The sequence below is a fragment of the Plecotus auritus genome (genome assembly GCF_963455305.1).
Source record: "Plecotus auritus genome assembly, chromosome: 4".
Classification (NCBI taxonomy): domain Eukaryota; kingdom Metazoa; phylum Chordata; class Mammalia; order Chiroptera; family Vespertilionidae; genus Plecotus; species Plecotus auritus.
The window spans coordinates 114,147,791-114,291,969 of NC_137775.1; the positions used below are offsets into that span (position 1 = coordinate 114,147,791).

General features: G+C 38.5%; 1 pseudogene across 1 annotated transcript; it reads left to right on the forward strand.

Annotated features, from left to right (window-relative positions):
- The first annotated feature begins 44,181 nt into the window (after nucleotides 1–44,181).
- On the forward strand, nucleotides 44,182–100,889 carry LOC308246797 (thioredoxin-dependent peroxide reductase, mitochondrial-like; annotated as a pseudogene). The gene is made up of 2 exons: nucleotides 44,182–44,252; nucleotides 100,137–100,889. The product of its transcript is annotated as a thioredoxin-dependent peroxide reductase, mitochondrial-like (transcript).
- Nucleotides 100,890–144,179: the final 43,290 nt, after the last annotated feature.

The following is a 144,179-nucleotide window of genomic DNA, read 5'->3' on the forward strand; positions in this document are numbered from 1 at the left end:
ATTTTTTTTAATCTTTATTGTTGAGAGTATTACAGATGTCCCCTTTGTTTCCTTCCATTATCCCCCTCCACCCAGTTCATGCCCCACCCCAGGCCTTCACCACCCTATTGTTTGTGTCCATAAATAATGTATATATGCATATGTTCTTTTATTAATCTCTTCCTGCCTCCCTCCTGCCCCCCACCCCCCGCCCCACTTCCCTCTAAGATTCATCAGTCTGTTCCATGTTTCCATGCCTCTGGTTCTATTTTATTTCATTGTATTTTTTTAAAATATATTTTTATTGATTTCAGAGAGGAAGGGAGAGGGGGAGAGAGAGAGAAACATCAATGATGAGAGAAAATATTTGACTGACTGCCTCCTGCATGTCCCCTACTAGGGATCAAACCCGCAACCCAGGCATGTGCCCTGACCAGGAATCGAACCATGACCTCCTGGCTCATAGGTTGATGCTCAGACACTGAGCCATGCCAGCTGGGCTCAATTTTATTCATAAGTCTATTTTGTTCATTAGATTCCTTGTTAGTTTATTTTGATTTTTAGAGTCAATTGTTGAAAGATATGTATTTTTGCCTCCTCCTCCTCCTCCTCCTCCTCTCCTCCTCCTCCTCCTCTTCTTCCTCCTCCTCCTCCTCCTCCTTCTCCTCTTCCTCCTCCTTCTCCTTCTCCTTCTCCTTCTCCTTCTCCTTCTCCTTCTCCTTCTCCTTCTCCTTCTCCTTCTCCTTCTCCTTCTCCTCCTTCTCCTTCTCCTTCTCCTTCTCCTTCTTCTCCTTCTCCTTCTCCTTCTCCTTCTCCTTCTCCTTCTCCTTCTCCTTCTCCTTCTCCTTCTCCTTCTCCTTCTCCTTTTTCAAGAATACCCTTCAACATTTCATGTAATACTGGTTTAGTGGTGATGAATTCCTTTATCTTTTTCTTATCTGTGAAGCTCTTTATCTGACCTTCAATTCTTCAATTCTGTATAGAGTAATCTTGGTTATAGGTCCTTGCTATTCATCACTTCGAATTTTTTTTTTTTTTTTTTTTTTTTTTTTTGCCACTCCTTTCTGGTCTGCAAAGTTTCTGTTGTGAAATCAGCTGACAGTCATAACGGTGCACCCTTGTAGGTAACTAACTGATTTTCTCATGCTGCTTTTAAGATTTTCTGTTTGACTTTAACCTTTGGCATTTTAATTATGATGTGTCTTGGTGTGGACCTCTTTGGGTTCTTCTGATTTGAGTTTCTCTGCACTTCCTGGAGTAAGTCTATTTCTTTCACCAGGTAGGGAAAGTTTTCTATCATTATTTCTTCAAATATGTTTTCTATATCTTGCTCTGTCTCTTCTCCTTCTGTTACTCCCATGATGTGAATGTTGACACACTTGAAGTTGTCCCAGAGGCTCCTTACACTTTCTTCATATTTTTGGATTTTCTTTTCTTTTTCCTCTTCTGATTGGATGCTTTTTGCTTACTCACATTCCAAACTGCTGACTTGATTCTCGGCATCCTCTACTGTTGATTACCTGTAAATTATTCTTCATTTCAGTTAGTGTTATCCTTCATTTCTAACCAGTCTTTTTTTTTCATGTTTTTTTTTTTTTTTTATGTTCTCACTAATTTCCTTGAAATTCTCACTAAGTCCCTTGAAGCTCTCATTAATATCCTTAAGCATCATTATAACCATTGTTTTGAACTCTGTATCTAGTAGTTTGCTTGCTTACATTTCATTTAGTTCTTTTTTTCTGGAGATTTCTTCTCTTTTTTCATTTGTGACATGTTTCTTTGTCTCTGCATTTCAGCTGCTTCTCTGTGCTTGTTTCTAAGAATTAGGTAGAGCTGCTATGTCTCCTGGAATTGGTAAAGTTGGCCTTGTGTAGTATGTTTCATGTAGGGCCCAATGGCTCAGTCTCCCCAGTCACCTGAGAGCTGGGCACGCTAGGTGCACCCCTGTGTGGGCTGTGTGCACTGTCTTGTAGTTGAGCCTTTATTGTTGTTGGCATCACAGGGAGGAATTGATGCCTAGGCCAATTGGATGTGAGGACCAGCTGTGACTACAGTGGAAAAGCTGCTGTGCAGGAAACACACTTATAGAGCAAGACTTGCTTCAGTGAGGCTTTGGTGCTCACTAAGTCTGCCCCTTGAGTATGTCACTCATGAATGTGGTAGAGTTGTACTGTGGTGTGGTTTGAAGTTGCCCACCAGGTGCACTAGCTCTGGGATGCCCCTGGAGGTGCAATGTCAGCCATTGCCTGTTTCCTGACTGGGGCCACCTGTCAGGAGCTACAGAGTGTTCTGCAGATGGCTGCTACTTGTGTTGGGCTTAGAAATGCCCAGGAGAGGCCAAGCTCTAAAACAAGGCAAATTGCTGCTATTGAGAGGAATGGGGCATGCTGACACTAGCTACTGATTGTTTGAGAGATTTTAGGAAATTCTGAAGCTTGAGCCAGACCAGGCCATTCATATGGATGGGGCTCCAAATTTGGTGGGGTGGGGTCTCAGGGAATCACCAGGGCAGAGCAAATAGTGTGATCCAGGTTGATGGAGACTCATATATGGTGCCTGCCAGTTAGGTCTGTGACAAGGGAAGTCTCAGCATAGAAACAATGACCTCTGTGAGCACTTTTGTCTGGGAGAAAGCCACCCCTGAATTCTTGCCCAAATGCCAGACAATCCAGTTTCTCCTACTATATCCCTGGATCCCTCCAAGCCTTTGTCCCAGCACTGGAACTCAGAGGAATGGTTCTAAGTAAGTCTGTGTGCTGGCCTTTTAAGAGGAACTGCTTGGGACTTCAGCAGCCTCTATGTCAGTCAGTCACAATCCCTGCTGATTTTTATAGCCCAAAATGATGGGGACTTCTCTTCCCAGCACTAGAACCCTGTGCTGAGGGGTCTAGTGTGGGGCTGGGACCCCCTTGCTCCTCATTAGTGCCTCTACTTTCAGTTAAAAGAATCACCAAACGTGGGTGTCATGTCAGCCTATTCCACAGCTCCTACTCTCTTACCAGTCTCAATGTGCTTTCTTCTTTAATTCTCTAGTTGTAGGTCTTCCATTCAGCAGTACAACATTATATAGGCTTCAACAGATTTCATGTGGTTATGAATGATTGTTGTTCTGTATTTTAGTTGTAATTTTGATGTGGTTGTGGGAGATGGTGAGTACTGGTGCTTACCTACACCACCATATTGATTCTCAAGACATAAAGTTTAATACCTTCAGGGATTTTACATAGTTTTATGTTTTTAAGTGAGATTTGTATTTCTATATATGTCAAACAAAATCACTTGAGAAAAATATAATTACATTTTTTTCATCCAAATTAATAAAATTACATCCTATCTAATAAAAGAGTAATATGCAAATTAACTATCACTCAGTTACACCCACAAGCCACGCCCGCCAGCCAATCAGGAGCGAGTATGAAAATTAACCCAACCAAGATGGCTGCGGCCACAGAGAGAGAAGGAGGGAGGCTTGGGTTCCCCCGGTGATGAAGGAAGCCAAGTTTTCCGCACACCCTGGCTGGCCCAGGCCTCCACTCCAGGCTACAAAGTTTCAATTATAGAAGATAAATAAATCCCAACAAAAATGGTGGCAGCCACGGAGTGAGCAGAAGGCTTGGCTCTGCTCCAGGCTACAAAGTTTCAATTGTAGAAGATAAATAAATCCCAGATACCAGGGCCTCCGCTTGGGTCGCTGGGGGGTGTGGCCGGCCTGCAAACCACCACAGGTCCCTTGCCCAGGATGCCCCACACCCCAAGGGAACCCCACCCTGATCTGAGACACCCTTCAGAGAAAACCAGCTGGCCCCCACCATGCACCAGGCCTCTATCATATCTAATAAAAGAGTAATATGCAAGTTGACCATCACTCCAACACACAAAATGGCTGTCCCCATGTGATCAAATATGGCCACCCCCATGTGGACACAAGATGGCCACCATAAGATGGCCAGCAGTGGAGGGCAGTTGGGAGGGACCAGGCCTGTAAGGGAGGGCAGTTGGGGGGACCAGGAGTGCAGGGGAGGGCAATTAGGGGTGACCAGGCCTGCAGGGGAGGACAGTTAAGGGCAAATGGGCTGGCAGGGGAGCAGTTAGGCATCAATCAGGCTGGCCAGGGAGTGGTTAGGGGGTGATCAGGATGGCAGGCAGAAGTGGTTAGGGGCAATCAGAAAGGCAGGCAGGCAAGCAGTTGGGAACCAGCAGTCCTGGATTGTGAGAGAGATGTCCGACTGCCTTTTTAGGCCCAATCCTACCAGGATCGGGTCTAAACAGGCAGTCAGATATCCCTCGAGGGGTCCCAGATTGGAGAGGGTGCAGGCTGGGCTGAAGGACACCCCTCACCCCCGTGCACGCATTTTGTGCACCAGACCTCTAGTTATACTTATAAAGAGCATTTTATAAATTGTGATCTAATCCATGTACCAACTCTAAGTATAAATAAGAGTAAATTTGTCCACCAGGGTCTATCTCCTTAATTCCTAGTTCCCAGAAATAAAATAAATATAAAAACAAAAACAATAACAATGCTGATCAGTCAAAAGATAAATGTCACTACTTAAAAATAACTCAGTATAATCTTCTTAAGCTACTTCCTATTAGTATTTATGAATTTAGTTATATTCAAACTAGAGGTCCAGTGTATGAAATTCGTGCACGGGGGGGCGGGGAGGGGTGTCCCTTAGCCCAGCCTGCACCCTCTCCAATCTGAGACCTCTTGAGGGATGTCTGACTGTCCATCTAGACCTGATCCCAGTAGATTTGGGCCTAAAAAGGCAGTCGGACATCTCTCTCACAATCCAGGACTGCTGGCTCCCAACTGCTCGCCTGCCTGCCTTTCTGATTGCCCCTAACCATTCTGCTTGCCAGCCTGATCACCCCCTAACCACTACCCTGCCAGCCTGATTGATGCCTAACTGCTCCCCTGCCAGCCTGATTGCCCTTAACTGCCCTCCCCTGCAGGCCTGGTTCCCCCCAACTGCCCTCCCCTGCAGGCTTGATCGCCCCCAACTGCCCTTCCCTGCAGGCCCGGTCACCCCCAACTTCCCTCTTCTGCCAGCCTGGTCACCCCTAACTGCCCTCCCCTGCAGGCTTGATAGCGCCGAAGTGACTTGCCTTGCAGGCCTGGTCCCTCCCAACTGCCCTCCCCTGCTGGCCATCTTATGGTGGCCATCTTGTGTCCACATGGGGACAGCCATCTTTGACCACATGGGGCCAGCCATCTTGTGTGTTGGAGTGATGATCAATTTGCATATTACTCTTTTATTAGATATGATAGAGGCCTGGTGCACGGGTGGGGGCCAGCTGGTTTGCCCTGAAGGGTGTCCTGGATCAGGGTAGGGGTTCCCTTGGGGCATGGGGCAGCCTGGGTGAGGGGCCTGTGGTGGTTTGCAGGCTGGCCACACCCCCTGGCAACCCAATTTGAGGTCCTGGTATCTGGGATTTATTTATCTTCTATAATTGAAACTTTATAGCCTTCAACGGAGGCCAGGGCAGGCCAGGAACTTGGCTTCCTCCATCTCTAGGGAAACCCAAGCCTCCTGCTCTCTCTGTGGCTCCAGCCATCTTGGTTGGGTTAATTTGCATACACCTCCTGATTGGCTGGTGGGCGTGGCTTGTGGGTTAGCAGAGTTACGGTCAATTTGCATATTACTCTTTTATTAGATAGGATTTCTGAAAGTAATACATGCATATACTTTTAAAAGTCTTATAACACAATCTAACAATCCTTACAACACCTAATTATGCTTCTCTGTAAAGACCATTTTCAATGCCTTTAAAGTTATCATCTGGTATTTTATACCTATATAGATGTATATCAATATAGATATTAATAAATATTCTAGTATTGATACATGTATCCCTATATAACCTCATACATCATATATATTCATTTTTAATGTAACAATTATAGAAATTGACTTTTTGTTTGAGAATTATAGAATTTAAGTTTTTAAGAAATATATATTTTTATTGATTTCAGAGAGGAAGGGAGAGGGAGAGAGAGATAGAAACATCAATGTTGAGAGGGAATCATTGATCGACTGCCTCCTGCATTCCCCACACGGGGATTGAGCCCACAACCCAGGCATATGCCCTTGACTGGAATCGAACCTGGGACCCTTCAGTCCTCAGACCAATGCTTTGTCTGCTGAGCCAAACAGCTAGGGCTAGAATTTAACTTTCTTATGCTCCCTATCTATTTGCTCTCTCCTGGATGTCTCAATATAATTAAATTATAATTTTCTGGCTAAGTTAATCATGCATTTACATAGATACTGTTATATAAAGAATTATCACTTCTGGCTCAAAATAAAATATAATTTTTTATTAAACTTACTTGTTTTTTGAGAAATTAATATTGCCTCATTATTTTTTGCTTATTTTTCTATAACTATTTTTCATATATAATTTACATGGAGTATATTTTTAAATAAATTTATCAAAATAAATACTCCAGAAATATGTCCAAGATCTATGTGTTTTTTCTAAATGTTGAAACAGATGTCTAAGCAGTGTCCACCTCCCCTCATCCCCCAGAAACACACACACCACTGTCTCCCACACCAGCCCTCCATCTGTTGCTCCAATCTATATTCTCTCTAGGGATTTCACAGCTGACATATTAACCCTTACTACTGCTGGTCTCCTGTACTTGAACCCTTGATTTATGGATCCTTTTCCTTGCTTTTTGTTTGTTTGTTTTTCTCTTGTATTTCTAAAGTATATCTTCTAGTACTTTCCCAAGAAAAAGTGCACAAGGAACCCACTCATTTACCTTAGATAGTCAGTATCTGAAGATGTCTTTACTCTCATATGTGATTGATGCCTTTGAAATAACTTTATAATTAAATTTTGTAGGCATCAAGTCCCTATCTCTGGAACTCAGGATCATTCTTGAAAATCCAATACCATTTCTTATTCCTAAGCATGTATCCATGACTTGCTTCTATTCTCTATGACATTCTTAGAATCTTTTTAATCCTATTTGTTTATTTGTTTGTTTGTTTTTGAAAATCTATAACAATCAACTTTGGTGAGGATCTTTCTCCATTGTGCTTGACCCTCAATGGGCCCTTCCATTTGGAGATGTTTGAACTTCACTTCTGCAAAATGTTTCTGAATTTATATTTGATAATTTGTCACCTCTATTTTTTGTTCTTTATTTATTTCTCCCTCTCTTTTTTTTTTCCTTTCATGCTTTGCTTTTGCTCTTCTCCTGCACCCAAGGACATTTTTTGGATACTATATTCCACTACCTTCTGGGAATTAATAATATTTTAAATTCCAGTAGTTAGTATTTTCTCTGTGATTATTCCATGTTATATTTCACTGTTTCTTTTAGGTGCAATATCTTCTCACATCAACCAGGATAAAAATTATAGTTCACATAATATATTTTAAGGATTGTTTTCTGTGCTTTATATTGTCTCCATTTTCTCCCAGTTTTAGTCTCTTTATTTGTGTCACTCTGTTTTTTATAATGGAGACATTTCTCAAATATTTGGTGTGCCTGGGCTGTTCATCCAAACTAAAGAGTGGGTCACACTTACAAATTGAAAAAGAAAAACTGACATCAAGGTGCATGGGAAATATTTTCAACATGGATATTTACGTGGAGGATCTTCACATGCCAGAATCTATGGGCGTTTTCACTAGAGTTCTTTATTTTCTCTAGAATAGAGTCGTCTATATTTCTTGGTACAAGATTGAATGCAGGCATGGAGCTCTGATGGGGTCAGTAAGGCAGTTAGGGTGTGTAAGCCATTATCATGTGCACCCCCCATCCCCGCATTATCTCTGCCTTCGAATTGCTTTCTACCTTCAAACTGCCTGATGTCCTAGAGTCTGTAATATTTCTGGTGCCTTTCTGCCCTGCCCCCACGTCTAGTGTTTGAAGGGAAAGTCAGTAGGGGAGAAGTAGCCTGGAGGTATGTAACAGGTGTTCCCTTGCTCTTTTAACACTGAAGCAAGCCCACTTTTTATATTCCCTTGCCTGATACTAAGGCGTCAAAAGCTTTGGTAGGAACTTTATTAGGTAAAATGTTTCAGTTGTCTCAAGAGTTACATTTTCTTTTTCATGATATAATTTGCATTGCATTTGGAGGTAAAACTTTACTGAAAGCTTTTAAAACTAACCAGGTGCATTAAGCTAAATACTTTTTCTTCATTTACTAATCTTATAATTTTGTTAAAGAAAGGAGGACTTTAGTTTTCTGAATGACTTTTTTCTCCCTATAAAATGCCATGCTGCGTATTGCTCTTGTTTCTATTATTCCATATAGCCTGTAGGTCTTTTCCCTCCCCATGGGGACCTCACAGTGGATTTGCCAAATTGTAATTATCGAGGCAAATCTTTTTGTTCTGACAAATAAAACCTATATGTTTTATTTTATCCCATTTTCTGGAGCTACTTAGTTTAGCCTAAGTTTTCAAAAGTAATCATCAGTTCTTTTGAATTCTTAGAGTGCATTTCTTTAGACTCTGTAATGTGCATACTGTAAAACCATTTAAATTTGTTACTTTTTCTTAGCCATACTATTTCAAATAATCCTACAGAGAAAAAAAAGTAAAAATGACTATTTTTATCAACTGAGAACCTCCCTGAGAGTTGTTAAAGCTTTGAGAAATAGGAGCTATAAGGCAAAGTTTAAACAAAGGAACTTGGGTTATTTAGCCACAAGAAAGGTCTAACAGTATCCATAGTTCAAGAACAGCATAGAAAAATAACGGTCTGCTGTTCCCTACATCTAGATAAGACATAATATGAGGAACTGAGTTTAAAGTGAATTGTAGAAATTAGGAAACTTTGTAAGATACTCTGACACTGACTTTTACCAATAGTCTATGTGACTTTAATAGAGAATACATATATAGGTTAAGGCAAACAGGACACTTCGGACACTTCAGTTAAAAAGACAGGAGTCTTGACAATGTCTATGACATTTATTGTTTAGGACTCTAAGAATCCTTACCAAGGATACAAAAAAAATCATTTTATTCAGAGATATCAAATTCAGCATAAAGTGTGAAAGTGACTAATTCATTCAATTGGTTTGGTAAAAGTATTTAATTAATATCCATCTTTATTTTTAAATAAAACCTAGGAAAACAAATAAGGTGTGTGTGTGTGTGTGTGTGTGTGTGTGAGTGTGTGTGTGTGTGTGTGTGTGTTGTGCCAACTGCATGAAGGACGCTTTGGAAGGCAGAGTATCTATCATGTAGGCTCAGAGACCCCTTTCTCCATGTGTCTCTTGTCTTCCTGAAACTGTTTAACCCAGTGGCTTCTGAAAACACTGGACTCAACTCCAATTTGCACTCTAGCTCCCATGAATGCTAGAGGGCTCATCCAGTAGTCCTTCTTCCAAATACAGAGCTGATGACTCCACCATTATAATTATACACCAGAGCAAAGGATGACTTGGCTTTTGTAGTGTCCCTCAAATATGTTTATCCCTTAAATAAAATTCTGAGGCTGTATTTATTTAGCTTTTTCAAATTCAACTTTTTTCTTTTTCCAATCCAGTTATTTGTTTTGGGTTTGGGGTACTTTATGGAACCTAGAAAAGCCTGTGTGTATATAAGGGTTTATTAATATACTAGAGGCCCAGTGCACAAAATTCATGCATGGGGGGGTCCCCTCAGCCCAGCCTGCACCCTCTCCAATCTGGGACCCCTCAGGGGATGTCCAACTGCTGGTTTAGGCATGATCACTCTCACAATTCAGAACGGCTGGCTCCTAACTGCTCACCTGCCTGCCAGCCTGATCGCCCCTAACTGACCCCCCTGCCAGCCTGATCACCCCTAGCCACCTCTGCCTGCCAACCTGATCACCCCTAACTGCCCCCCTGCCAGCCTGGTCACCCCAACTGCCCCCCCATCATTGGCCTGGTCACCCCCAACTGCCCCCCTGCTGGCCTGGTTGCCCCTCACTGCCCCTCGCTGGTCTGGTCTCCCCCAGCTGCCCACCCTGCTGGCCTGGTTGCCCCATGCAGCCTGCTGTTCAGTCATTTGGTCATCCCTCACTAACCCCCCTCCAGGCCTGGTCACCCCCCATCTGCCCCCTTCCTGGCCTGGCCACCCCCCAACTTCCCCCCTGCCAGCCTGATCGCCCCTTAACTGTCCAGAAGGAAATCGGACATCCGGAAGATGTCCGGTCACCCATCTAATTAGCATATCACCCTTTTATTAGTATAGATTGCCCCGTGTATGTGTGTGTTCTGAACTGTCCACTAGTTTTTTTTTGGTTATTCTCTTTTTTTTTTTCTTTTTTGCTCAATTGCTTCACTCTCCCTGCCTTCCCCACCTACCCTCTCCCCAAGAGCTATCAGCTTCTTTCTATCTATACGTCTGTCTCTATTATGCTTGTTAATTCAGTTTGTTCATTAGATTCCACATTTGAGTAAAATCATATGGTACTTGTGTGCCTCTGACTGGTTTATTTCACTTAGCATAATATTCTCCTGGTACATATATGCTGTCGCAAAGGGTAAACTTTTCTTTGTTTTTATAGCTGAGTAGTAATCCATTGTGCCCCTTTTTAGTTAAGCCAGGAGAGAAAGCATTCAGAGTATCCTATTATTTACATCTGAGTACACACAACTCTGCCACAATAGATGAAGTAATAAAGTGATTCAGAGTTAAATAATTTTAAGACCTCAGATAAGCAAAGTTACACAGGTTTTATTTGTGTTTCTCTAAGGAAGATATCTTACAGCACTAAAGATTATCCAAGGGTATTGACAGTAAAGATTTCTCAATGTGTTTGGCCATATACCTCCCATTCCCCCCACTTCCTCTTTTGCAGCTTTATTGATGTACAATTCATATGTGCATGCTTCACCCAGTTAATGTGTATAGTCCAGTGGTTTTTAGTATGTTCACAGAGGTGCACAACCTTCTCCATAATCTACTTTTAGAATATTCTATTAGCCCCAAAGGAAACCCAGTAACTCCCCTGTTCTCTATGTATTCGAAAGACAGAGTTTTCATAAAGTACTTTAGGTCCATGCAAAATCATTATATTTTATGGAGGTATCTACTTTAAAAAATAAATACTGTTTTCAAAGTTGGCAACATAACTGTGGAAAGAAATATAATTAAGCCAATATCTGAATTTATACCTTTGGTATCCTCACATCTATCACAAATGGGGAGTAAAACTAAATTAACTGTCACAGATTAGACAGAGTTTTGTGATAAAAAAATGTGACTGCATTTTCTAAGCATTTGCCTTTTAGATATAATTATATTAGTATTAAATGGAATCAAAGCACATTAAAAGAAATTTTCAGATAAAAGGATGAATGACCTGCTCCATTTTTTCTAAGTATTTCCCCAATAAAAATTGTGAAGTAAAAGAAAGTTCATTTTGGCTTTTCACTTTCATATCCTGTTAGGATACAGCTGCTATAACAAATACATCCAGAAACCTAGTGGCTCAGATAGAACAGTCCAGAAATGGTGGGTAGTCCAAGGACCAGATAAGGTCATCCAGGCCTTCAAGTATCTTCCATCATTGTGCGCCACCATTACCTAGGGCCATGGTCGGCAAACTGCGGCTCGTGAGCCACATGTGGTTCTTTGGCCCCTTGAGTGTGGCTCTTCCACAAAATACCACGGCCTGGGCTAGTCTGTTTTGAAGAAGTGGAGTTAGAAGAAGTTTAAGTTTAAAAAATTTGGCTCTAAAAAGAAATTTCAATCGTTGTACTATTGATATTTGGCTCTGTTGACTAATGAGTTTGCCAACCACTGGCCTAGGGGATTTCATCAAAGCTGGCTTTTACAGACCAAATTATTTCTCTCCAAAATTTGTATATTGAATCCCTGACCCCCAAAGTGACTCTATTTGAAGGTAGAGCTTATAAGGAGGTAACAAAGGTTAAATGAGATCATAAGAATGGGACCTAATCCCACAGGACTTGTGTCTTTATAAGAACAGAGAGAGACACCAGAGAGCTTTTTTTCTCCATGTGTGCAGAGGAAGGGCCAGATAAGGACACACTAAGAAGGCTGCCATCTTCAAGCCAGAAAAAGATATCTTTCCAGAAATCAAATATGATGGCCCCTTGATCTTAGGCTTTTAGCCACTAGTACCATCTCTATATATAAAAGCCCAGCGACTGGAATGGCAGGATGGCCAAAACGACTGAAGATTGGTGGCTATGATGCGCACTGCAGCAGCCAACCAGCCTGATCGGGCCTCAATTGGCCCCCCACCTCTGGCTGGCCACAGCCCCTCCCCCCAGATGGCCCTGCCCCTGATCAGCCCCCAACACCCAGATCGGGGGCAGGGCTATCTGGCCAACCACCCATGGCCCCTCCTTCCCATCAGCCCAGCATGTTAGGCCCCTATCAGAGTAGGCTGGCCAACCCTACCCATGCACAAATTCGTGCACCAGGCCTCTAGTGAGAAGATAAATGACAGTAGTTTAAGCCCTCCAGTCCGTGGTATTTTGTCATGGCAGCCTAAGAACAATAATACCCTGGATCCCCAGCACCCTGTCATCATTCTTGTACACAGGAAGGAGGACAGAGACATAGGGAAGAATAACCAACTTCCTTTTAAGGTTGTGATATACAAATTGCAAAGATTATCTCTGTTTGCTTCTCATTGTTCAGAATTTAGACATATGGGGATGTCTAACAATAAGGAAGGCAGGACTATTTCTAGTGGGTTGGCATGTTGTAAAAGACAGTGAGAGAGAGAGAGAGAGAGAGAGAGAGAGAGAGAGAGAGAGAGAGAAGGGACAGGAAAACTAAAAGGCAGAAGGGACTTTGTAGTCTCTAAAACAGGTGATCTTGCTCTCAATTTTGCATGTCCTTCTAGGTGCCTCTCTGGAGATTTGGCCTGTTCATGGTACCCCATAGTCTAAACTTGAATATTTGATATAGCTCTTTACTTGTTTTTTCCAATTCTGTTTCTTTCCTCAGCTCTATGTTCTTTGTCTTACTAATTTATGTGAAAATTTAAGGGTGATAAATTAGTGGCTACTAAGTGATAATGCTCCCAAATAACTTTTGTTTTCCTGTTAGTAGAAACTTTTATAAATTACTACACCTTAACCTAAATAGGTAAAATTCTAAATATAAGATGTTCAGATTCTCATGCAGATAAATAAGCAGTTTGGGGCCAGTTTTCTTTTTATTGTCACTGGGATATCCCACAAACAGTTGCCTGTGCTTGATCTCTTTAGTTAAAGAAAAGCAATGAGTACCATTATCTTGAAGTCTTATTATTTTTAAGCTATTGTCCCTTCTCCATTTTTATTCATTTGAGAAAAGTTTTTTTTGTGTGTTTTTTTTTGCACACTTGTATCTATTTCACATTCAGAAAGACTCTGGAATATCAACAGATGTTCTAGATATAGTAAAGAATTACATGCTTTATGGAGAGGTCTAAGGGAACCCATCTATATTATTGCCTGCCTGGTACATCTTACTTTAGTCATGAAAAATATACTGGCAATGTACTTACCATGGAGAGATGCTGGGAATACATAGAGCCATGAATAAGACACACCTGGACCCTACCTTCATGGTGCTTAGAGATGTGAGAACCTATAATAATTGGATAGTTTGTGTCTCTATCTGCATATAGAAGAATTAGATCCTGTCTCTAGCAAGTTGTGCTGTTGAGAGGAGAAAAAGGGAAGAGAACGTGAAAACATTACAATGAATATATGTGCTTTCTCTCTCCCTGCCCACATCCCTACCTTTTAAAGGCTGCTTTGTACATACTCTCAGTGACTATACCAGAGTCCAGGGGCCCACATTTGGACAGCTGCTTCACCTGCAACATTGCCCTCTGACTGTGGTGGCCTCAGATGCCCTGTAACTGTGGTGGCTCCCTGACTGTCTGTTCATGATTTGTGATTCTTTTGTAGTTAGTATAATCCTAGAAGACAAGTAAAACCATCTTACATGCAGCAGATGTGAATGAGGAGGGGCTTTTCAGAACCAATAACCTTTAATTAAAAGCATAACATGCTGTAGGTTTATGTCTCAGAACCACATAACACATAAAGTATTTGGATAATGAAATTCAGCTGGTGCTTTCTATCTATAATGGGTCTTCTTAGATAAAAAAACAAATGGATTAAAGTTGTACCAAATTTAATCATGTACCAGGAGGTATTTTTCATTTGGCTTTAGCATATATATTTCAGCTTACACATTTCTACTAGGAGAGCAAACATTAACTTAATTTTATTGGGTTCAAGAGACAATTGCAGCATGTGTGTGTGTGAGGAGGCTCAAAATGGGGTTGGACTCCTCTGTCATCAAGTATGTCATCAGTGATGATGCTCAAGCTACCTAATCCAGGGAAATGAGGGGCAGGAGAGTATTCCACAGAAAGGAGTCAGTGAGGTCACAGAGCAAGTTGGCTATAACTAAACTCCTCACAGCTTAGCTCTATGACAACAGTGCCTGGTCAAGGGACCAACAAACTTTTTTCTGTAAATGGTCAGATAGTAAATATTTTAGGCTTGTGGGTCTTGAGGGTCTTGAGATACCTGCTGAAACTACTCACCTTTGCCTCTGCAGTGAGAAACAGAGACAAAACAAAAAGGAATGAATGAATAAAGAATGTGGATTTGTATCAATAAAACCTTATATATATATAGATATGGGAATTTGAATTTATGCAATTTTAGTATGTTATGAAACATTTTTCTGCCTTTGATATTTTTTCAATCATTTACAAATGTTACAGCTATCTTTTCTCACAGGGTAAAACCAACACTTGGTCTAGTTTCTTTTTAATTCATCAAGTAATTATTGAGTGACTTCAATGTGCAAAGTACTCTTCTCTCTGCTGGGAACCCCACAGTGAACACAAGAAAACACTCCCTGCCCTTACAGAGATTTCAGTCTGCTGTCAATGCTCATCATCCAGAAAAGTCACGATAGTGGTGATGGGTGCAAGTGCATCACCCTGCTACAGAATTTCACATTCACACAAACTCATTGAGCCACGAGTAAACGAAGTAAGCATTCAGTAGGCCCAATCACAAGCATGCTGTCTATACATACTCGTACTATAATCCTCCTTGAGTTATATTACACTAGAGGCCTGGTGCACGAAATACGTGCACGGGTACTGGCCTGTTATCAGGGCCAATCTGTGGGGTGACCAGTGCTGTGATCGTGGCTTCCTGCTTGCACCTGCCTTGGCCGGCCTGGCACCACCTGCTCACCAGCCCACCCTTCTGCCGCTGCTGGTCGCCTCCCTCTGTGGGGTGACAAGTGGGGCGATCATGGGGGATCCCGCTGGCACCCTCCTTGGCTGGCCTGAGGCCTGCGTGCTGGGGGCAGCTCCTGTGTTGAGCATCTGCCCCTGGTGATCAGTGTGCATCATAGCAACCGGTCATTCCTGTTCTGCTGGTCATTCTGCAGTTCGGTCGATTTGTATATTAGGCTTTTATAATATAGGATATCATTCACTCCTTATCCCTAGCACAGTGCCTGGCACAAAAGAAGCATTTAATACCGCATTTAACTAAATATAAGATGCTATTAGCACTACTTTATGTACCAGAGAAAGCAAAATGTTGCTAATTAACTCTCACATGGTCATCATTGTGGGAGGAGCCCCATTTCAGAGATGTTAAAACTTGAAAGAAGGAATGTAAGACTTAGACCCCATTCAGTCTGAAAATATATAATACTAATTTATCCTGAGGCATAGAAATAATCCAAACTATAGCAAAGGCCTATGTGGATAACGTTACCTGACAGTACCCTGATGCACCCCCAGCCCTTTGCTGCATTTGTGTGCTGGAGGTACTCCCTCCCATGTCAAAGGCTTGCTTGCTTTGCTGAGGTTTCAGGGCTGCCTGGCATGCAGCCTTGCCTCCCTCTTGCCAGTCTGGTGGTGAGTGGTGCAGAAACATTTTAATTAATGGTGAACTTCTCAAAGTTGAAGTGCAAACAATTACAGCTCAATTTTACTTTGGGCTTAATTTTCATCATTTCCATTCTCTCCTCCCTTCTCATTAGATGACACCGTTTCACAGTCTGTAAAGCTGGCTAATGGCTGTGCCGGAGAAAGAGACAGCCTTGTGTCTCTCTCCTGCAATTAAAAGCTGCAGAGAGATAAAAACAAAATCTCTCCTGCTAAGCCTCTCTAGAAGAGTCCTTCCAAAAGGTAGACACCTCATTCTTCTCTAGCTTGGGAATGGTTTTTCTGTTTCCAGCAAGGATCGTGTCTTTCCCATAACAACTGTTTGCACACAAGACTAAAAGAAAGTTCATAGCACACATCACGAGTACATCTGAAATGTAAGTGAGGTGATCTGTAGCACTGCTAATTAGACCTAAATTCTTGATTTACTATTTATAAAACAAAACTGATTATTACTTCATCAACAACATTTAAAGCATCATTAAGAGAAGTTTGCTCCAGCAGCCTCAGGTTAAATTTTTTAACAAGCACTTTAGTTGCTAATCGGTGTTATTGCCAACATATGTAAACTTCCTAATGCTAATTGCATTCAGCTGTGAATCAAACAATGTCTAATTCTCTTCAGGATTAATTATGCACATGTGCTGCCTGCATTCCTAAACATGGTTCTCATAAATAATAAGAGATATATCTAAGCAGATGGGATTTTTCCAACTAAATGATCTGTTTATCATGAATAAAACAAATGACATGTCCTAGACTTCAAATGCAGAGTCACTGCAACTTCACATATTTTTAGCCTTATTACCCCAACAATTGTTTGTGTGAATACATTTTTGAACAATGGAGCAGCAAACCATGTTTGCTCACATGCTGTATTTATCCTTACAGCATTAAAAAATATTTTTGAACTGAGAATCTGGAGCAATATAGTTTATTTTATGAACCAACTGGGTGAAGATACATGAAATCTTTGTAGAGATTCAAATTCTACAATCCCCAGGGAGTTACATTAAATGGATTTGGTCATTTAGCTGATAAAGTGTATTGTCTTCTCACTTTATAGAACAGAATATGTTGTTGGGTATCTTTCCTAGCATTGCCAGTCTAGAATTATTTCAATAACTAGAGGCCTGATGCATGAAATTCATGCAAAGGGCTCGGCCCTCGCAGCCCCTCACAGCCCTGGCTTCGCCCAGAAGGTCATCCAGACGGTTGTCCAGAAGATCATTCTGCTGTTCGGTTTAATTAGCATATTAGCTCTTTATTATATAGGATTGCATTCCATTATTTGCAAAAAAGATAAGAATTTTTTGAAGAAAGTGTACTTGTGCAAAGCAAAATAAAAAGAACATGGAAAAATGTATAAAATTGTTAGTTAATATTTTCAATTTCTACAGGATTTTGTTCATTATTCAATGTACCCGTAATACATGCATATGGTGTTATGAACCACAGCTGAATTTGGATACCAAGGCCTCCCACATAAAATTAAAATATTTGTCTTTATGAAGGGAGATCCATAATAGCTTCTCCTAAGAATGCTTGACAGGACAGAGAAATGGGATGAGGTGCATAACCCCAAGTATACCAGAGTTCCCCAAAATAATGCCAGACCACAGAGAGATCTAGAATTGTACTGTGCAGAATGAAAACCAATGGACATTTGATCACTTCATATGTGGCTATTCTGGATTGAGATGGATTTAAAAGAATAAATACAAAAACCATAAAATGTCTCATTAATAACTTTTATATTGAAACATATTTTGCATATATTAGGTTAAATAAAATGTTATTAAAATTAATTTCATCTGTGTAATCATTGTGGTGCCTAGCAAATTTCAAAGTACATATGCAGTTCACATATTTATATTGGACAAAACTGATCTAGAAGGTTCTGAATCATCCCGTAGATCTAGAGTGGGGCACAGACAAATACTACTGCTCTAGAAGATGAAGAGGGCTGATGTGCAGAAAATCATGGCTTTTCAGTTGAAGAGTGTGGCTGTACAGATCAAATCAGAAGACAATTCTGAGATTCAGAGAGGACAAGTAACTTGCCTAAGGCTACGGAGCTAATAAGAACTAGAGACAGAGTTGGTATTCTGTGCTAGGAAGCTCATGTTCTTTCCTCTATGTCACACTGCCACCTGGAAGCACAGATGGAGAAAGGGTGACTGACATAGAAGCAGGACCAGGGACACAAGTATCATTGCATTCAGATAAAGTGTTTTTGGAGGAAGAAAGTGATATCTGAGCACTATCTATTTAACAGGTTTGGTGCTAGATGCTTTCACATCCATTATATTTATTCAATTTTAGCATAGCTCACACCAATGCACTTTGTTACGGCAATTCATGAAAAAAAATTCTTGAGATATCTATTTCTCACACATTTTTACTCATTTGCTAGTATTCCTTTTTCCTCCCTAAATTTAATACTAATGTCACTGCCTTCTACTCTCCTCTCTATTCATTTTATCCCATAATGACCAACATTTATCTGTCTTGTTCATGACCATTTTTACTGGATTTTGCTAAGTGGTTAAGCTAGTTGATAAATTATTTAAATTACATACCTAAAGATAATGTAAATGTACATAAAATTTGATTACAAAATAATCTGAGTTGAAATCCTGACTCTACTACTTAACAGCAAGTGTGAACTTAAAAGTTATTTAAGCCCAGCCAGCGTGGCTCAGTGGTTGAGTGTTGAACCTATGAACCAGGAGGTCACAGTTCCATTCCTGGTCAGGGCACATGCCCCAGTTGCAGGTTTGATCCCTAATGGGGGAGGTGCAGGAGGTAGCCGGTCAATGATTCTCTCTCATCATTGTTGTTTCTATTTCTCCCTCTCTCTTCCTCTCTGAAGTCAATAATATATATAATTTAACCTCACTGTGAAATTTATTTTCTTCACCTCTAAAATAGACAAAATAAAATACCTCCTTTACAAGATATTGTGAGGATGTATATGGGTCTTCACAGTTTCTAAGCCTAGTTGGTAAAAAGTGCTAAGCTAATGTTAATTATTTTCACTTTTTCTTTTCCCTCCCCCACATATAATTTATCTTTCAGCATTCACAAGCACAGCCTTTACAAAAAGGGGTATGTGGAACTTTCAGTGGAAGACAAAATGTGCGGGGGTGACTTTTCTGGTCCTCTCAACCTCACCAAAGTTGATTATTTCCTACTTTGCCTGTACAAAACCTTCCTTGTCCTGAACTACACAATTAGCTTAATCACAGTACATGCTCTGTTAAAAAGTACAAAATCTGTAATTACACCAGTAAAATAATATAACCCTGCCATGGTTTTCACAGGAACAGCTAACATTACCTATGTGATGTGGTAATAAATTAAAAAATTGGATCGAATGTTAATTTCAGCTGGCAAAGCTGCTAACTTAGGTTATTTGACCTTGTGTCAATAATTATTTCAAACTCTTACAATTATACATTTTTGGCTAAGCAGTCAGCCACGACCCTTGAATGTTTTGTGACGATATCCTAGGATTCTAAAGATCAGTGTCCCATATTGCTGGTTAGGAGGCAATAATGTGAATGTGGTTAATGGCAGAAATAGAATGTAGAGGAATGTTCTTTGGCACAAATCCTTTGTCTTAGGCCTTTCATTGGGAAATATTTTTACCTCTTCAATTTATCTCCATCCTCCAGGCAATGTACAACCTTCCCACCCTAACTGACTCATCTAGATGAGTCAACTGACTACAGATTCTTCAAGTATCTAAATAGTTGTTGTTTTTTTTCTCTTTTAATAACATCTTAAAACTGTGAGTTTAATCAGATACACATTAAAAAAATCAAAACTAAATACAAAACAAAAATGAGACAAAACAAACAAAAATCTGAATTTTGTCCTGCCAATGCCTTCCTTTGACTGCTAATACTTTAAGTGCAATGATCATTTATATCTAAAAAAACTGAAGTATTTATGACATTGAGGCATTAAAAAATTGCAATTATATTCAATTTTCCAAGCTTCATTTTCCAAGTCAGGGAAGTAGATGTTTCAGTTTTCCATCAGGTTAGAATTAACTTGCTGCAGTTTATTCATTTGTAAAGTGAAGACAAACCTAGAAATATCTCATTAGATAATTTGGAGATTTAAATAAAATAATACTGTAAAATGCTTAGAACAGTGCTTGGTGACACATGCTTAATAACTGTTTTCTTCCATTATTATAATTAGTAATTTATAAATTCAACCACCCCAAACTGTTGACCTCAATATGATTTTCTTATAAATCACAGATTTGTGTTAATTATCTGAGCAGTAAATAATGTATGTGGATTTTTAAAAATCTAGCTGTCCCTAATGTTTAAAAGTACCCAAAATATGAAAGGAAGGAAAGGAAGAAAACACCAGACTAATGAAAGAAATGGTGCTATTGGAGACTCTGGTGGCTGCACAATGTATCTGCCCCAGGCTTAGAGCCCAAGGGCATTTTTATGTTTTTATTCCTTCACTTTTCTCTGGGCTCATGCCCACATGTAAATGCAAGCCTCAGTCCATTCCCCTCCCCATTAGTGTCTTTCCAGACATGATAAGGATATGCATGCTATTCCCTAGACTTTAATAATAGCCAAAAGATGCATTAAATGATAACATTGATTGTGAATTACTTTAAGTTACTGTAACAATTAATTGCATATCCTTCCAAAAACAATTTTAACTACTTGGCACAGAATGTATGATACTTAATATTTTACTGACATTTAAAGAAGTCTATATTTGCCAGTTTCATTAAATAGCTTTACTAAATATCATTTAATTTCTAAAACATTAGTTTGGCAAGGAACGTGCTATCTTATGTAATGTGAAGGGTACATGGGTAGTAGGCTGAAGTCCAAACATATTAGCTTGCTAATGGATGCTAGAGAAATTTCTCCTCTTTAAGTATCAGAATTATAAGTCTGGGGAGTTGAAACTAAAAATGAACTTAGAAGAATAAACAAACTAATTTCTATATGGTCTAGTTGAAATTTAAAAGAGAAAAACAAATAAAATAGTCTCTACCCCTTTAGTTTTAACGATTAAAAATATTTTCCAGTTGCTCATATATATTACTGAATTCTGATGTGTGAGGTCCCAGCTTAAAAATAACAAGACTAAAATGAAACATGCACTCACATAAACAATCTAACTTTAAAAATAATGATCAATTTCAAGACATCAGATAAATATGTTTTGTTTTATTTTCATTAATGAATCATATCCTATGATTTCTAATGTTTCTTCTAGTTTAGAAATCTAGTTCTTATTTATTCTTAAATATTGGATTTGGATATACATTTAATTTGGTCAGTATCTACTATAATATAATTAATATAATATAAAGTTAGCATTAAAATTGGTAGAAAATAGAAATAGACTAATTGATTAAATTTTGTGAAAATGTACATTAGATACCAAATACATTTTATAATGCTTAAAAGTTAATGTAAAATCATAATAAAAGAATTAGATGAAAATTTAGAAGATATTTAGATAATATTGAACAGGGAAGTTTTGGCAAGCCCAATTCCAAAGACAAAAATAACTTTAGAAAGGTTGATTATATACCACTACATAAAAATGAAAAGTTTCTATGTATCAAGCACCATAAACAACTAGAGAAAAATATTTGTTGGCAAAAAGTTAGCTTCTTTGTCATAAAAACAGTGTTTATAAATCATTGGAAGAGATAAATAAGACAAAGACCCTGATAAAATAAGCAAAAAGTAGGAACAAGTAATTAATGAGAAAAGAGAATAAAAATGGTTGCACATATATGAAAAATATTCAGATTAATTTGTAATCTAAGAAATAAATATTTAAAGAAAAACAAAATTTTAACTGTGATTTTTAGGTTAGAATGATGAAAAATAAGTTAGTATTCAATGTTATTAAGATATGAAAAAATAGACATTCTTTTATGTTGTTTTTCTTAAAAGAAGCAATATTATTTGGAGGACTATGTGGTTGTAAATATCAGTAACCTTAAAAATGTCCAGAATAATATAAAGAGGAGGAGATGTTCCAGATTAAAGGAGACTAACTAACATGAATACAATGTGAATCCAGTTGATAACATTTAAAAATGGATTGTGTAATTGGGACTATAACAGGGTTATTTTTCTGATATTAATAATTGATTTGTAGTCATGTAGCAGAATGTTCTTGCCCTTAAGAAAAGCATGCTGAAATATATATTTAATGCTAAAGAAGCAGGGTTTTTTATATATATACTTCAGAGTGGACAGGGGAGGGAGAAAGAGATAGAAGCATCAATGATGACAGAGAATCATTGATCCACTGCATCCTGTACACCCCACACTGGGAACTGAGCCAGCAAGCCGGGCATGTGCCCTGACCAGGAATCTAAAGAGTGACCTCTTGATTCATAGGTCGATGATCAACCACTGAGCCACTGAGCCCCGCTGGCTGGGAAAGGGGAAGGATTTTATCAATTTACTCCCATATGGCTGTGTGTGTGTGCGTGTGTGTGTGTGTGTGTGTATGTGTGTGTGTGTGTGTGTGTGAGAGAGAGAGAGAGAAAGAGAGAGAGAGAGAGGGAGAGAGAGAGAATTCAGAGCACAAAGCAATGGGGCATAGGGCAAAATGGAAATATAGGTAAAGAACATAGAAGAGGTTTTTGTATAATCCCTACAACTTTTCTGTAAGTTGGAAACTATCAAAATTGAATGTTAACAGCAACAAAACAAGTTTGAAAAGTATATACTCAATGAACCAATAATTTCACTTTAGGAATTTCTCCTAAGGGTATAATCATGGACCTACAGCAAGGATATTTATTAATCCCAGTGTTGTTTATAATAGCAATAATTTAAAAAATAAATGAATCCTGAGCTAATTCATTAGAAGTTTTTTTTTTAAATTATTTTATAGGATTTAATTTTACACAGTGATTAAAATCCTGTTTAGAGAAATGCTTATTCACATGGGAAATAATGTTAATAATGTAAATAATGTTAATTTTAAAGCAGAATATATTAAAAAGTAAGCACAATGGGCTTTCTTTAAAAACGAACACATTAAGTTCTTTGGTTATTCTCTGCCTGTCCCCCCCCCCACCCCCCACCCCCCCGAGGTCCTTCAGTTTGTGCCATGCTTCCATGTCTCTGGAGCTATTTGGTCGCTGGGAGGGGTGAGGCAGGAACTGGGTAGAGTGGCGTAATAGGGGGACACTGGGGAACATCTGTAATACTCTCAGCAATAAAGATTTAAAAAATAAAATAAACACATTAGAATTTGTAGGAATGCTAATGGTATACAAATGGTTAATTTCTATTTAGATCATTTTGGAGGAGGTGTTATGTTCTTTCTGAAAAATAGGTCAATCAATTAATGGCAGAGATAAAAGAGACAGTGCTTTTTTAGTCATCACAGGCATTTTGACTTTTGTGGGTCTTAGAAACTTTTGTTTTTTTGGGGCCCCTTTTTCCATAAAAAAATATGAAAGAACATATTTTTCAGCTGTGCTTGTACAAAGCTGAATATATTAAGATTATATATTTAAAATATCTTCTACATAAATGTTTTTTTAATTTTTTATTTATTAAAAAGGTTCAAATGATTTCATTGGTTACTTAAAGTATTGTGGGCACTAGGCACTGTTTCTGTTGCATCTGCTAGTTCTCAAGACATGGGGGGTGCTTCTTAAATTTCAATGCTCATTTCAATCAAAGGAATATCGTTAAAATGCAGATTCTGATTCAATAAGTATAAAGTGAGACATGGAATTCTGCATTTCTTTTTAAAATTAATTTTATTGAATTTATTGGGGTGAGATTGGTTAATAAAATTTTATAGAATTTAGGTATACAATTCTACAATACATCACTTGTATATTGTGTTGTGAGTTTATCACACCAAGTCAAGTCTCTTTCCATTCCCATTTATTCCCCCTTTACCTTCTTCTAACTCCTCCCATCCCCTTTCCCTCTGGTAATCACCATGCTGTTGTTTGTGTCTTCTTACTTTATGCTTAAGTCCTTTATCCTTCTTACCCATCGCCCAACCCCCTCCCCTCTGACAGCTGTCAATCTGTTCTCTGTATCCATGAATCCATCTCCATGTTGTTAGTGTTGTTAGTTTGGTGCAGCCACTGTGGAAAGCGGTATGAAATTACATCAAAAATTTAAAAATAGAACCACCTTATACCCCAGCAATACTACTTCTGGAAATATATCCAAAGAGACGTGAAACACTAATTCAAAAGAATATTCACACCCTTATGTTCATTGCAGCGTTATTTTCTATAGCCAAGATTTGGAAGTAGCCCAAGTGTCCATCAGTAGATGAGTGGATAAAAAAATCTATGGTACATTTACACAATGGAATACTACTCAGTGTAAAAGGGAAGGAAATCTTAACTTTTGTGACAGCATGGATGGTCTTGGAGTGTATTATGCTAAGTATAAGCCAGTCAGAGATTCTGCATTTCTGACAAGCTCCCTGGTGATGCTAATGCTACTGGTCCACGAATCACACTTAGAGTGGCAAGGTGCTGGGAAACAGCTATACGCACCATACCTGGGATCTTCATCTGTCCATATAATGTCAGCATCTGTTCTTTCTTAGGGGATGGCCTGTAGCCACTGGTCATATTTCCTCATGCAAGCATAAATACCTTTCACTTACTGCTTCAAATACATCCATTTACTTACTAACTGATACCTAGATATAAGTCTGTGTCTGGAACAAGGTATGCCAATATATTCACAGAGATCACTTATTCATGGTAGAAATCTGGCTGATATTTAATGTTATGTGTATACCTCACTTTTTACCAACTTCCCTTCATTGAGTATGTGTAAAATTTATAAATAAAACATTGTATATTATAAATAGTTAGCAATCTATATTATACTAGTAAATATATCCATGAAAAGAAAACAATATAAATTGGTCATGGTATAATAAACAAAGTGCTATTTTAGTTATTTTGGTTGGAAAAGATGGAGGAAATAAAACCTGGCTGTTAAAGAAGTGAAACAATATTTTAATATAAAAGTATTTATAGTAGAAATCACAATTTTATGTTTATTAACACAATGAAAGCCAATTAAGTTTTAAAAACATTTTTTTCAATAGGCTGTGTGATTCTCAAGGTTATATGAATTATATTTTCATATTCTGTGACCAATACATTCTAACCACTTGCTGCTTGCTAGAGCTTCCTTTTTAGAGAGTGGTGAACAAATACATAAAAAGTCTATTTCTTTCAATATTCTTGACAATGACCAACATAATCAATATGGGTAAAGCCATTAAACGGGCCAAAAATTCAAGGTTTATTACACAGATTATTATCATAACTTGACAGACATTAACTATCATGCTACTCATTCCGACTCTTAAATATCATTGGCACTTAAACTTTAAAACAAAATTGTCTGGGGATCTACAACATTGCCTCAATGTTTAGTTTTATACTTTTTTGAAAGTTAAAACATTGCTCATGATATATGTTCAGTTTATCTGGATAACATAAAGTAGTATTACTTCACTGTCTCCATGAAATCTTACTGTATATTCTTTTTATCACCTACACTTATTATAGAATGGTGGTTTTTTTAACCCATAAATTCATACTTTAACTTATAGTATGTGGATATTTTTATACATCTTTGTCTGATCATCTATCAGGCTTTGGTAGTTATAAATGTTAGCTTAAATGCAAATAATTTGAACAGAAAAAAATTAAAAATCTATGGTTTCAGATTAGACACATACATTTTACTTGACAGTTGAGATCTTGTATGACAATAATATAGCATGCCATTGCAACATAACAAATGCTATAATATATATATATATGTATATGTATATATATATATATATATATACATATATATATATATATATATTTAATCTTTGAAGTTTTAATGTACTCTTTGTGGTATACCTTTTTAAATTTTATTCATAACCAGTATGTGACATAAAAGCAATTGAAAGCTTTCAAAGTTGAATTCCTTATTGGTATTAAATGCACCCATAATTACGCCTTTCTCCATTCACCAGAGGTGACCTGTTATTTGGCACTTTGGGGATGGAAGTATTCTTTTTCAATTCATAGAATGTTTTCAACTATATTAGTGCAAGTCTGTAGTAACTGCCATATCCACACATATAATTCTTACAGAAATACTGGAATGGAACTCCCTGACATTAATATTCTGTGTTTCTCCTACAGACCCTTAGAGGAATTTTATGTGATTTTTACAGAAACCTGATATATGCCTGTATAACTTAAGCTTCACGTTCACATTATTTCCCATAATTACTTAGCAGCAGGCCAACACCCTGTATACAATGTCATATTTATTTTAGGTGAAGTATAGTTTTGAGGTTTTATAATTTCTTTGCGTAATGTGTATATTTAGAAAATATATACATATGGTTGACAGACATTATAACTACTCCTGTTATACAATATAGCCATTGAGACTTTGTCTTTGAATCTTGTAAACATAATCTTATGAACTGTTTTAAACTGCAGGAAATAGATTACTTTTTCCTGAAATTCAATTTTTAAAAAATATTATGGCAATATCTGTATGTATAATGTTTATACATGTGAAAGAGATTTATAATTGCCTATGTAAGACTGAATTAATGTATTAATTTATTTCCCATGAAGGCTTCTTTTTGTGTGTGTGTGTCTGTATTGAGTTTTTCTTTTCTAAATACCTTCACCTTTTTTCCTCCAGCCCCCGAAAACGCTTTCTCTTTGATAGTCTGTTCTCTGTATCTATGAGTCTGTTTCTATTTTGTTTATTTTGTTCTTTAGATTCCAAATATATGTGGAATCATATGGTACTTATCTTTCTCTGATCAGCTTATTTCACTTAGCAAAATACAACCCAGTTCTATTTATGCTGTCACAAAAGATAAGAACTCCTTCTTTTTTATAGCTGAGTAGTATTCTATTGTGTAAATGCACCAGTGCTTTTTTATCCACTCATCTATGATGGGCACTCGGATTATTTCTAAGTCTTTTTTAAAATATATTTTTATTGGTTTCAGAGAGATGCAGGGAGAGGGAGAGAGAGATAGAAGAATCAATGATGAAAGAGAATCATTGATCAGCTGCCTCCTGCATGCCCCCTACTGGGGATCAAGCCTGCAACCCAGGCATGTGCCCTGACTTGGAATCAAACCGTGGCCTCCTGGGTCATATGTTGATGTTCAATCACTGAGCCACACAGGCCGGGCTGTTTCCACATCTTGACTATTGTAAATAACACTGTAATGAATATACAGGTGCATATATTCTTTGGAATTAGTGTTTCAGGTTTCTTTGGATATATTCCCAGAAGTAGAATCTCTAGGTCAAAAGGTGGTTCCATTTTTAATTTTTTGAGAAAACTTCATACTGTTTTCCACAGTGGTTATATCAGTCTATATTCCCACCAACAGTACCCAAGGGTCTGTTTTCTCCACATCCTCACCAACACTTGTTGTTTGTTGATTTATTGATGTTAGCCCTTCTGAGAGGTGTGAGGTGCTATCTCATTGTGGTTTTAATTTGCATTTCTCAGATGATAAGTGACATTGAGCATCTTTTAATGTGTATTGGCCACCTGAATGTCCTCTTTGAGAAGTGTCTGTTCAGGTCCTTTGTCCATTTTTTAATTGGATTGTTACTTTTTTTGGTGTTGAGTTTTATAAGTTTTTTATAAATTTTGGATATTAACCCACTAACAGATATATCACTGGTGAATATATTCTCCAATTCAGTGGGTTGTCTTTTCATTTCAAAATCTTTTTAGTTTGATGTAGTACCATTTGTTTATATTTTCTTTTGTTTCCCTTGCCCAAGGAGATATATCAGAAAAGAATATTGCTATGAGAAACAGCTGAGATTTTACTGTCTATGTTTTCTTCTAGGATTTTTATGGTTCTGAATCTTACTTTTTTAAAAAAATATATTTTATTGATTTTTTTTTTACAGAGAGGAAGGGAAAGGGAGAGAGAGTTAGAAACATCGATGAGAGAGAAATATCTATCAGCTGCCTCCTGCACACCCCCTACTGGGGATGTACCTGTAACCAAGGTACATGCCCTTGACCAGAATCGAACCTGGGACCCTTGAGTCCACAGGCTGATGCTCTATCCACTGAGCCAAACTGGTTAGGGCTGAATCTTACTTTTAAGTTTTTAATCCATTGTTAGGTTATTCTTGTGTATGGTATAAGAAGGTGGTCTAATTTCATTTTTTAAACATATCTGTCCAATTTTCCAAACACCATTTATTGACTAGATTGCTTTACTCCAATGTATTTATTTCACTCCTTTGTCAAATATTAATTGACTATAAAGTTGTGGATTTATTTATGGGCTCTCTATTCTGCTCCATTGATGTATCAATTGCTTATCTTTTCAAAGAACCATCTTTTGGTTTCATTAATCTTTTGTTTTATTTTAGACTCTAGTTTGTTTATTTATGCTCAAGTCTTAATTATTTTCTTTATTGTATTCAATTTGAACTTTGTTGTTCTTTTTCTATTTTTTTTAATTTTAAAGTTACATTGTTTATTTGATTTTTTTTCTTATTTCATTAGGTACGCCTGTAATGAATTTTCCTTTTAGGACTGCTTTTGCTGTGTCCCATATATTTTGAGTTGTTGTGATCTCAATTTCACTTGTTTCAAGGTAACTTTTAATTTCTTCCTTGATCTTATTGTTAATCTATTTATTATTTAGTAACATGTTACTTAAATTCCACCTCTTTGTGCATTTTTCATTTTTTTTCTTGCAATTGATATCTAGTTTCTATTATTATGGTCAGAAAAGATGCCTGATATAATTTCAATCTTCTTAAATGTATTGTGACTTGTTTTGTGACCTAACAGGTGCTCTAATCTGGAAAATGTCCCAGGGAAGGCAGCTGTTTTTTTGCTCTAATTGGGTATGTTCTGCTACCTTGTCTTCCAAGTCACTGATTTGATCTTCTGCTTCACACAACTTATTGTTGATTCCTTATAGTGTATCCTTCATTTTAGATATTGTATTCTTCATTTATGACTGGCTTTTTTATCATTTTATGCTGTTGTAGTTTTCACTACATTCTTTAAGCATCCTTATACCATTTTTAATAACTCTTCATCTGATAAATTGCTTACCTCTGTATCATTTACTCTTTTTCTAGTGATTTATTTATTTTTCTTTCATTTAGGGCATATTTCATTGTCTCCCTTTTTGGCTGGTTTTGTGTGTGTTTTTGTTTCTATGTATTAGGTAGATCTGTTATGACTCCAAGGCTTTGTAGGATGGCCCTTTGTAGTAGGTGTCCTGTTGGCTCCAATTGTACAATTTCCTTGATCACCTGAGCTGAGTGTTCCAGGGATGTCCCTTGTGTGGGTTACATGGGCCCTACTGTTTTAATTGAGTCTTGATTGGTATTGGTCCATTTGTGCATGGGGTTGAACCTCAGGCTGGCTTACTCTGAGCATTGACCTTGACCATGGCATATATGCAAATTTCGATTCAAATACAGACCACAAGACACAGAATTCACCTCAGCGAGTCTGTTGTCTCCACTGATCTCCCTTTGAATATGCTGCTTTTGAAGCTTATTGCATTTTGCTCTGATTTTGTCTGAAGCTGCCCCTGCATGCATTTGTTCTGGGGCCTCTTGGGAGGGACTCATGTGCAGGCCAATGTGAGATACTGCCTGTGACTGGCACTGGGAAACCTGTTTGGAGCTAAAAAGTGACCCACAGTTTGTGGCTGTCTTTCTTGGCCTGGTCCTCACATAGTGGTGAGAGGGCTTCCACATATGAATTGGGGTGTGCTGAATGCAATTCTGTCCATAGCACTTATTTTTGAATTTCTAATTTTAAATTAATTATATTATATACTAAGGGCCCAGTGCATGACTTCATGTACCTTGAAAGGAACTGTGGGCCGCACCCCTGCCCGGCCCCTCCCACTGTGGCCCCTGGTTCCCTGTCTGCCAGCAGCCCAGCTCCAATTGCCACCACTCCCATGTGCTGACAGTACTGGTCCTGCTCACTCCCGTTGATGGTGCAGAGTGATTTGGGCTGGCGCCGTCAGTGGGTGAGAGCGTGGCTGCTGCCCCGATAACCCCTCGATTGCCCCTCAGGAGCAGGGGGAGGTGGAGAAGCTCTCAGGGGCGATCAGGGCCAGCAGCCGCCACTCTCACCCACTGATGGCGCAGAGTGATCAGGACAGGCGCCAGGCACCGGCAGTGGGTGTGAGCGGCGGCTCCAGTGCCAGCAGTGGGTGTGAGCAGGGCCAGCACTGGTGGTGGGTGTGAATGGTGGCTCCGGGGCCAGCACTGGCAGCAGGTATGAGTGCTGGGCACGACCGTGGTGCATGGGAGCAAAGAATTTTAGTAAGCACCAGAGGCTTGCCCTGATGACAGCAACCAGCACCCTTCCTTGGTCTGGCACCTCCCCTCACCTGTTCCACCATCCCACCACAGCCAATGCCTGCCATGTTTCGCACGCACCCCCTGGTGGTCAGCGCACGTCATGGCGACCAGTTCTTTGGTTGTTCTGGTTGTTCCGCCGTTCAGTCTATATGCATATTAGCCTCTTATTATATAGAATGTTTACATATATAAATTTACATAAGTATGTATATACATATCATATGTATACATAGACATATACATACATATATATATGTGTGTGTGTGTGTGTGTATATATATATATATATATATATATATATATATATATTTGACAAAGCAATGCAATGTATCTAACTTTTTTCTGTAGCTGTTCTTATCCCTTAGGGCATTTGAAACTTCAAATCAACATACTCTATCTCATGAAGCATGGTCTACAATATTTCAGTCATGACTGATTTGACTATGGTTGTACAGATGCAATCTTTAAAATTTATTTTATGTTGAATATTTTTGTTTCATGGTAAGTGGAATTAATTATCCCAAGGATTACATATTTTTGTCAGGCATAATCTAGCCTATTTCTCCTCACCCTTTTAATCATTTTATTTCTCTTTTCTCTAATAAGTACTTACACTTTCCAAAAATAAAAACTTTTCACTGACATGCATTCTAAATAAATTTATGAATTATTTCCTATGCTCATTCAGTTTCTTTTGATGAAGGCATTTATTTCACAATACATACTCCAGAAATACTGAAAGGTACATGTTGTGTAAACATTTCTATTTGCAATTTTTCAGCTATAAATGTACCTTGTTATCTTTATCCATTGTGAAAATTAATGGATTAATTGTTGAGCCTCACTCCCACAGTTTCTGATTCAGAATATCTGAGATGGGACCCAAGAATTGTATTTCTTGTAAATTCCTAGATGTGGTCTGGAGACCACACTTTAAGAACCACTAATTAAAGTATTTTTAGCTCTTCCATAATCCAAGTGATGTCCTTGGCATAATTCAGATCTTAGAAAGAGAAGCCATATTACTTTGATTTGCATGTAGGCTCATGCCAACAGGCCATATTGAAGCATCTTCAAAAAGCTGAGGAGTAGTTACCTTTAAATGTATTATAAGGATGTTGGTAGCATGTGTTATGCATTTATTGGTTACTTTCATGTCTTGACTCATTGTTCTTTCTGTACATAAAAAACTAGGACAGAAATGTCATCAGGCTTCAAGGTTGTATTATGCCAGTTTTCATTTTTTTCAATTGTTTATTAAGTAACTTGATTGTGTTTCCATTTTTTAATTGATTCTTAGGAAGCTTAGAGGCAAACTTGTAGCCAATCTCTAATAGAGTTATGTGAAATTATATTGGGGATTTATGCATTAATTTTTCATGTGGCTTTAACCTTCTTTTTCCTACCATACTATCAACTTTCTTTTCTATTCATATTTTTGTTTTTCATATCTTCCTAAAAGTGACTTTTTTGGAGGAGAGTAATTGTAGAGATTATTAAATAAGTGTCTAAGTAACCAAAGAGATAACTGCATGACTGAACTGATGATGTCCACATTAGTAAAATGAGGTTCAAATAAATTCACTTATTAGAACATAATTCATTTTTGAATCTGCTATGTTTTTCCCTGGGGTATTGAACTTATTTATTGGTTATATTTCCAGTATTTCTTTAACAGGTTTGTAGTTCTGAGTTGTTAGTTGAGGCTGACTCCGAGTTTCCCAGAGCGTAAGCTATGATTGTTTTAATAAGAGGGCATAGCCCACTAAGTCCAGGGTTTGCTCTTTGCAAGGAAACTTGGGAGAATACATCATAAATCTAAGTGACTCTGTTTCCTGTTACACATCTGGAATGTCGTATTTATTGTTGTATAGAAAACTCAAAAAAGAAAAAGTTGGTAGCACTATTCATGGTCGATTATTTATACTTGTTCAAGTATACTACATTCCATTAGCAGAGGGAAAAACTGTCAAAAAATAAGAAGGGGAGTGGTTTTCTGTTGTTGTTAAATGTCATCTGGTTCACCATGGTGTCAGTAAAATATTTCTCATATATTTCTGCAATCTTGTTGATTCTTTTAAACAAATATTGAGTCAGCAGGGGAAATCATTTCCATATTTCATGCAGAAAATACATATGTTCTCTATCAAGAATTAGGGGAGATTTTCTAATGTGTTTTAATTGAGGAGATAAATTTACTAGCATGTTTAATGTTTCTCTACACTGTAACTTATTTTTAATTACACATGAATACCATATGTGGTTCATTGGCACTCTTTATTAATTCTTGAAAGTAAATTTACTCACCACTCATGTCATTTGTATCATGGGGTGTGTGTTCCTTGTTAAGTGAGTCCCTTCTAACTTCTAAATCCTTCTAATTTCTAAATAACTAGCTAATTAATGGCATGACCTTAGGGTTCTTATGCCAGGATAACACTTACTGCCTTGAAGACAGCAGGATTTGCTTTTATTGTGAATCACAACGTTGAGTGCCTTCATCATATTTTTCCTGATTAAAGTTGTATTATATTTGCAAATGTTCACCTGTGAAAATAAACTTGCCAAATAAGCTTGTGGATTTCTGTATAGGCATACCTCATTTTATTTCACTTCACTTTATTGTGCTTCACAGATGTATTTTGTTGTTTTGTTTTGTTTTTAAAAATTGATGGCAAAATCCTCCACCAGCAAAAAAGATTACCACTTTACTGAAATACTTGCTTTTTTGTGGTGATCCAGAACTAAACTCATATATCTCCAAGATATGGCTGTATTGTGAAGGTGGCTAACTCCCGATAGTAGATGCTGGAGTATCTTAGTGGATTCCAGTTAACTCCGTGATAAGTAGTCATCACTCTGTCCACAACTCTGACCAGCTACCTTGCAAACATCTGTAGTTACTGATTGGAGCAACATTAAATCAGATCAACTATCCCATCCCAGGGAACACTACCCATTACTACTGCAAATAATGATAATGGTAATAATAGTTTCTACTTTTCTAGCACTTACTATATGCCAGACATTATATATATATATATATATATATATATATATATATATATATATATATAATAAATAACACATGATTATCATAAAAACTGTTGAAGTTGGTACATAGTAATAATAGAGGACTAACAAGGTCATTATTTTACTTAAGGGACATCACATTTGATGCAAAAAACAAACAAACCAGAAATATTTAAATGCACAATGTTGAAGACTGACATACCAGAGTATTTGGTTCTGGCCTGTTCTTTGACATTGAATTTGGAAAGGAATTGTGTGATTTCATCATCTATCATAATTCATTGTATTAGTTGGTGAGGTTTTAGTAGGCTGGACACCTATTGCTGCATGTGCAGAGGAAACCATCTATCAGTTAAATATACAGAAGAAACGTTCCCCTTGCTCAACTGGGCCAGTATAGAAGGTGAGATTCTCTGTGTTTATTCCCTGTACGCTTAAAGTGAGAAAAGTCTGCTGTGCTACTTAACTTTCCACTCCATATTTTGTGTTCACACATTCAGTTCTTAAATTTAGGCTATTGCTTCTTATCATCTAAATTAATATGTTAATGTGTGAGCTAGTTCCCTTTTCAAGCCTACACTTTTTTCCTGGTGCTCTATACGAAGAATCTTCCAACTGCACTTCTCTGAGCAAGCATCCCCTCTATACAAAAACCACAGGGAAGTCTAGAGTGTCTTATTAGAGGTCCAATGCTTTGCCAAGGCATTACAACACTTTTACAGCTTGGCTTTTCGTCAGTGATATGATTTTTATCTTCCAGTCCCCCAATTTTTCCCATTCCCTGACTCCCACCTTATTGCCTGTCAAGTCATCTATACCAAATTGGATAGAGTTCACTAAATATACCTCAGGCTATCCATCTCTTTCATTTTGTTTCTGCTCTTACTTTTGTCATGAGTTCCTTCTCTTTCTCCCTCTATTATAAAGTGAAAAGCTACTACCTCCATGCCTAAACATCATCACCTCTTCCAGCAATCCCTTCCAGGAATAGCAGCATTAGTAAACTCTTTGTGCTCTTTCCATTGTTCTCTACTCTACGCTTCAATTCCCTTATCCCAGTGCTTATTCTGATCTGTGCTAAATTTATTTATTTACATAAATGATTCACGATCAGATTAGGAACTCTTTGAGAAAAGAAATTGTCATATAAACACACACACATATACCTGCCTTTGGCCTAACATCACTCTACTTCTAATGGAGGCCTCAATGCCATGCTTGGCTTGGTAAAGTTGTTGTGTTCCATATGGACAGTACCTTTTACATCTTTTTACACCTTTTAGTTTCACTTTACAAGCAACTCTTAAATAGTTCATTAGTTAATGTATTACTCTATATTTTTAGATAGCAGCCATTCCTCAATAAAATGCAAACTTTTAAAACATAGAGTCTTTGTTTTTTATCATTTATTTATTTTGTGTACTCTGCGTACCAAAGTGGCTAAAGAGTGCCTCTGGAACCAGACTGTCTGGCTTCAAATAGCAACTCTGCTTGTATCTAACTGTGTGGCCTTGGGCAAGTTATTTGACCTCACTGGCCTCATATGATATCTGCATGACGAGGAAAATAACCATGTATACCTCATAGATTTGCAGTTAGACTTACATAATAAGAAGTGTAATGCTTAGAATGACACCTGACAACAAATTCTAGATAAATGCCAGTTCTTGCTGTTGTGTTCATAGTGATTTTCTTCTCCTTTCTGCACCCCACAAGCTTCCACACATCATTCCTGGCATTGGGATTCTTGTGGTCCAGAGGGAATAGAGACTCCCTGATGGCTAGAAACTCCCAGAAGACAATTCCTGATCAGTTCTAGATAAAATACATCTTATATTAAATAGACCTCTGTGAGTGTTCAAAAGATACTTTTATTTTTACTATGCCAAAATGTTTGTAGATTTCCTTCTAGTCTTACTTTCATGCATATACATTCAAATACATTCATAAATTTAGTTGAGATCATATAGTCTATTCAGTCTTTTTTTCTTTTAAAATGTTTATTGTTGAAAGTATTACACATGTCCTTTTTTTCGCCTGATAGATCCCCTATAACCCACCACCAGCCCCAGGTCCTCACCACCTGACTGTCTGTGTCCATGGGGTTATGTATATATGCATATAAGGCCTTTGGTTCATTACCTCCCAACCACCCACCCTCTCCACCTTCCTTCCCCCTGAGATTCCACACTCTGTTCCACAAGTATCACATGTCTCTGGATCTACTCTGTTCCTCAGTTTATTTTGTTTAGTAGGCTCCACATATGGGTGAGATTATGTGATACGTGTCTATTACTGACTGACTTATTTCACTTAGCATGATACTCTTCAGGCCCCTTGATGCTGTCTCAAAGGGTAAGAGATTCTTTTTTACTGCTGCATAGCATTCCATGGTAAAAATGTATCACAACATTTTTATCCACTCATCTACTGAGGCGCACTTTGGCTGTTTCCAGATCTTAGCCATTATAAATTGTGCTGCTATGAACATAGGGGCACATACATTCTTTATAATTGGTGTTTGGGATTTCTTAAGATATATTTCTAGAAGTGGGATCACTGGGTCAAATGGGAGTTCCATATTTAAGTTTTTGAGGAAACTCAATACTGTTTATCATAATGGTTGCACCAGTCTGCATTCCCACCAGCAGTATATTAGGGTTCCCTTTTCTTCACATCCTCACCAGCACTTGTCATTTGTTGATTTGTTGATGGTAGACATTCTGATAGGTGTGATATGATAGCTCATTGTTGTTTTAATTTGCATCTCTCTGATGATCAGTGACTTTGAGCATTTTTTCATATGTCTCTTGGCCATCTGTATATGCACTTTGGAGCAGTGTCTATTTAGGTCCTTTGCTCATTTTTCCATTGGATTGTTTGTCTTCTTTTTGGTAACTTGTATGAGTTTTTTATATATTTTGAATATTAAACCTTTATCAGATGAATCATTCCTAAATATGTTCTCCCATGCAGTGGGCTTTCTTGTTGTTTTGCTGATGGTTTCTTTTGCTGTGCAGAAGCTTTTTCCTTTGATGTAGTCCCATTTGTTTATCTTCTCCTTAGCTTCCATTGTCCTAGGAGCTGTATCAGTAAAGATATGGATATGACATATGTCTGATATTTTGCTGCCTATGGATTCTTCTAAGATTTTTATGGTTTCCTGTCTTATGTTTAAGCCCTTTATTCATTTTGAGTTTCTTTTTCTTTTTTTTTTTATTTTGTATGATGTAAGTTGGTGGTCTAGTTTCATTTTTTGCAAGTATCTGTCCAATTTTCCCAAAACCATTTATTGAAGAGATGTCTTAACTCCATTGTATGCTCTTGCCTCCTTTGTCAAATATTAATTGAGCATAGTGGCTAAAATTGACTTCTGAGGTCTCTGTTCTGTTCCTTTGATCTACATGCCTGTTCTTGTGCCAGTACCAGGCTGTTTTGAGTACAGTGGCTTTCTAGTTTAACTTGATATCTGGTATTATGAATTCCTCCTACTTTGTTCTTCTTTCTCAAGATTTGAAGCTATTTGGGGTCTTTTTTTGGTTCCATATAAAATTTTTGGAGAATTTGTTCTAGATCTGTGAAGTATGCTGTTGATATTTTAATAGGGGTTGCATTGAATCTGTAGATTGCCTTGGGTAGTATGGGCATTTTAATGATGTTGATTCTACCAACTCATGAACATGGAATATTCTTCCACTTGTTTTTATAATCCTTTAGTTCTTTTTTCAATGTCCTGTAGTTTTCCAAGTATAAGTCTTTTACTCCTTGGCTAAGTGTACTCCTAAATATCTTAATTTTTTGTTGCAATGGTAAATGGGATTGTTTGTTTAATTTCTCTTTCTGAGAATTCATTATTGTTGTGTAGAAAAACCATCAATTTTTGGGTGTTGATTTTGTATCCTGCTACATTGTCAAATTCATTTATTAAATCTAGTAGTTTTTTGGCAGAGTCTTTAGGGTTTTCTATGTATAATATCATGTCATTTGCAAATAATGAAAGTTTTCATTACTCATTTCCAATTTGGATGCCTTTTAATTATTCTTCTTCTCTGATCACTGTGGCTATGATTTGCAGTACTATGTTGAATAAGAATGGTGAAAGTGGACATCCCTGTCTTGTTCCTATTCTTAGGAAAAATGGTTTTAGTTTTTCCCATTGAGTACGATGTTGGCTGTAGGTTTGTCATATATGGCCTTTATCATATTGAGATATGTTCCCTCTATTCCCACTTTGCTGAGGGTTTTTATCAAAAATGGGTGTTGGTTTTTTTGTCAAATGCTTTTTCTGCATCTATTGATAAGATCATGTGATTTTTTTGTCTTTCAATTTGATTATGTGATGTATCACGTTTATTGATTTGAAAATATTGTACCAGCCTTGCATCTCTGGATTGTATCCCACTTGATCATGGTGTTTGATTTTTTAATATATTCCTGGATCTGATATTTTGTTGAGGATTTTAGTATCTATGTTCATCAGGATATTGGCCTATAATTTTTGTAGTATCTTTATCTGGTTTTAAAATTAGGATAATACTGACCTCATAAAAGGTGCTGGGAAGTGTTCCATCCTCTTGGATTTTTTGGAATAGTTTGAGGAGGATAGGTGTTTGTTCATCTTTCAGTGTTTGCTAAAACTCCCCTGTGGAGCCATCGGACGTGGGCTTTTGTTTGCTGGGAGTTTTTTGATTACTGCCTCAATCTCATCAGTCGTTATTGGCCTATTCAGGTTTATTTTTTTATTCTTCCTGATTTAGTTTTGGGATATTTTAAAATTCTAGGAATTTTTCCATTTCATCTACATTGTCCCACTTGTTGGCATATAGTTGTTCATAGTATTTTCTTATAATCCTTGGTATTTCTGTGGTGTCAGTGGTTATTTCTCCACTTTTGTTTTTGATTTTATTTATTTGGGTCTTCTCACTTTGTTCCTTGATGAGTGTGGTTAACAGTTCATTGATCTTGTTTATCCTTTCAAAGAAACAGCTCTTGGTTTCATTTATTTTTTGTATTGTTATTTTAGTCTCTATGTCATTTATGTGTGCTCTAGTCTCTATTATTTTCTTCTTTTTGCTTACTCTGGGCTTTTCTTGTTGTTCTCTTTCTTAAGTTGTAGGGTTAAATGGCTTATTATTAACTTTTCTTGTTTTTTGAGGTAGGCCTGTAGTGCTATGAATTTCCCTTTCAGGACTCATTTTGCTGTGTCTCATAGATTTGTGGTTGTTGTGTGTTCATTTTCATTTGTTTCCAGGGAGTATTTTTATTTCTTTTTTTATCTCATTGGTAACCCATTCATTATTTAATAACATGCTACTTAACCTCCATGTGTTTGAATGTTTTTGGCTGTTTTTACTGTAGTTGATTTCTAATTTCATTCCACTGTGATCTGAGAAGATGCTTGATATGATTTCAATCTTATTGAACTTGTAGAGACTTAGTTTGTGTCCTAACATGTGGTCTATCTTTGTGAATGATCTATGTGCACTTCAGAAGAATGTACATTCTGCAGCTTTGGGGTGAAATGTTCTATAAATGTCAATTAAATCCATCTGATCCAGTGTGTCCTTTAGAGTCACTGTTTCCATGTTAATTGTTTTATCTGGAAGATCTATCCAGTGAAGTCAGTGGGGTGTTAAAGTCCCCTACTATGATTGTATTGTTGTTACTTTAAAGTCCTCTAAAAGTATTTTTTATATATTTAGGTGCTCCTATATTGGGTGCATATATGTTTACCAGGGTTATATACTCCTGTTGGATCGATTCCTTTAGTACAGTTCCACATGTTGTGGTGACCCCCAACCATAAAATTATTTTCGTTGCTACTTCATAACTGTAATTTTGCTACTGTTATGAATCATAATGTAAATATCTGTGCTTTTCGATGGTCTTAGGTGACCCTGCTAGTGGTTCTCAACCTGTGGGTCACAAAATTACAGTTATGAAGTATCAACGAAAATAATTTTATGGTTGGGGGTCACCACAACATGAGTAACTGTATTAAAGAATCACGGCATTAGAAAGGTTGAGAACCACTACTGCTTTAGTAGCATGTAGTGACCTTTGTTATTGCTCGTGATGGCCTTCATTTTGAAGTCTATTTTGTCAGATATGAGTATTGCTATCCCAGCTTTTTTTTTTCTTTTCCATTTTGTTTGAAAAAAATTTTCCATCCCTTCACTTTAATCCTGTGTGAGTCTTTTCTTCTGAGGTGGGTGTCTTGTAGACAGCATGTAGTTGGGTCATGTTGTTGTATCCATTGAGCTTCCCTATGTCTTTTGATTGGAGCATTTAATCAATTTATATTTAAGGTTATTATTGATAGGTACTTACGTATTGCCATTTTAATTCTGTGTGCTTATGTTTCTCTTCCCATTTCTTCTTATTACAGCAGTCCTTTTTGTATTTCTTGCAATGCTGGCTTGGTGGTGATGAACTCCATTAGCCTTTTATTGTCTGGGAAGCTCTTTATTTCACTGTCTATTTTTAATTATATTCTTACTGTATATATTAATCTTGGTTTCAGAATCTTGCTTTCCATTACCTTGAATACTTCATGCCATTCCCTCTGGCCTGTAGAGTTTGTTATGATAAATCAGATAACAGCCTTATGGGAACCCCTTTGTAGGTAACAGTTTGCCTTGCTTTTGCTGCCTTTAAGATTCTCTCTTTGTGTTTAATTTTTGGCATATTAATAATGATGTGTCTGGGTGTTGGCCAGTTTGGGTTTTCTTGCTTGGGACTCTCTGTGCCTCCTAAACTTTTGTGACTTTTTTTTTCACCAGGGTAAGGAAGTTTTCTGCCATTATTTCTTTAAACATGTTCTTTATCCCTTTCTGCCTCTTATGGCATACCTATGGTTTGAATATTGTTGCATTTCATATTGTCCCACAGCTCCCTTAAGTGCACTCCTGTTTTTTAATTGTGTTTTTTTTTTTCTTTCCGGTTCTCTGATTGAGTGATTTTTTCAACTCAGACTTCTAATTTACTGATTTGATCCTCAGTTCCCCTAATCTGCTGTGTATTCCTTCCTATGTGTTCTTCATTTGTGCTGTCATTGTTTATTTCTGTTTTCATAGTTACTATATATTTTCTCATACTTTTGAGCATCTTTACCATCATTATTCTGAACTCTATATCAGATAAGTTTCTTATCTCCATTTCATTTATCTCTTCTTCTGGAGAATTCTCTTTTTCTTTGATTTGGAGGTTGTTTCTTTGTCTCCTCATTTTGGATGCCTATTTTAGTTTGTGACTATGTATTAGGTAGATCTGCTACATCTCTCAATCTCTAGAGCAGGACAGTGTCAAATGCTGTTTCTGATTAATTTGATCAGGCAAAGACTCAAAAGCTCCAGAGACCACCTCTGCCTACAGACTGATGAGATTCCATCTTAAAAAGCCCTAAGGCAATTGTACACAGGTGTGGTGAGAGTTTTTCCCACAGGGTGGGGCAATTGCTTCTGCCTGGAAGCTAATTGTTATTCTCAGTCTCTTAATGGGCCACAGAAACTCCCCACCTTGAGGCAAGGTGTGTCCCAATAGGTTGGGTCAACTGTCTTCCCCCCAGGCAAAGCCGCCTGTATAGCAAATGTCTGTGTGAGAAAGATGAAGTCCACATGGTAAGGGAATGACTCAGTACAGAAAACCAAGGTGTCTACCTTCAGAGCTCTAACCCCAGAGCTTCCGATTCTGGTTTCTGCTCACATAGCTCCAGTCCACTCTGCTTTCCCTCTGCTGACTCCACATGGAATTTTGTGCACAGGCCCTTTAAGAGGGTGTCTGCATTTCCAGCCATCTCTCCCTGGCAGAAAACAACCCCACTGATTTTCACAGCCAGATGTTCTGTGGGTACCCTTCTTAGTTCTGATGCTCTCTGCTGGGGGGCCCAGCTCAGGAATTAGACCCTAGAATTTTCAGTGACAAGACCCCACAGCTGAGATATCTCTCCAGAACTCTAGTTACTGTCTGTGGGAACTCAGCCAGCCCTTTCGCACCTCTGCCCCTCCTACTAGTCTCTATGGGTCTTCACTTTCCATTTTAGGTTATCAGGGTTCTCTCCAGTGAGTCTTCCATTGATTATTCAGGAAGTTTTTCTATATTTCAGTTGTAATTCCAGTTTGGTTTTGGGAGCGTGTGCATGCAGCATCCACTTACTCTGCAGCTGTTATTAATCTTCAAAAGTGTTTTTTCTTATAATTATTTATTAAATTAACTTTATCCTATCTCATTATAATATTTCCATGTTGCTGGGCAATCTCAAGAAAAGTGAGAGTAAACAGGTAGGCATTTCAACTTGTACCTTGATTGCACAAATGAACAACTAAATCCAAACCTAATGAACTTCATTCAGATTAAAAGCATTTCCCATGCTTATAACAGCTTTTTATATAATGCAGTTTGGGGTAGGAAATTTTTGGTATTTTATGCCTACTTATAAGCTTTTCATGTAAAAAGATACAGTATAATAAAATTCGTTGATTACTCATATTATTTATTATATTTTGCTGATGTAATCGCATCAAGGGCTTAAGAAATATACTTCAACAGCAATACAACTGAAGAAAGGATAGTTTAAGACATGGTGTATAATTGCTCTCCTTCCTGCAGCTTCTATGACACTTCATTTAGATATAGACACTCTTTCATAGGGATAACACGCTATAGTTAAGACTTCTTTAGGAAGAACACTATAAAATGCATTGAACTGGTTAATAAAAATGTTTTAACAAAATTATCCTCATATAAAAATAAAGGTAGATGCCCCATAATTCTCATGAGCATTAACTTTTAGAAGACATCTATTATACATACCAATTTAGTTTAACACATTTTATATAACATATAAATAAGAATAGCTTTATTTAATTTTAATTGGATGGACTGAGTACCCTTGAAATTATAAATGGAGCAATTTATATTTAAATTAAAAAAAATCTATCTTGTCTTTTCATTAAAAATGAATCTTAGAAATATCATCTTTGATATAAATCAACAAACAAATAGCACCTTTGCACACAAAACACTGTTAGGTTGGGGATAGGGTTGAAACAGAACCAATACAGAGGGAATTGGCAGCCAAATTAGACATTTCATAAAATCATATATGCATTTCAACTTAAATAACTATATAAATCAGTCTGTAATGCAGACTAAATTCATAGCAAAGATAATAAATACTACAAGAATTCGGAGAAGAAAATACTGCACTGGTCTTGAATCAATTGTCAGTCTTCAAAGATAAGGTACTGTTTTAGCAGAGAGTAGGTTATATTTAGTAAGCAGTGAAAAGGGAAAAAAATACTAGCTGATTAAATGGTGAAATGAGTGGGGGCAGATTTACACAAAAGCAAATAAAATATAAGGGAATAGGACCCTTCTAAAACTTATACTCTATTTTGTATTTATAATTTATTTCCTTTCATTCTTCTTCTTCTCTTCTTCCTAAAGAAGAACTCCCAAGTTGCATAAGCTATAGACCCTACAAAATATCTATATTTATCTCTTAACTGAAGTTGATGGGGAAAATGATCTCTTGTTAGGGAAATAAATGAACTAGTTTTCATTTACCAGAAGGTGAATGTCAAAGTGACCCGGGAAATGACTGGAAGTGTAGTGTTATAGAAGAATGTATCTTTTCCCACCAAAATTTGTATGTTGAAATATAATTCCCAATAAGATAGCATTTGAAGGTGAAGCTTTTGGGAAAAAATTAGGTCATGGTGCCCTCATGAATGGAATTAGTGCCCTTATAAAAGATACCCCAGAGAGCTCCTTTTCCCCTTTCATCATGAGGACAAAGTAAGAAAATTATGAACCAGGAAGTGGGCTTCCACCAAACAGCAAATAAGCCTGTGCCTTGATCTTGTTCTTCCAGCCTTCAGAATGGTGAGAAGTAAATTTCTGTTTATAATCACCCAGTCTGTAGTATCCTCTTATGACAGACTGAGTGAACTAAGACGTAGTTCATGCATCATTTCTTTTCACACTAAAGTACTAATTTCATGCATCATTTCTTTTCACACTACAGTACTAAATCACATGAGAATTAATCCATTGTGTAAGGAGAAACCACCAAAGATTTGAACAAAATGAATATTTATTAATTCAGTTCTTACACTATATAGTCCTGTGCCATTTAATAATAAGGATATGTTCTGATAAATGTGTCATTGGGAGATTTTGCTGTGTGAACATCATAGAGTGTACTTATACAAACTTAGATTATATAGTCTAGTACATACCTAGGCTATATGGTGTAGTTTACTGTTCCTAGGCTACAAACCAATACAGCATATTACTGTACAAAACCACACAAGATTAAATCAAGCAAGAAAGAAAATGATGAAATCAAGAGACCTGATAAACACAAAATATTTGAGGCTACTGGCATAACATGGCATCTTGTTTTATGGCAATTTTTTATCATTTGAAAGAATATACTCTAGTCATAGAAAGTATAGTATAGTAAATGCAGAAACCAATAATATAAGTATTTATTATTATCAAGAATTATGTACTATAATTGTATATGTTATGCTTTTATATGACTGGCGGCACAGTAGGCTTGTTTACACCAGCAGCACTACAACACATGAATATTGAGCTATGATGTTATGACAGCTACAATGTCACAAGGTGGTATGAATTTTTCAGTTTCATTATAATCTTCTGGGATCACCACCATATATGTGGTCCATTTTGGCCAACATGTCATTATGTAGAACATGACACTCTCTCCAAGACTGATCATCATGTACCTCTTCTAAGGTGTGTTCAAAATCATAAAGTAAGTAAATGGTGGCACCGGGACTCTAAAACACATTTTTCTGTTATATTCATGTATCATCGTCTTCCTACTCATGCAATAGAAGAGTCGGAAGATGAATCTGGCCTTGAAACCAAAATAAGGTGAGTATGAGAAGAAGAAAGAAGAAACTATCAGGAAGCAGAAGAACAGCTATCCATAGACTGGGATCTAAAGAATTAGGTAATATGAAGCATCAAAGCCTTTCCTGTTGTTTGGGAAACAATAAAACAGGCAAGAGAAATATGAACTTTCAATAAAGCAATACTTTGTTGTACAAAGCACTCTGTATTAGAACAACCCAAATCATGGCAGTATTGAACAAAAAAAAGACAAGAAAGGAGAAAAAAAAAGTCTTAGCTATGCCTAAAATGTCTACTTGTTGATATTTAACTATAGAATATGTGGTGGTCTCTTTCTAATACTGTAATACAATATTACAGTGTCTCCAACTCTTATTTGACATTTCTGGTACTTTTTGTATTATAATTAATATTGAATGTGTTTTTCTAGCATTTAACTTCCTGGAGGTCAGGGTCTGTGACTGACATTTTTCACAATTTATATCCTAAGAAGGCAGTATAGTAATTACCAGTAAAAAGTGAGGACCTTGGAGTTACTCAGAATTGGGTTAAATTCACAGTTCCATCTCTACCTGACTAGGCTGAGGCCAGGTTTCTGTGGGGTTGTTTGTTTGTTTTTAGTAAGTCTGTTTCTATTTGTCCTTACCTTACTTATACATTACAATAAGGAGTAAATCAAATGAGCCATGAAATGTATAGAGTACAGCTAAAACTCACTGTGTATTAGAATTTGTATAAGTAATATTTTCCAGATAAACAGACCAATAACCGTAAAGGAGATGCAAGCTGAATTGCAGAGCACAAATACAGTCAGAATTGCAATGGTATAGTCTTAATGCAGAATTATCAGCATTCCATCTTCTCCAGGAAACTTCAATTCTTGCTCTTAAGGCCTTCAACTGATTAGAGGAGACCACTCACATTATGGAGGATCACATCTTCACACCTTCACAGTAACATCTACACTAGACTTTGACTAAACAACTGGGCATGAGAGCCTCGCCAAGTTGACACATAAAATAAACCATGAGGGTGTTATTAATCATGAAAAGAGCTGACTTCCTCACAATTGCTTGAAAACAGTTCTTTCTCATGCCTGTGTCTACTTCATAGACCATCTCTCTCTTCATCCTGGAACAATTTTCCCTACTTCTCTGCATGGCAAGCTTGTACCAATCCTTTAGGTCTCAGGTAATTCCTTGGATAATTTTTTTATTATTATAAAGTCAGGTTTTTTAAAAATTATTTTTATTGTTGAAAGTATTACAGATGCCCCCTTTTTATTCACCATTGACCCCCTCCACCCTGCATGCCCCACCCCAGGCCTTTCTTAGATTCTACTAAACTTTTATTGCTACTCCAGTGCATCCCTCATATTCAAATAGTGCTTTGAGTCATCCTCTGCAAAGCAAAACTATGTAAATTGAAATTGTCCTTTTCTGTGTTGATAGTCTCGGCACATGTAGCATAGAATAAAAACTTGAATGTTTGAATGAATTTTTCAGTGAATATTTGAATACAAATGATGGAAAGAAGAAAAGAGGGAAGAAAGGAAGAAGGAAAAAAGAAAGCAAATGTATATTAATTTATTTCTACAATCTGCTCTTGAATATCCTTAGTTGCCCAGGATATTATTCACCCTTCTCATTTGACTCAAGCTGATGAAACATGATAAACTATTTACCTATAATTCTCTTAAACGTGAGAGCTAAGCAATATATGCAATATATATGTTTATATGCAACATAAGTATTGCATATAAAACTATCACAGAGCTGAAAATTTTTATGGTAGAATTTGAGATTAAGCTTAAAATGGATTGAGCCTAAAATTTTTTAAACATTCTCTTGTTATTACTTTTTAACAAAAAATTAGGTAACTCTAAAATATTTTAGTGTATAACAGCATGTGTTAAATGTCTTTATCAAGTCCAGGACACCGTATCTATCTTATTAATGCCTCCATGTAGATAAGTCCTGGATACCCTACAAGTAAGAAGTCATGAAAACCATTTTCTAGAATGATGTTATTATGTTACATGAAAAGATATCACTTAAGGGTAGATAATTCATGTTGCTGCCTTCTAAATGACTAAACGTCCTCAGCCACTTTATATCTTAGTCACCTCCTCTGCAATCAGTCTAAGACATGATTTGCTGTTGGACCATGTGGAGTAGATGATGATACATGAGAAATCAAAAAACTCTGTCATTTATAGTTCCAAAGGAGTTGGCACAATATGCATAATGTGAGTGCTGCAGTAAGAAAGCTTAGAGTGCCCTTGTTTAAAATTTTTAGTCCACACTTGAAGATAAAGCAGTTGAGATATGTTTGGGTGAGCATCCACAGTAAGCAAACATGGCTACACATGGACAAAGCACTTTAGCACTCTATACATCATGACAGAATTAAAGACGCAAGTTTTATCTTAGAGAAATAAATGAGGCTAAGTTGACAAGCAAGTAGAATTTTTTGTTGCTTTTCTTTTAAACTTAGAATTAAGTTTTAACATTAATTTCATTGCAATTATATTTATGTGTGTGTGTTTTTAAACAATACTTTCCTTTTAAATCTTTGTTATTTTCTCTGAATTCTGTTGAGGTGATTTAATAGAACTATTATACAGGGCTGTGATACTGATAGAGGAATCCTGACAATTATTTGAGGGCCTTGGTTAACACAATAGGATGGGGAGAGAAGCAGGGACGGGAGACTGGCAGAGAGAGAGAGATTGTTAATGAACCAAACTAACATCTGGCCACTTGGCAGGAGTCAGCCTAAAGAACACTGCAAGGTGATTTTGTTAGTAAGAACTTTATTACAAGCCAGCAAGCAAGGAGCACACTGGGGGTCATTCTCAAAGTAGTGGCACCCTGAGAACAAAAGACTGGGTATTACAGGGCTAGCTGCTTACATTATAGCACGCTGTGGTAAGTTTGGGGTGAGCATGCACAAGAAGCGAGCATGGCTACACATACATTTCATGTACAGAAAATGGCAAATCAGCCTGGCATTGAACAGAAATTTTAATATTATAATGAGGGCATAATAAGAAAATGTAACGCTGAGGCCACTGAAGGGGTCTTCAGTCAGTTTCAAACTGTCATAGTGGTTTCTAGGAGCTTCAGGTAGCTTCCTTATCTTTACTTTCTGGTCCTAAAGAAAACATATCAGGCAAACATTGTTAGAGTTAAGCAAGCATAGTAAATATTTAAGTACTTACATAGGCTTCCTCCAAGTTCTTAACATTTTGGTACAAGCTAGGTGGGCTCTAAGAACGTTTTCTTCTCTGAATCCACAGAATGAGTATCATAAATATATGACATTAACTTTATATTTCAGTCATATTGGCACTTCCATTATTTTTATCTGAAGTTAACTCATGTTCTAATTCTGTTAATTATTGATTGCAATGGCAGTCTTCCTTTGCATAAAATGTCTTTATTTATTTCAGAATTTGGGTTGTCAGGGTCATTTTGCGTATGGAATTTTATGCTTGGTTTAGTTTTGATTTAGTTTTTGTTTTTGCTTTTGGTTTGATATTCTTTTTCTTTCTCTTAGCTTATGTCTTGGGCACCATATGCATAAAACCATAATTCCATTAGCTTCCTTCGTGAGCTTAAAGCCATGGCATAACCCACAGTAAGGCTGGAACTAGGTAACTAAGCCTCTACTACCTACTAGCTTCTGGCTCCAGAACCCAAAAGGCATTTACGTTTAACCTCTTTCCGATTTGAATTTATATCCCTTTTCTGGTTCAAGGAGATGTTTGGTTTGCTTTGGAGCCAGGCTTTGAGTTGCTGTTTCATTTTCTTTTTATATGTTATCTTTCACTCTTAAATGTTAAGGTCAGGGGTATTTCAAAACAGCTACTGACAGAGCCATTGTGACCAGATGTCCCCAGGGTCCTTACGTTTTCAAGAGTTCTTTGATATTGAGTCAAAGCCTGGAAATAAGTTAAATCCCTGCCAATGTTCCAATGGTTCTCAAATTTTCATCTGGCAAAAGGTTACTGTAGGAATTTGTTATGAAGCAAGTTCCCAGACTCCATCTCAAAAGATTCAAATTCAATATGATTGGGGGGTGGAGCCTACATATTTACAGTTTTAATAACCTGTCTAAGTGATTTGGTCTGTTCCAACAACGGTTAAGTGATAGATTCTCAGAAACCAAAAGCTAGAGTACATTGCAATTCAAGCATGAGAGGATTGGTCACGCTGGCAGAGAATTCCGTTTCTTTGTATTGGACAGCTATCTGTGTGACCCTCCAAAGTTCAGGACCTCCTATGAAGAAAAGGAAGAAAGACAAACACTCTAATGAATATCAATTCAATGTGAGCTGTAACGCAGAATATAGTTCAGTTGACTTGTGTGTAGCAGGGCTGCCAGAAGGAAATCTCAGATCAGAGATACAACATAAAGGAAAATAATAAGTAGATTTAATGTAGCATTTCCTATTAATTAAAAATTATAACTCTTGTAAGAGTGTTTATTTTATATTCTAGAAATCCCCATGGGTACTGGGAAAAGCAGAAAAGGAATATACCACTCAACGACATTCTGTGAGATAATCACCTGTGTGAATTAAAAATGGATGGATTTAGCTGTTAAATTTATGCGGAAAATAATTTGGCTAATAAGTGACTTAATGACAGTGATATGAAACACTGAAGACACAGTAGACAACAGGTAGCAGGTGACTTCTTAACTATATTGATATGAAAGCTCTTTATCACTATGAAAATGGCAAAGCCTTCTTTATCCATTTGCATGTCACTCCACATTGTCAATTATCAAATGAGTGACCAACTAGTGTTTCAGGATCTTCTGGCTTGCACTGGCTAAATGGTTCCAATCCCACACTACAAGATGTTAGTGGAAAGGAACAGTACTTAACCTTGGCATGTTGTTGTGTGTGTCCCTTTGCCAAAGATGTGTCAAGGGCTATAAATTTGAGCAAGTTATGATTATCCTTAATTGTTATAAAAATTCCTCTATGCCATCTGCTCTTTAAATCATTTAAGTATATAAATGGGGGAGGGAGAGTCCCAAAATGTGCTTGCCTTTTCTACTGCAAAATGTAAATGGGCCAAGCTTGGGTATGGCTTGCCATTTGATTGTGGAACACTTAGAGCAGTTTTTTTCATAGCTTTAGCTACAGACTCCACTGATGCATAGACATATTTCAGATGAACATATCAATGATTCTGTTCTAGAAATTTAGACTGGAAAAAGACAGGGTAACAGGTGTTTTTTAACTTGGATTTATATTTTTTTGTTTGCAAAACACCCAGCTGAAAGAGAAGCTGAAGATGGCTAAAAGGTGGGGCACAAGAAAGATCTGTAGAAAGAAAGAGTTTCAGGGGTCCTCAAACTCTTTAAACAGGGGGCCAGTTCACTGTCCCTCAGACTGCTGGAGGGCCAGACTATAGTTTATAAAAAAAAAAAAAAACTATGAACAAATTCCTATGCGCACTGCGGGCCTGGGACGAGTCGGCTGCTAAGCAGGACAGGCAGCGGCACCCGGCGGGCTGGATAAATGTCCTCAGTGGGCCGTATGTGGCCCGCGGGCCATAGTTTGAGGATCCCTGGTTTATATAGTAAACCTACATGGGAGAATTTTAATTCATAGAAATGATGTATTTTGAAGACTGCTCTCCAGGAATATGCAGTCAAGAATTTATACTAATGATTGCAGACTTTTTAAAATCATCAATCTGAGGTTTAAGTTTGGCAAATTTACCCAAAGTATTAAAAATGTACATTATATTTTACCAGCAAATACTTCAAACACTGTAAGATTTGTTATCTTTTTACCAACAATATAATTCTAGTAACTGCCATTCATTTTTTTTCATAATTATGATTATGTACTATGGAAATCTATGTTGAAAAAATAAGGAAGCAAAAAGTAAAATTAGAAAATAGAGCATATGTTTAGAGACTGATTTGAAAATTATGATGTCAATATGCCAGATTAAAATACTGATCTTTACGGATGGGGTGTCTGAGTGACTTCATGTGGAAGAAATATATTTCAGTGTCTAATATGTGGAAATTACAGACAAACCATGGATCAACTGTGTTCAGGCTCTATCCTTGTACTAACAATATAACCTCGAACTTTAGACCATGCTTTCTAATTTGGATAATGGAATTATGCAAAACTAGAGGCCTGGTGCACGGAATCCATGCACTCGGGGGTGGGGGGTCCCTCAGCCCGGCCTGCGCCCTTTCACAGTCAGGAGCCCACTGGAGATGTCCGACTGATTGCTTAGGCTGGCTCCCCGCCGGAGTGGGCCTAAGCCATCAATCAGACATCCTTAGAGCGGCTGTGGAGGCAGGAGCGCACTGACCACTAGGGGGCAGCTCCTGCATTGAGCGTCTGCCCCCTGGTGGTCAGTGCATGTCATAGTGACTGGTCATTCCGCCATTCGGTCAATTTGCATATTAGCCTTTTATTATATAGGATGACTAGCACAGAACCTGCCTTTTAGCTCCCCTGAAAGTGGATGTTGGGGGAAGAGGAGTATTACTAGAATAAGGAGGGGGGTAGTTGAGAAGGGAGAAGCAACTGAATACACCATGTTATGTGCAATGTTTTGTACAATGTTTTGATCAAAATATCATTGATCATTTATCTACAAGCCATTAGATGTTTAATACACCCCACATTTTAAGACCCACTGATAAAACAGAGGTATAGGCTGGGGCTTAGAAGGCTGGGCAGTCTAAAGAGTTGTCAGTGACTGTCTTTGGGGTGGAACCATTCCTCCCACTTTCCCGGGAACTTCATGAGATATGTAATAGAGACACACCCACCACCAGCTTCCTGCAGACCCAACCTATGGGTTCTGCAGGCTCCATCTGCCTGACTATTAGGGGCTCCATCCTGCTGATGTCAGGAAAAAACCTATGTCAGACGCACACTGTGGCTCAAAGGTGGATAAACACACCCTCCATCTTCCCTGATGTTTGAAAGGCACCTCCACCTCATGGCAAATCCAGTAAGCCCAACCTCCTTATTCTACCATAGACTCTTTCACAGAATAAGCCTTTTCAGTATCTAAGTCTGGCAGCCAGCCAGCAGCAGAAGGCCAGGAGAGATGGATCGCACTGAGCCTTGGGATGCTTACTGACTCACACATGGGCCCAGTGGTGATAAAAACCTGCCTTGGAGAGCAGCTTGTTTATTCCTGGGCCAAGCCCAGCCCAGCAGAGGAAGCCACATCCTAGTATAGTGGATAGTAGCTGGAGACAGTTTGTCAGGATGGCAGTAACCTACAGACCCAGTAGCTGTCTTTGGACAACATCGAAGCAGGATGCAAGATGTTTCACTTTTTTCTTTCTTTCTTTTCTTTTCTTTATTTTTTGTAAGTCTTTTTCTTTTTTCTTTTCTTTTTCCTTAATATTATATATTTCTATCTTTCCTTTCCTAATTTTATTTTCTTTGCAAATACTTTTTTCTGGTTTTCTTTTTCTAATCTTTTTTATTTTTCTTTCTTTATTCTTTTTCTAATTTTCTTCTTTCCTTTCATATATTTCCTCCTCTTTTTCTGTTTTACTTTTGACTTATTATTTTATATATTTTTTTCTTTTCATGCTCTATTGACATTGTTTTGTGATGTCTTATTTTTTTGTTTTGTTTTCTTTTGCCTTGTTTAGTTCTGTTGGCTCTGTACAAGGACATGTACAACATTGTCGAAGTGGAACCTCACAGTCAGCCAGCCTGAGGGTTCACCCCACACATAAATGGGCCAATAGCAATTAAGACCTAATTACAATAGGAGAACCAACATAATCCACACAAGGGATTTATAAAGCATTCAACTCAGGTGACTGTGCCACTAGGTCCCACAGGACACTTACAACATAAGGCCACCCCACAAAGACTGGGAGGTAAAATAGTTCTAACAAATACATAAAAACAAACACAAAGAGACATCTAAGCTGGTGAGATAAAAAAAAAAAAGGAAAGAAAAAGAAGAATCTCCAGAAAAAGCTAAATGAAATGGAGGAAAGCAATTATCTTATCAGATATAGAGTTCAAAGTAATGGTTATAGGGATGCACAAGAAACTTGGTGATAATCACAAGGAACTTAATGGGAACTACAAATGTATGAAAAAGGAAATAGAAACCAAGAACAAGAACTATTCTGAAATGAAGAACACCATATCGGACAACAATACACTGATAGGAATTAGAAGTAGATTGAAAAAAAGCAGAGGATCAAATCAGTGATTTGGAAGACAAGGTAGAAAAAAACAACAATACCAAATTAGAGAAGCAATAAGAAAAAATAATTAAAAATCAGAAGGATAATTTAAGGGAACGATGGATGGGACAACATGAAAGGTAACAACACCTGCATCATAGGTGAAAAGAAGGAAAGAAAGTGAGCAAGGACTAGAGAATTTTTTTAAAGAAATAATGACAGAAAACTTCCCTGAGCTGGTGAAGGGAAAAAGTCACACAAGTTAAGGAAGCACAGAGTTCTAATAAAGATGAACACAAATAAATCCACACAAAGACATATTATAATTAAAATTAAAAATGTTAAAGACAAAGAATCTTAAAAGCAGCAAGAGAGAGAAAGAAGGTTACCTACAAGGGAGTTCATATTAGACTGTCAACTGATTTATCATCAGAAACACTTCAGGCCAGAAGGGATTGGCATGAAGTATTCAAAGTAATGAAAAGTAAGGATGTAAATCCAAGACTACTCTATCAAACAAGACTATAATCCTATCTAATAAAAGAGTAATATGCAAATTGACCATCACTCCAACACACAAGATGGCTGCCCCTATGTGGACACAAGATGGCCGCCACGAGATGGCCAGCAGGGAAGGGCAGTTGGGAGGGACCAGGTCTGCAAGGGAGGGCAGTTGGGGGCAATCAAGCCTGCAGGGGCAGGCAGTTAGGGGTGACCGGGCCTGCAGGGAAGAGCATTTGGGGGATCCAGGCCTGCAGGGGAGGGCAGTTAGGGGCAAATAGGCTGGCAAGGGAGCAGTTAGGCATCAATCAGGCTGGCAGGGGAGTGGTTAGGGGGTGATCAGACTGGCAGGCTGAAGCAGTTAGGGGCAATCAGGAAGGCAGGCAGACGAGCAGTTGGGAGCCAGCAGTCCTGGATTATGAGAGGGATATCTGACCGCCGATCCTACCGGTAGGATCGGGCCTAAATGGGCAGTCGGACATCCCTTGAGGGGTCCCAGATTGGAGAGGGTGTAGGCTGGGCTGAGAGACACACACCCCCCATGCGCAAATTTCATGCACTGGGCTTCTAGTTTAAAATGAAAGGCACAATAGAAGCTTCCTAGACAAAAATGCTAAAGAAGTACATTACCACCAAACCTGCATTGCAACAAATGTTAAAGAGACTGTTTTAGAAAGAAGAAACAATTGAGAAAGAGAGAGGAAAATAGGTATAGAGAAAAAACGTGGCAATAAATAAGTACCTATTAATAATAAACTTTAACTGTTCAAATCAAAACACATAGGGTAGGAAAGCAGATAAGAAAACATAACCCATGTACTAGTATATGCTCTCTACTAGAGATCCACCACAGAGCAAAAGATTCAAACAGACAAAAAGAAAAAGGATGAAAAGAAAAAAAAGTCCATGAAATGGAAACAAAAGAAAAAGCTAAGGTAGCAATATTTGTATCTGACAAAACAGATTTTAAAACAAAGGCCATTAAAGAGACAAAGAAGGTCACAACATAATACTGAAGGAATCAATCCAGCAAGAAAATATAACTCCTGTAAACATATATGCACCCAAAATAAGAGCACCTAAATATATATGAAAACACACACACACACACGCACACACACACACACACACACACACACAACCTTGGTGACTTTAAGGGAGAGATTGACAGCTATGCAGGCATAGAAGGAGACTTTAACATGCCACTAATATCCCTGGGTAGATCTCTCAGACAAAAAAATCAACAAGGAAACAGAAGCCATAAATGACACATTGAATCAGATGGATTTCATGGATATCTATAGAACATGTCATCCCAAAGCTGCATAATATATATTTTCCTTAAGTGTTCATAGAACATTCTCAAAGACAGACCATATGTTAAGATATAAAATAAGCTTTAGCAAATTCAAGAAGCTTGAAATCATATCAAGCACCTTCTCTGATCTCAATAGCAATAACTACAAGGAAAAAAATCAAAAACATTGAAATACATGGGGCTAAATAGCATGTTATGAAATAGTGGATGAGTTACCAAAGAGTACAGGGAAGAAATCAAAAACTTCCTGGGGAAAAAAAATGAATATGAATACGCAATTAAACAATATATATTGGGCACAGGGAAAGCAGTCCTGAGAGGAAAATTGATAGCATTACAGGCCTACCATAATATAAAGAAAAAGCTCAAATAAACAAACTGACCCTACAACTTAAATGATTAGAAAGAGAACAGCAAGAAAAGCACAGAGTAACTAGAAGAAAGAAATTAAAGATCACAGCAGAAATAAATGACTTAGGAACTAAAAATATAAAAAATGATCTGTGAAACAAAGAGTTATATCTTTGAAAAGGTAAACAAGATTGATGAATGCTTAGCCACATTCATCAAGAAACAAAGAAAAAGGGCCATAAATAAAAAATCAGAAATTAAAGAGCCAAAGTAACAATTGATTTGAGAGAAATACAAAGGCTTGTAAGAAAATACTATGAACAACTATATGCCAATAAATTGGAAAATATGGATGAAATGGACAAATTCCTAGAAACAAACAATCTTGCAAAACAATATGGAAGAATCAGAAATAGACTAATTACAACTAAAGGTATTAAAGCAGTTGTGAAAAAATTCTTAGCAAACAAAAATACTGGACTGGATGGCTTCACAGTTAGTTTTACCAAATATTCATAGAAAAACTAACACCTATCTTCCTCAAATCCAAAAAAATTCAAGAAGAGGGACAACTTCCAAGCTATTTTTACAAGGCCAATCTTATTCTCTTTCCAAAATCAGATAAAAACAATGCAAAGAAAGAAAATAGCAGGCCAATATCCCTGATAAAAATAGATGCTAAAATCCTCAACAAAATATGAGCAAATCCAACCCAGCAACATACTGAAAAGATCATACACATGATCAACTGTAACTTATTCCAGGAATACAAGGCTAGTACAATATTCACAATAAACATCAATAAACATCAGATAAACAAAATGAAAGGTAAAAATCACATAATCATATCAATAGATACAGGAAAAAGCAATCCTCAAAATCCAACACCCATCCTATATAATAAAAGGCTAATATGCAAATTGTCCCCTTGGGAGTTTGACCGACTGGGAGTTCGACTGCTCGCTATGACATGTGCTTACCCTCAAGGGGTGGCATGGAATGAAGGAAGGCCCTGGCAGGCAGCTGGAAGCTGAGGGAAGGAAGCCCCCGATCAGCCCTGATCGGCCCTGATCACTGGCCAGCCCTAGGGACCCTACCCATGCAAAAATTTCATGCACCTGGCCTCTAGTTTATAATAAAGACACACAGCAAGTAGAAATAGAGTGATCATACCTCAACATAATAAAGGCCATATACACCAATAATGAACATGCAGAAAGAGATAATTTAAAAATAATCCCATTTATCAGTGTAACAGCAACAAAAAATGATACCTAGAATAAACTTAACCAAGTAGAGAAAAGACCTGTACCCAGAAAACTATAGTTTGTTGAAAAAGAAATAGAGGAAGATACAAACAAGTGGAAGACCGTGTTCATGGATTAGAAGAATTAATATAATTAAAATGTCCAGTCCAGCCAGTGTGGCTCAATGGGTGAGCATAAACCAATGAATCAGGAAGCCATGGTTTGATTCCTGGTCAGGGCATACACCCAGGTTATGGGCTCAATCCCCAGTAGAGGGTGTGCAGGAGGTGGTCAATAAATGATTCTAATCCTCATCATTTGTGTTTTATCTTTCTCTCCCTGTCCCTTCCTCTCCAAAGTCAATAAAAATATATTTTTTTAAAATGTCCATACTACTCAAAGCCATCTAGAGATTCAATGAATAACAATTAAAATATGAATGGCATATTTTACAGAGCTATAACAAATATTCCAAAAATATATATGGAACCAAAAAAGACCCAAAATAGCTTCATCAATCTTAAGACAGAAGGACAAAGTTGGAGGTATCAAAATACAGGGTATCAAACTATACTACGGAGCTATTGTAAACAAGCACCTGGAACTGAAACAAGAACAGAACAGGGACTCCAGGAATTGATCCACACCATTATAGTCATTTAATATTTGACAAAGGAGGCAAGAGCATACAATGGTGTAAAGATAGTCTCTTCAATAAATGGTGTTGGGAAAATTGGGCAGGTACATGCAAAGATGATACTATCAGCCTTGGGCAAACTACGGCCCACGGGCCGGATCCAGCTGTTCTATCCGGTTCTCTTGCTCTCCCCTCTGCTCCTTTACTTTGAATTTATATTAGTTCACACAAACACTCCATCCATGCTTTTGTTCCAGCCCTCCGGTCCAGTTAAGAACCCATTGTGGCCCTCGAGTCAAAAAGTTTGCCCACCCCTGTACTAGATCATCAACTTACACCAGGCAGAGGAAAAAACTCATCTATACTAATAAAAGGGTAATATACTAATTAGACCAGACATCTTCCGGATGTTCTTCCGGACAAAGCCACAGTGGCAGGGGCCAAGGCAGAGGTGGTTAGGGGTGATCAGGCCAGTAGGAGAGGGCAGTTGGGGCAATCAGGCTGGCAGGGGAGGGGCAGTTGGGGGTGATCAGGCTGGCAGGCGAGTGGTTAGGAGCCAGCAGTCCCAGATTGCAAGAGGGATGTCTGACTTCCAGTTTAATCCAGCAGTTGGACATCCCCTGAGGGGTCCCAGATTGTAGAGGATGCAGTCCGGGCTAAGGAACACCCCTCCCCCCGTGCACAAATTTTGTGCACCAGGCCTCTAGTAATGGATAAAAGACATAAGTAACAAAGCCATAAAAATCTTAGAAGAAAACATAGGTTGTAAAAACTCAGACATCTCATGTAGCTATATTTTCACAGATACATCTCCTAGGGCAAGAAAAACAAAGAAAAACATGTACAAATGGGACTACATTAAACTAAAAAGTGTCTGCAAAGCAAAAGAAACCATCAACAAAATTAAAAGGGAGCCCATAGTATCGGAAAACATATTTGGCAATGATATATCTATTAAGGAGTTAATTTCCAAAATATATAAAGAATTCATACAACTCAACACCAGGAAGAGAAACAATCCAATTAAAAAATGGATAAAGGACCTAAACAGACCCTACTCCAAAGATGATGTAGAGATGAACTATAGGCATATGAAAAAAGACTTAACATCACTTATCATCAGAGAGATTTCAATTAAAACTATAATGAGGTATCACCTCACAATTGCCAGAAAGGCTATCATCAGTAAATCAACAAACAACAAACTGCTTGTGAAGATGTGGAGAAAAGGGAACCCTAGTACACTGCTGGTGCAGCCTCTGTCAAAACCAGTATGGAGTTTCCTCAAAAAATTAAAAATGGAACTACCATTTCACCCAGTGATTCTACTTCTAGGAATATATCCTAAGAATCTCAAAACATCAATCAGAAAGAATATACGTGAAAGGAGTTTTTAGGGATAAAAAAGGCAGGTTTAGGGAGTTTTAGGAATTAGGGGGTCCATGAGGGTGAACCACAGGGCTACAAAGCTGGGAGCTGCAAAAGGTATACATTCATAGAATAAGGGGGCTGGGAGCTGCTGAAAGGTATACATTCACAGAATAAAGGAGCTGCCAACAGGTTTACAGAATAAAGGAGAGGAAGCCATCTATTCACAGAATAAAGAGGAAGGCCACAGGGAATAGAAAAAAACAAAAGAGAGAAAAAGAGGAGAACCCCACGTGGGGTTTGAGCTGTGAAGATGCTATAGTGACTAATCAGAGGGGATATCAGGACACAAAGAACTGCAGCCTTTATAAACCTCAGAAAGAGGGGCTCAGTGCATCTCTCTCCTCCTCCTCACGTGGGAGTCTGTGCTTGTTTCTCAATAAATTTCCACCTTTTCCTATACCACCTTTTGTCTGTGGCTTCATTCTTATAATCCAGCTGCATAAGAAGCCGGGAAATCACATTTGCATCCTGCCCAGAGGAAAAAACACGCATCCCAGTTTAATTTCCGCGTTTTACATGCACCCCTGTATTCATAGTAGCACTATTGACAATAGAAAAGAAACAGAGGGGAGGAAAGATGGTGGTGGATTAAGTGGAAGCTACACTGACATTCTCCCAGGACCAAACTATAATTACCACTAATATATAGAAAAAACATCCTGAATAACCCACTGAAGAACAGCTGGAGAGAACCCTTGTAACCAAGGACACAAAGAGGAGACCACTTCTAGACTTGTAGGAACTGTAGAGGAGTGAGAGGGCTGGCTGGGCTCCCACAGGCAACAGCTGGAGTTCCAGAGGGATATCTCGGCTGCAAGGCATTTCCCTCGAGAAGTTTGGGGTCTAAACCCCAAAATGGGGTCCCCAGTCCAAAGCATCAGAACTAGGAAAGGTCCCCACATAACATCTGACTGTGAAAAGCACCAGAGGTTCAGTCCAGCACGGACAGATAGCTAGATACACAAGCACCCCCTTGAAGAGTCAACACACTAAATTTCATTCGTAGCCTTGGCTCCAACAGTGGCAGGGCAGAGTGGACAAGAGATACAAGAGTTCAGTGGGAGAGAGTAGAGGGGACTGCCTTTGGGATCCCTGTGCTGAGTCATTCCCCCATATGGCAGAAACCATCTTTCTCAGGCAGAGCATTCCCATCAATGCAGCTTCTACCTGGGGCAGTGGTCAGCAAACCGCGGCTCATGAGCCACATGTGGCTCTTTGGCCCCTTGAGTGTGGCTCTTCCACAAAATACCATGGCCTGGGCGAGTCTATTTTGAAGAAGTGGCGTTAGAAGAAGTTTAAGTTTAAAAAATTTGGCTCTCAGAAGAAATTTCAATTGTTGTACTGTTGATATTTGACTCTGTTGACTAATGAGTTTGCCAACCACTGGCCTGGGGGATAGATTTTGTCCCATCTTTTGGAAACCCTACTCCAAGCATGTCAAACTCGTGGCCCAATGACTGCATGCAGTCCACAACAAATATTTTTGTAGCCCAGCCAATATAACAGTATGTAAGAAACATTTTAATAAAATATTCGTAACTTAATTTTTACAATATCCTGTTATACATAATCTATATATATAAAAGGCTAAGCGACCATCCAACCATCTGACTGGTAGCTATGATGTGCAATGACCACCAGGGGGCAAACGCTCAACACAGGAGCTGTGGAGCTACAGTGACTTAACAGCGGTGGTTCTTGGGTGACACACCCCAGAACCAGAGAGAAGGGAGCCTGATTCCAGGGGATGTTACCCAAGAACCACCCTCACACAATGCGGGACCCCTCAGGGGATGTTAGAAAGCTGGTTTTGGCCTAATCCCCATAGGCCAGGCTGAGGGACCCCACCTGACAGAGGGACCCCACAGATGCCCTTTGAGCCGTGGTGTTGCCCCAGGTGCGGCCGGCCAGGGAGGGGCCATGGGAGTTTGGCTCCAGGTCGTGTCCAGGCTGTCTCGCCCAGTCCCGCCCCGCTGACCAACTTTTAATTAATTTCCTTTCAATGTGCACAAATCCATGCATGGGGGCACTAGTTATTAATAAAGGACTACAACGTTCGCTAATGACTGATTACTATAATCATGTTGCATTCATTTCCCTTACGCTCCTTATACTCAGGTGCACCATTTCTCTCCACTAATACTAGCAGCGAATATTTTAGCAGCTGATTTCCATGTCATTAGTTTTTGACTGACTTGTTTGGTGTGTGCAACAGGAAATATTTTACTTTCGGAAACAATAAAGATAAGTTTATTTGCATTACACTTATTATTTGTGCAGTTATTCAGTGTCTGGTAAGTTAATGCTCAAGAAAAATATTAATTTTTATTAAAATGTTCAATTATTTTATGTTAACAATGACTCATTTATTTCAGCGCTCTGTATTCAGCATGTCTCTATTGAAATAAATCTACGTTTCTATGAAAATTGAAGCTTTTGTTTTTTTACAGCCCACATAAACTTAAACCTTGTTTATTTGACCCATGTCAGCCTTTGAGTTTGACATGCTTGCTCTTGTCCCACCCTGTGAAGTTTATGGCAAGAACAGCTCTATAGCCTGAGGCCCATTAAGTGACAGACTAACAATCAGTTTACAAGCAGAGGTGGATTGCTGGGTGCTTTGAGTCTTTGCCTGGCCTGCCTCTGGGCCCTGGGCTAGGAAAAGCAGACCTTGGTGCACAGCTCAGTCCTTCCTACATGCATTCAACCCCAGCAGAAAGAGCCACAAGCTGTGGATCACTGATAACTCTAAACAGGTAGTCAGGGACATCTCAAATAGTGTCTGATATTGGCCCAAAACCTATAAACCCAGTGTCCAGCTTCAGACTACAACAGAGCAGGATCCAATAAGATCTACAAGCAGCTATTCTCAGGGAGATACTGGCAGGCTCCAAATCTACAGTGGAGAATCCTATATAATAAAGAGGTAATATGCAAATTGGCCCTCATGCCCTTGCATCACAAGATGGCCGCCCCCACATCATCACAAGATGGCTACCACAAGATGGCCACCCCCCTATTGTCATAAGATGGCCACCACAAGATGGCCGCCCCCATATCATCCCAAGATGGCTGCCCCCACGTCAACACAAGATGGCTTCCCCCATGTCAAAACAAGATGGCTGTCACAAGATGGCCACCCCCACATCATCACAAGATGGTCGCCACAGGATGGTCGCCCCCACGTTGTCACAAGATGGCTGGCAGGGGAGGGCAGTTGGGAGTGACCAGGCCTGCAGCGGAGGACAGTTGGAGGCAATCAGGCTGGCAGGGGAGGGCAGTTTGGGGTGATCGGGCTGGCAGGGGAGCAGTTAGGTGTCAATCAGGCTGGCAGGGGAGTGGTTAGGGGGTGATCAGGCTGGCAGGCAGAAGCAGTTAGGGGCAATCAGGCAGGCAGGTGAGTGGTTAGGAGCCAGCAGTACTGGATTATGAGAGAGATGTCCAACTGCCAGTTTAGGCCCGATCCCATAGGGCCTAAACCGGCAGTTGGACATCCTTTGAGGGGTCCCAGATTGGAGAGGGTGCAGGCTGGGCTGAGTGACACCCCCGCCCCCCGCACGAATTTCGTGCACTGGGCCTCTAATTATGTAATAAGCAATTGCACAATAAGCTGCACACAGTGTTAGGGGCTGAGCCTCACTGTCAGCCAGCCTAAAGGTTGAGACATGCACAAATGAGCCAAGAGCAATCAAGACCCATTTACAATAGAAGGGCCCAGACAAGGTGGACTAGATACATAATTAGAGCACCCAGGTCTGGTAATCAGAGAGACTGCACTACTGGGTCTCACAGATCACCCATGACATAAGGCCACCCTACCAATGAGATCAGGAAGAAATAAAAACAAATTCCTAGAAACAAATGAAAATGAACACACATAACCCCAAATCAGTCCTGAGAAGGAAGTCCATAGCATTACAGGCCTACCTCAAAAAACAAGAAAAACTTCTAATAAACTATCTAACCCTAAAACTTAAAGAATTAGAAAGAGAACAATAGGAAAAGCCCACAGTAAGTAGCAGGAAGAAAATAATAAAGACCAGAGCAGAAATAAATGACATAGAGACTAAAAATACAATACAAAAGGTCAATAAAACCAAGAGTTGGTTCTTTGAAAAAATAAACAAGATTGATGAACTTTTAGCCAGACTTATTAAGAAACAAAGGTATAGAACTCAGATAAATAAAATCAGAAACCAAAGAGGTGAACTAACAACTGACACCACAGAAATACCAAGGATTGTAAGCAAATACTATGAACAACTATATGCCAGCAAGTTGGAAACTGTGGATGAAATTGACAAATTCCTAGAAAAATACAATCTTCCAATACTGAATTAGGAAGAATTAGAAATCCTTAATAGGCTGATAACAAGTGATGAACTTAAAGCAGTAATTAAAATAAAATAAAATAAAATAAAATAAAATAAAATAAAATAAAATATCCCAGCAAATAAAAGCCCTGTCTGACACCTGCACATGGGAGTTTTATCAAACATTCAAAGAATAACTAACATTTATCCTCCTGAATCTATTCCAAAAAGTCTATAGGAAGGAACACTTTCAATTTCTTTTTACAAGGCCATCATTATCCTACTTCCAAAACCAGATAAAGACACTACAAAGAAAGAGAATTACAAGCAAATATGCCCAATGAACTTAGATGCTAACATCCTCAACAAAATATTAGCAAATCAGATCCAGCAATATATTAAAATGATCATACAACGTGACCAAGTGGGATTTATTCCAGGGATGAAAGGCTGGTCCAATATTCATAAATCAAGAAATGTGATACATCTCATAAACAAATATAAAGGCAAAAATCATATGATAATATCAATAGTCACAGAAAAAGCATTTGGCAAAATCCAAAACCCATTTTTTATAAAATCTCTCAGCAAAGTGGGATTAGAGCAGCCGTGGGCAAACTACGGCCCGCGGGCTGGATCCGGCCCATTCGGCTGTTCTATCCGGCCCGCAGAGCTGAAAGAGCAGAGGGTTCTCTTGCTCTCCCCTCCACTCCTTTACTTTGAATTTATATTAGTTCACACAAACACTCCATCCATGCTTTTGTTCCGGCCCTCCGGTCCAGTTTAAGAACCCATTGTGGCCCTCGAGTCAAAAGTTTGCCCACCCCTGGATTAGAGGGATCATACCTCAAGATAATAAAGACCATATATGACAAAAATACAGCCCAGACCAGTGGGCAAAAAATTAAAACATTCCCCTAAGAAATAGGAAAAAGACAAGGATGTCTACTTTTACCACTCTTATTCAACATAGTATTGGAAGTACTAGGCACAGCAATCAGATAAGATGAAATAAAAGGTATCCAAATTGGAAAGGAGAAAGTAAAACTGCCATTATTGCAAATACATGATATTGTATACAGAAAACCCTAAGGACTCCACCAAAAAACTACTAGATTTAATAAAAGAATTTGGCAATATAGCAGAATACAAAATTATTATCCATAAATCTATGGCATTTTTATACACCAACTAGAGGCCCCGTGCAAGAAATTTGTGCACGGGGAGCGGGGGGGAGGGGAGTGTCCCTCAGCCCAGCCTGCAGCCTCTCCAATCTGGGACCCTTCGAGGGATGTCTGACTGCCCGTTTAGGCCCGATCCCGGTAGAATCGGGCCTAAATGGGCAGTCGGACATCTCTCTCACAATCCAGGACTGCTGGCTCCCAACTGCTTGCCTGCCTGCCTTCCTGATTGCCCCTAACCGCTTCTGCCTGCTAGCTTGATCACCCCCTAACCGCTCCCCTGCCAGCCTGATTGATGCCTAACTGCTCCCCTGCCAGCCTGTTTGCCCCTAACTGCCTTCCCCTGAAGGCCTGGTCACCCCTAGCTGCCCTCCCCTGCAGGCCTGGTCCCCCCCAAATATTCTCCCCTGCAGGCCTGGGTCCCCCACTACTGCCCTTCCCTGCAGGCCCGGTTGCCCCCAACTTCCCTCCTCTGCTGGCCTGGTCACCCCTACCTGCCCTCCCCTGCAGGCTTGATCACCCCCAACTGCCCTCTCTTGCAGGCCTGGTCCCTGTCAACTGCCATCTTGTGGTGGCCATCTTGTGTCCACATGGGGGCAGCCATCTTGTGTGTTGGAGTGATGATCAATTTGCATATTACTCTTTTATTAGATAAGATAGAGGCCTGGTGCACTGGTGGGGGCCAGCTGGTTTGCCCTGAAGGGTGTCCCGGATCAGGGTGAGGGTTCCCTTGGGGCATGGGGCAGCCTGGGCAAGGGGCCTGTGGTGGTTTGCAGGCTGGCCATGCCCCCTGGCGACCCAAGCGGAGGCCCTGGTATCTGGGATTTATTTATCTTCTATAATTGAAACTTTGTAGCCTTGAGTGGAGGCCTGGGCTGGTCAAGGTGTGCAGAAAGCTTGGCTTCCTCCATTGCCAGGGAAACCCAAGCCTCCTGCTTGCTCTGGGGCTGCAGCCATCTTGGTTGGGTTAATTTGCACACTTGCTCCTGATTGGCTGGTGGGTGTGGCTTGTGGGTGTAGCAGAGTGATGGTTAATTTGCATATTACTCTTTAATTAGATAGGATAATGAACTCTCATAAAGAGAAAATAATAATACAGTCCCATTTACCATTGCAACAAAAATATGAAGATAATTAGGAATAAACTTAACCAAGGAGGTAAAAGACTTGTACTCAGAAAACTACAGGACATTGAAAAAAAAGACTGGAGGGAGATATAAACAAGTGGAAGAATATAACTTGTTCATGGATTGGTAGAATTAATATCATTAAAATGTCCATACAACCCAAAGCAACCTACAGATTCAATGCAATCCCTATTAAAATACCAACAGCATATCTCACAGATCTAGAATAAATACTCCAAAAATGTACATGGAACCAAAAAATACCCTGAAGAGCCACAGCAAATTTAAGAAAGAACAAAGTCAGAGGGATCACAATACCAGATATTAAAGGCACTGTAATCAAAACAGCCTGGTACTAGCACAAGAACAGGAATAAACGCACAGAACAGAGAACCCAGAATTCAACCCAAGCCATTACTCTCATTTAATATTTGACAAAGAAAGCAAGAGCATGCAACGGAGTAAATACAGTCTCTTCAATAAATTGTGTGGGAGGAATTGGACAGTTACATGCAAAAAAATGAAACTAGAACACCAACTTATACCATAAACAAGAATAAACTCAAAATGGATAAAAAATTTAAACATAGGTGGTGAAACCATAATAATCTTATAAGTAACCATAGGCACTAAAATCTCAGACATCTCTCATAGCATTGTGTTTGATGATACATCACTTAGGGCAAAGGAAACAAAGGGGAAATAAACAAATGGGACTACATCAAAATAAAAAGTTTTTACACAGCAAAAGAAGCCAGCAACAAAATGAAAAGGTGGACCACTCTATGGGAGAACATATTTGCCAATGATACATCTGATAAGCAGTTAATTTACAAAATATATAATGAACTCATACAACTGAAAAAGAGGAAGACAAAATCCAATTGAAAAATGGGAAAATTACCTGAATAGACAGTTCTCCAAATTAGACATACAGATAATGCTCAAAGTCACTAATTATCTGAGAGATGCAAATTAAAAGGACAATGAGGTACCATCTCACACCTGTCAGAATGGCTATCATCAACAAATCAACAAATGACAAGGGCTGATGAAGGTATGGACAAAAAGGAACCCTCATGTACTGCTGGTAAGAATGCACACTGGCGTAGCCACTGTGGAAAACAGTATGGAGTTTCCTAAAAAATTTAAAAATGGAACTCCCATTTGACCCAGTAATCCCACTTATACAAATATATCACAAGGAATCAGAAACACCAATCAGAAAGGATGTATGCACCCCCTATGTTCATAGCAACACAATTTACAATAGCTAAGATTTAGAAAGAGCCTAAGTGCCCATCAGCAGATGAGTGGATTAAAAAACTGTGGTGGAATACTATCTACACTAATAAGAGTAAGATGCAAATTGACCATACCTTCACGATGCCCATCAGCCAATCAGGAGTGAGTATGCAAATTAACCCAACAAAGATGGAAAGCTAATTTGCATATGCAGGCACTGAGTGCCCGGGGGCAAGGTGGACGCTTGCTTCATCACCATGGTGACGGCGCAGGCATTTCACATTACCCCAGTCGCTCTGGGCCTCTGGGCAGTGTGGGAAGGCAGAAAGGTGGCTCCAGGCCAGAGCAAAAAGGCGGCTCCGGACGGAGCAAAGGCGGTGCTGGCAGTCAAGGGAAGGAAGGCCCATTCTTGCACAAATCTTTGTACATCGGGCCTCTAGTCCTATATAATAAAAGGCTAATATGCAAATTGTCTCCTTGACCTGGAATTCGACCAGGAGTTCGACCTGGGTTGGGGGCAGCTGGTCAACCGCCCATGGCCCCTCCCCATGGTCAGCCCCACCCCTGATTGGCCCCCCAACTCTGATCAGGGCAGACCAGCTGGACCCCACCTTGCATGAATTTGTGCACCAGGCCTCTAGTGCTACTATAAAAAAGAAGGAACTTTTACCATTTGCAACAGCATGGATGGACCTGGAGAGCATTATGCTAAGCAAAATAAGCCAGTCAAAGTAAGATAAATATCACATGATCTCACTCATTTGTGGAATATCATGAACAACATAAATTGATGAACAAAAATATATCCAAAGACATGGAAGCATCAAACAGACCATCCAACCTCAGAGGGAAGGTGGAGGGGAGGGGGTAAGAGAGCAACCACCGAAGGACTTGTATGCATGCATATAGGCATAACCCATAGACACAAACAGTAGAGGGGTGAGGGCATGTGCTGGAGGGGTGGGAGTGGCCGGGGAGAGGTCAACGGGGGGAAAAGGAGACATATGTAATGCTTTAAACATTAAAGATTAAAAAAAAAAAAAAAAAACTATGTGAAAAACTAATAATAGAAAACCTTCCTGACCTGGTAAAGGAAATAGACAAACATGTCCAGGACACATAGTCTCAAACAAGATGAACCCTAAGAGGCCCACACCAAGACACATCATAATTAAAATGCCAAAGATTAAAGACAAGGAGAGTATCTTAAAAGCTGCAAGAGAAAAGCATTTAGTTATCTACAAGTGAGTTCCCATAAAATTGTCAGCTGATTTCTGAACAGAAACTGCAGGCCAGAAAGGATTGGCAAGAAATATTAAAAGTGATTGAAAGCAAGGACCTACAACCAAGATTATTTGACCAGTAATACTATCATTTAGAATTTAAGGACATATAATGATATTCCCAGACAGACAAACAAAACAAAACAAAACACTAAAGAAGTTCATCACCACCAAAACAGCATTACAGAAAATATTGAGGGGTCTACTTCAAGAAGAAAAATAAAATCTAAAATATGAATAATAAAATTGCAATAAATACATGTCTATTAATAATTTAATCTAAAAAATAAATGAAAAAGCAGAATAGAAACAAAGTCATGGATACAGAGAACATTTTGATGGTTGCTAGATATGAGGTGGGGTGGGGAGGTAGGTGACTAATATGAAGGGATTAAGAAGTACAAATTAGTAGTTACCAAATAGACATGGAAATATAAAGTATAGCAGAGGTAATATAGTCAATAATATTGTAATAACTATGTATGGTGTCAGATGAGTACTGGATATATCGGGATGATAATTTAGTTATACAATGTCTAATCACTCGGTTGTAAGCTTGAAACTAATATAATATGTCAATTGTAATTGAAAAATAAAAATTATTTAATGTAAAAAAAAAAAACTTTATTCTAGATCTCCCCATTCTCTTGGATCAACTGTGTTTTGCTGTTCCACTTCCTTTGAACCTGTGATGTTCTTTCCTTAGGCACCTAACTCCTGCTGTGTTCCTTTATGGTATAAGAAACTGGTGGTATAGGCTAAAATAAAATGGTCTGTTCATTATTCAGACAAGCACTCAAACAAAACAAAAAAGAACATATAAGTTCAACCTTATCTGAAGTTTAAGTGATCTATTCCAACCTACTGGGGATGGGGAAAGGAGTGAAGTTTCAGAGATGTGTTCATCATTCCACTTCACTTATCCCCTCAACTTTTGTTTGGACTCCTGGGATCCCCCTAGTGACCACTTCTAGCAGTGGTAGACAAACCTCTCCTGTTCCCTTCTCTTTTCCCTTTAGTCTGTTTAAACCCATTGTCTAAGCTCCCTTCTTCCCACTTTTCCTCTCAGTCACCAGAGAGTTGTTGCCTCTTAGCCATGGAGATTCTGATCTTAGCTGACAGCTCTCTGAGTGGACTATTTAAGACACAAGCAGATAACATGGTTCCCATATGTTACTAATCTATACTAATAAAAGGGTAATATGCTAATTAGACCAGACATCCATCTGGACGTCCTTCCAGACAAAGCCATGGTGGTGGAGGCCAAGGCAGAGGCGGTTAGGGTCAATCAGGCCAGCAGGGGAGGGCAGTTGGGAGTGACCAGGCTGGTACGGGGGGGAAGTTAAGGGTGACTGGGCTGGCAGGGGAGGGCAGTTAGGGGTGATCAGGCCAGCAGGCAGAGGCAGTTAGGGGCAATCAGGCCGGCAGGGGAGGGCAGTTAGGGGCAATCGGGCTGGCAGGCAGAGGTGGTTAGGGGCTATAAAGCAGGCAACAGAGAGGTTAGGGGTGATCAGGCAGGCAAGAGAGCAGTTGTGGCATCAGGCAGACAGGCAGAGTGGTTAGGGGCGATCAGGCAGGCAGGCAGGTGAGTGGTTAGGAGCCAGTAGTCCTGGATTGTGAGAGGGATGTCCGACTGCTAGTTTAGGCTCTATGGGATTGGGCCTAAACCGGCAGTCAGACATCACCTGAGGGGTCCTGGATTGGTGAGGGTGCAGGCTGGGCTAAGGAACCCCCCCGCCCCATGCACAGATGTTATGCACCGGGCCTCTAGTCTATACATATAAAAGCCTAAGCAACTGTTACTACCGGTTGACCAAATGACTGGTCGCTATGATGTGCACTGACCACCAGGGGGCAGATGTTCAACACAGGAGCTGTCCCTTGGAGTTCAGTGAGCTCCCACAGGCAACCTCCTGCAGTTGGCCAACCTCCCGAGGTCCCTCCCCCCAGCCTGTCAACCTCCTGCGGTCCCTCTGCCCGATGGATGGGCCAACCTCCCACGGTCCCTCCTCCCCACCAGCCAGCCCCAATTGGCCCTGATCAGGACTGGGAGAGATGGCCCAGTCAGCCCCTATGGCCAGCCAGGCAGAGGGATTTTACCCATGCATGAATTCATACACTGGGCCTCTAGTAATTAATAAAATATCTGTCTTGTCATGATGCTCAAAGCTGACTGCACAGTTTTCTGTGTCTCTGTCTGAGCTGTGACTAAGACATGAGTGCCTTAAATATTGCCCTGAGCCACTGTGAATAGGTCCTTCACTAAGGAGAAATTTTTATAACACTTGGTAAAAATAAAAAACAATAAAAAAACCTCGAATAGCTTCTATGAATTAAAAACTCAGGGAGATTACTGTTTAATCATTTTATATTCACTTGGGTGTATAGTGAGGGTGCAACCATAAACTACAAACTCTCTGTACAAATAATTTTTGAAAAATATTGTTAAAGTAAAGCTAGAGGCCAGGTGCACAAATTTGTGCACAGGTGGGGTCCCTTGGCCTGGCCAGCAATAGGGGCCAATTGGGGCCATCTTGCCTAGTCCAGAGGGAGGGACCGCAGGAGGTTGGCTACAATCAGGGCTGGCTGGTAGGGGGAGGGACTGCGGGAGGTTGGCCAGCCATGGGAATTTGGCTGTGGGAGCGCACTGACCACCAGAGGCAGCTCCTGCATTGAGCGTCTGCCCTCTGGTGGCCAGCACACGTCATCACGACTGGTTGTTTGGTTGTTCGGTTGTTCCACAGTTTGGTCTATTTGCATATTAGCCTTTTATTATATAGGATAATGATTTTTGAGACACATATTAATGAATGTTTTAATTAAGAAAAAACACTTTAATAGTTTTCTCTCTGGATTTGTTCATCTGCAAATGAGAGAAAAAGGAAAAGTTGAACTATAAGGTCATTGATATTCTTCCTAGTGCTAAGATCCTATGATACTAAAATACCCTAGGTCTGTTGCTTAAACACAAGCAAAAAATTCAGAGACTCTAATGTATTTAGCCTATTCATTTTTTTCTAATTATTCTTTTTTTTATTTTGGACTGTTGAAATGAATTACTATGTAATAGCTTTTTATATTATGTAGTAGTTGACTTTATTAGAATTCACCTTACGGTTTCTGGTGAATATTTGCCCATTTTGTGAAGTTATCATGTAATCTGGCATGGTAGATGTCTCATATTTAGAAGAAATTTAGGACCATAGCCATATTGCAGGTCATAAGTAACATGTTTTGACAAAGGAAGACTAAATGTATATTCTTTTTTATTAAAAATCATATATTTACAGCAGGCAAGCAGGGTGCTGAGACTATTATATGTTTTGTAACAAACTCATCACATTGCCATATTTTTTTTCCAACTGAAACTCTATACTAAAAAGCTCTATTCAGGATATGAATAAATATCTTAGTGGATTATTTCTAATGTAAATGCACATATAAAAAGAAGCTTTTTTTCCATCAGGACAACACTGTCTTATATCAAATATAGTTAAAAAAAATTTCTAAAAGCTTCCATTGAAAATGGAGCCTTTTTGCTATTAAGCAGCTAGTGATAGTAGAATGAAACCCAGCTATAATGGTGCAAAAAAGTTCGTAATTATGCTGATATAAACATGATAATGTTTATATATCTAAAACAAAAGTATATCATTTTATTACTTATACGTATTAATGACAGTCCACTTAGAGATATGTTTTTTAAAAAGCATATGTGGTTTTAGCTGCATGGCTGCCATTAAAGTTAAAACACTGTACACCATTTTGAAAAATTATACCAGAGGTATCTAATATGGCCTTTTAAGACCAACCCATACTAATCCCTGTGCTTTCCAATAGCTCCAGTGTGGTAGAATAAGGTAGGTGAATTTGAAACATTTTTCTTTAAAAAATAAAAGCTATCTATTTAAGAATCACTCTGACAGTTGACTTACAGTGGGATTCTTTATTCCTGGATTCCTAAATATTAGTGAAGTTACTTTTAATATAGTTTAATAAGAATAAATCAATTTTTTTAACTGATGAGAGTTGCTACAATATTTTAGAAATGTGAATATTTGTTAATTTAGTTCTGAAAAATTTTTCTCTGAGATTCTACCTTATACCAAAACACTGTTCTAAGGATGTAAGTATAACTGCGAGTAAAACAAACTTCTTTTTCTTTTAAATAATTCATATTCTAGTTGGGGGGAATGTAATAAATGAATTAAAAAGAAAAATAGGTATTGTAGGAAGTTTGGTCACAATATTGGTCACAATATCACAAATTTCCTACTACAGAAATGTAAATACTATCTATTTAATAAAATATGTTCTCATTTTCATAGTCAATTCTTACATTAGTACTTAGCCAAAAATATTCTTATCTTATAGCAGAGCCACTTATGCCCAGAAAAATTAAAATTTTTGCCCAGAATCAGAGACAGCGCCAGGGATTATATTCACCTAATATCATCTACTACAAATCTAATTCTTTTAAAATAATTGTGACACAACAAGTCATGCAAAAGTATAAGTAAAAATTCATGAAGCAATGATTTAAAAAAGAAGATACTATTCATGATTATAAATAAGGACAAGGGTGGAGTAAATATTAATATAATTCAAACTTGAATACCTGAAAAGGAAGAAGAAGAATTAAAATATGTCAGTGAAATCAACCAGTAAGTTTCCACATTATTGCTGTTTTTGTTTTCATGTTTTGTATATTCACATTTAGAGGAATTTAGAAAGGAGTCCTTGATTCAGATTGCTTCAAACTATGATAAAATGGGAAGAATTAATTGTTGCAATAATTGGGTAGACTCTAAAAGTGACAGGAAGTTGATGTTTCATACAAATTTGACAAATTCATATAGGTAGAAAATGGTAAATCTTAAAAAGAAAATCAGAGAGAGATTTTTTGTCACAAATAGAAATTGCATTTGTTAATACAATTAACAATCATTATCTTTGGTTTCTGAATAAATTAAATAATGGGCCCAGGATTTACCAAATACTTCTTATATTTATTTGTCTTTTTTTTTTTCCTGATTCAGTGTACATTTTTGTAGATTTAAGAGCTGTAAAGTAAACCTCTATCACTTTTTTAGTGCACTGTCCATTTTTAAATGATTGATAAAAATTGTTAAGTAAGCCAAATACTGTACATGCTGCAGTGTAATGAGGCCTATCATGCAGCGAAATACTGCTCATTATGATATTAAATTTAAATGTAGCATTTTTTAAATCCTTGACATAAATAAGAAGGTATTTCTCTGGACCACTGCTTTTTCCATAAACTCAATGTTCTGTATAAGTCATTGTCATGGGATATATTTTATTTTGAGGCAACCCAGTCATCCTTCCCCCAAAATAAGTAGCAAATCAAGTATCATTTACCTAAAAATTATGCCTTATAAGGTCCATGATAAGCCAAAAACACTAGTTCCAGAGGGCACACTGCAATTTCAGTAATTTATACCCATCTTTTTAGATGACTCTTACTTTCCTTCAGATGTGCCTGTGAGGTCTTCAGTTTAAAAGTTAATTGGGATGGTACATATTGATATTTAATTTTAGGGAAAAAAACTCAGATGCTATTGTTTAGAACTCAGGATTCTGGTTAGGTTTATCTAAAATATTTCTTTGGAAATGTGTGGCAGGAAAAATGAATGAGAAGCTTTTATAGTCAAGAAGTCAACAAATAATTTTAAAATACAAGGAAAACAGTTGTTCATGTTATTAATCATATAAAATATTTTAAAGTAGTATCCTCTTATGCATGATGATTTGATATTACATTCCACACTTCATTTGAAAACAAAACGTTTTGCAGGCAAATAAACACTATTAAAATATAAATATCTAAAACTAGCTAGCACTGTTTTCTAATTCTCTTTTTTTCTCTTGAGTCCATTACATCTGCAATATAAGGAAGAAGTGGAGATATGTCACTTACACAGAGAAGACTGAACTATGAAATCTTGGTGGCTTGTCTAAGGAAATGCTCTCAAAAAGTATGAGGGCAGAATTCAAACTTCATGCTTATAGTTCTCAGCCTAGTATTTTTTATGTGTGTGTCAGATTCTCGCTAAAAACCTGTATAATTAGAATATTTTATCATGCTGTAAGTTAAGAACCTCCAAATGTAAAAACATAATAACAATACTTTAAAGAGTCCTTTTTATTTTTTTTAATTTATCTTTATTGTTTAAAGTATTACAGATGCCCCCTTTGCTTCTTTTCCCATTGACCCCCACCACCCTTCATCTGCCCCTCCCAAGCCTCCTTTATAAATTACCATCACTTTCCTGAAACAAATATTAGGTGTATCTAATGTATAGAAACTTGCTGAATCCCAACTAAGAAAAACTGCAGTTGCAGGTAATTTTTGTAATCTGCCTTTACAAAACAATTAAAATTATATTTTCTTAGTGTATTTTGCTTACAATAACATTACAAATGCATTGAAATTTAGGAGAAATTTAAAAATACACAAAGAAATATAAAAATCATCTATGACCTCATTACTGTGAATAATCATTTAATATATGTTGCAGTTCTCTTCTTTGTTTGCTATGTATCCACATGTAATCATATTTTTAATATTAGGAAATCAATATTTTAATGAAGGTAAAGAGGGCAATTTAAAAAAACTTTAATAGGTCAATTTTATCAAACTTTTATCTTGTTACTTTCTCTTTTTCTTTAGAAATACCATTCATAAACTAAAATGTAATTTTTTACATGTGTGAATAATAATTAATATTTTACTATATCAATGCCTTTATAAGCTAATGAATAAAAGAAAACAGAAAGAGAAAAAATGAGGAAAGATCATAGACAATTCACAAATCAGTACATATAAATTCTAATAAAGATATTATCAAATGATCAATATGTTTACTAAATGAAAATGCACATTAAAACAGGAAAGACATGAGATGAAGATAAGCAAGATTAAAGAATATATCTTGCAGAAAGTACACACTTAAGAAATAGTAATTTTAAAAGAGACACCACTAACTTACACCATACACAAGAATACATTCAAATTGGATAAAAAACTTAAATGTAAGATGTGAAACCATAAAAGTCCTAGAAGAAACAATAGGCACCAATATCTCAGACATCTATTGTAGCAATATATTTACTGATACATCTCCTAAGACAATGGAAACTAAGGAGAAAATAAACAAATGGGACAACATCAAAATAAAAAGCTTCTGCACAGCAAAAGCCATCAACAAAATAACAAGAGAGCCCACAACATATTTGCCAATGATATATCTGACAAGGGGTTAATCTCCAAAATATATAGGAAACTCATACAACTTAATAAAAGGAAGATAAACAATCCAATTAAAAAATGGACAAAGGACCTAAATAGACACTTCTCCAAAGTAGACATACAGATGGCCAAGAGCCATATGAAAAAATGCTCAAAGACACTAATCACCTGAGAGATGCAAATCAAAACAACAATGAGATATCACCTCACACCTGTCAGAATGGCTATCATCAACAAATCAACCAAAGATAAGTGTCGGCAAGGTTGTGGAAAAAAGGGAACCCTAGTACACTGCTGATGGGAATGTAGACTGGTACAGCCACTGTGGAAAACAGTATGGAATTTCCTCAAAAAATTAAAAATGGAACTCCCATTTGACCCAGTGATCCCACTTCTGGGAATATTTCCTAAGAAACCCAAAACACTCATCAGAAAGAATAAATGCACCCCTATGTTCATAGCACTTCTATTTATAATAGCTAAGATTTGGAAACAGTCAAAGTGCCCATCACCTAGCAGATGAATGGATTTAAAAAAACAACACAAAACAAACAAAAAACTGTAATACATTTATTCAATGGAATACTACACAGCAATAAAAAAGAAAGAAATCCTACCATTTGCAACAGCATGGATGGATCTGGAGAGTATTATGCTGAGCAAAATAAGCCAGTCAAAGAAAGATAAGTATCACATGATCTCACTCATATGTGAAATCTAATGAACCAAATAAACTGATGATCAAAAACAGACCCAGAGACATAGAAATATGAACAAAATATTGAACCTCAGAGGGAAGGCAGGGGAGGGTGGGTGGGAAGAGATCAACCAATGAACTTGTATGTATGTATACATAACCCATGGACACAGACGGGTGTCTGTGGGATGGTGAGGGCCTGGATGGGTGAGGGTTTGGGGAAGGGGGGACAGGAGCAGGCTAGAAGAGGTTAATGGGGGGAAAAAGGAGAACCTATGTAATACTTTCAACAATAAAGATTTTATATATATTAGAGGCCCGATGCACAAATTCGTGCACCAGTGGAGTCCCTTGGCCTGACCTGTGGGATCTGGCCAAAACTGGCTCTCCAACATCGCCCAAGGGGTCCTGGATTGTGAGAGGGCACAGGCCAGGCTGAGGGACCCCACCAGTGCATGATTGGGGCCAAGGAGGGACACAGGAGGTTGACCAGCCAGGGAGGGACCACAAGAGGGCTCCAGGGTGTGTCCGGCCCATCTCACTCAGTCTCAATTGGCTGGACCTCAGCAGCTAGCTAACCTACCAGTCGGATCATCTACCCCCTGATGGTAAGTGAACATCATAGTGACTGGTCAACCTGTTGACTGTCTGCCCCCAGTGCGCATCATAGCAAGTGGTTGAGTCGCCTTAGCATATCATTAGCATATTATGCTTTGATTGGTTGAATGGACACTGGACAACAGGACACTTAGCATATTAGGCTTTTATTATATAGGATATAGGACAATCATGGGTAAATGATATAGGAAACCTTTCCATGCTTTCATTGTCATTTCTTCCATCATCATCTAAATCTTACCCAATTTCATCCCTTCCAAGTTCCAGCTAGCTGAGTCATCTTACTTTGTGCCCTAGTTTTCTCCGTTTAATGCCATTTTTATGCTACAAGCATATTCTACTGAATTCTTTTTCATTTAATGCTTATGGAAAGTATAGAGCAGTTGTTCTCAAATTGGAGGGGGGCTTTGCCCCATAAGGACATTTGTCAATGTCTATAGAAAGTTTTGCTTGTGACAATTCAGAGGAGTGGGTATCTGCTATTGGCAGCTGGTTGCTAAACACCCCACAGTGCACAAGACAACATCCCTCAACAAAGAATTCTACCTGCCAGAAAGGTAATAGTACCAAAGTTGAAAAACCCTAGTTAAGACAGATTTGCCAAATAACCCCCCATTTGGCTACTGTTTTTCTAAGAACAGAAAGAGATAATAAGTTAATAGGTTAGAAAAGGCCTAAGTAAAGAATTTGTTTCTAGTTTTAAAAGTAGAAGACCTGGCTAGTGAGACCCATTTAACAAATATATGTGAACTACAGTGATTGTAAGAGTGATACTTTATCTTCTTGTGAAGCTAGCTTATCAAGGATTTTCTTTTACTCCTTTTCTGTTTTGCACATTTTTTAACCTAACCAGGATTGACTTTGAAATAAAACCCAACATATTTTCCAGTTGATTTTGATTTAAATGAAACCTTTGGTAGAGTGCCTCAGGGTTTTCTGGCTATGGCTATTTATCTTTATCCTGGTAGTTTATATATTTAAGAAAATGATGAATGGAAGCTTTAAAAAAACTCATTATAGTAATTGATTATTATAGAAAAACCTTGGGAACTTTACAAAAGAGAACTGTATTCTCTTGGTATCTTAGCTTTAAACCAGACGTGTAATTAGAGGAATCCATAAACATTCGTCACAGTAAGAGAAGCCGGTTACTAAGTTTAGAAGGAAACTTTGCCTTCACTTTATTGTCCTGGATAAAAATGACATACAGTAGTGGCTGTCATATATAACAGGAGAATAATATGCCCTATGAAATAAAAGACCACCCACATGGAACCAGTGTAAAAAAGTAGTGATAGCAAAGCTTGGTTCATTTCTTTAGAAAGGTTAAATGTGATCTTTTCCTTACAATGTTTCAGTTTTGTGAACTGAGAAAAAATTTAGTTGAAATGCCATTTAAAATTATTTTCTGTTTTTATTTTGTTCTTTACTTTCTTAAAAATCTTAAAGAGACAATGAAAACGTGGACTGAGAGCATCATATAAATATATTCATGTCCACATGCTCTTCACTGCACGCACATACATATGCACACATGTATACACACACACACACACACACTAAATAACTTGCCACTAAGAATATGGAAATCTATAAACCAACTGTAGGGAGAGCTTAATTGTTGACTTTTTTCTAGAAATACAGTACAATGTTTATTTCTTTAAAAGATTAAGAAATGGCTATGGAGAAGGGCAGATTATTTCAGCATTAGAAGAGAAAAAGCTAAGTGTACTTGTGAGGGTTATGATCATAAAGTGTGATGATATAGTTTGTGTAATTTTTACCCTCTAAAACTTACACTGTATAAGGTGGGTTGAAGACCATGGCTTCCATTTCCTAGCTATCTTCAACCAATAAAACTCCTCCTAAAGCAACTCAGGGCCCACTTAGTCCTGCCCTCAGCCACTGGAGGAAAATTCTTTTACAGCCACTTCAGGGCTTCTCAGTTAAAAGACTGTAAGTCTCAGGAATTGTCCTCACCACATACTCCTATAACTCTGCTAAGTAGGAGGCCTATGGGATCTTGCAAATCTTATCTCCAGCTGATGTGTATTTTCTCCCTAATCTAATAAAGTTTTTAATTTACAGCACTTAGAACACTAAGCCTCCTAGTCTTAGTTACTTTTAGAGTAGAGAATTCTGGAATCCAAATAATCTCCCAGGTTCAAAGATCAGCAAGTATAAGAAACTCATACTATACTATCAAAGACGCATGGCAAAAACAAAACAAAACAAAACAACAACAACAACAACAAAAACATGACTTGGGAGAATTGTGCTTAATAGATGCCAGGAAATCTAGAAGCATGCCTTTTGAGTGCTGAGAAATAACCTGGAGGCTGAAACCATCAGGATTCATATACAATTTAGCATTTTTAATCCACTAGTTTCAAGCCATGTTCCTTAAATCTATCATCTGTGTCTACTTGTCCATATGCAAAACCCATTAGCTAGCTATCATATCATGTACTCATAAACCTCTTTCACAGCTGCTTAAAGCCCTAATTTTCTTTCTTTCACTACTGATCTCCTTCAAGAGACTATTTCCATTGACCTTTCTGAAATTATTAGTTCATTAAAACCAAATTCCCCTATCTTCCATGTTGCTTCTTTCCATCCTCGTCTTTTATCTTTTTTAAACTTTATTTCATTTTTGACATTACAGATGTCCGCGTTTTGCCCTCTTTTGCCCACCTCTACCCAGCCCCTGTCCTCCTTCCCCCTGGTCATCATCACACTGTTATCTGTGTCTGTGTTATACAGATATGTTATTTGACTAATCCCTTCACCTTCTTTGAAAATTGGCTCTAAATCAAGGAGAGTGCTTCTTCTGAAGCCTTCTTGAGCATAAACTGATCATTGCCTCAAAATCAACATAAAATGGGAAGGGCAATCTCCAACTTGATGCTATTCACCCAAGAATTCCCCCAAACTTTCACAGGTTGTGAATTTTGATCACTGTATATAATTTACATTTTCTGTGGTTGAACTTTTTAAAAATAATAATGTCTGTGAGGCTTTTGAAGGTAGTCAAGCACTTGTGGATAGAGCAGGTACAACTTTTAATGATCAATCTTTTGTTCAAGGAATAACATCTATTCCTTATTGATACTGTCTTATCCTATATAATAACAGCCTAATATACAAATTGACCAAACAGCAGAACAACCAGTTGGTGGGGGCGGGGCCAGCAGGGGCGGGACCAGCAGGGGAGGGTGCCAGCAGGTAGAGGGAGGGGACAGTAATTGATGGTGGTGGAGACTGGCAGTGGTGGAGGTACGATAGGGGGCACCATCCCCTGATTGTCCCACCAGTCATCTCCCACAGAAGGAGGCCACCAGTGGTGGTGGTGGGGCGGTGGGGGACAGGGCTGGCCGTTCGCTACCTGTTGTGGTCCCCCATTCGGCCTGCCGGTCCCTTCCTGCAGAGGGAGGCCAGACTGTGGCTTAGGCCCGCTCCCTGCGGGCTCCTGGAGGGTGCAGGCAGGCTGAGGGACCCCACCTCCCCCCGAGTGCATGGATTTTCATGCACTGGACCTCTAGTTTTTATAATTTTGAATATTTTTTGAGACTATATATACTTTAAACTCAAATTTTGTAGCATTTTCCCAATAGTTCTATCAAGTTCTTGGGAGTCTAATTTGACTGTGTGATATGTCTGCTGTTTTATTCTCAGACATTCTGTAATTTCAGACTATGAGTACATAGTCAATGGAGTTTCCATAATATAAAACCATATTCCTCCAAAAAGTATTTTGGTTGCTTTTGCTAGGTGCATTAGGGTTTAGTGGGGTCCTAATGTACATTTTTGTTTTTTCTAATCTGCACCTGGGGATATGATTTTATTTATTTTACAGAGATAGGGAGGGTGGGGGAGGATAGATAGAGAGAGAGATAAGTGTAAAACATTGATCAGTTGCCTCTCATATGCACCTGAATTGGGGACCAAACCTGCAACCTAGGCAGGTGTCCTGACCTGCAACCTTTTGATGTACGGAACAATGCTCCGACCAACGGAGCCACACCTGGCCAGGGCCCTAGTTTACATTTTATGCAAACTTTTAAACTTAGGAGTTTGGAGACTATGGCAGTAACATAAAATTTAACTGCAAAGTCATGAGAGGTACCATTCCAGGCTATATTCCCAGAGCAATATTTGGTCTCATTCACAGCCCAGGTTGAAACTGAAAGAATTTTTACTGTCTTTCTGAGCTGATGATTTTTTTTCCCCAAAATTTCCATTTTATCAGGCATGTAGATTTAGTGGTTTAGTGCAAGGGGCTTTTGTCATACTACTGTCTTTTGCAGCCCCCAGGTTCTATTGTCTAATATTTTCTGGCCATAAATAACTCAAGCACTTCTGGCCAGAAATAACTCATGTGCAGGATACTCTCCAAATACAGCCACAATGTTAGTGCTAGTTTTTCGTTCCCTCTAATTTTTTGGTTCTTGGACATTTTCCGTTGATATTTCCAGTCAACATTTTTTTTTAAAGTTGGTAATATGCTATCCAGCATTCACAGGTATTTTGTAATGAAATTTTTTGCTTGGGACATGTAATATTTCAAAAGTTTGAATTTACTTGTTTTACAGATGTTCTTCCTTCCATTTTCCATATCTATTCCACTCACTATAATTGATCATTCACTTATTTTAAATAACCTATCTAATCTTAGAAAGCAGTTGAATTTGTTTCTGCCATCACCTATTCTTCTATCTTTACCATTCTCCAAATCAGAAAAATGCTTATCTAGTTTTCCTTTCATTTTTTTCCTTCCTTGATTATATCCTATATAATAAAAGGCTAATATGCAAATAGACCAAACGGTGGAATAACCAACCAACCAAACAGCTGGTCGCTATGACATGCACTGACCACCAGGGGGCGCACACAGAACATAGCAGGCATAGGCCATGGTGGGATGGTGGAGCAGGTGAGTGGGGGCACCAGACCAAAGCGGGGCGCTGTTGGCTGTCATCGGCGTGGGCCTCTGGTAGTTACTACAAATTCTTTGCTCCCATGTGCCGCAGTCCTGCCTGGCACTCACACCTGCTGCAGGTGCCAGAGCCACCACTCGCACCCACTGCCAGTGCCCGGTGCCAGCCCTGATTGCTTGGTGCCATCAGAGGGTTCAAGTGGCGGCTGCCACCCCCAATCACCCCTCTAGGCTTTTCCACTTCCCCTTGCTCCTGAGGGGAGATTGGGGCAGCAGCTGCCACTCGCACCCGCTGACAGCACTTGCCCCAGTTGCACCCACTGCTGGTGCCGGCCCCAATTCTCCATGCCATCAGCGGGTGTGAGCAGGGCAGGCACCATCAGCGTGTGGGAGTTGTGGCAACAGGAGTGGGGCTGCCGGCAGACAGGGGACCAGAGGCTGCAGCAGGAGGGGCCAGGCATGGGTGTGGAGGATGGACCAAGGCCCACCCCTGTGCCCACCACAGCCTCGCAGCCCACAGTTCCTTTCAAGGTGCATGAATTTGTGCACTGGGCCCCTAGTTGTTTATAAAAACATAAGTAAAAAATAATTTGTACCCTATTCAAAGAACCAAACATTTTCAAATTTACTTTCTGTGCTTAAGCATGTTCCTTATTAAATAGATAATCCTATCTAATAAAAGAGTAATATACAAAGTGACCATCACTCCAACAAACAAGATGGCTGCCCCCATGTGGTCAAAGATGGCTGCCCCCATGTGGACACAAGATGGCCACCACAAGATGGCCAGCAGGGGAGGGCAATTGGGAGGGACCAGGCCTGCAAGGGAGGGCAGTTGGGGGCGATCAGGCCAGCAGGAGAGGGCAGTTGGGAGGGACCAGGCCTGCAAGGGAGGGCAGTTGGGGGCAATCAGGCCTGCAGGGAAGGGCAGTTGGGGGGGGACCCAGGTCTGCAGGGGAGGGCAGTTGGGGGAGACCAGGCCTGCAGGGGAGGGCAGTTAGGGGTGACCAGGCCTGCAGGGGAAGGCAATTAGGGGTGACCAGGCCTGCAGGGGAGGGCAGTTAGGGACAATCAGGCTGGCAGGGGAGCAGTTAGGCATCAATCAGGCTGGCAGGGTAGTGGTTAGGGGGTGATCAGGCTGGCAGGCAGAATGGTTAAGGGCAATCAGGAAGGCAGGCAGGTGAGCCGTTGGGAGCCAGTAGTCCTGGATTGTGAGAGGAATGTCCAGTAGGATCGGGCCTAAACAGGCAGTCGGTCATCCCTCTAGGGGTCCCAGATTGGAGAGGGTTCAGGCTGGGCTGAGGGACACCCCCCATGCACGAATTTCGTGCACTGGGCCTCTAGTTAATCTATATTTTATAATTTCTGCATGGTCTATGAACTGGAGTTTTTATATCTAGTTATATTTGTATTTTAGTGAAAATAAAAAATAGTGTGAATTCAAGATTTAATAAGTTTGGAATATGAACTATTTTACATATTAGAGCTCAATTTGTTATCCTATGGGAAGACTATTCTGTTATTTAGATTGAAGTTTTTTGAGGGCAATAATATAGTTCTTATTAGAGCAAATAACCAGATACTTACAACATACTGGCACTCCAAAATGATTTACATTTAAATTAGCCTTTTTGTATAGAAATATAAAATTCTGGTTCTATTGAGCTGTGTGCCATGTCAGACTCCAGATCTACAGAACTTGTTTGCCTTCACAGTCATTGACTCCATTTGCAATCTCTCACTTTGTTTTCCCTTTACTCATTACATTGAATTATGTTATTTTTCAATTTTACATATTTTGGAGATTTTTTGTTCTGTCTTCCGTCAGAAGAAGCTAAAAATTGTAAGTGAAAACTATGAATTAAAAATTATATATTGAAAGCTATGCTCAAACATGTATTAAATACTTATTACAATGATGAGATCTATTTGCAATATATCCATTCACATATGAATAAGCCTATACACATGTGCAATCTCATTTGCTCTTGACAACCAAATTAGAGATAAATTGCCCAGGAATTCTCCCATTTTACTGAATAAGATATCTGATTCTCATGGGGCTCAGGTAACTTGGGAAATATTTCAGGATTTTAAAATGGCAGAGCTAAATAATGCTTATATCTACATATCTAACTCCAGTTTCAATGGTCTCTCTCGCTATCTTTTTTCCCCCTCAATTCTGTCTCCTATGTGGAAGCTACTTAGATTTATGCACTGTGTGGAAGACAAAGAATTACCAGACTCCTTTTGCTAAAAGGAGCTTATTGCCTTGTAATGGTTGGACTGATTAAAATTTAAGTAATAATATATGTCAAATGATATAAGACAGTACGAGTATCAAATCTGCAACACAGACAATGAGTGCTTGCTTATGCAAATAAGTGAAATCAGATGATAATCAGAAAATGTATCATAATAGAGGTGAGATTAAGGCCAGGCATTGAAGCATAAATATATCTGAGTACACAAGTTGGATGGAGGATAGCATAATAGGAGGATGGGAAGGGCAAATGCGCAGAATCTGGAAGGAATGGGAATAGTTAGGCAAGAATGAACCTGGTCAACTGCAATAAAAGGTGTTCTGGTAAATAATTCCTAATTACATGCTATCAGTTCTGGTTCCCCATTTGCCCACACAATTCCTATGGTCTGAATACTGTTAATCAGATGGTCACCATGCTCACTGTAGAGTTTATCCTATACAATCAACATAATAATTGAACCCAGAAAATTAGAAATAACAAGAATAAATTCAGGCCAAAGTTCCTTGTTTAGTTAGAGAGGAAACAGGAAAGGTTACATTTTCATACCACATATTATCTGTGAGATTGGTAATGGCTTTATGCACTGAGAAAACCAGAGGCCTTTGATTCACAGTAAAAAGAAAATGGGCCTTTCAAAATTCCAAATCTAAAGACCAGATTATCATGCTAGATAGCTCTCAGGGATTCTGTGGACAATTAGAAGTGATCACTTCCATTGTTAGGGTTCCAAAGTCGTAAAAAATACACTTTTGCAAATACATTTGAAGCAATAATTAAACCCCTGTTGCCACAATAAACTGCACCTATTTCATATTATATACACGTGATTAATGCAAAGAAATGGAAATTGTCAACATAAGTCAAAACTCACACAGCTTTTTACTATTCTGAGATGACATCTGAAAAGGAGCAATTTGGTGTGAGACTTTTTCCATTAACATTGCTGATCACCATGTGCTATCAATTCTCTATTGAATTCAATTATTAGCAGCTATTCCGGATTTTCCATTAACTTTGATAATTGGCATTAGCTGAGAAATTTTAGTGCTTACTATGACCAGTATTTGCTACACACTCTCCCAATTTTCGGGGCACAGTTTGTTATGATTTATTTTCTATTTGATATTATTTTACCCTCACTTTTAATGATTAGTAAAATACCTAAATTCTTGGCAAAGAATGGAATTCAGCATTTCTATGAAGTCTTCATTTTTTATTACATGTGTATTTAAATCAAACTAATTAGAATATATAAAACAAAAGGATACTAAATGAAAGACATGTGTAATGGAAGACATTTAAAATCTCAACAGGTTTGAGTCTACATTTTTGATAACCAAAATTGCATCTTCTAATTTTAAATATTTACATCATCTACAAAGCAATGATTCATGATCAATGAGTTGTGAGAAAGACTGTTATAAGTTACTAGTAGCCCTGAACACGAATCCATGCGCCAGTAGCTCTCTGCAGGGCCTGGCTGCTCCGAGCCCGCTGCCCAAAGGCTCTCCATGGCCCAGAGGCCCATCTTCAGCTGGGAGCAGAACGCTTGCCTTATCGCCGTGGGGATGAAGTAAGCATTCCACCAGGCTGCTCACACTGCCTGCTCTCAGCGGCCACCCCCCCCGGCCCAGGACTGGGGGGCTCTGGTGGGGCTGGGGCTGAGAAGACTGGGTGCCACAATCTTGTGGCTATTATGACAGAGTGATGGTTAATTTGCATATTACCCTTTTATTAGATAGGATGTTACTATCTGTTCCCCAGGGTAAGAGACAGAACTGGTGTGGGAGTGAAAAATGAACTGTTTTCTTGGGCTGATTAGGCTTTTATAATTCTACACCAATAATCAACTAAAAGCCCCAAATGGTGAATTCTTCAGTGGGTAATTTTTATAGATGTTTGACCAAAAAAATAAAGTCATAATAAATGAAATATATTACACTCTTATATCTCTCTCTATATATAAAGAGGTAATATGCAAATTAGGCCGGGACACCATAACAGTCACGACCAGTCAGGAGGAGGCTGCATGCGCAGGTAAGAACCAGAGTGGAGACAGAGACAGAGACAAGGGGGCCGGCCTGAGCCACCACGCCAGCTCAGGTGGCCCCGGAGCGGACACTGACAGGGGGGCCTGGGGCAGACACTGACAGGGGGACCTGGGGCGGACACAGACGGAGGGCCTGGGGCTACTCCAGCTACCGTGCACCAGCAGTCCCACTTCTGCGTGTGAGCTTCAGATAAAACATCTTTTCTGACTACTCACTGGCTAAGCTCCTGGTACACCACTCGCAATGTTCTTGTAACTTGGGTAATAAGAATCCAAGAAGGTGATCTAGGGTTTTTCCACCTTACTCCTGGAGGAAAAAATGAAGGTCCACTGCTGGAGGGCCTAAGAAATGTCATATCCTGCCCTAGCCGGTTTGGCTCAGTGGATAGAGCCTTGGCCTGTGGACCGCAGGGTCCGGGTTCGATTCTGATCAAGTGCATGTACCTAGGTTGCAGGCTCCTCCCTGGCTGGGGCCCAGGTCAGGGCTCATACAGGAGGAAACCAATCGAAGTGTCCCTCTCACATTGATGTTTCACTCTGTCTTTCCCTCTCTCTTCCACACTCTCTAAAAATCAATGGGAAAATATCCTTATGTGAGGATTAAAAAAAAAAAAAAAGAAAAAGAAAGAAAGATAGAAATGTCATATTCTGTGAAAGAGACATCTTGAAAGTGCCTAAAGAAAGTTGTCATTTTTTTGTGGTGAAGGGTCTGGAGTCCATGTTGATGAAAACACCTTGGTGGCTGCGGCGGCCAGCAGTGGCAGCAGCAGCAGGGTGAAAGGGGTGGCGCCTTTCCCTGATCAGCCAGTCACCTCCCGCAGAGGAGAGGGCCTAAGCCATCTGTAGGACATCTCCTGAGGGCTCTCAGACTGTGAGAGGGGGCAGGCTGGGCTGGGGCCCCCCCCCAACCCAGTGCACAAATTTCATGCACTGGGCCTCTAGTGTTATGATAAAAGATATCATGATACCATTGTTAATAACATGGCAAAGGACAGGCAAACATTATAGGTATGCTCAGTAAAATCTGGGTAAAAAAGGGAAGGTACTTGTCTGTCAGTCACACTTGGGAACAGGTCATTAGCCAGAGTAAACGTGGTCACTGCAAGCACAGGAAGGTTTGAGGTACATAAGCTTCTAAACATGGGAGTTCTCTCTTTGCCTCTTGCTCAAGTTTGACTCCTGACCTGTGGGACTCTCATGCTCCTGTTCTCTTGTATTCACTCACATGGTCCACAGCCATGTGGACCCCACACACAATGACCTAAAGAACTGTAATTAGCCTGATGCTATGCTGGACTCACCTTTATTATGGAATGGAAACTTTGGACTCTGGCTATGCTTTTAGCTATGCTAAATTCCCATATGCACATCTTCCAGGACTGGCTTAAGGGAAATGGGATCATAGAAACCCAGGGATGTAATTCTATGCAAATAAAAATCACTCATCCTCCCATGAGAGGGTTAGAAAATTCTTTTTCTCAAGATATTGTAAGAATCTGACCCCCACCACTGAGTAGAGAAAGGGATCCCCCACTTCTACCAGTGGACAACCCACTCCCACTAATAATAATTCTAAACACGAGTACTATTTAAAACACACACACACATTAGGAAAAAGTAACTTAAGATTATAATTACCATTCTTGGCTCTTGACTGTAACAAATAGGGTTCGCCACCATCACAGAGCACTTATCTATTTCATACCTAGTATGCATATATCAGCTACCCTGCAAACTCCTCTGTATCCTGTTTTTATTTTTTTCCTCTCTGACTAGCCAAGTCTCTCTCTCTCCCTCACAATCTCTTCCTCTTTCTCTCTCTCTATAGCCCTCCACTTCTGCTGTTTCCTCCTCTCCTTGATTCTCCTTCTCACTATCTCTTCCTCCCTCCCAGTTTCTTTTTCTCTGCTGGTTTTTCCTTCCCTCTGCCAGCTGCCCATGTTGCTATCTACCCTTCCCAATCCCAGCTGATCCCACCCTTCTTGGCCTACCCACCACAACCTGACCCCTGGCTCAGCTGCCCTCTAACATCTGGGTCCCTGCTGGGCTGGGGCATGGAGAGCCTGGGTTCAATAAGGGTTGAGGATGATAGTCCTAAATGTTTGGAGAGTAGGAACTGAACCTCAACTCGAGAATCTCCATGGGCTGGTTGGTGTCAGGAGCCTGAGATATTGGTACCCAAGTGGAGATTGGTTGGCTCTTGCAAGGGGTGGTGTTTCAGAGTGCTGGGTATCTGGAAAGGTGTGAGCCAGGACTCAGGATTTCTGAGTTGTGAGTGGAGCCTGGGGTCAGGAAGTGTCTCTCAGTGTTTGGGTACAGGTCCTCCAGGGAGAAAGGAGTGGCCTTAAATTTCTGGATTCTAGCTAGAGCACTGTCAAGTTGATAGGGTCAGATTTCTACCTCAGATCCAGGTGAGAATTCTGCTCCAGGCTAAGACTAACCACCTCATGAAGGAGCATGGTTCCTAGGCATATTTTGAGGAGCAAAATTATGGACCAAGTAGGGGTTTACCAGAAAGGAGAGTCTGCCTAGGGCCAGCAATAGTGTGTGGGTTCTTGACTTCCTGCAGGAAAATTTCACAACAGGAATCCAGGTGGATTTTAGAGGTTGCTTATTAAAGCTGGGGACAGTGAAACAAGGAAGGGTTGGGGAAATGAGCCTAGGCTGGGCTGCTTTGGTTCACTAAAATGTCAGAGAAAAGGGGACCTTGGGCACAGGTTCAGGGGGTTCGCCAGGATAAACTGCCACTGCCCAATGCTGGCCTGGTTGCAAGCTTCATGGGGTCCCTTAAAGTTTAGGAGATTCATGCCTGTGGGGGAAGAAGGGGTGGGAGGGGAAAGGTGAGGGGGTACTCCTCTGTACCCTCTTTATAGCAAAGCCAGGTATTCTAGATGGGCTGTGGTTTCTTCTTTCCCTATGCTATAACAACTGTATTGTTGTTGTTGCTATTGTTGTTATTTTGATGGTGGCATGTGATCCAATAGTTATAGAGGTTATCAACTGGCTGATTTCCTGGGAGATACAATAGGAAAATGTTTGTGCTTTGTTTTGTTTTAAAGTTCCAAATAGGTATTTATAGTACTTAACTCTGATAAGCAATTGTAAATTAGGTACTTTTTATATGATTTTGAGTGAAATAACCCATTTATTCTTCCCATTTGAATCTGAGTCCTTGAGAGAATGAATAGATTATGAGGACTAAGGAGCTATGGAAAGATATCATAAAAGAATATTGAAATTCAAGATGACAGCAGAGTAGGTAAACTTCACACTAACTACTTCCCAGGACCATATCAAAATTACAACTAAATTATAAACCAATCAGCCTGGATAACCATCTGAATACTAGCTGAACAGAAGTCTTATAACTAAGGATATACAGAAGAAGCCAGGTCAATACAGTTCAGAAGGGAAAAAGCCTGGCTTTGTACCCATGGGCCATCGTATGGCATCATCCTGGGGAGAATAGTCCCACCCTCTGGAAAACTGAGACACCTCTCTGCCAAGCTCACAACCTGAGGGAAAATCTACTGGTTTCAGCCAGCCTGTACCCCTGTTGTAATCTTTCTTGACCAACTCGAGAAAATCCAGGCAAACTCAAGGGATACCAAAGAAATGAAGAGAGAGAATGAGTTGTATGACTTTGGGGACGGGCAAATGTTTTCCCCTCACAGGCATTCCAACCAACTGGACAGATATTAATGTCTTTTAGTCTAATAAACTCTACTGGCCTCACTCAGCTGGCTCTCTAAGACCACAGCCCCCAACAAAGGTCCACAGACCCTAGGCCAATGGCAGCTGAACTTAATGAGCATTGAGTCTTTGACTAAGTGATCTCAGAACCAACGCTGTCACTGAGTTTCAATCTATATTAACCAGGGGAACACCACTCACACCTACATGGTGACCCAGTGACCCCTGGCTCATGTAACTCACATACTGCCAGAGGCTCTTTAGTGTCTGAACCAAGAGGGCAGCTGGAAAGAAGAAGGGGATTTGGGTACATTGCTCCTCTTGATGATCTGTACTGTCCTTGTACTATGGAAATCAGTCTTGGTAAGCAGCTTGGCCCCTCCCACTGTGAACCCAGGCCCAGTAGAAGCAGTTACCAAACATTGATTGCTTTATAGCTTTTAACAGGTAGCACAGGAAAAGTCTCAGTAAGCATGTAACATTAATCTGCACTAGGATGACTCTCAAAAGGCCCCAGAACCAACTCACCTGGTAGGGAGCTACAGACAACATCAGAGCATGAATTGATTAACTCCACAACTGGCAGCCCTGAGGGGAAGTATTGACAGGCACCAGATTTGCTAAGAAGAATCTCATTTTCTGGGGTGAGCTCCTGCACAGCAACTTGTACACTGTGGTCAGAATCAGTATCCCAGCCAGCCAGCCTGAGGGTCAACTCAACACAAATATGTCAACAGCAATCAAGAATCAACTACAAACACTCATGCCTCACTAAATTTGGATGCATGGATCAAGAACTCAAACTTGAAAGGCATCAGAGGAACAGGATGCTGGTCTTCCTGACAGGATTGGGCCCCTTATCACAGCTGGTCTAGGCTTCCCTCCAAGGACCTTTGCAGGAGTTATCCCCCAAATTTTACCTGATGATCACTGAAGATTCAGCATGAAACCTCTTGGAACAGTTAGGCTACCCAACTCAGGCATAACTTCAGGGTAAATTCCTAAAAGTGGAAATACTGTGTCAAAAACACCTGTACAACAACTTGCATGACATGGTCAGAGTTGAGCTTTATGGTCATCCAGAGGGTTGACCCCAAGGGCCTATAGCAATCAAGACCCAATTGCAAGAGGAGGACACACATAATTCACACAAGGGACATTGATAGAGCATCCAGCTCAGGAGATCAAGGGGACTGTGCCATTGGGTCCCACAGGACACTTACTATATAAGGCCAACCCACAGACAGGGAGGCAAAGCAGTTCTACCTAATACACAGGAGCAAACACAAAAATACAACTAAAATGGGAATACAAAAAAACAACAACCCCCAAATGAGTGAAAAGGAAGAATATCCAGAAAAAGAGCTAAATTTCAGATATAGAGATAATTGCTTATCAGATATAGAGGTCAAGAATTGGTCATAAGGATAACCAAGGAATTTAGTGGGAACTACAACCACATGATAAAATAAATAGAAACCAAGAACAAGAACCACTCTGAAATGAAGAACCATATCTGACATCAACAATACAACAAAAGAAATTAAAAATAGATTGAAAGAAGCAAATGATTAAATCAGTGACTTGGAAAAAAAAATACCCAATTAGAGAGCAACAAGAAAAATAAAAAATAAAAACAAGGAGGACAGTTTAATGGAACTTTGGCACAACATGAAAGGTAACAACATCTTCATTATAGGAATGCCAAAAGAAGAAGAAAGTGAGCAAGTGATAGAGAATCTACTTAAAGAAATAATGACAGAAAACTTCCATAACTAGGTGAAGAAAAAAGTCACACTAGTCCAGAAAGCACAGATATTTGCAATCAAGAAGAACACAAAGAGACTCACACAAATACACATCATAATAAAATGACAAATGTTAAATGCAAAGGAAGAATTTTAAAGGCAGCAAGAGAGACACAGTATAATACCTATATGGGAGTTTCCATTAGACTGCCAGTTGTTTTCTTATCAGAAACACTTCATGCCAGAAGGGATTGGCATGAAGTATTCAAAGTGATGAAAAACATGGGCCTGAATTCAAAACTACTCTATCCAGCATGCTATAATTTAAAATTGAAGACTAATAAAATACATTACCACCAAACCAGCATTTCAAGAAATTATAAAGGAACTACTTTAAAAACAGGTAGAGTGACTTTGGGGAAATGCACCTTAAGGGCCTGTCTTTTCCTTTCCCCCCGAAATTTCAACAAGTTAACTATCTATAATTCAACAAAGAAGTATCTGCTCACACAGATGCACGCCTGAGAGGCCCACACACTGAAACACCTAAGGTGGGCTTCCTGGAATAAGTGGAGAAATGAGAAGGGATGGAAGCTCAGACAAGCGTAACCACTGATGCAGCAGCTCTACAGCGCAGTGTGTCTGCAGCACAGCTGAGAACTCACATGCCAGCCCTGAAAGGGAGAAAGCCAGCTGTGGTAGCAGGCACTTCTTTCAGCCTGCCTGGAGGAAGAGAGCTGCAGGGGACAGTCTGGCAGGGCAATCTGCAATTGTTTATCTGAGTTTAACAGTCACATGTGCAAGCAGCGAGAGAGTGCAGAGCCTGAATCATGGGTGCACTGCTAATAGGGTCTGAGTCATGCACATGAATGGCAAGAGTGAACACTGAGTCAACAGACACCTACCCTATAGAGCACGGGGGCTGCTGAGTCGCTCCCCACTACTGGGCCTGGTGGTGATCTTTCAGACAAAGAAAAGTAAATCACAGAGCTATGCCACTGATTAGACTCCAAAAAACTCACATCCTGTTGCCCGTGCAGTTGGCTCCAGAAGAATATTATCTGTAAATGAAGACCTGTTGCAGTAGAATCACTGTCTCCCTCTGTGACTGAACCCCAGGAAGTGTGCTTGGGCTGGACCCACAGAGGTCAGGGGTTGCCATTATGGTGAGGAAAAAACAAACCCCACCGCCAAGCAGCAGAGGCGGTACTATCCCACAGAAGCCTTGGAGGCTCAAAACTGTGAGGCCACAGAGGTAAATATCTTGCAATTCAGCACCATCTACTGGAACAGTGTAGAAAAAGACCTCCTCATAGATAAATGGGAAAACAAAGGAGAACAGCAAATACCATGAACAACTACAGTAGCAATAATGACCAGAAAGAAAATGAAAAATCCCCAGAAAGTAAGCTGGAACACATGAATTATGTGATCTACATGATAGAATTTCAAGTTTGCATTTCTGAAAACACTCAACTATATGCAAGGAAACACTGGAAAGCAATACAATGCGCTCAGAAAACAAATCAATGGACAAAATGAGTATTTCTCCAAGGAAATTGAAACTTTAAAAAAAGAATCAATCAGAAATCCTGGAAATGAAGGATGCAATTAAGGAAATCAAGAGTAAGCTATTGAGCATAGAAAACAGAATCCATCAGTTAAAGGAAAGAACTAGTGATATAGAAGATAGGAAACAAGAAATGATGCAGAGGAAAGAAGAGAGAGATGAAGAAGAGTGAGAATAAAGAAAAATGAAAGAGTTCTATGAGAACTATTTGATTACATCACAAAACGTGACACCAGAATCATAAGCATTGTGGAAGAGGAAGAGAGGGAGCATGGAATTGAGAGTCTATTAAAATAAATAGTGGATGAGAATGTCCCAAATCTATAGAAAGAACTAGATCCTTGAATCCAAGAAAAAATATAACACATAGTTACATCAATCTATAGAGGCCTTCTCCAATGACTTGGTAATGAAGCTGTCAAAAATTAATGACCAAGAAAAAATTCTCAAAGCAGCCAGGGAAAAGAAGGAAGTGACTACAAAGGAAAACCCATCAGAATTTCATCCGACTTCTCAGCAGAAACTCAACAAGCCAGAAGAGAATGGAACCAAATATGCAAAATCTGAAAGAGAGAAATTACCAGTCATGTATAATATATCCAGCAAAATTATTCTTTAAATATGAAGAAGTAAGGACATTCCCAGACATACAGAAGCTGGGGGATTTTAGCACCAGAAAACTTCCATTGCAGGAAATACTTAAGGGAGTTATTCTACCTGAAACAAAAAAGAGAAGAAGATCACAACACTACAAGTAACATTGCCAAAAAATGTGCGGCTTAAAAAGGGATAATTTGTGACAACAAAAACATACAAGGGGAAAGTTGGAAAGGTATAAACTGGCAAAGGAAGATGAAGATCAGATGCACTGAAAAGAGAAAAAAACTACGGTATATATATATAACTTCACTTTTTATAAACCTAAGGGCAACCACACACAAAAATCCCCAAACCAGGACACATGGCTTAAAAAAGAAGAAATGGAGGAAAGATTTATGGAATACCAATGAACAAAAACAACAGACAGAAACATATAGGAAAAGAACCAATGGAAGCACAGAGCTCCGAGAAAACAAAAGATAAAATGGCTATAGGAAGTCCTCATACATCAATAACTACCCTAAATGTAAATGCTCTGAATTTATCAGTAAAGATGCACAGAGAAGCAGAGTAGATCAAAAACAAACAAACAAACAAAAAGCAATCATATACTGCCTACAAGAGACACATGTAAGCAGCAAAGACAAATGTAGATTCAAAGTAAAAGGATGGAAAATGATTCTCCAAGAAAACAAGATCCATAAAAAAAGCAAATGTAGCCATACTTATATATGACAAAATAGACCTCAAGATAACAAAAATAACAAGAGACAAAAATAGACACTTTATAATGATAAAGGGAACACTACATCAAGAAAACATAACACTTCTTAATTATATATGCACCCAACAAGGGAGCACCAAAATATATTAAACAGCTACTCACAGAATTAAAAGGGAGAAACAGATCAAAACACAATCATAGTTGGAGGCCTTAATACTCCATTGACAGCTCTAGACAGATCAACCAGACTAAAAATCAAAAAAAAAAAAAATCAGTCTTAAATGAAATACTAGACCAAGTGACATTTACAGAATATTTCATCCCAGAACATCAGCTTATACATTTTTCTCCAGCGCACATGGAACATTCTTAAGGATAGACCATATGTTGAGTCACAGAACTATCATCAACAAATTCAAGAAGATTGAAAATATACCAAACATATTTTCTGACCAGGATTCCTTGAAATTAGAATTCAACTGCAAAAACAAGTTAGACACACACACACACATACACATACACACGCACAAATACGTGGAAATTAAACAAATACTACTAAAAAATGACTGTGTCAAAGAATAAATAAAAGATGAAATCAAAAGATATATAGAGACAAATGAGAATAATAACAAGCATATCAAAACCTCTGGCATGCAGTGAAAGCAGTAATAAGAGGAAATTTTAGCTCAAGAAACAAGAGAAATACCAAGTAAAAAACCTACTATCACATCTTAAATTACTAAGAAAAGAACAAAAGCAACCCAAAGTCAGCAGAAGAAAGGAAACAATAAAAATTAGAGCAGAATTAAATGAAATAGAAATCAAAAAGATTATACAAAATATAAATAAAACAAAAAGCTGGTTCTTTGAAAAGATTAATAAAATCGACAAACACCTGGCTAGACTCACCAAGGAAAAAAGAGAAAAATCCCATATAAACAAAATCAGAAATGAGAGGGGAGAAATCACCACAGCCATTACAGATATACAAAGGATCACACTAGAATATTAGGAAAGACTTTATGCCACCAAATTAAACCTCCAAAAAACTAAATTCCAGGACCAGAAGTCTTCGCCAGTGAATTCTACCAAATGTTCAAAGAAGAATTAAAACCTATACTTTTTAACCTCTCCCAAAAAAATTGAAGAAGGGGCAATACATCCTAACACATTCTATGAGGCCAGTACAACCCTGATACCAAAACCTGAAAGAGATAACATAAAAAAAGAAAACTACAGAATAATATTTCTGATGAATACAGATGCAAAAATCCTAAACAAAATACTAGCTAATCGAATATAACAGTACATCCAAAAAATAATGCATCTCAATCAAATGGAATTCATTCCAGGGGCACAAGGATGGTTCAGCATTTGCAAATCAATCAATCAATGTAATACACCACTTTAACAAAAGAAACATTACTAATCATATGATCTTATCAGTAGATGTAGAAAAAGAATTTTATAAGATACAACATCCATTTATGATTAAAACACTCAATAAAATAGGAGTAGAAGGAAAGTACCTCAACATAATAAAGACCATGTATAATAAACCCTTAGATAATATCATACTCAATGGCAAAAACCTGAAAGCTTTTCTCCTAAGATCAGGAACAAGAAAAGGATGTCCACTCTCATCACTCTTATTCAACATAGTGCTGGAAATCCTAGCCAGAGCAATAAGGCAAGAGAAAGAATTATAAGCAGCCAAATAGGGAAAGGAAAAGTGAAACTGTCACTTTTTGCAGATGACATGATGGATGCTGTATATAAAAAATCCTAAAGACTCTACCAAAAAAACTATTAGAAACAATAAACAAATACAGTTATGTTATAATGTGCAAAATTAATGTGCAAAAATCCATTGCCTTTCTGTATACTAACAAGACTTCAGAAAAAAAAGAAGAAAAAAAAAAACAATTCCTTTTGTAATAGCAACTAAAAGAATAAAATACATAGGATTAAACTTAACAAAGAATGTGAAAGACCTTTATACTGAAAATTACAAAGCATCATTAAAAGAGATTCAAAAAGACACAACAAAATGGAAAAATATCCCATGTTCATGGATTGGAAGAATCAACATAGTTAAAATGGCCATATTACCCAAAGCAATATTCAGATTTCATGCAATCCCCATCAAAATCCTAATGTCATTTTTTAAGGAAATAGAATGAGAAATCATCAGATTTATAGGGAACCACTAAAGACCCTGAATAGCCAAAGCAATCCTGAAAAAAAGAATGAAGGCTGCAAGTACTACACTACCTGAATTCAAATTATACTACACTAGAGGCTCAGTGCACGAATTCATGCAACAGTGGGGTCCCTCAGCCTGGCCTGTGGGATTGAGCTGAAACTGGCTCTCCGATATCCCCCGAGGGGTCCTGGATTGTGAGAGGGTGCAGGCCAGGCTGAGGGACCCCACTGGTGCACGGATCGGGGCCAGGGAGGGATGCGGGAGGCTGGGCAGCCAGGACGGACTGCAGGAGGGCTCCAAGGCATGTCTGGCCCATTTCATTTAGTCCGGATTGGCCGGACCAGAGCAGCAAGCTAACCTACCGGTTGGAGCATCTGCCCCCTGGTGGTCAGTGCACATCATAGTGACTGGTCAACCTGTCGACTGTCTGACCCTGGTGGTCAGTGCATGTCATAGCGAGTGGTTGAGCAGCTTTAGCATATCATTAGCATATTAAGCTTTGTTTGGTGAATGGCCAACTGGTCAACCAGACACTTAGATATTAGGTTTTTATTATATAGGATAGCTATAATAATTAAAATAGCATGATATTAGAGAAACAGACATAGATCAATGGAACAGAATAAAGCCCAGCTATAAAACCACACATATATGGAGAGATAATTTTTGACAAAGGAGCCAGGAATGCACATTGGAGTAAAAATAGTTAGTCTCTTCAATAAATGGTGCTGGGAAAACTGGGAAGCCACATGCAAAAATGAATGAAACTGGATTACAGTTTGTCCCCATGTACACAAATTAATTCAAAATGGATCAAAGACCTAAACATAATATCCAAAACAATAAGTTACATGGAAGAAAATATAAGTACCAAACTTATGGACCTGTGTCATAAAGAACATCTTATGGAATTGACACCAAAGGCAAGGGAGGTAAAGGGAAAAATAAATGAATGCCACTATATCAAACTGAAGAACTTCTACACAGCAAAAGAAATGGACAACAAAACATAAAGGCAGTCACCAGATAGAAGATGATATTTGCAAACAGTAGTTCTGACAAAGGTTTAATTTCCAAAATATATAAAGAACCAGTAAAATGCAACACCAAACAAACAATCCAACCAAAAAGTGGGCAGAGGATCTGAAAATACACCTCTCCCAAGAAGACATACAAACAGCCAATAGATATATGAAAATACATTCAACCTCACTGGCAATTAGGGAAATGCAAATCAAAATTGCAATCAGATACCACCTTACACCTACTAGAGTGGCCATTATCAACAAGACAACCAAAGGTTATGGAAAAAAGAGAACCCTCATTCACTGCTGGTGGGAATATAGACTGCGTAACCACTATGAAAACAGTCTTGTGATTCCCATTGAACCTCAGTTGGAAGGCAGGGGAGGGTGGGTGGGAAGAATCAACCAATAAACTTGTATGCATATATGCATGACCCATGGACACAGACAATGGGGCGGTGAGGGCCTAAGGATGGGGAAGAGGATGGGAGCAGACTAGAAGGGGTTAATAGGAGGGGTGGGGGACAGGGGGACCTATGTAATACTTTCAACAATAAAGATTAAAAGAAAAAAAAACACAGAAAAAATTAAGAATAGAGCTACCATATGAGCTAGTTCCTGGGTATATACCCAAAAAACTCAAAATCATGTATTTGCAAAGACATATGCACCCCTATGTTCTTTGCAGCATTGTTCACAGTGGTCAAGACATGGAAACAACCAAAGTATTTGTGATAGAGGATTGGGTGGGTAAAGAAGATGTGGTATACAGCCAATGGAATACTACTCAGCCATAAGAAAGAATGAAATAGTTCCATTTGCAACAACATAGATGCACCTTGAGAACATTATGCTAAGTGAAATAAGTCAGACAGAAACAGTTAAGAACCATATGATTTCACTCTTATGTGGGATATAAAACTGAAACTTATGAACACAAACAGCAGAGTGTTGGTTGCCAGAGGGAAGGGGATGGGGGAAGAAGGGTGTCCTAATATGAGGTGACAGAAGAAGACTTGGCTTTGGGTGGTGGGCACATGGTGCAATATACAGATCTTGTAGCATAGAAATCCTCATCTGAAACTGATATGTTAATGTTGACCAATGTCACCTTAATCAATTTAATAAATACAATCTTTAAAAAGTAAAAAGAAGAAGTAATCAATAGAGGAGCATAAGTATAAAGAAAAAATGGCAACAAATAAGTACTTATCAATGACCTTAAGTATAAATGGATTAAATATTCCAATCAAAAGACAAATGGTAGCTGAATGGGTAAGAAAACATAACCCATATATAGGCTGTCTACAAGAGACTAACCCAGAGCAAACTATTGACACAGACTAAAATTAAAAAGATAGGAAAAAATGTTCCATGCAAATAGAAACAAACAAATAACAAGCTGGGGTAGCAATACTCATATCTAAAAAAAATAAACTTCAAAACAAAGGCTATAAAGAGACAAAGAAGGTCACTATCTCTATATATAAAAGCCCAGCAACCAGAATGGCAGAATGACCAGAACAACTGGAACGACTGGTGGCTGTGATGTGCACTGTGGCAGCCAATCAGCCTGAACCGCCTGCAGACACAACCCCTGGCCAGCCCCGCCCCTGATCCCCCTCCTCCTCTCTGATCGGTGGTGGGGCCAGCCAGCCAACTGCCCATGGCCCCTTCCCCCCACCAGCTCGGCCCAATTGGCACCCATCAGGGCAGGCCAGCTGGAACTCACACATGCACAAATTTGTGCACCTGGCCTCTAGTTCTATTTAATAAAAGAGTAATATGCAAATTGACCATCACTCCAAGACAAAAGATGGCTGCTCCCATGTGGTCAAAGACGGCTGCCCCCATGTGGACACAAGATGGCTCCACAAGATGGCCTGCAGGGGAGGGCAGTTAGGGGTGACCAGGCCAGCAGAGGAGGGCAGTTGGGGGAGACGGGGCCAGTAGGGGTGGGCATTTGGGGGGGACCAGGCCTGCAGGGGAGGGCAGTTGGGGGGGTGGTGACCAGGCCTGCAGGGGAGGGCAGTTGGGGGGACCAGGCCTGCAGAGGAGGACAGTTGGGGGAGACCAGGCCTGTAGGGGAGGGAAGTTGGGGGGACAAGGCCTGCAGGGGAGGACTGTTGTGGGCGATCAGGCCAGCAGGGAGGGCAGTTAGGGGTGACCGGACCAGCATAGGCAGGCAGTTGGGGGAGACCAGGGCAGTAGGGGAGGGAATTTGGGGGGGACCAGGCCTGCAGGGGAGGGAAGTTGGGGGCAGCCAAATAGGGAAAGTAGAAGTTGGGGAGGACAGTTGGGGGTGACCTAGGCCTGCAGGGGAGGGCAGTTGTGGGTGATCAGGCCAGCAGGGAGGGCAGTTAGGGGTGACCAGGCCATCAGAGGAGGGCAATTAGGGGGGACCAGGCCTGCAGGGGAGGGCAGTTAGGAGCAAACAGGCTTGCAGGGGAGCAGTTAGGCATTAATCAGGCTGGCAGGGGAGTGGTTAGGGGGTGATCAGGCTGGCAGGCAGAATGGTTAGGGGCAATCAGGCAGAGGCAGGTGAGCAGTTGGGAGCCAGCAGTCCTGGATTGTGAGAGGGATGTCCAACTGCCCATTCAGGCCCGATCCCGGTGGCCTAAACGGGTGGTTGGCCATCCCTCAAGGGGTCCCAGATTGGAGAGGGTGCAGGCTGGGCTGAGGGACAACCCCACCCCCGTGCACGAATTTCATGCACCGGGCCTCTAGTATAATAATAAAGAGATCAATCCAACAAAAGGATATGACCTTTATAAATGTATATGTACCCAATATAGGAGCACCTAAGAATATAAAAAAATAACAATCAGAAAGAATATATGCACCCTATGTTCATAGCAGTGTTAGTTAACAATGGCTAAGATCAGGAAATAGCCCAAGTGTCCATTAGTAAGTGAGTGGATCCATTTACACATGGCATACTATGTGGCTTTAAAAAGAATGATTTCTTACTCTTAGCATAGATGTATCTGGAGATTATTATGCTAAGCAAAATAGGCCAGACAGAGAAAGATAAATATTCCATGTTCTCACTTATTTGTTGGATCTAATGAACAAAATAAAAGTGACAAGAAAAATAGATTTAGAGGTATGGATGCAAAGATGTCAGAGGTGAGATGAGTGTGTATGTGTGTGGGAGGGTGTTAACTAAAAAACATATATGCATACCCATGGATACAGACAATAGTGTTGTGAAGGGCTGGGTGTGGGAGGCTGGATGGAAAGGGGGAGAGGGAGAACTAATGGGACATCTATAATACTGTCAACAATAACAAACAAATCAACTGCAAAGGAGGACTCACATAATCTACACAAGGGACATTCCTAGAGCACCCAGCTAAGTTGATCAGGGAGACTGCATCACTGAGCCCCAAAGGACACTTACTATATAAGGCCACCCTACCAGGACTGGAGACATAGCAGATCGACATAAAAACAAATGCAGAGAGGCAGCCAAAATGGGGAGACAAAGAAACAAAAAAAACAGGAGAAATCTGTCCCCCCCCCCCAAAAAAAAAAGTAAGTGAAATGTATACAGGCAACCCACTGATAGAGAATTCTAAATAATGGTTATAAAGATGATCAAGAAATTTATGGGGTCCTTCCCACCGCTCCCGCCTGCACTGAAGATGGCGGTCACAGTGGGAAGGTTGCTCTGGGCCATCATTGCCCATCTCTGCCTCTGCAGCCCTCAGGCCTGCTGCTTCCAGAAGAACATGCTTGGCAGATGTACTGTGGTCTGCTTCCAGTCGAGCAAAATTTGCCTTTAGCATCAGTTCCTCATTCAGTTCCCCATGCTCCTGCCACCAGCCAGCATGCAGCCTATTTTAAGAGTATAGCCCTTGTTGAAGGAGAGCTCAAAGAACTAAGCCTTGATGACTTTAAGGGGAAATATTAGGTGCTCTTCTTCCATCCTCTGGATTTCACCTTTGTGTGTTTCCAGAAATTACTGCTTTCAGTGACAAAGCCGATGAGTTTCATGCTGTGAACTGGGAAGTTGTCGCAGTTTCCGTGGATTCCCACTTCAGCTATCTCACCTGGAGCAACACACGGAGGAAGAAGAGCGGTTTGGGCCACATGAACATCGCACATTTGTCAGATTTGACTCGGCAGATTTCCCGAGACTACGGTGTGCTGCGAGAAGATCCTGGTCTTGCACTAACAGGTCTCTGCATCATTGACCCCAAGGGAGTCACCAAGCACGTGAGTGGCAATGACCTCCCAGTAGGCCGGAGCGTGGAGGAGACCCTCCGCCTGGTGAAAGCATCCCAGTTGGTGGAAGTCCATGGGGAAGTCTGCCCAGCAAACTGCACCCCGGATTCTCCTACGATCAAGCGCATCCGAGTTCTTCCGAAGAATACTTTGAGAAGGCAAAGCAGTAGATCATCTCACGTGCACCTGCAGCTCCTCAAAAGAACTGCAGTTGGAGGTGATTTTTAGCATTTCAAGACAATTATGTATAGAAGGCAAAAATCAATTATGTTTGCATTCATAACTAATACTCTAAATGTTTTGTTTTTGTAACATTGGCTAAGGCTTTTTAAACATGGTTAGTTACTAATATGAGTCCTTTATTGGTAACTTCTTGATGGCTAGCTAGTTTATAGGCTGCCTAGTTCACCTGTTTCTTTGATCATGTCTTCAATAGGAAACTCTCTTCTTAGCCTTACCTGAACCTCTGTGTACACCAGTGTAGGACAAGTACCAAAAGCCTCTGATAAGAGTCCTGAAATTTTCTTTATGAATTTCTTTGTACTAAACTGAATTTTTTTAAGGTAACAAAGATCATAGCTTTAAGTTTTAGTATCAGCAGTCTACGTTAACTCTTGGAGTAGAGATATATTTGATTGAAACAATGTGAATCATGTATTTAAAAAAACACAGTGGCAAAGTTACCTAACTCATCATGCATGCTCCTCATCCCTGAGATTTATAGTTTCAACAGTTATTTTGCTTATTTTATTTGTTAGCTGAGTTAGTGTCTGCATACATTTCTAAATATTGATTGAAGGTAATTATAGAGGATATTTATTTAATCCAGGAATTTCATTTTGAAATCATTGTAATTATATTTTCTTCAGTGCTCAATGTAAATCATATAATAAAAAATAAATATATTTTAAAATAAAAAAAGAAATTTATGGGAAGAATAGATGAACTCAGAACTTCAACAACAAAAAAAATGGTAATAATAAAAACACTAAAAAAGAATTGGTTGGAAATGAAAATATAATATCTGAAATAAATAATACGCTAGAAGGAATCCACAACAAATTAGATAAAGCAGAGAATTGAATCAGAAATTTGGAACAAAGGTAGCAAAACAGCCAATGAGAGCAGGAAAAAATATAAGAAAATGAGAATAGTCTAAGGAACCTCTGGGATAACGTCAAACATAACAACAACCACAACATAAAGGAACCAGAAGAAGAGAGAGATCCAGGGATTTAGAACATATTTGAAAAAATAATGTCTGAAAACCTCTGTAATATGGTGAAAAGAAAAGAAAAGAAAAGAAAAGGCCAGAAAGTACAGAGAATCCCAAACAAAATGAATCCAAAGAGGACCACACCAAGACACGTGACACATCACAATTAAAATGGCAAAGGTTAAATGCAAAGGAAGAATCTTAAAGCAGCAAGAGAAAGCTCCCAAAAAACTCTCAGCTCATTTCTTACAGAAATATTTCAGACAAAAAGGGATCCACACAAAATATTCAAAGTAATGAAAAGCAAACTCCTACAAGCAAGACTACATTACTGTGAAAGATGATCATTTAAAATTGAGGGCGAAATGAAGAGCTTCTCAGACAACAACAACAAAAGGAGTTTGCCCTGGCAAGTAGCACAGTTGGTTCCAGCATCATCCTTATCTGCCCAGATTGTGGGTTGGATCAATGGTTAGGGAACATACAGGAATCAACTAATGGGTGCATATATGAATGGAGCAACAGGTCTCTTTCTCTTTCTCTCAAATCAATTAATTAAAAAAAATTTAAAAGTAATTGATTGTATAATTTAAAAAAAGAGTTTTATCACCACCGAAAAAAGTATTATAAGTAATATTTATTTATTTTAAAAATATTTTTATTGACTTTTAGAGAGCAGGGAAGGGAGAGGGAGAAAGAGAGAGAAACATCGATGTGACAGTGGAACATTGTTCGGCTGTGTCTTGCATGCCCCCCACCAGGGATTGAGCCTACAACGCAGGCATGTGCCCAGACCTGGAAGCAAACTGGCAACCTTTCAATGCACAGAATGACACCCAACCAACTAAGCCACACTGGCCAGGGCATCAAGTAACTTTAAAGAAGCTTCTTTAAGGAGAAGGAAAAAAAGATACACACCTAAGTATGTATAACAAAATGGCAATACATAAGTACCTATAAATAATCACTTTAAATGTATATGGCTTAAATGCTCCAATCAAAAGACCTAAGGTAGCCAAATGGATAAAAAACCAAAATCCTTATATATGCTGTCTACAAGAGACCCACAGCAGAAAAAAAGATATACACAAACTGACAGTAAGGAAATAGAAAAAATATATTTCGTGAATGTGGAAATTTTAAAAAAGCTAGGGTAGCACTACATGTATCAGACAAAGCAGACTTTATAATAAAGGTTTTTTCGCTTAGCATGATAAGCTCCAGGCCCATTCATGCTTTTGCAAAAAGTAGTGGTGTTGGCCAGAGGGTGGGGGCAGGGCGGGGGACTGGGTGGAGGCTGGCAAAGGGAGGGAAAATACAGTAGGGATATCTGTAGTGTCAACAAAAATGATAAAGAAAGAAAATAAAGGCTGTAATAATAGACAAAGAAGGATATTACATAATGATAAAGGAATCAATCTAACTATAGGATATCACCCTTGTAAACATGTATGCACCCAAACTATGTCTCCTAAATATATAAAGCAAATATTAATGGACATAAAGGGAGACATTAACAGCAATACAGTCAGAGGAGGGGACTTTAATATCCTATTAATATGAATGGATATAGCTTGCAGAAAGAAAATTAACAAGGAAACAACATCTTAAAATAACACAATTGACCACAAGATTTATTTGATATTTCCAAGGCATTTAACCCCAAAGCAGCAAAATACACATTTTTTTCAGTGCACATGAAACATTTTCTAGGAGAGACCACAAGTGGGGCAACAAAACAAGTCTAAATAAGTTTAAAGAGGTTGAAATCATATCAGGCATCTATTCTGAACACAATGTATTAAACTAGAAACCACTTACAAAAAAGTCTGAAAAACACACAAAGACTTAAAGGCTAAATAACATGGTACTAAACAATAAGTTGGTAACAATAAAATTAAGGAAGAAGTGAAAGAATACCTTGAAACAAATAAAAGTAAATATGTAACAACCCAAAATCTCTGGGCACAGGGTAAGCTTTCCTAAGAGGGAAACTTATAGTATTACAGGCCTACCTCAAGAAACAATAAAATTCTCGAATAAACAATCTAATATTACACCTAAAACAAACAGAAAGTGAATAACACACAAAGCCCGAAGTGAGTAGAAAGGTGGAAATAATAAATATCAGAAGGAAAATAAACAAAAGAAAGTCTAAAAAATACATAAAAGATAATGAAACCAAGACCTGGAATTTTGAAATGATAAACAAGATTATTTATCTATTAACCAAATCAATCAAGAAAAAAGAGAGAAGACCCAAATAAATAAAATCAGGAATGAAAGAGAGGTAACAACTGACACTATAGAAACACATAGAATTATAAGAAAATATTATGAACAACGGTATGCCAATATTTAGATGACCTGGATAAATTAATAAATTCATAGAATATACAAACTTACAAGATTAAGAAAAAAAGAAACAGAAAATGTGAACAGAACCATTACAACCAACAAAATCATAGAAGTAATAAAAAAAAACAAAAAAAAAAAAACACCCAAAATACAAAAGTCCTGAAATAGATGGACTAAGTCAGATTTACAGGTGAATTTTACCAAACATTCAAAGAATAACTAACGCCATCCTTCTTAATTTATTTTTTTAAATCAAGAGAAGGAAATATGCCCAAGCTTATTTTACAAAGGCCAGCATGTTTTCATTTCTAAAACCAGATAAAAAACTTTACAAATAAAGAAAAGTATAGGCCAATATCCTGATGAGCACAGATGCACAAATCCTGAACAAAATATTGGCAAACTGAATCCAGCCATACATTAAAAAGATCGTACACCATGATCAAGTGGGATTTATTCCCTGTATGCAAGGTTGGTACAATATCTGCAACTCAGTGTGATAGACCACATTAAAAATGAAGAATAAAAAGCATGTGATAATATCAACATATAAAGCATTTGACAAAATCCAGCACCAATAAATTATAAAAATTATAAGAATATTGGAAATAGGGGGGAGCATACCTCAATAAAATAAAAGCCATATATAATAAACCTACAGCTAACATTATACTCAATGGGAAAAACTACAAGCATTTTCCTTCAGATCAGGAACAAAACAAACATGTCCACTTTCACCACTCTTTTTCAACAAAGTATTGGAAGCCCTCACCACAGTAATCAGACAAGAGAAAGAAATAAAAGGCATCCAAATTAGAAGGGAATTAGTGAAACTGTCATTATTTTCATTTTTATGTATCAGTGTCAGATAACATTATACTTTATATAGAGAAACCTAAGGATTCCACCAAAATACTACTAGAACTTATAAGTGAATCCAGTAGAATACAGGATACAGAATAAATTCAGAAATTGGTTGCATTTTTATATACCAATAATGAACTATCAGAAAGAGAACCTAAGAAAACAATTCCATTCACAATTGCATTAAAAAATAACATACCTAAAAATAAATACCAAGGAGGTAAAAGACCTGTACTCTGAACATTATAAGACAGTGAAGAAAAAAGTTGAAGAAGATACAAATAAATAAAAGCATCTATAGTGCTAATGATAAGGGAGAATTAACATTGTTAAAATGACCATACTACTCAAAGCAAACTTGGGGATCAACAGAGGTGGGGCACAGACCCTCACACCCCCAACCTTGCAGGGGCCTGAAACCTCACCCCATCTGAGGGAGGTCTCCTGCCCCCATGGCTGCTTTGCTTCCCACGCCCAGTTCAGATCGGGACACAGGTGACAGACAGTGACTTGGCCCAGCTCAGATTGGGACCCAGGTAACAGACAGAGACTTGGCCAATAGCAGCTGCCCTATATCTAAATCCAGCCTAGCACCAGGAATGCTCAGGGCCTACTCAAGAATGCAAATAATCCTTTCCACTAATATTTACAGGGTAAATTAAGATTGTTGGTAGAGTATTAAATTTGACAGTAAAATAATAATCAAGTTTTCAGATTAATTTAAATAAGCTAATTGAAATAAGTGAATATTCAAGAAAATTTAATTGTACTGGACAAAAAGCTGTTCCTAATGTAGTAACTAAAATTTCTATTGGTAGTTCATCTCATGGTAAAATTCCTAAACATGCAATGAAACTAAAGCAGTCATATTTTTGTGCAAAAAATTAAAATTTAAAGTTATCAAGACTGCATTATAAAAGTTACAAAAGCCTCCATTGATCAAAAAAGGGGGGATAGAAGGGTAATATCATGTAAGGAAAAATATCCTATAAGTAAATTACATCTAGAAAACTTTTACTTTACAAAATTAGTTTTCATTTGTAATGCTAATAGCAAGACACCCATGAAAAACACACATGGTGTCTAAATAAGACAAAGGAAAATTGTTTGGGCAAAAATAAAAAGGATCCCAAATCAATTATATAGAACAGATTCCTTTATTAACTTTTGGTCGAGAATATGTTTGTATATTTTCAGAAAACAACTCCAAGACCATGTGGATTCCTGCAACAGAGAGGAATTGACAGGTCTGCTCCAACCACAAAGACAAGAGGAGAAACAGTCCAGAGATGGGAGACGCTGACGACGCCTTGTCACGCTAGCAGTCAGCAGCTGTGCGACGCAGCAGGTTGCCTAGGACCAAACCAGAGAGAGTCGGACCTGCATTGCCACCATGTGCCCACCATCCAGATATCATTGCTGACATGTACACTTAAGGAACTGTTTGACATTGAAACGGGGACTCAGAACTGTTGGACATGGAAATTGGGACTCAAACATTTTTTGTTATTATGTGTTTATTTCTAGTCTGCAGAGGCAAGATTTTTTAAAGGAATGAAATGGGGAAAAACATAGATTCAGAGGCAAAGAAGCATTGAACAGACTGTCAAACTACAGCGGGAAGGCATAGGAGGTTGCGGTTGTGGGGGGGGGGGTGCTGTAGGAGATCAACCGAAGGACTTGTACGCATGCATATAAGCATAACCAATGGATAAAAGACACTGGGCGGGGGGGCAGGTAAAGGCATGTACTGGGGGGAAGGGGAGGCTGGGGGAAGGTCAATGGGGGGAAAAAAGCAGACATATGTACTACTATTTGTAATACTTCAAACAATTTAAAATAAATAAATTAATTAAATAAATAAATAAATAAATAAAATAAATAAAGATTCAATACAATTCCTATCAAAATATCAATGGCACATTTCACAGAACTAGAACAAATATCCTAAAAATTTATATGGAACCTCAAAACACCCTGAATAGCCATCTTGAGAAAGCAGAACAAAGTGAGAACCATCATGCTAAATGATATAAAATTACACAAGGATATAGCATCTCCCTGGCATAGAACCATGCATACAGATCAATTGAACAAAATAAAGAGCTCATTCCTATATGTTCAATTAATCTTTGACAAAGAAGGCAAGAACATATAAAAGGTTAAAACAGTTTATTCAAAAAATGGTGTCAAAAATTGGGCAGATACATGCAAGAAAGATGACACTAGACACCTTCTTATATTATATACAAGAATAAACTCAAAATAGATTAAAGACTTAAGTGTAAGATTCAAAACCATAATACTCCTAGAAGAAAACATAACCAGTAAAAATCCCTGACAGCTCTCATAGCAATATGTTTTCTGATATATCTTCTTGGGCAAGGGAGACGAAAGGAGAAAGAAACAATTGGGACTGTATCAAACTATAAAGTGATGGCACAGCAAAGAAAACCATCAACAGAATGAAAAGATCACCTACAGAACAGGAGAACATATTTGCTAATCATACATCTGATAAGAGGGTAATATCCAAAATTTATAAAGAACTCATACAACTCAACACCAAGATATTGAACAATCCAATTAAAAAATGGCTCCCTGACCGGTTTGGCTCAGTGGATAGAGCATCGGCCTGCGGACTGAAGGGTCCCAGGTTTGATTCCGGTCAATGGCATGTACCTTGGTTGCGGGCACATTCCCAATAGGGAGACCTGAAATGACACTTTCCAAAAAGGACATACAGATGGACAATAGACATATGAAACATGATTAATGTCACAAATTATTAGAGAAATGCAAATTAAAACCATAGTTAGATATCACCTCACACCTGTCAGAAAGGCTGTCATCAATAAATCAACAAACAAGTGTTTTTGAGGATGTGGAGAAATGGGAATCCTTGTGCACTGTTGGTAGGACCTCAGATTGGTGTAACCACTAAGGAAAACAGTATGAAGACCCTCAAAAATTTTAAAATACAACTCCTTTATGACCCAGTGATTGTATACCATATCCAAAGAAATGCAGAACAGTAATTCAAAAGAATATATGCATCCCTATGTTCACTGCAGTGTTGTTTAAAATAGGCAGATTTGAAATTAACCCAAGTCCTATCAATAGACAATTGGGTAAAGAAGTGGTACATATGGTATACACAATGGAATATTACTCAGCCATTATAAAAATAATGAAATCTTACCATTTGTGACAGCCTGGAGAGATCTAGAAGGAATTATGCTCAATTAAAGGACTCAGATAGAGAAAGACAAATACCATATGATTTCACTTATATGTAGAAGCTAAAGAGCAAAATAAATGAACAAATGAAACAGAAATGAACTCATGATGCAGTGAACAGACTGATGGTTGCCAGAAGAGAGAGAGGTTGAATGGTTGGGTGAAAAAGGTGAAGGGGTTAAGATCTACTAATTGTTACTCACAGTAAGGTCCTGGGGATGTAAAGTACAGCATAAGGATATAGTCAATAATCATATCTAATAAAGAGGGAATATGCTAATTAACTGTCATGCCCTCAAAGATGGTGGCACCCACAGCCACAAGATGGCGGCGCCCAGTCCCTTCAGTCCCACCGGGGCGGCAGGCATGTGGCACGGCCAGGCCCACCCTCAGGCAGGTCCAGCCATTCCACTCTCCTGCCTCCATTGTCTCCCAGACCCCTCAGTCCCCCAGCCACCCAGGGCTGGCCCGAAGCGCAGGCAAGCCTCAGATGGTGGCTGCCTAGCCACCAGGGCCGGCCTGAGGTGCAGGCAAGCCTCAGATGGTGACTGCCCAGCCGCCCAGGACTGTTCAAGGCTCAGGTAATCAGGGCCAACCGAGCCTTGCACTGCCGGCAGTGGCAACAGCAGAGGTGTGATGAGGGTGTCGCCTTCCCCTGATCAATGGGTTGCCTCCCTCCCCTGAGAGCTCCCAGACTGTGAGAGGGGGCAGGCCAGGCTGAGGGACTGCGCCCCTCTGGTGAATTTTCATGCACCAGGCCTCTAGTATTTTAATAAATATGTATGGTGTCAGGAGGGTACTTGAGACACTGGAGCGGGACACATTGAAGGGTGTTGGATTATCTGGCCACTGTGCTGTGCACTGAAACTACTACAAAATAACGTTGAGCAGCCGTGGCCAGTATGGCTCCCTTGGTTGAGCATCATCCCATGCACCAGAAGGTTGCTAGTTCTGATTTCTGGTCAGGGCACATGCCCGGATTATGTGTTTTAATCCCAGTGGGAGTGGGTAAAGGAGACAGCCTATGGATGTTTCTCTCTCACATCAATATTTCTTTCTTTCTTCCTCTCCCTTCCTCTCTCTCTCTATAAAAAAAAAAAAAAAAATCAATAAAAACATTAAAAAATAGCATTGACCATAGAGTGTAATTGAAAAAGAAATTTTTTAAAAAAACAATAGTGGATTTTGGTGTTGACATTTAAGCAGCTGAGGTCCAAATTGAAGTAAATAGAGGTTTGGGATTGGGGTGAATTCTGATTTTGTGATTATCTTATAAAACAAATCTTATTTGCAAAGCATTAGTGCAAATGTGAGGTATATTTTGGCTATATTATTCTGATTTAAATTTATATACATATTTATATTCTTTAAATATTAAGCTATCTTATCCTAATGCCTTAACAATAATTTTTTTTTCAGTCTGGATCTCATGATTTTTCTTTTTCTGATTAGAAATTTCAGTTTTAACATCTATGTTGAGCTCAGAGACACCTTGCAAATGACATTTTTCTAAGTGTCAGCTAAATTTAATCCATTTTTATAAAATTGCAAGTCAATATTATATCTGTTTATATCACTTAAGTATGCATTCCACTATACTATTAAAAACATTATAAGTAAAATTCTTATACTTTGAACTTGATCTTGCACTCTGTCTTACTCTACTTTTAAAGAGTATGCTTACCAGTCAGTCATCTTCTTCATAAACCTGTTTTTTCTCTGACAATCCAGAAAGACATTCACAGTCGTGATATAATGGCACCTTTGTCAGGGAACTGGGGTTTCCACCTCTTTAATGCACATTTCATAAGCATCTGAGAGGCAGTGGTTCTTAGTTTTATGTTTTCTGCTTTAAAAGAACCAGAAAGTGAAGAAGATTACCTTTGGCAGTTTTGCTCCATGCCATCACTTTGTTGTCATTCTTGGAATATCTCAAAAGGTTTTATTAGGTAAAGGCCTCTATAAATTCCAGGTGTTGACCATATGTTCATCATTACATTCATAAGCAGAAAAACGGTTTTATTTTCAAGACTGACTTCCTTGTACAGCAAATCCTGCAAACTTTTGAGTACATAACTGAAAAATCTTTATGTAGCAAACTTACTTTGTGAGCTAAGTTCCAAACCAAATAACAATAAAACAATCTAACCCCATTTTCCCATTGCTTTACTGTCTCTTTGTAAAATGGCTTTTATAAGATTTAGAAGAAAATATGCAATTTATCCTCTTAGTTCACCTGAGGGCAGTGGAGTTGGAGGAAGTAGAATTTCTGTCTTATTAGTTTTATCATTGTATAAGCATGGGTTTGTTCTCTTTTCCAACCATTAATAATTAGTTCAGTTCCAGGAGATCCCATTTTATAGTTCCATCTAGCTTTTTAATTTGTCATGCTAATGTGTGAGATGCCAAACCTGATGACAGTAGAGAGTTAGACAGTCATATGACTCTGGATGTCCTGATAGAGTCCCATCCCAACTATTGTTTTCATTCACCTCCCTCTGTGGGTATTTTTGGAAGAAGGAAATAGAGAAGAGGCAAGGAAGAAAGAATGAGAGAGAGAAACACACACACACACACACACACAGAGAGAGAGAGAGAGAGAGAGAGAGAGAGATCCACAAAGTTGACATGTAATTGGTTAAAATTGTAGACATAGTTGGGAAGATTGGCAAATATAGATGAATTAACAGATAACTAATAACTTCAACATTCCATTACATTGAATAATTTTTGTTTTTCCAACTATAAAAATGTACTTGTTTGAAATAAAGCTTTTAGTTTTTATTGCAAGGCAAGGAAGCCTGTCTGTATATTAACTATATCTTAGACCTCAAATATTTTATATTTAGCTATTAGCAAATTATACACTTGTATTGGAGGCACAAATTTTATTTAAGTTGCAAGTCAACTGTCCTTTGAAATGAAATTATGAACTGAATTCTGACATTATGTTTAATGGTTCATTCTTGATGCACATATTATTTTATTATAGTCCTTTGCCTATAATATATGCACAGTCAAATCTTGATTATATGAACTAATGGAGGAAATTTGAGAATAATGGGACAAATAATTGGAAGTGATGAGTAATTCTGAAATGATTCATATTTGATGACAACATACTAGTAAGCATAATAATTATCTCCATTTTTGATCTGAAAAGAATCTATAGGATTACTGATGCAAGAGCAAATCTATTTTGTAAAAATATACTAGTAAATGCCTGCTTCCACCATTTTTACCCCTTGTATATCTTTTTGTTTCCATATCTAGATCCAGAAAGAGTATCACCCCTTGAGTTAACACAAATATAAAATTTTTATCTTCCACTAAATCTGATTCATATATTTCTTAAGCTGTTCTTTTTTTTCAATTCTTCTCCCTTGACATCTAACAGATCACAGCCAAATAAGATGGGATTCATTCAAGTAAATGATTAAAGAGAACTGGTTATTTGAATGACCCTCTTGGTAGGTAAACATGTTTTAACTTTTTAAATATGAATTTTTATAGTACTGCTTTATAAATTTCCTTTTGTTTCAGATCTTCTAGTGACAAATCCTATAGTTTTATTCATAAATCATTATTTTATTTGCCCAAGAAATATTGTAAGAAGACATGCCCTTTACAGATAAACTCAAATTAGATGTTTTTAAAGTTCACCACACCTAGTGATCTACATGCATTTTTAACTATTTGATAGACTTGGATTTCCTTGTGAGATTAGAAAATTAAACACAAAGCAGATAATAATAAATTAAAATCCCTGAGGCCTTTTTTTTTTTTTTTTTACTATAGGCAATGTTCTTTTCTTTCTTTGCCTTCTCTAGGATATCCAGGTAACAGCCTGGAGATTTGCATTTACTCAGTCTCAGGTGTGCAATGTACACCTGTTTTGTTTATTTATTCAGCTAAGCCTTCTGAAGGTAGGCAGTGGGTATCATGTCTCTTTTACATACTAAATGCACCCAGTGCCATGGATAACTGCATTGACCAATTCAAGAATGAAGCAATACAACTAACATTTTTTAATTGTTCTCCGTATGTCAAAGGATGAAAAGAAAGAGGGCCCAAGTTTAGAGCAACAAGAGAAAGGCACAATGTTGAATAAGATGCCATCGAACATACTCAGTATGTCATTGAATGACAGCAGCCACTGGCACAGTCCTAGGGCAACAATTCAATCAAGGTTTTTTTTTCAGCACCAGCCACCAAATCCTGGCCCCACTGCCTGGGGGAGGACTTGTGAAAGTGCTAGATAAATAACTTTCTAATTCATTACCTTGAAAAGTAGTAATTAAAAAAGATGCACTTGCTTGGTCATCTATTTGTTTCTTTGAAAATAAAATTCTCTTATATTAAATAATATAAGGTTATTAACTACTACTTGTTTCATAAATCTTTTTTTTTATCTCCTCTCTCTCCTGCTGTTATTGCCATTTAAAAAAAATATGGCATTCTGTCCCTACTACAACTTTTGTCCTCTCTCAAATCTGTTCTAATTAAGGCAGATTTTCTTCAACTTGATTTCAATAATCACAACTACATTCTTGTTCATGTCATGCACTCTAAATAACTCAATGCTAAACAGAGTCCACTATAATTGGGAAGGAAATTATTCCCATTGGTATTCCTTGCACCCAGAGCTAGAATTGACATTTTGCTACACTTGGTGACATGGCCTCTCTTCTGGAGAAGAAATAAAACCTATTTCCTACAAATAGGCAACAGGCACCTGACCTGTTGGATCAGGTTACATCAGGTTATGTTGTGTTACGTGATGTGACATGCCCTGAAGTGACCCGAGGCAATGTCATTCTGTGTTACACTGGTGGAGCTGTGCTGCTCTTTATTAAACAACTATGGAAAGGCTTATCCACAGTGGTCACAAATCATTTACATGCCACCTTTGCAAAGAAATGGAGAAATAGCACTGCCCTGAATTTTTCCTTCTAAGAGTCATTTAAGGAAATCAGAGAACACATGAGCTACAGAAGCCACACAGGTTTTTATTGTTTTTAAAACTGGAGTTAAAATGCTCAGGTACACAAGAGAGGCGTGTATTTATGTGACAAGAATCAAACATGGTCAGGGAACAACCTGTACTCTGAATTTAAAATGAGAAATACTTCTAGTATTTTTTAAATAATTAAGTTTCAGATCAGTTTACCCAATTTTAGGTAAAGTATTAAGCCTATTCATAATAATCTTTCTGATGATTAAAAGTTTTCTCTTGACTGTCTGGTGTGGCTTAGTGGTTGAGCATCAACCTATGAACCAGGAGGTCACCTTTTGATTCCTGGTTAGGGCACATGCCCAGGTTGCAGGCTCGATCCCCAGTAGGGGGTGTGCGGGAGGCAGCCGATTGATGATTCTCTCTCATCACTGATGTTTCTATCTCTCTCCCTCTCCCTTCCTCTCTGAAATCAATAAAAATATATTTGAAAAAAAAAGTTTTCTCTTAAAATTCTACATCATGTAATTTAGAAGCCTCAATTAAAATGTGTGATAAAAGTATGTCTTATGTGTTACCCTTGGGATGATTTTTATTAAGACAGTGGCTCTCAGAAACTATATTAAATTATTACATCATATGATATTATGAAAAAGAAATCCATTGTGCTTGGTCAGTTTTTCTAATGATTTCAATAGCATTTTCCTATTGATATATCTTGCATATAACTTGTTTTAATTATCTGCATAAAGAACTGAACAGTATTGCATAAATCTATATAGTGATTTTGGAGTAATTAGTGGTGCATGGAACAAAATATAACCTTTCAGTTGTAGGCTGCCATAAAAGAAATAGGTTAGAGAGGTTTTATGCAAATTAGAAATGCTCTGTGTTGGAAGCCTAATTCTACTTTTTATTGTTAGACAAGTCAATACTGCTTCTTGCTGAAATTGTATATGAAAGGGATTGGTTTCCATAGATGAAAGGCATAATCTTGACAATGAGGCCATATAAGCTGAGTGGATGAAGTACTGAAAAAGGATTTATTGGCTCTAGTAGAGGATGTCTTATTAGTTTTATTAGTCACCACTGTTTGACCAACTAATATACTGTAAACTGAGTGAGTCACATGCATTGCAAACTAGGATGGAGCAGCACTGTGGCCATTTAGAGTAAATGTAATCTAATACGAAGGACATTTCAAATGCAAAGAATTAAGGACCATATCTTATTCTTTGGTTTTCTACTTATTTAACAAGAATTACTTGAATATAGGGAATTTTATTATTTTTTTGATCTTACATTTTGTGACAGCATGGGTGAACCTGGAGAGTATTATGCTAAGTGAAATAAGACAGTCATAGAAAGACAAATACCATATGATTTCACTTATATGTAGAGTCTTGTAAACAAAATAAACTAACAAAGTAGAAATAGGCTCATGGATACAGAAAACAGACTGACAGCTGTCACAGGGGAGTGTTGGGGAGATGTGTGAAAAAGGTGAAGGGATTAAGCAAAAAACAAGCAAAAAAAACTCATAGACACAGACAACAATACGGTGATAACCAGAGGAAAAGGGGGCAAGGTGGGCAGAAGAGGACAAAGCAGGGGAAAATGGTGACAAAGGAGACTTGACTTGGGATGGTGAACACACAATACTGTATACAAATGATGTATTATAGAATTGCACACTTGAAACTTATTTTATTAACCAATATCACCCCAATAAATTCAATAAAAATAAAAACATTTAATATTTAGGTAATTAAAATTCAAAAATATCAAATGTAATGTTTAGCTTTTCTTTGTAATCAACACAACTTAAATGTAAGAAGAAATGTAAAACAAAGGGTTATAACATCATAGAAATTTATGAGAATATAAGAACATTAAACAGAAGTTTCAGTAAATCTAAATCATATATATTTACCTTTTGTGTTATTTTTATTTACAGTTGATCATGTTTTCCTCTAATTTAATAATGGGATAGATTAAGAATGATTGCTATATAAAACTAATATTGCTAGGAAAAAAATTCTAGAAATCATAAAATTGTAAATATAAAAAGAAGAAATAGAAAACAATGCCCAACCCCTTAATTTGTATCATAGGGTTGCAGGGTGGGTAAGGTAGCTGCTCTGACTCCTACCTATTATGAGGATCTGCTTTTCAAAACCGCCTGCTGATTATTAATTTTTTTGGTCACATGTATTTACAATAAGTTTATTGACTGCTTACATTAATAATTTCTGTTGTTTTCAAGTAACAATCCTGACTAAACAATATATTCCTTAGTTTGTATCAAGAGCAAATACTTATAAGTATATATAATATATATACCAATAAAATTATTATCTGAATTAAAAGTTAAATGAAATTTAAAAAATAGAAGAGTATAAACCAGTGAAAAAGATTTAAATATAAGGTATCATGTCATTGGGAAATACTACATTCATTTATTAGCTCATTGATGAAATACTTATTAACCCATGGTATTTTAAGAACCATTCAGGCAACTGGAAGTATGAAGCAAGGTGAGAAAAAGTGTTGGGTTCTAGATATATTTTTAAAATTAAGTAAATATAACTTGCTAATGGATTTGATGTGGATATAAGAATAGCTAGACATCAATAATTTGTTTTGGCAATTAAAAAGTTTGACTTGCCTCAATACTGAGATTTGGAAGAATAAAGGAATATGGAAATCAAGAGCTTGAAATTAAATTTGTTTTGAGATGCCAATTAGATATCTAAGTGGAAATGTTAAAGAGGAAGTTGAATGTTCAATAGCCTTATTGGACAGGAGCTTGTGATAGAAAGAATAATGGTCCCCCAAAGATGTCCTACTCCCCTAGGTTCTGTAAATATGGTAGTTTACATAGCAAAAGCAACTAAGATTGCTAATCAACTGACCATACAATAAAGAGATTATTCTGGATTAGCAGGGCTGGGCCACAGTAATTACAAAAGTCTGTAATGTAGAATTGGGAGGCAGAAGAGACATTGTCAGACTAATATCATGTGAGAAAGACTAAACTGGCCACTGCTGGTTCTGAAGACGAAGAGAACAGCCAAACGAAGAAAGGGAGTGAAAAGACAAGGCAAGAGATTCTTCCTTCGAGTCTCCAGAAAGAATGCAGACTGCTGGCAACTCATTTTTACCCCAATGAGGCCTATTTCAGACTTCTGCCCTCCATTAATCTAAGATAATTTTGCCTTGCTTTATTCATGAAGCTACAGATTAGACTTTGAGGACCAAACCCCTATGTAGCTATTTCAAAGAAAATAAAAAGAAATTTACAAATTACCTGATGTTTCAACAATAAACCCGAAATGGGTTAAAGACTAAAATATAAGACTTGAAACCATAAAATTCCTTGAAGAAAACATAGGCATTAAAATATTGGACATTTCTCATGGCAGTACTTTTCTGATATATCTCCTTGAGCAAGGGAAACAAAAGATGAACAAATGGCACTACATCAAACTACAAAGTTTTTACACAGCAAAGGAAACCTCAACAAAATGAAAAGACAACCTAATGAATGGGAGAACATATTGCCAATAAAATGTCTAATAAGGAGTTAATATCCAAAATAAATAGAGAACTTATAGAACTCAACACACACACACACACACACACACACACACACACACACACAAATAATACAATTTAAAGTGTTAGAAAATGATCTGAATAGACACTTCTCCAAAAAGGACATACAGAAGGCCAATAGACATATGAAAAGATACTCAATATCACCAATTATCAGAGAAAGACAAATTAAAACCACATTTGTCAGAATGACTATTATCAATAAATCAACAAACAACAATGTTGGTGAGAATATAGAGAAAAGGGAATCATAATACACTGCTGGTGGGAATACTGATTGTTGTAGCCACTGTGGAAAGTACTATGGAGTTTCCTCAAAAAAATAAAAGTGGAGCTACACTGGAAATATATCAGTAGAAACCTGAAACACTGATTGGAAAGATTATAGGTACCCCTATGTTCATTGTAGTGCCATGTGGAAGCAGCCCAAGTGACCAACAGTAGATGAGTGGATAAAAAAACTGTGGTACATTTACACAATGGAATACTACTCGGGGGAAAATCTTATCCTTTGCAACAGCATAAATGGACCTGGAGAGTATTATGCTAAGTGAAACAAACCAGTCCTATAAGTCAAATACCATATGATTTTACTTATATGTAGAATGTAATGAACCAAATGAATAAGAATACAAAATAGGAAAAGACTCATAGATACAGGGAATAGACTGACAGCTGTCAGAGGGGACGGGTTCTGGGGGGCTGGGGAAAAAAAAGGCAAAGGGATTAAGCAAAATAAAAACAAAAACAAAAACTCATAGACACAGACAACAGTATGTTGACTACCAAAAAGAAACAGGAGGAAGGGGCAGTTAGAAGAGGGTAAAGGGGAGAAAGTTGTGATAGAAAGAGACTTGACTTTGGGTGGTGATCATGTACTGATGATGTGTTATAGAATTGTACATTTAAAACCTATATAATTTCATTAATCAATATCTTGATATTTGAGAGTTACATATTTGGGAGCAGGTTGGAGCTGTCAGATAAATGAACAATACACACACACACACACACACACACACACACAAACAACAACAACTAAACAACAACAGGAAAATAGGTAGTTGCATTTCCAAGTTACAAAAAGGTTGTATGTAAAAGAAAATATGATCATAATATACTACATAGCTTGACCTTTAGCAACATTTACTATTTATAGCAATGCAAACATCAATTATTTAATTAACCAAAAGTGTGGTATATTAGAAGAATAAAGAAAGGGAAAGTGTGTTAGCAGTAGATGGCTGTTGTAAACCTGAAACAGAAAGAAAACTAAAACTGAAAAATCAAGAAGTAGCAAATTAAATACACTTTTAGATATATGCAGGTAACTACAAAGATAAATAAAGCATTTGAAAATGATTGCCACTGGGGAATGGGACAGTTGAAATTCATTATAGATGCAAGAACTATATGCTAATTAAAAAAAAACAAAATCCTCTACATCTATTACTTTGATAAAAATCAAAATTAAGTATAAAACGAGTTAGAAATAGTATAAATAAATATTGGAGTTTATAGCCAGCAGCAGATGTTTCCTGGATATCAGCAGGTATGGACTATGCCAGTGCTAATCAAGATCATTCAGTAGGCAATTATCTAAAATAGCACTATGTAACAACATGAAGAATTTTAATATTAAAAAAGATATGTTAATAAAAATAATATTATAATACTCATAACATGACATGACTAATGGCAGAAAATTATTTTATAATAGTACTGTATTCCTCCTTGCAGGCATAAGATTATCTTACAAAATATTTTAGGAGAATTGTTTTTTTTTTGCTGAAAAGTATTTGTGTATTCCTCTACAAAAACCGAGAAGGTAATTAAATCACCTGAGTATCAGGGAGACATTGATTCAAAGAAAAGGGTTCTCTCTGGACATAAGCTTCACCTGTAAGATAAAGAAATAAGCTAGCCCCAGCTAGAAGAATGAAGGAAGGAAATTGAGATGATACTTTGCAAATAGGTGCAGGAGAAGCAGTAAGTTGGTAAAAATAAACTAATCAATTTATTAACTAGTTCTTAAGAAGCAACCAAAGTTCCTTCCAGGAACTCTTCCAGCAACAGCATAGATGGACCTGGAGAACATTATGCTAAGCGAAATAAGCCATTCGGAGAATGATAAATATCACATGATCTTACTCATTGTGGAATATAATGAACAACATAAACTGATGAGCAAAAATAGATCCAGAGTCATAGAAGCATGGAACAGACCATCCAACTTAAGCGGGGAGGTAGGGAGGGGGAATAAAAGATCAACCAAAGGACTTGGACGCATGCCTATGAGCATAACCAATAGACATAGACAGTACGGGGTGAGGGCATGTGCTGGGGTTGGGAGCAACTGGGGAGAAGTCAATCAGGGTCGGGGGGAAAGAGACTTATGTAATACTTTAAACAATAAATAATTTTTTAAAATAAATAAAAGTTCCTTCCAGCTCCAATATCAAATTTAATGATATTCAGGTATAAATATCTATTTTGTGTATGTCAATCTGATTTGCTAGTATAGCACGAGAGCTATGTCTAACTTAACCTTGTACAGTGCATGGAACAGCATGATGAATAGGAAGAATGCCCTTGTGATTTATTGTCCAAACTGAGACATTTCAACAGAAAGAAAGGGGGTGCTATTAAGAATTAAAGGCATACATTATGACTGGTTGAGAGCAAACTGAATGTAGGGTCACACCACACAGAGATGACATCTTATGTAATGAAACAGTACCTCAACCCCTGGATAGTGATCACTAAATAAGCAACTGTGTAGGTTTTTAAAACTTACCTAATTGATGAACATCTGGTGGCAGGTAGCCAGCCATCAAAAATCAATTATACTCAATGACTTGCATCTGAGCCATACTGCACCAATCTTTTCACCCTCATCAGATCCACAAGTTCCTTAATAAACACATAACACTACTGAAACCAGAGCCTTTGAACTTTGTGTGGCTGGAAATGAATTTCATCAGTGGATTTCCCCTGATTTATAGTGAAGAGAATTCCTGTTTATCCACCCCTGACTGTTGACAGGTCAAGAGACTAGGCAGCAGTTTGAATAAAGCTTCAAATTCAAGGGTAACCAGGGCATTCACTTTCCTATGTAACTTTTCAGGGTACCATAATCCTATATAATAAAGAGGTACTATGCAAATTGACTGTCACACCCTCGCACAAGATGGCCGCCCCATGTGGTCACAAGATGGCCATGCCCAAGTTGTCACAAGACGGCCACCCCTATGTCATCACAAGATGGCCACCACAAGATGGCCGGCAGAGGAGGGCAGTTAGGGGTGACCAAGCCAGCAGGGGAGGGCAGTTAGGGGTGACCAAGCCAGCAGGGGAGGGCAGTTAGGGGTGACCGGGCCGGCAAGGGAGGGCAGTTGGGGGGGACCAGGCCAGCAGGGGAGAGAGGGCAGTTGGGGGTACCAGGACTGCAAGGGAGGGCAGTTAGGGGCAACCAGGCCAGCAGGGGAGGGCAATTAGGGTTGACTAGGCCAGCAAGGGAGGGCAGTGGGGGAGACCAGGCAAGCAGGGGAGGGCAGTTGGGGGCGACAAGGCCAGCAGGGGAGGACAGTTAGGGATGACCAGGCCTGCAGGGGAGGGCAGTTAGGGGCAAACAGTCTGGCAGGGGAGCAGTTAGGCATCGATCAGGCTGGCAGGGGCGTGGTTAGGGGGTTATCAGGCTGGCAGGCAGAAGCAGTTAGGGGCAATCAGGCAGGCAGGCATGCGAGAAGTTGGGAGCCAGAAGTCTCAGATTGTGAGAGGGACATCCCCTGAGGGATCCCAGATTGGAGAGGGTGCAGGCTGGGCTGAGGGACACCCTCCCAGTGCAGGAATTTTGTTCACTTGGCCTCTAGTATCCTAATATATAAAAACCCTGGGTCAGTCACATCGCTATGACTGGGAGGCTTGACCAACCGGAAGTCAGTCCTGCAGTCAGCATTGGGTTGCCATGGCGACCCAGCACTGACTGCTGAGGGGCTGTGAATCAGGCCCAGAGAGAGGCCTGAAGAGAGAAGCAGGGTCTGATCTGTAGCCTCTGTGGCAGCTGTTGATCAGCACTTGCCTCTCTCTTTAGTCTGGGCCTGGTCAGCAGCTGCACTTCCATTTCTCTCCAGGCCTCCACCAGGGCTGCTGATCAGCCCTGCCTTTCTGATCAGGCCTTATTGATAGGCCCAGAGATGCTGACTGGCATAGAAACTGACCAATCAGAACCAAATCTGGGTCAACTGTGAGGAGCCAATGGCTGCCTAAGAGGTGGAGCTTTTGACGCTGACTGGCATAGAAACCGACCAATCAGAACCAAATTGGCTGGCAGAGGAGGGCAGTTGGCGGCGATCAGGCTTGAAGGAGAGGGCAGTTGGGGGCCATTGGGCTGGCAGAGGAGCAGTTAGGTGTTAATCAGGCTGTCAGGGGATCGATTAGGGTATGATCAGGCTGGCAGGCAGAAGTGGTTAGGGGCAATCAGGCAAGCAGACAGGCAAGTAGTTAGGAGCCAGCAGTCCCAGATTGTGAGAGGGATAACCGGCAGTTGGACATCCCCGGAGGGGTCCCAGATTGGAGAGGGTGCAGGCTGGGCTGAGGGACAACGCCCCCCCCCCCAGTGCAAAAATTTCATGCACCGGGCCTCTAGTATATCATAAATAGCAGCTGCTGGGTAATAAAACAGAAAGGAAATGATAGTGATCAGGGACTAGATGTAGGGTGTGATAAAGAAATCAGAAGTCAGTAATTAAAGTAAAAGTGCAACTGCAGAGTTGGCTGTGGGAAAAAAATGATTTTTCTATACAAATCTCAGCTCAGAAGTTGGATATGTTTCTGTTTGGGGTGTTTTATCTGTAGCATACACCAGAGAATAATCAGTGAACAAAATATTTTCCTCTTAATCTAAAAACTTATATCGCTAAGGATAGGTGGGATGAGGGGATAGGATGGACCTGGTGTCTAGAATACTACCCTGAGGAAAGCCAAAATCTCCTAATTAGAGGCACCCTTAACTTTAGAGTATCATAACTTTAATAGCAAGCAGGGGTATCTGGAATAAGTTCTAGACTTTTGTCAGGCCTTGAAAGCTAGAGGTCATTGTGCAGAGGTCATTTAATGAGAAGATAAAAATCACTTTAAAAATAGCTCTACAACAATACTCATCAAAGAACATGTTCTAGATCCAAAATGCTTGAGAAATATAGGAGTATGGTTGTTATTGGGTCAAGGGCACCCCACTAGTATATATTATCTCCTCGGTATCTAACAGATTAGTCACAACAAAGGATTTGTTTTTTTCCCTGAGTTTTAGAATGAATATGAACAGAATATGTGTGAAATGTCATGAAATTGATAGACATAAAAATGAGATCTCTTCTACAGGTATAGTTTGTTTAACATGTCTTTGGTATATAGATCAGTGCATATTTTTAAACATAAAATATGTGGGTGGGTTAATTATCTTGACTTCATATTTCAAACATTTTTTTCTCCATTTAAAACTGTATAAATGATTTTCTATTTGAATTAAAATTTAATTCTTAAAATTTGGAAAGAACCACCCTAGCAAGTGTGGTTCAGTTGGTTGGAGCATCATCTTGTGCACCGAAGAGTTGCAGGTTCAATCCCTGGTCAGGGTGCTTAAGGGAGGCAATCATTCAATGTTTCTTCTCTCACTCTCTCTCTTACTCTCTTTCTCTTCCTCTCTCTCCCTATCCCTTCATGTCTCTTTAAAAATCAATGAAAATACATATCCTCAGGTGAGGATTAAAAAAATTTAAAGAACCTTAGAGATTATTTAATCCAAATCCCCTTCTTTATAGTTGAAGTTATTGAGGCCTTAAAGGATGGCTCCATGTCAGATTTACCTCAGGTCATAAACCTTTATAAATTGAGATAAGACTCTCGAAGCCAATATCCTGGCCCCAAGCCCACTGCTAATTTTTTCAACTGTTTAAAACTGTATGGCTTATATTTCATATTGGCATGTTTATAAAGAGCTAAGCTTGATTATAGCATAATACAACTTAAACCTATATTGACTCTTTGGAACTGAAATATAAGCAAACTAACACTTGTTAAGCCACTTAACTCCTCTTTCTTCTAATGGGCTTAACAATCCATCATTTTACCTTTTTAATTTCTTCCAATGCTCAGTTACATAAATGTAACAGAGATATATAATCTTATGACTATGTACATATTGCAATATTCATGTGCATATATATTTAAAATTTACATTGTAAAATATAATTTTATATTAGAATGTATCTAGAAAAATGAGATCAGACTTTTTCATTTGATAGTCAATGCATATATGAAAATTTTATAAGCTACCATTCATAAAATTCATAATTTACATTTATGTTAAAAAGCTAGATGTTATCATACAGCTTTCAGTGGTTGCATTTTCAGCTGTTTTTGAAACTACTTGCTCATTCATCAGAAGACACCATTTAAATTTCACTCCAGTCCTAGAAATAATCATTTTATCACAATACTTTATTGTATGGTGTGACTTCTTCTGACATCTGTTGCTCTGGAACAGAATAGTACCCAGAGTGACAAAGAGGGTGTTTTCTACTATTTTACTCATCCTGAAAAGATGGGCCAAAGAGTCCTACAACACATAAATATGTGAAAATCTTTATATGAAGTTGTTCACCAGAGACTTGTCAGGGGGCTCAGCCATATTGGATCTGGCAGTCTTTCTACTGGGACAGTATTTGCCTTGAAGTACTATTTTTTCTCTTTTTCAATGTCAGCCTGAAGGCTCTTAGACAACATATGTTCATTTCATGTCTTAGAGCTATTGCTTCTGGTATTGCAAATGCGTTACCACATTGAGCTTTTTTGTAAAACAGATGGTACATATTAAGGTCTCTGTTTCTTGTACAATTTCTGTAACAATGGCACTGCATTCCTCATGTTGACAAAAGTATCATCAACATCATGCAGTGCAGCCCTAGATTATGTCAGGATGGTAAATGAACACTTCAAACAGAAAGATAAATGATGAAGGTGCAGCAAACCACTTAGAGAATTCAAACTGAAATTATTCTCTTAAAACTTTAGTTAGGATATACCTAGTTCTTTTCCTCTTTTGACTCTTTCTGTCAAATGGCTTTTCAAGTAAAACAATAGCATATCTACAGAATAGTTAACTTGCAGAAATGAGGTTATGAAGTAGACTTCCCCAGCCACAGTCAATCCAATATATGTCAGTGTAAATGATAACATAAACTCCCATTGTATGATTTTTAGGAAAAGCATCTAGCTCTAACTAGAATCAATCTAAAAAGCCAGGCTAGCATTAGGGTTAAAAATCAGATTGGGATTTACCTAAATAAGCTTATGGCATTAGCTATGATCCATAAAATATTAAGTTTGAATATTCTATAATGCTCAGTAAAGGGAATAATTTTTGAAAACAATGCTTAGATTCAGCAAATCTATGAATTTGGACATTTATGTTTCTATCCATCACATGCCTTTGCCTATAAAAGTGACTTCTAATCACTGCCTGAAAGTTAGATACCAATATTCAGAATGCTTCTGATTTTTCTCAGGGGACAGAAGGATAAAATTTCTAGTTTTGTCATCTAAACATGGCAATTTTGATAGGAAACAAATTCCCATAGTAAATATCTGGAAAGACTCATAGTTAGGGTGAGTGGCAAGTCAGCCAGAAATTTAAGACAGGTAGATGTCTGCACACATCTCTGTCTGACTAGGAAACTATAAATATATACAGGGAGATGCAAGGGAACACAGTGGAAATTAACAGGCAAGAGAGACATTTGAGGACTGGATGAACATTGAATTTATTCTTTAACTCACACAGAGAAGGTGGAAGACTATGTACTTGGAACATTTTAAAACAGCCTCTACCAATATCATGGATTGCCTCATAAGTGATGCAATCACAAGAGAAACCAAAATAAAAAATTAAAACAGTTGAGCAGAAATATCAGCAATCACAAAATAAATAGGAGAAAGATTCTGAAGTCTACTCAAATTACAAAAACTAAAAATTAAAAAAACAAGATCCAATCAATAAAATGATACTCAAAAAATTAATTAAAAATTGGGAGCTACTAAAATATATCATCTAAAATGTTTAGATTTCAACCAAAATTTAGGAGGAATTTGAAGAAATAGCAGTTTGTTATTCATACACATTTCACTAAAAACTATTTCTAATTGACCTTAATATATTTTTTAGCTTTAACTTTATTAACTTTAAGTAATTTTTATTTTGCAATGACATTCATTCTTTTTTATTTTTTTACTTTTTATTTTTTTGAGAGAGAGACATCAATGTGAGAGAGACACATTAATTGGTTGCCTCCCGCACATGGCCAACAAGGGCCAGAGATTGAGCCTACAAAGGAGATACATGCCCTTGAGAGGGAATCGAACCCATGATCCCATGCTCTAAGCACTGAGCAAAATTGGCAGCCCTGGACTTTCATTCTTTTGCTTATTCATTCATTTATTACATGGCTGCTATACACTAATCATTTAGAAAAAAGAACACCCTATGGACTTTGCAAACCTTAAATATTACTATATGTAAATATCTGTGTTTTCTGATGGTCTTAGGTGACCCTGCTAGTGGTTCTCAACCTGTGGGTCACGACCCACAGGTTGAGAACTGCTGCTGTACAGCCTAAGACCATCGGAAAACACAGATATTTACATTATGATTCATTAACAGTAGCAAAATTACAGTTTGAAGTAGCAATGAAAATAATTTTATGGTTGGGGATCACCACAACATGAGGAACTGTATTAAAGGGTCGCAGCATTAGAAAGGTTGAGAACCACTGCAGTCTAGGAGATGTATGGGAAGAGGACAAGATTTTTGTTAGTAGTCACTCATTCACCTGAGGCTTGGGTGGAGGGAGGGTGGTGCAAACTGGAATTGCCTGAGGAGAGGCTCAGGTGGGAAGCATTGGGGTGAGACATGGAACAGCAGCAGCTGGGAGAAATGTGATTGGTCTTCACCACCCCATACTACAGGGGCCATTTTTCCTGAGAAGCACTGGCCTCTCCCAGCAACCAAAGCTTTGAAGAATGCAAATACCCCACCTTCAGGGATACTGCTTGCCCCACCCTCTGAAATTCCACTGGCCCTACCCTGCATCTTGACCACTGCTGAGGAGATAGCAGCAGAGGCCAAGCCTATGGGTTTGAACAGTACTCTGGAAAATCAGGGACTGACCTTGGGGTGGGCCATCTCCCTCACTGTCCAAAGAATCTGACTGGTGTTTTGCCCTCACTGGAGAGCTGATACAATACCCCAGCTTCAAGCAGACCCCACTTGACTTCATACAAGGGGCTGTAAAGGACAGGGAAATATTCTGAAACAGTCTCATGATTGGCTCTGGGAGGGGGGAACATATCCACCATCTTCCCTGAAATCTGAATGGCACCTCCTCTCATGGAAGACCCAGAGATCTCATACTCCTAATCCAGCCAAAAACCCTTTCAGAAACAGCCTTTTCAGTGACTAAGACTGACAGCTGCCCAGCAAGCAGGGGCAGAGCCTGAGGAGCCTTGGGACATTTGCTGACAAATCCTTCGGCTCTGATCTGTTCACAAGCCAGCCCAAAAGGGCAACTTGATCAAGCACAACAGCTCGCATGACATGGTCAGTGTTGAGCCTCACATTTAGCCAGCCTGAGAGGAGATCCCAGCCACAAATGGGACAACAACAATCAAAACATAATTATAAAAGGGGAGCCTAAATAACCCACACAAGGGACATTCATAGAGCAACCAGCTCAGGAGATCATAGAGACTGTACCACTGGGTCCCACAGAACACTTACTATGTAAGGCCACCTTTAGAGACTAGCAGGCCTTATAGTTAGATCTACTACATAGAAGCAAATACAAGGGGAAGGCAAAAATGGGATGAAAAATAAACAGCCTCTAAATGAAATAAAAGGAGAAACTCAAAAAAAGAGGTGAAAAATGAAGGCAGGCAATTTATCAGATACAGAGCTCAAAGTAATGGTTAAAAGGAAGCCCAAGTAACTTAATGAGAATTACAAGGAAGTTAGTGGAAATGGCAACAGCATGTAAAGGAAATAGAAACAATGAACAAGAACCAACTGGAAAAGAAGTACACCATATTGAATATCAAGAATACATTGGAAGGAATCAAAAATAGTCAGAATGAGGTAGAGGATTGAGTCAGTGATTTTGAATACAGGTAGAAAAAAACAACCGCTTAGAGCAGAAGAAAGAAAAATGAATAAAAATCAGGTAGATCATTTAAGGAAACTTTGGGATAACATAAAATTTAGCAACATCTGCATCAAAGGGGTTAAGAAAGAGAAGAAAGTGGGCAAGGAATAGAGAACCTACTTAAAGAAATAATGACAGCAAAAGAAATTCCTAACCTGATGAAGAAAAAATGTCACACAATTTCAGGAAGCCCACAGAGTCTAAATCAGGATAAACACAAAGAGACCTACTCCAAGACACATCATTACAATGACAAATGTTAAAGACAAAGAAAAAAAATCACAAAAGCAGCAAAAGAGAGATAGAAAACCTATGTAATAAAGAACTAATATGCAAATGGCTGTCATGCCCTCGCACCCTCGCACCAGGGCCAGGGGACCTGAGGCCGGACTGGGGGACCTGAGGCCACACCCCCCACTCAGCACCGGGCCTAGGGACCTGAGGCCACGCACCCCGCCTGGCAGGGCTTGACGGGAGACCTGAGGCTGTGCTCCCCACCCTGTGGGGCTTGACAGGGGTGGGGCTGGCTGGGTCTGGGTCTTGTGTAATTTCGAGGTGTGCACAGGTGGGTGGGGACTTGACTCTGAGTCTCGCGGTGTGCCCCATACTCTGATAGGAGGGAGATTTTCATATACATTTTACTAATTTTCTTTCATCTCTGACACTTCTATTATAGAGAAAGGGCAAATAGCAATATTAAAATATTTTCTCTAATTAATTCCCTTTTAATGTGCATGAATTTCATGCACCAGGCCACTAGTGTACTTATAAAAGAATTCCCATTAGACTATCAGCTGATTTCTCAAAAGAAACACTTCAGGCCAGAAGGTATGAGTATGAAGCATTAAAAGTAATGAAATTCAGGGAGCTGAACTCAAAACTACTCTATCCAGCATGGCTATTATTTAAAATTGATGATAAAATAAAGACCTTCCTGTACATAAAAGGCTGAAGGAGTACATTGCCACCTAACCTTGAAATAAATGATAAAGGGAATGTTTTAAGAAGAAGGTATATCCATATCTATCTATATATATATCTATATCATCTATATCATCTCTCTATCTCTATCTCATCTATAGCTATAGATATATAGTAACATAGGTATAAAGAAAAACAAAAGCAATGCATAAGTACATATCAATAATAACTGTAACTATAATTGGATTAAATGCTCTAAGCAAAAGACTTGGGGTAGATGAATGGATAAGAAAACATGACCCATATATATATTTTCTACAAGACACTCATCTCAGAACAAAAATTCACAAAGCTGGAGTAGCAATACTCATTTCTGACAAAATAGACTTCAAAACAAAGACCATTAAGGAGACAAAGAAGGTCATTACATCATATTAAAAGTATCTATTCAACAAGAAGATACAACCCTTGAAAATATATGCACTCAAAATGGGAGCACTTAAATATATTAAAAGTATTCTTGGAAGACTTTAAGGAAATATTCATAGCAATACAGTCATTGTAGGGGACCTTAACATCCCCACAGACATCACTGGATAGATCTTCTAGAGAAAAAATTCACATGGAAATAATGACCTTAAATGACACACTAGAGCAGATGGATATAACTGATATTTACAGAACATTTCATGCAGAAGTAGCAGAATATACATTTTTCTCAAAGTACACATGGATGATTCTCAAAGATAGACCACATATTATGATACAAAATAAGTCTTAACAAATTCAAGAAGAATGAAATCATATCAAGCATCTTCTTGGATTACAATGGCATGAAACTAGAAATCAACTATATTAAAAACTCAAAAACATTCAAATACGTGGAGGTTAAATAGCATTTTACAAAACAATGAATGGGTTACCAATGAGATCAAGGAAAACATAAAAAACTTATTGGAAACAAACAAAAATGAACACATAACAACCCCAAATCCATGGGACATTGTGAAAGTTCTGAGAGGGAAATTCATAATTTTGCACTCCTTTCACAACTAACAAGAAGAGGCCCAAATAAATAATCTAACCATACTACCCAAAGACTTACTAGAAAGAGAGCAACAACAACAACAAAAACAAAAACAAAACAAAACAAAAAAAAAAAACAGCCCAGAATGAATATAAGGAAAGAGATACTAAAAATCAGAGTGGAAATGAACAACATAGAGACAAAAAATAATAAAAAAGATAAATAAAATCACATCCTGGACCTGAAAAGATAAAAGTGATAAATGAACTTCTATTTAGACTCATCCAGAAACAAAGAGATAGGAAACAAATTAAAAAAATCAGAAATAAAAGAGGTGAAGTAACAACTAACATCACAGAAATACAAAGAATTGTAATAAAATACTTTGAAAAACTATATGCCAACAAGTTGGACAAATTAGGTAAAATGGACAAGTTACTAGAAACATACAATCTTCAAAACTCATTCAGAAAGAACCAGAAAACCTGAATAGGCTGATAACAACTAATGAAATTGAAGCAGTAATAAAAATAAACAAATAAATAAATAAAACCTCCCAATCAAGCAAAACTATTGGACTGGCTGGCTTCACGGGTACATTTTACCACACATTTAAAAAAGAACAAATACCTATCCTCCTCAAACGTTGAAAAAAATTCAAGAGGAGGAAAGACTCCCAAGATCTTTTTATGAGGCCAGCATTATCCTAATCCCAAATCAAATAAAGATGCTACAAAGAACAAAAAGTATAGGCCAATATCCCTGATGAACATAGATATTAAAATCCTCAATAACATATTAGCAAATTGGATCTAGCAATACATTAAAAAGATTATCAACATGACCAAGTTGGATTTATTATGGAAATGCAAGTTTGTTTCAATATTCGCAAATTAATAAATGTGATAAACCACAGAAAAAAATGAATAAGAAATATCACATGGGCATGTCAATAGACTCAGAAGAAGAATTAGGAAAAACTAGCACCTATTTATGATACAAACTCTCAGCAAAGTGGGTAGAGAAGGATCATACTCCAACATAATAAAGGCCGTATGTGAACAAAATATATCAACATTATACCCAATGGGCAAAAATTAAAATCGTTCCCCATAAGATCAGGAACCAGTCAACAATGTCCACTTTCACCACTCTTATTCAACATGGTATTGGAAGTCTTAGCCACAATGATCATAAAAGAAGAAGAGATAAAAGACATCCAAATTGGAAAGGAGGAAGTAAATTGTCATTATTTGCAGATGCCATGATATTGTACATAGAAAACCCTAAAGACCCCACCACAAACTGCTAGATTTAATAAATAAATATGGAAAAATATCAGGATACAAAATTAACATCAATTTTAAAAACTAATAAACAAGAAACTAAAAAGAACAAGAAACTTTTAAAAAAAAGTCATTTACTATTGCAACAACAATAACAAAAAGACATCTGGGAATATATTTAACCAAGGAGCTTAAACAAAAAAAAAAAAGTCTGTACTTGGCAAACTATAGGACATTAGAAAAGGAAGTAGAGGAAGATACAAACAAGTGGAAACATATACAGGTGTTCTTGGATTGAAAGAATTAACATCATTAAAATGTCCATACTATCCTAAGCAAGCTACAAATTTAATGCAATCCCAATTAAAACACCAAGAGTATATTTCTCAAATCTGAGCAAATATTCGAAAAACTTATATGGAACCAAAAAATACTCCGAATAGCCACTGTAGTCTTGAGAAAGAGGAGCAAAGTTGGAGGACTCACAATATTGGATATCAAACTATACTATAAAGCCACTGTAATCAATACAGCCTGGTACTGGCACAAGAACAGGCATATAGATCAATAGAATAGGACAGAGACCTCAGAGCTCTACCAACACCATTATAGTCAATTAATATTTGAAAAAGGAGGTAAGAGCATACAGTGGAGCAAAGGCAGTTTCTTCAATAAATGGTGCTGGGAAAATTGGACAGGTTCATGCAAAAAAGTGAAACTAGACCACCAACTTATACCACACACAAGAATAAACTCAAACTGAATAAAAGACTTAAATGTAAGCCATAAAACCATAAAAATCCTAGAAGAAAACATAGGCATTAAATCTCAGACCTCTAACAAATATTTTTTTGCTAATACATCTCCTAGGACAAGAGAAACTAAAAAGAAAAATAAACAAATGGGACTACATCAAAATAAAGAGCTTCTGCACAATAAAGAGCTTCTGCACAGCAAAATAAACCATCAACAAAAAGTAAAGGGAACCTACTGAGAACATAGTCACCAATGATCCATCTGATAAGGGGTTAATTTCCAAAATATACAAAGAACTCATACAACTCAACACAGGAAGACAAAATATCCAATTTAAAAGTGGGAAAAGGACCTGAGTAGTCACTTATCCAAAGGGGATATATATAGATGTCCAGTAGACATATGAAAAAAATGCTCAATATCACTAATCATCAGAGAGATGCAAATTAAAATGGGAATGAGATGTAACTACACATCTGCCAGAGTGGCAGTCAATAAACAACAAGTGCTAGTGAGGATGTGGAGAAAAGGGAATCCTAGTACACTGGTGGGAATGCAGACTGGTGCAGCCACTGTGGAAAACAGTGTGGAGTTTCATCAAGCAATTAAAATGGAACTGTTTTTTGACCCAGCAATTCCACTGCTGGAAACATATCTTAAAAATCCTGAAGCACCAGTCATAAAGAACATATGTACCCCTATATTCATAGCAGCATTATTCACAGTAGCTAAGATCTGGAAACAGTCCAAGGACTCATCATCAGATGAGTGGATAAAAAGCAGTGGTACATTTACACAATGGAATACTATCTATACTAATAAAAGCCTAGGTGGCCCTTGCACCCTCGTGTCATCACAAGGTGGCTGCCCCCACATCATCACAAGATGGCCACCACAGGATGGATGCCACAAGAATGCCACCCCAAGATGGATGGCAAGGGAGAGCAGTTGTGGGTAATCAGGCCTGCAGGAGAGGGCAGTTGGGGTCGATCAGGCCGGTAGGGAGGGCAGTTAAGGGCAAACAGGCCTGCAGGGGAGCAGTTAGGTGTCAATCAGGCTAGCAGGGGAGTGGTTAGGGGGCAATTAGGCTGGCAGGCAGAAGCAGTTAGGGGCAATCAAGCAGGCAGGCAGGTGAGTGGTTAGGAGCCAGCAGTCCTGGATTGTGAGAGGGATGTCTGACTGCTGGTTTAAGCCCGATCCCACGGAGATCATGCCTAAACCGGCAGTTGGACATCCCCCGAGGGGTCCCAGATTGGAAAGGGTGCAGGCTGGGCTAAGGGACACCCCTCCCCAGTGCACAAATTTCTTGCACCGGGCCTCTAGTCTATATATATAAAAACCTAAGTGACCGTTACTACCAGTCAACTGAACCACTGGTCGACTGGTCTCTATGATGTGCACTGACCACCAGGGGCAGACACTCAATGCAGGAGCTGCCCCCTGGTGCTCGGTGCACTCCCACAGCCAACCTCCCATGACTGGCCAACCTCCTGTGGTCCCTCCCCCCTGGCTGGCCGGCCCTGATCGGGACTGGGCAAGATGGCCCCAATAGCTGGCCAGGCCGAGGGACCCAACCAATGCACGAATTCGTGCAGCGGGCCTCTAGTGCATCTATAAAAGAGAAGGATATCTTACCCTTTGGGAAGTATGGATGGACCTAGAGACTATTATGTTAAATTAAGTAAGCCAATTAGAGAAATACAAATATCACATGATCTCATTTATATAGTGGAACCTCAGTTTTGGAACTTAATTCATTCAAATAGATTGTTTGAAAACTGAATCATTTTTCCCATTAGAAATAAGGGGGAGCAATCAACCAAAGGACTTGTATGCATGCATATAAGCCTAACCAATGGACACAGACAACAGGGGGGTGAGGACATGATTTGGAGGGTTGAGGGGATAATGGGGAGATAAGGACACATATGTAATACCTTAATCAATAAAGAAATTAAAAAAAGAAATAATGTAAATTGAATTAAATGTTCCAGATCCCTAAATAATTCCCCTTTTTAATCTTTCTTATATACAGTACATATCTAATATACTGTTTAATCTATAAACACTTTAAAAACAAAATAACTTAAAATGGAAATTAAAACTTAACAAATAGAAGATGAGATATACAGTAAAATATGTAAATTTAATAATAAATAGCAACAAAATCAAAAAAGAAAATGAAAATATTCACAGCACAATTTCCTGAGATGTTAAAACATGAGATTTAGCAGTAAACTAAGTGATACTCAAGCATTTTCTCCTTTGTCTGTTGTGTGAGTGACATGTGACTAATCATACAGGTATCAGTGTGAAAGGATTGTTGGGATGAGAAGCAAATTATTCAAGATGGGAAACTTTGGAGAATGGAGGTTTGACTATATGAGGAATCTAATGAACAAGATAAACTGATGAACAAATTAGGTTCAGAGGAATGGATGCACTGAATTGAATAACAGATCTCAATGAGGAAGTGGGTGGAGGAGAAGGAAAGAGATTAACCAAAGATCATATATGCATAATCCATGTACATGACAATAGTGTGGAGAAGGCCTGAGTTGAGCTGGGGATTGGATAGAGGAGGGCAAAAGGGGGAAAATGAGGGACATCTGTAATACTGACAACAATAAAAAAGGATACAAAGTGGATAACAATTTTCAAGAGCAAGTCATAGATATGCAAAACAGGAAAAGAAAATGCAACATATGTACAATAGTATTCATTAAAAAAAAGAAAATTAAAGCAATAGATTATAATTATTACTCAAAGGTATAACTCAAGTACTCTTTTTGGAATTTAAAAAATATATACATATATATTAAAATCATGTACTGAAAGGGCACAGTGTATTCCAAGAAGAATTCACTTCAAACAACTAATACCAAGACATATTTTGCAAATGTAAATATAACTGCCTGAAGTAAGATTAACAATAGACAGCCTTCTAGCTCACTTAATCAAAGGCAAAAGGGAGAAAATACAAAATTTTAAAAACACAATTGGAAACTATCAGAATAACTTTTTTTAAATTGTAAGATAAATAATATTTGTGTATCCTTTTAGAAATACATGTTAAAACCTACATGAGATGAATTTTTTAAAGAAATACATTACATACCAAATTGACATCAGTAGAGACAGAAAATCTAAACTGACCTATCACCATAGAAAAAAATAGAGAAAATATAATAACGTTTACCCCACTGCCTACACCCTATACACACAATAAATTACCAGGCCCAATTTTTCCACTAGGTATTCTACCAAACATTTACTAGTATGTATTAGATAATATTCATGCTACTAAACTATTCCACAGCATTAAAAAAGAAACTTCCGACTTAAATTTTCCCTATTAAACATAGCTATGTTATTGAGATAGGACTATATTTCACTCTTTTTAAATTTATTGAGGTATAATTTTCATACCATAAAATCCACATTCATTTTAAATGTACAGATTACCAATTTGTAGTAAATTGCCAAGTTGTGCTATTATCACCACAATCCACTTTTAGGACATTTTCATCAGTCCAATAAGATCTTCCTGCCCATTTGTTGCTAAATTTAATTTTCACCTTAGCTTTAAGCTAATTTACTTTCTGGCTCTAGAAATTTTACTTTATTAAACACTTTATATAAATTAATTGATAAACTATATTGTCTTTTGTGTTGGCTTCTTATATATAGTATATTATTTTTCAGGTTCATCCACATTATAGAATATGCCAGTTTTCTTTCCCTTTTTTCAATTTAATTTTGAAAGAAAGTATAATAGTAACTGTAAAATATGACAAAAATAAACCAAAAAATAAAACTGCAGATTGACCTCATCTTTAAATATCAAAATAAAAATTTTTAAATTTTTGTCAGGGAGTATTAAAAAATAAAAATATTTGCAAATAGTATCCCTCCATCTTATTAATAGAATGAATGATTAAAATACATGTGAGTATGTTGCTGAATACAGAAAAGCATTTGAAAAAAATTTAACAGCATTTATTTAAAGCACTCAACAAAATAGAAATCAATGAATATTTTTAATACTGTATACACTTCCACCTAAAAGCCAGTCACTTCTTGTGGAAATATTGGAGGCTTTCCAACTAAAACCAGGAATAAGACAAGGATACCTACTATCTTTATTTTATCATATTTGAGAGGATATTAGCCAAACCACACACAATCATACAGATTGGCATTGGGGTATTTTTTCAGAATGCATGATTACATATCTGTAAAACTGAAAATAATCAACAGAAAAACCATTGAAAAATAAGAACAATTAATACATTTCAGGTGCATTAGTTTCTATTTCTGTTGTAACAAATCATCAAAACATAATATCTTAGAACAACAAAAACGTATTACCTTATGGTTCTGGGTCTCACTAGGTTAAAATCAGGGTGTGGGCCTAGATACATAATTTCTAGGGACTCTAGGAAAATGTGTTCCTTTGCCCTTTCCCACTTCTATAACTGACTCTCATTCCTTTTCTTGTGGTCCCTTCTATCTTCAAAGCTGGAAACAATAACTGAAGTCTTTCCTACATCCTACCACTCTAATAATGATGCTCCTGCTTCCCACTCCCATTCTGCCCAGGCTCATGTAATTACACTGGCCCCACGTGTGTAACTAGGATAATCTCCTGAAGTTAAGGTCAGTTTAGAGTGAACTAAATTCTATCTGCAACCTTCATTCTTCTTTTTAATTAGCCTAACATATTCATAAATTCCAAGGATTCTAATGCAGGTACCCTTTGGGGGAATGAAGGGGAAATTAGTTGCTCGTGTAGATTATAAAATTAATAAATAAGATAAAACATATTCATATATGAAAGCAAAGTGGGAGAAAAAATAAGAAAAGCAGTTTGAGAAGTAGAAAGAGGAAGGGGAGAAGGAGGAAATAATGAAATAAAAGTCTCAATTTATCCTAACAAAAAGAAAAAATGCATATATATATATATATATTTAATAAGAAATGTATAAAACATGTATGAGGAAACTAGAAATAATCATAAAAACACAAAGCAGACTTAAAACAAATGGAAATTTTAAATGTATTCAAAGAATATTTAACATAAAAGTAGCAGCTCATCTTAAGTTAATTTATATATTTAATATAACTCCAATAACACCCCCCACCCCCGCAAAAGGTTTACAGAAGAAGCTACATGGAGATGGTAGAGAGGGCAAATAGGTGAAAAGGGCTGGCCCCACACCCACTTTTGGGGCTGAGAAAATGGAAGGCTATCACAGCTGCAAGGACCCCCTGAGGAACATAGAGTCTCAACCCCAAGGCAGACTCCTTAGCCCAGAGCACCAGAGCTGTGAAGAGATGCCCACATAACATCAGGTTGTGAAAATCAGTGAGGATTATATCCACCAGAGAGAAATGGGAGTTTTCTCCAAACCCAGACACCCTCCTTAAAGGGCCAATGCATAAAATCTCATTTGCAGCTAATCACAGTGGGCTCCAGCAAAAGAAACATGGCTCAGAGCAAACTAAAGTTGTTTGGGAAGAGACTGGGTTGTGTGTCTGTGTGGAGAGAGCTGATGGGACAGTCACCAGAGTCCTTGTTCTGAGTTCTTATTCTACACTGTCTATAGACACCATCTTTCCTGGGTCAAGCACATACCTCCATATGGCATCAGGCTGGAGGAATGTAATAGCCTCACCCTCCAAATTCCCTGTCACCCCACTATGCCAAACTCATGCCCTACAAATAAGTCAGTTGCTTGGGTACCTGGTGTAGAGGTATGGGCAGAGTCAGTGAGTGTCAGAGACTAGTTGTGTGGCTCAGAGACTGGGCCCTATCCCCCAGTTCCTGTGAGACATATCAGCACAGCCCCCACTTAAAAAAGTCTAACAGCCACACCTTCCCAACTCCCAGTGGCCCTACCTTGCCAAATTAGAGGTATCAAGGAAATCTGGCCAGAAACAGAGACAGACTGAGTGGCATGACTTTGAGGTGGGGGCCATTTTTCCTTCACATCACTGACTGGAGCAAAGCCCTCCATTCACATGGGCAAATGTTAGGGCCTGGTGAACTCTGCTGGCCTTACCTCACAACTCCCTGAGACCCCACACCACCACAAAGGTCAGCAGGCACCAGGCACCAGGCAGGTGACAGCTAGACTTATTGTCCCCTGGGATCTTGCTGAGTGACCTCAAACCCAGTGCTGGCACCAAGTTTGAATATATAACTCTAATGAACACATATTGTCTCTACCTGGTGACTCACAGATAACCTACCTCATGTACTTAGAGTATCACCAGGGGTTCTTTCAGTGGCTGAGCCTAACAGACAACAGGCAGGCAGAAGGCAGGAGGGGGTGGCTCTCACGGTACCTTGGGCCTTTTCTGATCTTCTCCTTGGGCTCAGTGCTGCTGGAAATCAGCCTTGGTATACACCTTGGCCCTACCCATGCACAGCCAGGCACAGCAGAGGCAGCCACAAACTGTGGATTGCTTTGTAGCACCACACAGGTATCCCAGGTCCAGCCATAGGCAGAATCTCACATTCACTTGTACTGGAGACCCTCTCAAGAGGCCCCAAATCAAAACATCTGCTGGTGGACTTCAGACTACATCAAAGCAGGGCCCAAAAGTTCTATCAGCTGCACGTCCAAAGAGAAATCTTGGAAGGCATCAGATATAGCTGAGGCAAATTCAGCTTTGTGTGGTCAGCATCCTCACAGAAGCTCATACAATGTGGTCACAGTCAATTTTGACAGTCAACCATCTGTGAATTGACACCACACATGGATGGGCCAGCAGCAACCAAAACTCAACTATGCCAGGGCTGACCAGCAGACCCTGAGCAATGGATGAATAGATTTCTCTGACACACATTTCTGTGAAAAGGAGGCTAAGGGGCTGGTTTGCATTAGGCACTAAAAACAGCCCAAATTGCCTGCCTCCTTAAGCTTTTATTGTAACAACAGCTTGAATTAAAATTAACTTCTAGATACAATCACCAGGGTAAGTATCCTGGAGAAAGCACATGTTTCTACAACGTTGGGTTTAAAGACTAAACATAGAGATTCCAATAAAACACCCAGGGGGCTCGGACTTGGAAAAGTCAAGGTAGGGGCTGCCACCTTTGACAAGGTCCTCCCAGAGGCCCCCAACCTTTTGGAGAATCTTCCTTACAGACTTCCCAACCAAGTCCCATGCTTCCACACACAACTATAACAGGAGAACTCACATAACCTATGCAAGGGACATTCCTGGAACACCTTGCTTGGGTGGTAGGAGACACTGTGCTACTGAGCTCCACTGGATGCCTAATACATACTGGGGGACATAGTAAATCAACAGAAACAAATACAGAGAGGCAGCCAAAATGGGGCAACAAAGAAACATGTCCCACATGAACAAAGAGTAGAAATCCCTAGGAAAAAAACTAAATGAAATAGAGGTCAGCAATTTACCAGCTACACAGTTCAAAACAATGGTTATAAAGATGCTCAAAAAACAGGGGAAGAAGAGATGAACTCAGGAGAATTTCAACAAAGAAATAGTAAGTATAAAAATGACATTAAAACCATAGAAATAAAATAGTTGTAAGTAAAGAATACAATATCTGAAATAAATAATACACTAGAAAAAATAAACAATAGGATAGATGAAGCAGAGAATGAAATCAGTAATTAAGAAGATGATTAGAGAAGTAAAAATAATTTTAAAAAATGATGATAGTCTAATGGACCTCTGAGACAGCATGAAGTGTAACAACCTCTGCATCATAAAGGTGCCAGAAAGAGAAGAGAGAGAGAAAGGAATTGATTGAGAACCTATTTGCAGAAGTAATGACTAAAAACTTTCCTAACCTGGTGAAAAAGGAAGACACGCATGTCCAGGAAATGCAGACAGTCCCAAACAAGATGAACAAAAAGGCCCATACCGAGACATTATAATAAAATGGTAAAGATTAAAGACAAATATAGAAACTCTAAAGCAGAAAGAGAAAGTTAGTTACCTACAAGGTTTCCATAAGACTGTGAGCTGAGTTGTCAATGAAAACATTTCAGGCCAGAAGGAATTTAAAAAAAATTCAACACGATGAAAATCAAGGACCTACAAACAAGAGTACTGTACTCAGCAAGGCTATCATCTAAAACTAGAGGCCCAATGCATGGATTTGTGCACAGGTGGGGTCCCTCTGCTTGGCCTGTGCCCTCTCGCAACCCAGGACCTCTCAGGGGATATCAGACTACTGGTTTCAGCCCAATCCCCACAGGCCAGGCTGAGGGACCCCACTGGTACACGAATCCATTCACTGGGCCTCTAGTATGCATATAAGATCTTTGGTTAATCTCTTCCCCCCCTATTCCCTCCCCGCTTCCCTCTGAGATTCATCAGTCTTTTCCATGTTTCCAGGCTTGTGCTTGAGCATCCGCCCCCTGGTGGTCAGTGCACGTCATAGCTACTAATCAAATGGTTAAACAGTCGAAGGGTCACTTAGGCTTTTATATATATAAATGAGGAAGAAATAATGAGCTTCCCAGACAAGAAAAATGTAAAAGAGTTCATTACCACCAAATCAATATTATAAAAAATGTTAGACAGACTTCTTTAGTATGCAGAAAGAAAAAAAGAGGAATGTAGTTATAAAAATAAAAAACTAATAAATGCATACCTATCAATAATCATTTTAAATGCAAATGACTTAATGCTCCAATCAAAAGATATAACACAGCTGATTAGATAACAAAAGAAGACACTTATATATGCTTTCTACAAGAGACAAACCTCAGAACAAAAGAAACACACAGACTGAAAGTAAAGGAAATAAAAAAGGATATTTCATGCATATGAAAAATTAAGAAAAGCTGGAGTAGCAATACTTATATCAGACAAAATTACTTTAAAACAAAGGCTATAATAAGAGAAAAAACCCCACACATTACATAATGATAAAAGGACCAATCCAGCAAGAGGATATAACCCTTGTAAACATTTATGCACCCAACATAGGTATACCTAAATATATATAAAACAAATCTTGATGAACAGAAATAGATCAACAGTAATACAGTCATGGTAGGGTATTTTTAAAATTAATTGCCATCAATGGAGAGATCTAGACAGAAAATCGACAAGAAAACAGCTGCCTTAAATAACACACTTGATCAGATAAACTAAATTGATATTTTCAAAGCATTTCTTCCCAGCACAGCAGAATACACTTTCTTTTCAAGTTCACATGAACATTTTCTAGAACAGACCACATGTTTCAACACAAAACAAGTTTCAATAAGTTAAAGAAGATTGAAATCATATCAAGGATCTTCTCTGACCACAATGGAATGAAACTAGAAATCAATTACAAAACCCACAAAACACATGGAGACTAAAAATCATGTTACTAAACAATGAATTGGTTAATGATGGAATAAATAAAAATATACCTTAAAACAATAAAAAAATGGAACACAAGAACCCCAACTCTCTGGAATGCAATGAAACCAGTCCTAGGAGGAAAATTCATAGTATTACAGTCTTACTGCTAGAAAGATGAAAAATCCTATATAATAAAAGAGTAATATGCAAATTGACCATCACTCCAACACACAAGATGGCTGCCCCCATGTGGTCAAAGATGGCTGCCCCCATGTGGACACAAGATGGCCACCACAAGATGGCTGGCAGGGGATGGCAGTTAGGGGCAATTGGGCTGGCAGGAGAGCAGTTAGGGCATCAATCAGGCTGGCAGGGGAGTGGTTAGGGCAGCCTTGGGCAACCTACGGCCCGCAGGCCGGATCCGGCTGTTCTATCCGGTTCTCTTGCTCTCCCCTCCGCTCCTTTACTTTGAATTTATATTAGTTCACACAAACACTCCATCCATACTTTTGTTCCGGCCCTCCGGTCCAGTTTAAGAACCCATTGTCGCCCTCGAGTCAAAAAGTTTGCCCACCCCTGGGTTAGGGGGTGATCAGGCTGGCAGGCAGAAGAGGTTAGGGGCAATCAGGCAGGCAGGCAGGCGAGCAGTTGGGAGCCAGCAGTCCTGGATTGTGAGAGGGATGTCCGACTGCCCGTTTAGGCCCAGACCTACTGGGATCGGGTGTAAACGGGCAGTCGGACATCCCTCAAGGGGTCCCAGATTGGAGAGGGTGCAGGCTGGGCTGAGGGACACACACCCCAATGCATGAATTTCGTGCACCGGGCCTCTAGTCTCAAATAAACAAACTACAGAAACTAAAAACAAAACAAAACAAAAACAAATAAAGCCCAAAGTGATTGGAAGGAAGGAAATAATAAAGATAAGAGCAGGAATAAAAGAAATAGAATCGAAGATAAATAACATAAAAGGTCAGTGAAAACAAGAGCTGAGCTGATTCTTTGAAAAAAATAAACAAAGTTTATAAACTTTTAACCAGACTCATCAAGAAAAATATATAGAAGAACCAAATAAGTAAAAGCAGAAGTGATATTAGAAGTAACAATAGACACCACAGAAATGTAAAAAAAAAACACAAATTATAAGAAAATATTAGGATCAACCATATGCCAACAAACTAGACAATCTAAAAGAAATGGATACATTTATAGAAACATACAATCTTCCAAAACTGAATCAAGAAGAAATAGAAAATTTGAACAGTCCAAATACAATTTATGAAATACAAATAGTAATTAAAAACCTCGCAACAAACAATATTCCTGAACTGGATGGCTTCACAGGTTAATTTTATCAAACATTTGAAGAAGAACCAATACCTATCATTCTGAAAATATTACAATAAATTCAAGAGGAAGGATGACTCCCAAGTTCATTTATGAGGCCAACATTATCATAATTCCAAAACCAGATCAAGACAATGCAAAAAATTAATTATAGCCTGATATCTCTGATGAACATAGATATAAAAAATCCTCAACAAAATATTGCAAACTGGATCTAGCAATATATTACAAAGGTCATAAACTATGATCAACTGACCAAAAAAAATTCTTAGAAAGGAAAAATTAATTCAGTCACTGAGGCCAGTGGCTTGGAAATAGGAATTAATACACTTTTGCAAATTGTCCCATCGGGCAGTCATTCAACCAGGAGACTGGGAGTTCAACTGTTCCCTATGACATGCGCTGACCAACAGGGGGCGTTGGCATTGCAGCTTTGGCAGCGGGTGCTCAGGTGCCAGGCGCCTGCGAGGAGCCCACCCTGCACCCATGCGGCCTCTTTTGAATGAGTCAGGCTGCAGCTGCCAGGACCGCAGGGACCAGTCGGGGTCCCCGTGGGTTTGCACAGGAGCCAGTCTGCGAGGCTGGCTGGCTTTCATGTGGTGCCCAGAGGCCGACACTGCACCCTGGCCTGCGGCCACGCTCACCACATCTCTGCATGGGGACTCGGGTGTTGTGACTCAGGCAAAGGGCAGTGGGCAGTGCGCAGGGGCCCAGGTGCTACCCAGGGCCCAGAGATCAGCTGGGACCTGCTCTTCTATGCCAGACGCTTGCGCTTCGATTGCTGGCCAGGCCTAGGGACTGCACCTGTGCACAAATTTCCTGCACCGGGCCTCTAGTATTTAGATAAGATATTTGGTTTTGATTATTACCCAATATTTGGTAGAAAGTAAGTAGACTAGAAACCTTCTCAATAGTAGAGAATTATATTTAAAGAATCCTAAGACTGAATAGAACAGATTGTAATTCAAAGTTTAAAGTAACTGCTAGACCACCAAACTTACCCTAACAACAAGTTGCCTGCTAAAACTGTGCCACCTGCAGGAAGAACTTACTCCCCAATAACCACATTAGGTGAGGCCAAGGAATTCATTGAACAAGCCTCTTGGAGTAAGCTATAAAGACTGTGATTTGGATTAGGGACTCCTTCCTTTGCCAGAGTAGGTTTTATTAAACATCAGAAGGGACGTGGGGATCCTTCTCAGTAAAATTTGCAAACCCTAAATAGTAAATCTCCAACTCGATGTATATAATTTTTGCTTTAATAGCAACATAAGATGGATTACTATTCCTTTTAGAATAAACAATTATTTACCTATTAAGGGAAGCATATTGTGAAAACCAGAAAGCCCACTTTGTCAGGAAACCAATCAGTGAAGACATCATCAACCACATATTAGAATTCATATGGTTCCATCTGGATTGTTGGATTAGGGATAAACGGGAATAACTAAAGTGGGTTTTTAGGACTAAAAACATGAAGACTAAAACGTGAATTTGGGGAGCCAAAAGTAGAGCCAAATTCCCACATACTGGTAGGTTGGATTTAGGTTCAAGACAAATTATATTTAAAAGCAATATTTATTCAAACATTTTAATGTTTATACTTTAAATATTTTGCTGTCTCTAGGATTACCTAAAGGATTCCAGATAACTTATTTTGATGTTTTTGAAATGCAAACTAAATTACACATCACTATTGCTTATGAAATTTTGGAATCCTACATTTATATTTTTATTTATTTATTTTTAATATATTTTATTGATTTTTACAGAGAGGAAGGGAGAGGGAGAGAGAGAGAGAAACATCGATGAGAGAGAAACATCAATCAGCTGCCTCCTGCACACCTCCTACTGGGGATGTGCCCACAACCAAGGTACATGCCCTTGACCGGAATCGAACCCGGGACCCTTTAGTCCGCAGGCCGACGCTCTATCCACTAAGCCAAACCGTTTAAGGCTACATTTATATTTTTAAAGCTCCATAGATCTGAAGTCCTCAATTCAAAACTACCTCCTATCTAAATCTAGGTTACATCTCCTGATGTGAGTCAATTGCCCTGTAATACCCTTGATTACATATACATTGTTTACCTAAATATTTTGCTGTCTCAGAACATTTTTATAAACAGCATTACAGGGTCTGATATGCACAAGTGCTCCTTGAGTTACATGCATCATGAATCAGAATCATCTGCACACCTGTCCCCTTGGTATTACCTGACTTAGGTATGCAGTCAACTTTGAAAATTCAAATAATGGTAGTGTAAAAGAC